This window comes from Sinohyriopsis cumingii, chromosome 16 (genome assembly GCF_028554795.1).
Source record: "Sinohyriopsis cumingii isolate HCF-2022 chromosome 16, ASM2855479v2, whole genome shotgun sequence".
Lineage (NCBI taxonomy): Eukaryota > Metazoa > Mollusca > Bivalvia > Unionida > Unionidae > Sinohyriopsis > Sinohyriopsis cumingii.
Window position 1 is genome coordinate 63,726,852 of NC_142976.1, and position 144,179 is coordinate 63,871,030.

The following is a 144,179-nucleotide window of genomic DNA, read 5'->3' on the forward strand; positions in this document are numbered from 1 at the left end:
GTATATCCAATTTTTACCAATTTCAAAAACACGCACACACTTGCAGCTTGACCAGAAATATGTACATCTTGTTTTGTGGATAAGTCACAGACAAGTCCAAGCATATATAGGTGGTTATGAACGTTAGGAATATCCCCTCATTTTTTCAGAAATATCAAAGCTTGTATGTGCATTTTCCCTTTTCCACTCTATATTAGTGCTTAGATTTGTTCCAAAAAAGAAAAAAGAAACGAAACAATTTTGAAGAAAAAACAACTGAATTTTGAATTCAGGTTTCTCTCTGTTTATAATTTTTTTCAAGTTGATGGTGCATGACAGAGTACATTCGCCTACCTTTCCAAAGTGAGAGCCATTTCTTCACATGTCACTGCCTTTGTTAAATTCGGTTTCATTGGTTAGTTATCGTTAATCTTTAATTTTTTGATGCATTTCTTTTTGATAGAAGATTTAAAGCTTTCTAGTGTTGTAACGGTATTTATGTTGTTTAGTCTGTTGATGAAATTATCTATAGCAAAGTGCTTAAGATTTTTTCAGGTTTTTTATTATTTCAAGCCCTACAAAAGGAGACCAAGTTTGTCTTCAAAGAGGATTGAAGCTCTAAATTACACGGGCGTGAAGGAAAACATCGTTATGTTCATTCTAATCATGCTTGCCGTATCTCTTTGTGTTTTAGAGGTCATATTTCTTCTTAAGTAAATACACGCATCAATAGACAGACAGATTGGGTCATCATCCTTGAGTTTCACTGTACTTTCGGTTCTTTACTTCATACAAACCCCAAATTTATTAGTTTGAAAAAAAAGATAACATGCCCTCAATACTGTAACACATATGTTCTGACTCTACCGATGTGAGTGTGAGTGTTTATGTTAAAATGTTTAAGTGAGATATAATAAAATGGTCAGCTTGAAAACGCGAACCAATACTGTGACGCTCAGTATTTTGATGTGGTAAGAAGAAATGGTACAACACACACACAAAGAGGGCTTGTAAGTTCACATTTCAGTCTGTCTGCACTGTAATGGTAACAACGCAAGAACATAGGGATTATTATGCCACACAGTCCTAGAACAAAACAATGCATCACCCGTTGTAAGCCATTTCATTGGCTATACTTATTTTCTTACCGCGTTCACTTCGAATTGACTTGAGTAGCTATTCAACAGTGACGAGAATGGCCATGCTTTACTGGGTCTATCCTATAGGCGATTTATATAAAAAATATTTTTAAAAATTAAACTAACGCACGAACAATCGTACCATGGGCGATCCCATGGAAATTGTGTCCGTCTTATTGCAAAATACATCAACATTTAATTTAACCGTGCAGATCGCTAGAACAAACCTCTGATAATATACATTTTGAAAAGTGTTGTGTGACACGGATTGCCATTGTCGCTTGGTGTCTGCTTTCTTGTTCGAAAAGAGATCGTTTCGTCTTGACTATAAAAATTTAATTTGACTAAGTTTTACGCACTACTTGAACTCATACATTTACGTTGTAGGTGTAAGCCGTCGTTCTCAGTTTTCTGGAAGTTCGTTTTTGCGTTTCTCAGAGGTGATACTATTTTTTATGGACCGAACGAAATTTCTTTTGGCGTGAATCAGGACTCGTGGTTTTGTGGCATAATTGGAGAGCATTGATGAAAGCTCAGTTATGTCGTCTTCGAAATTGCTGACACGGATCTGAGCTAACACTTCAGGTTTTGTGTGAGGCGATACGGTACATCATTGCCTTTGCAAAATTACATTTGACTAGGTTTCATACGCAGCAGGTCCCTGTATATAAGGAGAGTGTCTTAGCGTCAGAGTATTCATTCCGCTCTCAAACGATCACGAAGATGGAAGAGTCAGCACAGATAGACCTGCTGGTCAAATATTTGCTAAAAGTCATACGAAAGCATAATTCACAGGCGAAAGTGGCAACAAAACTTACTCTTTTGGTCGTTGATTTGATGAGAGTCATACGAAAGTGTGTGCTAATGAAGTTTGCTATATCTGCAAAGGTAAATGGGTATTTGTCTCCAAAATACCTGCTTCGTCTAAGAAAGAGAGACAAAAGTCAAGATACCTAATATCGTTGTCAGGGGAAAGGACACTGGAATTCAGAGTGCCCTACGAGAAAAGAGAAGAAACAAAAAACAAGGCGAAACAGAGAAGAGGGATTCAGAAGAAGAAAAAGAAGAAGAAATTGAAGATGATGAAGAACTTGTGCCAGTAAAGACATGGAAATGGAAAAATTGACAATGTGAGCCGATGCGTTGGCCCTGATGTGAAATTTCATACTACCTTCTAAAAGAGAATAGACCAGAAAGAAAACGTAAGTGTCTCTTGGTCTTGACATTGTATAATAAGGATGGCGTGCTTTGCTTTTACTCACACTTTATGAAATTGTTCTCTTTCACCTCTCTCTATCCGTCTGGATCATGTTTTAGTTAGAATTGAAATGGAAGGATGTTTTCCTTCACGCACGCTCTTTAGGCATGCAAGTCCGTAAACAATAGTCAGTCTATTCATCCATCATTTTTGTGTCTTGATGTTTCCTAAAGCACACACTGATGCCATAAAATAACGGGTTAAATGGGTTTTGTAGTGTTGGGAGTGGGGGTGGGGTGGGGTGTAGGTGTTTGGCAGAGTTGGTCATTGCAGGTGAGGGCTTAGGTGCTTTCAAAAAACTTTTTCTTCTTCACTCTGTGTTGATGGAATATAATGGGTTATTTTCTTCACTCTCTGTTGATAGTATATATAAAGGGTTATTTCTTCACTCCGTGTGGATAGTGTATAATGGTTTTCTTCTTCTTCCCTCTGTGGTGTGCGCGCGTGTGTGTGTGTGTGTGTGTGTGTGTGGTGTGTGTGTGTGGTGTATGTGTGTGTGTGTTAGCGTACGTTGTGTAGATCGTATATTTGGTTGTTTTTTTTCTTCCTCCCGAGTGTGGATAGTATATTTGGGGTTTGTTTTTTCCTCTTCCCTCTGTGTGTGTGTGTGTGTGTGTGTGTGTGAGTGTGTCTGCGCGCGTATGTTGTGTGTGTGTATGTGTGTGTGTATTGGTCTCTGTTTGTCCCTATAAAACTCACTTTATCCCTATCAGATACACTCTACCTACCTACCTACAGTAGCGCGTATTCAGGTCAGCCACTTGCAACACTGTTGCCATTTATCCCCTAGTGTTCAGTACAGTGACGTCACTGATGCTGGAAATTTTGAGACTATAAATATCGACTTGGGGATTTCCACATTTTGTAGCTATACATATATACTAGAATTCATAAACAGGAACGTCACTCAAGCTGAGGCTATAAAAAGATAGTGGGATTTTCCAAAGGAAAAACCCACAAGTTGGAGCTATAAATAGATAGTGGGATTTCATAGGAATTTCAGCTGATTATAGATACATAGGTATTTATCCACGATCGTCACAGAAGTTGATATTGTAAGTAGTTACTAATTTTATCCATTTTAGTCTAAACCATTGTAACTTAATTTTCAGGGATATGTTTATTTTCCTTTAAATTCTGGGACAATTTCGTCATTTTAACGTTACTTTTAGTCACATCCATTTTGTCGTTGAGCATTTCCTTGATTATAGCTATTTATAGCATCATTACAATTATGCAGATTTTTGAACACCCCAGCAAGATTTCAGGTCTTGGTAATGCTTTATATATAAATCCCACGCTTGTACTAGTGTATGTATGTTTCTGTCTCTGTTGTGTTTGACCCTCTACCATCATTGTCCCTAGATAGTCCCACCATGTTCAATTCCCCTTGACGCTATACAGATCCACCATGTTCAATTTCCATATGTTAAATTCCCTTGAGGCTATATCCCCTAGGGGTTTCCGTAATGTTAAATTTCCCATTGTCCCTAGACAGTCCCACGATCTATTCCCCATGTTAAATTTCCCATTGTCCCTAGACAGTCCCACGATCTATTCCCCATGTTAAATTCCCATTGTCCCTAGACAGACCCACACTATAGTCCCCTGTGTTCCATTCCCCTTGTCCCTAGACAAGCCCAAACTCTATTCCCCATGTTAAATTCCCCTTGTACGTAAAGTGGCCCACGATTTATTCCCATGTTAATTCCCCTTGTACGTAGATTTGCCCACGATTTTTCGCCATGTTAAATTTCCATTGTACGTAGATTTGCCCGGGGGGGGGGGGGGGGTCTGTAATGCTAATTCCCATTGTACGTAGGGTGCCCCTACATACTACTTAGAGTGTTTGGTTTGTGGTGGTGTTTTACAGCACAAACTTTAATGGTTATATCGACTGAAGGAAGATTCGAATTTGCATCCTTCTTGTCGCTGACTACTTAGCCACATCGCTGTTGCAGCAGGATTTTCTCAAAAATTATAGCAAGTGACATCTTCGTATATTTGAAGCAACCGAATAATCTACATGATTACATATAGGTTATTACTGCTAAGCGATCACTACCTGGGAAGATGTTATCTACATGTCAAATGTGACTGACAGAAAGAACAGGAACAAAAACATGGGCTATTCCTACAATAAATAGGAACATAACTGTTTTGCCTCGACACGGGAGAGATAAACAGTACGCTAAATCAGTCGAGAGTACGTAGAACTCTCTACCTTGTAGCAATAAAAAAAGTTATGACACTAATCGGGATTGCCAATTATCAGGACAAAATAATTTTGTTGTTTCCAGTGTTTATTTCATTATTATTTATAGCTTTTTTTTCTCCAATTAATTATATCTTTTGATTTTTATTTTAAATTCGGATTGGAGTGAAAACTTTATTCGAACAATAGCTATTGGTCTTTGATGTGAAAATACTGTAAACATTTTATGGTGCAGTTTATATTTTTTATCCAACATATACAAACTGGACGAGAGATTTGCAAGACAAAGAATATCAATAGCGATTTTGCAATTACCATGATATTGGTAATATATTGAGAAAGCTAACATTGCCCCCACCCCCACCCAAAAAAAACGTCATTTATTTTCAGATGCAGTCCGTCTCTGGCTGTTTACCGTTATGTTCTGCCATGTCATCATTATAGACAGGCATCACAAGAGTTTTTCTTGAAAAATTAATCCCAAAAATTGACAGGTGCAAAATAAAAAAATAAAAAAGATGTGGCGGTCATTACCAGATAATACATGAAATTAATAATAAGTTTTGAAGTTACTCTTTTACAAACGACGTTTCTTTAGTATGGGGTCTCAATGCTTTATATCACACAACATATATTTTCTAACGCAAACTATGATATACAATGCACACTTTTGATGGTCGGCGCCAAACACTGAAGCTTGGTGGATATTTTCTTGTACTAGACTGTAGTATATGTTGCCCCCTGGGGACAGAAGCGATACTGGGGATAATGGGAATCAATATTACGCCCGCCATCTTTAATGTATGACTCTCTGATATCAATGTGACTACTATGTTAAACAATCTGTAAGTTAAGATGTTAACGGACCCTCTAGGGTCAAGGTGGAAAAACGAATGTTAAAAATTGTCAATATGTTTAACATTATGTGTCAGTCTAGAGGGAAGATGGAGAATCCTATGTTTAAAAAAATGTCCATTTTATTATTATTATGGGGCAGTTTGGAGACAGGTTGGGCGATCCCACGTTAGAAATGTCCATAGGTTTAACATAATCTGACTCACCAAAACCAGATCATGTACTATCCATTACCCAAACGGACACTATCCAATACCTTCACATTTATTATTTAACATGCGAATAGGTCAGCACATACCCATCTACTGACCACACAGGGTAGGATGTACAAAATGATGTATAAAGTATAATTGAAAATCCCTTATAGACAAAACTAACTTCTGTATCCCCTAAAATATTCTTATTATCGCCTTTTAAACATAATCTCTATCCCTACTATTCTTATAATCCCTGTAACTCTACCAGTGACGTGCAAGGAGAGAAAGAAAGCGTGGATGGAGAGAAGAACAAGAGCATACTTCAGGACAGACATTACGTTATTTTGTACAATCCAAAATCAAACATATTCATTTTGGCAAATCCATTATGAAGCCAAGTGGTGTTTATAGTTTTTGTAAAATAGTAGCTGTTTTGTTTCTTTTCGTCCTTGGTTTGAATTCATTCACTAAACTTGCCTATCCATTGTCATTGGATAAACATACTGGCAACAAATTTTATTGAAAACGTTCAGCGTCAGGTGAAGCAAATTTGGTACTTCAGTTGAATTCAAATTTATTTTATTAATTTTGTTTTTTCTCTAGAGTTTACTACACTGGCTGGCTTTACTAAATTTCAGTTCATTTCTTGACAGCTGTTGTTTATCGTAAAATGAATGAAATATAACCTATAACGAGAGACAATACAGTTCAAGATGCCAAATTGTAAAACTAAGTCGGAATATGACGTGAAGCTTATTGTAAAATGACCATGCATCGTGCATGGAATTTTTGTACTTCTTAAGAAACGATTTTTTCCTGTCTGCCTGTAAAATTGCAAAGTGTTTAAGTCCTATGGAAAGAAATGTTACGCAGGATTTTGTAACGTTTCGTAACCCCAAATTTAGTACAGAGAGAGAGAGAGAGAGAGAGAGAGAGAGAGAGAGAGAGAGAGAGAGAGAGAGAGAATTATTTGCCAAAAACATTACACACACCATTTTCTCTAAATATAGTTGTCCATTACTAACTTAAAATTAAAAAATGAAGAGAACCGATGTGGAACTTGTCTTTTACTCTTTATGTTTAACAACAACTTTAAATGTGAACGCATTTATAATGTTGACAACGGTGTTGAGTAAGGCTAGACTTCGAATGATTTAGTAAAATTACAGGGTGTGCATCGTGCATGAAGTGTTTATACTTGTAAAAAGATGTTTTATCCTTTTAGCCCCCCCCCCATCTATCGGTGGGTAGAAGCAACTATCATTACGAATACAACTTCAACGTGAGAAAGGTTTAAGGTAGTTACTGCTGATGTTGCCAAGTCCATTATATTGTAAATCCAGAGGGCACGTTTACAGAGCCCGCCTAGCTCGCTTGTGAATGGGATATTACAAGAATAATCGCCAACTGAAGACAAAAAAAATGAAAATAAATAAATTTAAAAAATCCCTCTAATTATGAAATGAGTGTGGGGCGGGTGGGTGAAGATATTATTCATGCTTCGTTATTTGGTATATTCTCTTGGATACGAATCACTACAAAATTTAAAAATCATCAAAATGTTTCTTCGTCTTTTGTGCTTCTATTGTGACAAGCGTGGATTCTGTATATGTTGGGTCTTCTGCTTAGTTTGCTTGAAAGGGGCCCCGAGTGGCCGAGTGGTCTAAAGCACTCTCCGTTACAGATCACTGCCATCTCACCTCTGTCTGCGTGGGTTCGAGTCTAGGATTCGGCCAATGTGGGTATGTGAGAAAGCTTGCCAGTAGCTTCTCGTGGGTCGGTGGTTCTTTCCGGGGTTTTCCCGGGTTCTTCCTCCACCATTAATACTCGCCGCCATGCATAGCCTATCGTGTGCTGAGAAATGGCGTTAAAACCCCACAACAACAGCTTGCTTGAAATTTCTTTTATGAAATGGATTCTGCTTCTGAAAGTTCCTCATTTTCTCTCATTGCACTTAAATTGGACACTGTTGACCAATGCCTTTTTATTTCGACAATCATAACGTGCAACTCTAAGTTTGTCTCTCTTTTCTTCTGCCCTTAAGGTTTCATTTCTTTGACGTTACGGACAATTTGCTTGCATAACATTTGGGGTTTACGTTGACGATTTGATTATAAAATATAATCGAATGTCAGCCATTCTCCCTCTGATTAACATATTTATGTTGGTGTCTGTACCGAATTACAACAGAATCTCTGCCGAGGTTGAAATCGAGACAAGAAAATCTGTGTCATGGAATTAAAATGTATTATTTAACTAGTGTTGGGGTATTAATGCTACTATATTTGGATCACCGTAACGCTCCAGGAATTTAACAATAGCGGTTAGATCACTATGAGGCTTTTGGAAATTTGACAGAGCGGGTCTGTATAGAGCATCATGGGAATTTAATATAAATATACTGACCAGTGCCACATGATGCTGACCAATATCCAGTGCTCTACTATCGAACACACCACAACTAATATCCAACACACCTTTTTGAGTGACAAACACCCAGTGATCCACAATACCATTAACATGCCGTTTAAGTGACCAATACCCACTGATTGACTATCCAAAACCCCACACCTATTATCCAACACCCGCTTTGAATAACAAACAACCAGTGATCTGTTATTCAACATCCACATTGTACCATTAACAAGCCGTTGGAGTGGCGAACACCCAGTGATATTCAATCCAACACCCACATTATACCACCAAGACGCTCTTTAAGTGATCAATACTCAGTCATTTACTATCCAGCACTGCACACTTACTACCCAACGCACCGGTTGACAGGAACGTTGGTGGGTGTCGAATTGTTTTATGCTCTCGATTGTTGTCACAGCTTGTTAAACGTTTAAGAAACGTGGCACTTTCCTACCGTATAATAATACTAAGCAGATGACTCAACTCCATGGATTTTTTAAATTAATATCTGAAACTGAAGCAAGAAAATAACGGATATCTTCTTTGACGTCACAGTAAAAGAAAGATCAAGATGAATTGAATGAACGGTACCTATTCCCGAGGGCACAACGTTCGAACACGTCGAATCAAACGAAAGAAGACAGTCGTTTGCTATAGCCATGTTAAACTATTTGTGAGGAAAACTGATCCAACCCTCGACATTGTCAAAGACTGAATACTTCGCAGATATAAGTCGATACTTTCAATTCGTCGATACAAAAACCTCATTAAACACGTGGAAACCATAATTAAAAACCTAATCTTGGTGAATTACAACGTTTGCACCACCCTACGAATTAGTTAATAATACGATTGCTGCTTATGTGAGAGCTAAAAATGCCCGTTTGAAATTGTATTATGTCTTCAAACCTTAAGAAATTTGACACTGCTTATTACATCAAGATCAATCGCCCTGAAGGTTATCACCCTAACATAGAACACAAACGTTTAATAGTGTGGGCCGACGAACATCCCAAAGACAGTATTTTGAGTTTTGCCATTGGTTAAGCTAAATATTACGGCTACTAGTTCCCAGACATGTAAAGATAACTTTATACCAAATGTCAAAATGGTTGATCCTCACACAATTGTACATTTGTCAGATCATCAAGAAGTCAGTTGATCCTTGGAAAAAGTTTATCAGATCGTCAACGGAAAACAAGTGCGACTTTCCGATCACAACACGTTACCTTACTGACAAACCGATCTCCAAAATAAGAAAAGGTGGGAGTTCCAAGACATAAATATGACTGTGGGTACAAACGTTTGATGAGAATGATGAATTCGATACATAAACAATCTAATGGACCCACAAACTCCGAGTCAATGTTATGTGTGACGGTCATCTTGCTTGTCATCGTCCAATCAAGTTTCCCTTGGCTTTGCCGTGATGATTTTGACAGTCCATTACAATCCTTCAAATTGAGCTGACCTGTGATAGCAGGTTCAGGTCGCGAATCCTTAGTGAAAACATGGTTTTCATGAATTGACAGAAATAAATAAAGCACGCTGTTCGTTTTGTTGATACATTCATCTGGCGGCTCCAGACTATGAGACGACTTGGATATTAGAAGAACACATTCAAAATCTGCATTTGGAGCCGAGATAACGCATTTACGTAGAGTTTGTACAGATTCAGGCGAAACGCAAAGAACGATTGTACCCAAAAAGACGTAGACTTTTTAGTCATTGGTATCTGAATGCTGTAAGATTATGTTCAAACGGTCAGACATTGATAAACTTATAAGACTTCTCGTGTCACAACTTCTGTCATCAGTGCTACACCAAATTCTACGTAAGTCAATTACAGTATTCAAGACCACTTGTGTGAACATAAAGTCAATACTCAGCAGTTTCTAGATCCATGGACAACTTCCGGAAATATAAAACCGCCTAGATATTAGTTGCCCCAACATATGCATAAACACTTTGGGGTAAACAACAGTCAGAATATCTTCGGCATTTTATCATCGAATGCTAGAAATAACAGTCTCTGGAAGGGACGGATGCTCTGCTGAGCGAAAGGAATTTCCAGGGATTCAAAATAAGACCATTCTTTTCTTTTAACTGTCGACTGATGAAACCATCTCTGACATTGCTCAGCAAAATCAAAATTTTAAAATTAGTAGCGATGGTACATGTACTGGACATCAGCTTGGCATCAATTTCATTAAGGACAAAGTCGAAATCATATTAAGCCTTTGGGTGAAAAACCCTTGTCATAATGATCACCCACTCATTGGGAATACTGGCATGCTATTTAAGACAGTCTGAGTTGTAGCCATACTGAATACACGACTGGCACCATTTTCATTTAGGACCAACTATGTACCATGCAGGACAGGTACTGTGAAACTCACAGGCCGGTATATCCATCCATTTGAGGAGGAGTAGAGAGACTATTGTCAAGACATTCCTATCCATTCAGGAGGAGTTGCAATAACACGATTTCCATGATCGTTACTGTGGCAGGCATACTGGACGACAGATCGGCACCATTTTCATTCAAGACCAACTGGACATCATATAAGTCGTTTAGTACAAATTTCAAGCACATATAAACATCCGTGCTGGAGGAGTAGCGATAAAAGATTTTCAATATCGCCACTGTGGCGGCCATAATGGAAGTCAGATCAGCATCATCATCATTTAGGACAAACTTGACCTCACAAAACGTCTTTAAGTAAAAATCCCATTCTGATAAGAGGAATATCAATAACAAGATTATAAAGATGGCAGCTATGGTGGCCATGTTGGATCTCATATATATATATATATATATATATATATATATATATATATATATATATATATATATATATATATATATATATATATATATATATATATAATTTTCATTCAAGGCAAACTAGACTAGACCTTATAAAAAGTCATTCAGTGAAAACCCTATATTGATATAACCATTCATTCATCTGGAGTAGTGATAGCAAGATTTTCAAGATGGCCACTGTGGCGGCTTTACCAGATGGACATAGAACACAATTAATTTTACTACATGTTCTCCACATTTGTTTATCAATACTGACCTTTCCACTGTGTGACAATCAATACAAAAATCATATGTTAATCTAAAATACCTTCAAAGATGACTTCACGGTGAAGTTCTCGTCAAAGGTTGTCCTGCTCTTTTTTTAAATGCTGGACTGTCAGTATAGCAGCATATAAACAGAACACAGATTTCACTTCCGGATCATCACCAAGGCCTTATTACTCACTGCGCACTGTCGCCGAAATACACACAGACAACAACACCCTGAGCTCATATTATCAAGAATAAACAGTTACCTTTAAATCCCTACCAAAAATGCATAAATAAAACTCTTCTATCACTACCAAATTGAGAGAGGAAAAAATGTTCTAAAAATATACTAGAACTACATTCGTGGGTACTGAACTGGAAGTATTAATTGTGACCCGGATTCCAGATGTCCAAGCAGTACTATTTTCATTTAGGTCGAGAATTGCCAAGAATACCCACCTTATGCGCCATTATGACCGTCAGAAGGTAGAGATGGGTATCACAAGGTTAGCACCGAGGCGTTTCTGAACATATCACGATACGTAGCCCGGTATATCGTAATGATATTAGGGACCTGCTATTTAATGTAGTGGGATTAGAGCCCGGCATTTTTTTATTTACATTTCCATCTGTTAATAGTTGGACAACATATCTCGATTTACATTTTATATCTACAGCAAATTAACAACAATTTATATTCATTACATAATTTGAAACAATATTTTCTTGAGATTGAAGAAAATAAAAAAGCACAGCTTAAAAGAAAATCGCAGCCCCCCCCCCCCCCGAATGGCCAGTACCTTATAACAAAGAATTTGTTAGTTGTATGTTAACTGTTGTTTTACTGGCCAGTACCTTATAGTAAAGAATTTGTTAGTTGTATGTTAACTGTTGTTTTACAAGTTGTAATCTAAAAAACCTATGGGATGACAAACAGTTGACACCCTGTGAAAAACATTGTGCTGACATCAGACAGCTACTCACTCATAAAAAGAAAGAAGTGTTGACATGGAAACCTACAATTTTTACTAGCTACACTAGAAAGGGAAATCTGGAGTGGGATGCCAACACGCGGGTAAGAAATTTATCAGAGAAGGTCATTACAACATCAACAAATGAGAAATATTTAGTGGACTTGATAAATTACGTAAAATTTAAACAGAAAACTGCTCTAGTGAAAATATGAGGACGATTCGCAGTCTTACAAAGGAATACAAACACTTAACACATTAACGTACGTTACTAAGTAAATCCAAAATTTTACCAAAAGTTACATTTTGTCTGAATATCTTTCACAACATCTCATTTGGCCACCACTTTGGCATAAGTGGCACGTGTCAAACATGCAATTAAGGGATTTTAAATATAAATATAATCGTAATATTCAAAATTAATTTGTTACAAATACTTTGTGAAAATAATTATAATATTAATGATTTTAATTGTTTTGTTACGAAAAATGAGTGTCTGTGAGATAATTTTTTTTAACGTAGCTTTAACAATTCATACAGGCACGATGTCTGCAGTAAGGCAGTTAATAGTGATGTCTAGCACTGAGGCATAATGCCGCAGACATGTAGCATCATGTCCCACCCAGTCGCATTATCTTGACACCAGGCCGACCATTTGTAACATGAACCTCTTAATGCTGAGCGCCAAGCGAGGCAGCTGTTAGTACCATTCTTATAAATCTATGGCAGGGGTCTCAAACCACCTGGAGGACCGCATGAGGACATTTTCTATATGCCCCCCCCCCCCAACCCTGTCTCACCATGATGACGCCGTTATCACTAGCAGAAAGGGATATCTACGTCTCACCATACTGACGCAGTTAAGACAAAAAAGGCATTCAAAATTAGCTATTATTTTTTAATATTCATTATTCACATAACTTTTGTTATTCGCAATGTTTACATGTTTGTTTACATCTCGTTATACAATACCCCGTTATCCATATGAAGGTCTGAGTACCCCGTTATGTACGGTTTGAGAATGCCCGCCGAGTATCGGAGCACTTTTAAGTTGCAGTATGTGCCAGTTACTGGACTGATTCATTCGTTACTATCAGGAAACATAAAGTGTAAAACGCCAAGCCCTTAAAACAACTGGAGCATGAAACTTGGACTCGAGCTCAAAACCCCAATCCAAAAATAAAAACGAGATTCGAAGTCTATATTATAAACAATCACGGATGCAATAAGTGGAAATAGAGGTATTATACACCAATCTTACAGTTCTAGAATTCTAGCTTTTTTGTGTACATATGAGGAATGATAACATTTTTAGACCTCAACTTGAGTTTATACTACTTTTCCCAAAAATCGAAGCCTGGCTTCATGGTCATGAAAACTTTCTGAATACATATTTGGTTTAAATCGGCTGATTATCAACGACGTTACAAAAAAATGTATGAACAATACAAATTTCTGTATTTTTTTCTCTCCAAAAATAAATATTCTCTTGAGTAAATCTACATTCAATTGTTACAAGTTTTTAATTTCATGTTTTTTTTTTACAAATATCTTTGTGAAGATTACAAAAGGGATACATGTGATAAAATCTTGGATGAATCTTTACAACATCCATGGAATAAATGACCTTATACAAGAGAATTTCTGGTTAAAAAGTAACTTGATCAGAAGTGTTAAAATATTTGGGCCAGAACACTATCATATTCATTCTTCGAGCATCTACAAACTTCTCAACATTCTATAGGTATACATATTGCTCTACATTTGTCAAATTTTAAGGAACACAAGTCCAACACACTGTACTATACCGAAGACAGCTCTAAAAACACGTCGAATACCAAAATAATTCAAACTATACAGGTTTTTCCATCTTCCCTGAAAACTCACACATAAAGGAATCCTACATTTATAGAAAGAATAAAGTTATCTACCAATCTTGCCTCAGCCCTGTAACTGTATACTGGGAACTTTTCATGCAGGTTTATCTTTGCATTCAGTCATGTAAAAGGCTTACATATATTATCTCATTTGAGCTAAAGAGATGAGGAATAAAAAGAATTTGAGAAGTGTTGATCATCGTGATCTTTTCAACTTTGCGCTAAGCTGACAACGGCTGAAACTGCAAAAATAAAATTTGTGAAAAATGTCCCACTAAACAGTGTTTGAAACTGGATAACTGCAAGGTGTAATAATAATAATAATAATAATAATAATAATATTCTAGAATAATTCCACAAGTTTATAAAAAAAATAAGATGCAATTAAAATGTATACGATTATATATGCATGGTATATCAAATGAAGATGAGACACTGGCCAAATTATTTATTACAATTTCCATGGTAATCAGAACGAAGAATTTATGATTGTTCTCATCAGCCCTACAGTCTTTCGTTATAACTCAATAGCAACTTAATCCAAAGTTAAATCCATGGTTATCTTTTCTTGTCTGTACAAGTTGTCGGGAATTTTTTGTTGTTGTTTTTGATGCGATGAAAGCATTTGTTTTCATCGTCATAAGGTCAGATATGAAAACAAGTCACTTGTTTCTTTTATTTTTTGCATAATTCTTTTCGTCTTTACCAGTACTCAATGTTTAGGCTCTTATATTTGGGTTTTATTATAAATCTACTGCATGATTGGTATTAACATCTACATTACAATGCAATAAAGTAACAAGATGTTTAGATACCAGAAACGTCGAGCCCACAATCAAAGCACTACTGTAGAACTTGTGACCTTGACTCCAAGCACCAACGGGAAGACTGAACAAGCCACAGAATGAACTGGCATAGCTTCAAGATGATTCATCCAATGTGTGAAGAAAATCCATCATGGGTTTTAGCAAATATAACGAAATGACATTTTTAAAACTCAAAGATTATTTTCTACGACTGTGTCCTTGACGAATTTTCTTTGACCGTGACCTGGACCTCCAGGGTAAAGAAGCAAGCGTTCATGTAAATGAATGAATCGTTTAGTTTCAAAATGATTCATCCTACGTAAGAAGAATATATATATATCGAGGTTTAGTAAATATAAGCAAATGAATAATATTAACCAAAACCATAACACAACTCTTCTATGACTGTGACCTTGACCCCAATGTCAAAGGCGCGTGCAAGTGTGTTGTTGAACGAGTTGTCTATGCCAAATATGATGAGAATATATCAATTAGCAAACGAAAAACTCTAGCCAAAACCTTACTACAAATCTTTTATGAACGGGACCAAGAACTCAAGGTAAAAGAGGCAAGCAAAAACTTGTTGAAGAATGAATTGTCTTAGCTTCATAATCATTCATGACAAATGACGAGAATCTATGATGAAGTTTTGGAAATATACGCCAATAAAACTTTACCCCAAATCTTAACAAACTGCTGATATCACCAACGTGTCTGCCGTCGTTGGAAACTTGACTTCTATATCTCGCTTCGCACTGATGTGGACTGACAAGAAAAAAAAAATATTTAAATCTGCTTACAATAGAAAGTAATTTTCTAATTCAGAAATAGGTCTCATAGGCAAAATATGTCTGAAAACAAACAACAAAAAAGTGAAGAATAAAAAGCACAATGGGCAACTCCTCTGGCCATGCATGGAACGTTAGAGTTATCCGATGAACTGAGAGATAAACCAAAACCATCCACTTTTCAAAGCTGGCTCTTAATCCGCATACAATTCCATCAGATTGATTTTAATTTTCAATTCACACCAGTCTAGTACATGTATCTGGATTTAGAAGTAGGCATACTACCCATACATCACTGTGCTTATATTATCTAAATTTCAATTCACACCTGTCTAGTATCTGGATTTAGAAGTAGGCATACTACCCATACATCACTGTGCTTATATTATCTAAATTTCAATTCACACCTGTCTAGTATCTGGATTTAGAAGTAGGCATACTACCCATACATCACTGTGCTTATATTATCTAAATTTCAATTCACACCTGTCTAGTATCTGGATTTAGAAGTAGGCATACTACCCATACATCACTGTGCTTATATTATCTAAATTTCAATTCACACCGGTCTAGTATCTGGATTTAGAAGTAGGCATACTACCCATACATCACTGTGCTTATATTATCTAAAGCTGAAATGTCCTGGTACTCCTAATATGTGGACTTATGAAATAATCAGATTCTGAATACAGATTCTTGCATACACGTATGGCAATGGGGGGGGGGGGGGAGAAGAAAACATACAAAAATAAGAAAGGTCCCTCAAATGGGATGATGTTATATTGGTCAAAAAGAATTTCCAGAATCTAAACAAAGCATATTAATTCTTTTTAACTGCTGAGTGTTGGGTGGCCATACTGGATGTAAGATTGGCACTATTGTCATTATGGGCCATCAAGACTCAGTAAAAAGTCTTTTCACAAAAACCACATGTTGATATAATCAAATTAGGAGGAACAGTGAAAACAAGAATTTCAACACGGCCGTAGTGTTGGCCACTTCTGGAGGTAAGATAGGCACAATTTCCTTTCAGGACCAACTTGAGTTCACAAAATGTTTTTGGGTGGAAAATCCATGTTGCTATGACCATCCATTCTGGAAGATTATCAATAAGATTTTACGATAACACCTGTGTGGCAATACTGAATGTCAGATCAGCATCATTTTTATTTAGGGCCAACTAGATAACATAAGACTACAAATGAAAAAAATCCACACTGATGTGACTTTTTGTGAAGAGCTATATGGTCAATACAGTTGACAGGACAGCCATACTAATGTCAGTCTGGCACCATTTGTATTTTGGATCAACATCATAAGAACTTGTTTAGTAAAAACACCAGGTATATATCACCGTCCATTCAGGAGGAATAGCAATAAAACAATTTTCAAGCTGGCTGATGTGGCATTCATGCAGGATGTCTGCGCAGCACCATGTACATTTAGGACAAACTAGACCTTGGGATGAATGTGTGTTGAAAAGTTTCATGGCAATCCTCCAAGTAATTTTGGAGAAGGGACAACACACTTGTGCTAACAGATGACAGAAAACCAAACATGCCATAAATTCTTCTGATCTATTACAATTCGAGCTTTAAAAAAGATCAATACAATGGTAGATGTTATATTAAAGGAGTCTACAAACATTGCTATATATATAATCACTGCATGTGAAGGTATGAACAGCCCAACTTGCATTTTTATAATATTCAATAGACTTGTCACTGAACATATACTTACAGGAAAAAACAGTAGGTACAAACTTATATACATACTTACAGAAAAGAAAAACCAGTATGTACATAACGTGGACAGAGACCTGCTCCTTTTAGAAAAGTGTACATATATATATACTACAATAAATGAGCCATATTGTCAATTATCACAATGGAAGCAGACTGATTACATAACAATCTAAATTATCATCACACCATGAAATCTATGTAAGATACTGATAACAACAAAAATCCTTTGTATGGGAAGCTATCTTACCTTTTAGAACAAGCTCTGCAAGCATGTTTGAAAAATTTACATATTTATAGGCAACAAGTATGGTGCAGAGACATCAAATGAATATGATAATTGTAGCAATTATGATGGAAGAATACTACATATTACTGGGGTTTCATGTGCTAAAAACTGATGACAGAAAGCTAAAAAAAAAATAGGACATTAGCCTTGAATTAAATACTTTAAAACTTCTTCAATGATTTTTACAGTGAGTAAAATCTATTATTATTGCAAAAATGACAAAACCTAGCAGAAACTTAATATTTAAATATTTAACATTTTAATATTTTAAAAATTAAAAAATTAATAAAAAAACTGAAAAAAGTGATTTTGCAGCAGAATACATATATTTTTCATCTGCAAAACATTTGAATGCAGAATGCAAAGTAATAAAGTTATGACATTAATTTATGCAAGCCACATATATATAGCAGATAAGTAAATTTAATCCAGATTACACATTTGTATTTGTTCATCTGGATATAACTGCACTTTTTGTTAAAATCCATACCTATACTGAATTCAACAAACATTTGTCATTTTATGTATCACTGGATATGAGGCATTTCTGCCATATTTGGGCTTTACAATTTTATTAACTTAGCCATATATGGTAAAAATTTATCCATGCAGAATCAAATAAAATAAATGAACAATTGCTAAAAATAAAGAAACATGCCAATTATTATGAATTGAATATTCTATCAAATTAAACACGAGAAAAAGTAATTACATATATCCATGCCTTTTTTAATTTCTGACACCCATTCTATCCCCATTTCCATCCACCCCCATCCCCAAGCCTGCATTCCGGATTTGAAGTCTTTGCCATCATTAATTCATCACAGTGAAACGCCATACCGAATTTGATCACCCTACCTTAACAGTGCAGATGGAGTTACTGTGACATGAATTCATATTATCAATAAAAATGTGACCGACCGTTGGACCCACACTCTATCGTTTTCTGACACCTTCACTGTCATCTGCTAATTCATTTGAAACATCACACCAAATATGATCATCCCTCCTCAGTCAGTGTTGATGGAGTTCAACTTATAAGAATGAGTCAATATTACCTACTAAAATAAGACTGTTGAGCCCCACCTCCTTCTCCCTTGGGGGCTTTATCCAGATTTTGAAACCTTCACTATAATCTACTCCTCCTTGAACAGAATACCAGAAATGATCAGCATCCCTCAGTGGAGGTAGATGAGGCTTCACAAAAACAGAGTGATGGGATTGGACCAGACCAGTACAAAAGTGATGATATAAGATATTTTCCCCTGTTCAGTATCTACTTGTAGTTTTTTTCAGTGAGAAAATAACAATTAAAAAAATCACAGACCATTACCAGCATACAATAATCACTAATCATCAATGTATCTACTGCATTTTACCATTGTAAAACCCATACCTAACTGCAAACAGTCTATGCCCAGATCTGTTGCATAATGTGTAGGTAGATCAGAGTCAATGTTGTTCATGTTAATTCATATGCTGAACAAACAGTGGGAACCTGATTTGCCCACACTTCATGTAACAGCAGATCTTGTACAAACAGGCAAATATGTCAAAACCTTAAAGCTTTTTTCCTTAAACACAAAGACTAGGGCTTGCATGACAAGTACATAAACAAAAAAGCATTGCTATAAAGTGTGACCTTGACCCATAGGTCAAAAGTTATGAGCAAGCATATCACAGATTGAAACTGTCTTAGCGTGACAATAATTCATCCCAAGTATGAAAAAATCCTTCAAAGGTTAAGGAAAGATAAGCAAAGGGAAACCAAAAAGTCCACTTTAACCTAAACCTTCATGCAAATTTTATGACTGACTTTGATCCGAAAGGTACAATAGGCATGCATGTTTTTACAGAATGAATTTTCTTTACTTCATGACTATTTATCCCAAGAATGAAGAAAATCTACAAAGAGGTTTTGGAAATATAAGCAAATAAAATTTAAAAAAAAACACAACCTAAACTGGAATACTAATTTTCTACGAATGTGACCTTAAACTGAAGGTCAAGGGGGTGAGAAACCATAAATTGCCTTTAGTTAGCTCCATAATGATTCATCCCAATTATGAAGAAAATCCATCAATGGGTTTAGGAAATAAAAGCAAAATGAGAAAGCTTTTACCACAACATAATACATATTCTTTGTGACTGTGACCTTGACTGCCCTCCCCAACTGGCAAACATTTTGCAGAATGAATTTGTAAGCTTCATATTATGACCTAACAGGAATGATGAGAATCTAACAAGGGTTGTAGGAAATAGTTTTGTAGGAAATAGTTGCAAATTAAAGGATTTAATCAAAACCATAAGAAATTGTTGAAACTGTCAGCATTGCCAGAAACTGACTGAAGCCATGCCTTGCTTCCCATTAATGTGGACTTGACAAAAAACAATTTCAAACTTGAGATGATGTTTGTGTTCTTCATAATTTTCTATCTATATGCATCAGGATAAATCACTGCAATATTACAGCATGTCATGCAACTCTTTACAAACATCTATTTGTATACGCTGTTTCGACATTTAGACAGTTACACATTATGTCTAGTAACGAGTGATGGTCAAAAATTATGGCACATATGCAAAGTACCTGATATAAGACATCCTGAGGATTTTAGGCACAAAACTAAAAGAACAACTGAAAAGGTTGCTTCCTTGCTCTAGATAATTCAGGATAATTAGTAATTTCCCACACTCAGACCACAAATATCAGCAAATATTTTGCACTCTTAAGGTATGTATGATCTGAGTATGGGAAATTACTAGCGATCATGACTAAAGTAGTTTCAATATAGCTCAAGATATCGCCAAATTAGCCAGGTGTCCTGGCTAAATTTACTATCATCAGTAGGACCAGGTAAGCAACAACCGTTTCAGTCTTGCCACTGCCTAATGGCTGCTGCAATATCATTGGCTGTTTTAAACTCACTGTCAAGTAGGATAACATAAAGTGCAGACTCGGTTATGGATGGTCTGTTTTTAAAACATAGCATCCTACATGAGTGTTCATTTTATACAAAATTATGAAAACAAGTAATTATGTGCCATGAATTGCTTTGTACCTAGTGTAGTTTGCACAATTTCTTACATCTAGTATCCAGCGTTTAGTAATCAACAGTCATTCTAAGGTACTTTTGGATAAGGCAGTCCCTTTAGGTCATGTGAATAACATTATAGTGAAAAAGTACTGTATCATGCGCACCCAAGTATCAGCAGCACAGACCCTGAATAGCCATAGCCCCATCAGGGCTGGGGCTACACTGTTTTACTAATGATTGTAAGCAAAAGTACAGACAATGATCTACCAATGCATTATGTGAGGACATATCTGTTTCTATGCTGATCTCAGCTGGATGCGATTTATATGTGAGCAAATAGGTTTTTGTTTTCCATCAGAGGGTGTGTACCAGTTACTATATGGAACCAGTTAATGTATGATCATTACTTGGTTCTGTGCAAAGTTTTGAAAGCTGCCAATGTAAATGTTCCTCAGCTTCAATGTCAGCTTTGTCTTGTGCTTTTTATGCACACGGTGTACAGACAAGAATAAGTAATGATTGTGCAGTAACTGGCTTCATGCAGCAAACAATGATAACTGACACTAAACTCAAAGGTTACAAATATTTACACCAGCAAATATAACAAGGAAAACATAAACTCAAATTCTGCATTAAAAGCTAAAAGTTTGTTGAAGTCATCTCATTTGCACTGGCGACTACAACATCATAACATATAAAATTAGAAAATCTACACAATTCATACAAAAACATGTTCAGGAGAAAACTGATAGAAAATCTTATTATTCTGTCTGCAGGGACATTCTAAAATTCAAACAATGAAAAAAGCTTTTAACAACCTTTTAAAATAAACATACAGTTTACAATACTTACAAAATCTCTGAGTTTAAAACAGGAGGCAAATTTAAAACATTCACACATGACTTAACATCACAGTACACTGTATTTTATAAAATGTATAAACACTCAAATATTCTTTATTTTTTTCAATAGCTGAAATTCATTCACAAGTGACAAACTGAACTTTTACATCACCAGACTGAAATCTTATAATACAGACAGTGCTTCATTTGTTCTATCTGAAAATGAAGACTTCTGTACTGAATATACAAACTTTCAAAGACTGGGATAGAGCCGATAGCAAAGAAGACAGATAAAACATTTAAGAGCATACAATTTTATGAGAAACAAAATGTTTAAACAATTTGAAACATAAATGATGTTTTAAACAGGAGCAAAGAAGTAAAAACAGCAGCTATGTATACACTAGCTTATAAGTTGTATCCAACCACAAAAAACATAAGCCCTGATATGTGGTTGCATAAACTGCCAGCATATTAGGGTATATGTTGTTTGTTCTCTACGATTACTCCTAACAAACCTCAAAGACTCAGATCTAAAAGTGCATTTGGCAATGGCAGATATGGGTCTGTGCAGTTTGCAGTTGACTCAATTTGTAAGAAAGTGTATATGGTAGGTATCTGCAAGAAAACTAAGTCATCTTACAATGAAGAACTTAATTTGAAAAAATTCTGAAAAGATTTTCATAGATACTGTAAATGTCTTTATTTTCATAAACACTGTTCATGATTTTTCCATCAGATAAAAATGTCAGCACTATAATTCATGTATATTTTTTTTCTAAAAATGGCATAGAGAACTTTTGCATTTTTTTGTCGGGTCTCTACATTCATGCTTGATCGCAACCATGATGCAAAAGCATTTTAGACCCCACAAAAAGTCTTGAACTCTGAATATCAGAAAAACGGTTCTGATCATGTAAAAATAATTTTAAGGTACAGTACTCAAAGATGATTTTCAAACCAACACTCATTTCTAATCATTTTGACTTGTAAAATCATTATATACAGAAGGAAAGTATTCAATATTTCTCTTCATTCGAGAATAAAAACAGAAACTGTACATTTATAACAAACATTCTCTTTTATGTGCAAAAAGTCATTTTTAAAAGAAACAAACTACTATATTTATTTTACTTAATAAAACATCTTGCTTGTAATTTCAATTAAAAATCATATGGACTGAGCAAATCCTTAAACCTGATGTGCAGAACAAGTCACAGTCAATGCAATTTTCTAACTCTTATTTACTGGTAGAAATGATCTGGATCAAATGAGTTACTTTCATGATGTAATTATGTATGTACACAGTCTAGATCTGATGATTTACTTTCATGATGTGATTATGTACACAGTCTGGATCAAATGAGCTACTTTCATGAAGTAATTAAGTTTGTATAAAGTCTAGATCAAATGAGTTACTTTCATGATGTAATTATTTATGTACACTATGTCTGGATCAAATGAGTTACTTTCATGATGTTATTATGTATGTACATACTGTCCTGATCAAATGAGTTACTTTCATGATGCAATTATTTATGTACACAGTCTAGATCAAATGAGTTACTTTCATGATGTAATTATGTATGTACACACTGTCTGAATCAAATGAGTTACTTTTATGATGTAATTATGTATGTACACACTGTCTGGATCAAATGAGTTACTTTCATGATGTAATTATGTATGTACACACTGTCTGGATCAAATGAGTTACTTTCATGATGTAATTATGTATGTACATACTGTCCTGATCAAATGAGTTACTTTCATGATGTAATTATTTATGTACACAGTCTAGATCAAATGAGTTACTTTCATGATGTAATTATGTATGTACACACTGTCTGGATCAAATGAGTTACTTTTATGATGTAATTATGTATGTACACAGTCTGGATCAAATGAGTTACTTTCATGATGTAATTATGTATGTACACACTGTCTGGATCAAATGAGTTACTTTCATGATGTAATTATTTATGTACACACTGTCCGGATTAAATGAGTTACTTTCATGAAGTAATTATGTATGTACACACTGTCTGGATCAAATGAGTTACTTTCATGATGTAATTATGCATGTACACACTGTCCGGATCAAACGAGTTACTTTCATGATAAAATTACGTATGTATGCACTGTCTGGATCAAATGAGTTACTTTCATGATGTAATTACATATGTACAAAATGTCTGGATCAAATGAGTTACTTTCATGATAAAATTATGTATTTACGCACTGTCTGGATCAAATGAGTTACTTTCATGATAAAATTATGTATGTACACATTGTATGGATCAAATGAGTTACTTTCATGATAAAATTATGTATGTACACACTGTCACTTTCAGCAAGGTTATAAACAGACCTATCTGCTACAATCAGTACTAAATTAAACCCTGTAAATCTATGATGCAGTGTAATACAAAGTACCAACATTCCATAACAAAGTCTATTTTTTGGCCTCAAATGGCAGTGAAGATCACTGGAGGTCATTGAGTTTGCAGAGATGCTGGCCTCATTCACCTAATGGCTTTTATATAAACAAGGATATTGCTAACTCCTGAGCAGATTAAACCCCAACTCATGTCTGTGACAATACGGCTGAACCTAATGAAACTGACATTTCAGCCGAAGAAGTGGAAGGAAATTTAATATTTGCAGGTCAAATAGACCTTTGTTGATCGAGTTAACTACTGTAACATTAAAAGATGACTGTAACAGTAATAGATATGATCATGAGCAGTAATGAAATTTATTAGAGAACTTTTTATCTAATCAATGATAGCAAAAAAAACGAAATTTTTAAAAAATCGAACAAACAAAATATCTCCATTTATTATATTCAACATGTATTCAGTTCATATATTGCAATAAAAAAGAAAGAGATATTGATATTAGGTAGTCACATTTTTTTGGTGAATGATTAAAATGTGATGGACTGTTACATATCAACTCATTATTTCTAAAAATTAACTTTTAAATGTTATAACTTTCTTCTGAAAAAGGATTGAATATTTCTATAAATTCCTAACGTCTGTTCTGTAAAATAACAGCATCTTAATACTAAATGAAAACACAACAATACTGATTATATTTTAAGGCTAACATAAATCCATGGACAAATGATATACTTGGCAGGACAAGTGACTGATCCTACACCACTTGTCTGGGACAAATTTATGAAGAAAGTATTTGCTCAATTCTGAAAAGACCTTCAACTGTTTCAGGCTTCACTGTTAAAAACTGCTTCAAAAAGGTGGTGTGGTGGTGTAAGGCATACTTATTGCATTAACTTTCATTAAACAAAAAGACCAATGACTGAAGCCCCCTGCCTTCCCTTCAGTTAGCAATAATGAACCAGATGGACTTTAATTTGCCCAGCTATTTGTTTTGGCTTTATTTCAGTGTCATACTAACTTTAAAGAGTTGTAATATGGCTGTTACAGATATACTGATATAAACTCCAAACCTATAGGCCATTTCAAGGAGGGTATTTTCTTTCCCAATAAAAAATACAGATCAATGAATTCAATGTCACCCTACACCTTTGCTACTACACATATGCCAAAAGAGAGCTCTGAGAAAATGTGGCAACTTGTCACTATATGATTCTGAAATACATCTCAACCTTTTGTAAGTCACCTCCCCTAATAAATCTTTATATCCAGTGAGGGCTTGACGTTCCCTACTCTTATCTATATATAAAACTCAACAGCCATCTCCATTACTATAACCAAAATGTTCCCATTATGTTGTTGGCTATTACAGATAGGTTCCTTTGTAGGCAATGTTTTACCCTGGTCTTATAACATGTCGGACTCAACATTCTTAAAACAATTACTGCTATAAAGTGACAAGTATTCAATCCCCCAACAAGCGTTGTTTTCCAATATGATACTCTTCAAGACTTCAGACACAAATGATGTGAGATTCCCTCTGCACTTCTTTTACGGTATCTTTGCTTTTATATTTTTCATAAAATTAATCTCATAAACATAGCCTACATGTGCACAATGGTAAAACTAAGGTTATAATTACCCAATCAAACAATTAACAGTTAATTACTTTGTTAATTGGAACCCAAACCACTTAAAAACCTACATTTCAAATAACAGTGGTCACAGACCATGTGATATGAACTCGTATGTGATATGAACTGATAAAGATCAATGGCGCATTATATATATGCACTGTTAAAGAGTTCTTTGTACAGATAACTGATATTATTGCACAGAAACCATTTTTCTTCATTCATACACAATGTTCTTGACCTCTGGAATCTCCAATGAACAGGCTTCTTTTCCCTATCAGATTAGTGCACACAATCCACACAGCATGGTCCAAGACTGCAATGTAAAACTGATGTTACTGTGTGGAAATCATTTGTCTTTATCAGTCACTGTAACCATAACATTTTATCTTACTGACACCACCATCTAAAGGATGTCATCCACAAAGTCTGGTCCAGGTATGTGATGTAGAAATTACACTGTTGTACAGAAACAATTTGTATTCTTTTGTCACAAAGACCTTTGAACCTATGACTCCAAAACTGAATTGGGTTCTTCCAGACCTCATGTACAAGCCATCCACAAGATTTAATAACAACAGATGATTAAAAACTCAAGTGACTGTACAGAAACCATATTTCTCTTTAGTCAGTGACTTGACCTCTGACCTTTTGAGTCCAAAATCAAAGGGATCTTCCTTACTACAAGTTAAAGTACAAGCCATTAACAAAGTTTGCTAACTGTTAATGGTGGAAAACTTGAATCACATGTGCTCTGAAACCTTTTTTCATTCACAGTGACAATCACTTGCAACTTTTCTGAGCCTGAAATGAATAGATATTTTCCTTACCTCCAAGTGCAACCCAACCATACAGATGGCAGACAACTCACATTATGCGGAAACCATTTTGGCAACAGACAGATGGCCGGAAAACTTAACAAAACATTATGCTCTGCCTTATGGACGGCAAGTAAAAAACTGAATAGCATATTTTATACAACTATGCCATGTTTATTTAATAGTTCTCTATGTAGGCTTCATTACGGCTTGCAGGTCTCTAGTCATTCTTAACCTGCAGACCCCAGAAAATATTAGTTTCTTTATTAACCATAAAGCCATCACAAAAAGCCAAATTAATTTTTTCTGAGCTACAACAAAACTGATTTTTGACTGCCCCTAACTCACTACAGGCTTCTTCCATACCTCAAGTGCAAGTCCTCTGTAAACTTTGGTCATGGTACATGGTTTAGAACTTTTCATGTATAAGCAAATTTTCTCTGTTTAATTAGTGACCTTGACCTTTTAACTCCAAGATTTACATACTTATTTCTTACCTAAATTGTATGACATCCACAAACTTTGGTGAAGACACATGGTCAAGAACTGAATTTTTTGTGATGAAAACTATTTTTACTTCTATTTATCACACTAACAATGATCCTCAGACTTTTTTTTAAACCCCCAAACTGATAGGCTTCTTCCTTTACCCAAGTGCAAGCCATCAACTTTTAGTCCAGATCTCTGATGTTAACCACTGTTTTTCTTTCAGTCACAGTGTCATTGAACAGTAATAATTTGCCTCCAAAATCAACCGTTTTTTTTCCCCATATCCCTCAGGGTAAGCTATCCAGAAAGTTTGGTCCAAATCTGTCATGCGGTAATAATATAATTGTATGGAAACCATTTTTCTTAAGTCCATCTAACCTTGCCATCTGACCATTACATCAATAGGCTTCTTCCCTATCCAATGTACAAACCATTGTAAAATAAATAAGTAACATGAAAAATGTCAGTTCTATCTTCTTGCATTGCTGTTTCCATTTTGGTGACAATAATATTTGGTTTCTGCTATATAGAAGCAAACAAGATCTATTTGGGGTTGTTCCTGAAAAGTGATGAAAACTTAACTTCTAAAAAAATAAGGTTTAGTTCTTTCTAAGAAAATTACATTTTCTAAATCAATATTGATTATGCATCAAATCAAGTGGACACATGAACGGATGGGCTTGGGAACACTTCGCCTATGTTTTGTCAAGCTTACCCCGGCTGAATGTAAGATTTGTAGGAACTTTCTTCGAGCAGAGAAATAAATCTGAGATTGTTCACAACTTGATATAATATTTTCTTGCAGCACAAAAAAATCTTGTCAGTCTATAAGGTACACATTTTATAACCTCTTAAACAGATGTCCATTGCTTTAAGTTTTTAAAGTATGTCTTCATGCATATTTTGTGTACTGTCAGCATAAACTGCACATCTCTTGTGATATTTCAATGGTTTTGTGCACAATTTCTCATTCAATTCACGTTCCATGTAGCCAGATATTGGAGGAAAAAAAAAGCATATATTAAAAAAGAATGCTGGGGGAACTGTTTGACATTAGCTACTTTTACTATTTTTGTTATTACCCTGCTAAAAATAAAACTAATAAGATCATGGCAATGATGATAATCCCCACGGAGTTACCTATAATGCATATTGCTGTGGCTGTTACTGCAACTCCTGCTGCTATTGTCTTTGACAATTTTAACGTCATCAAGCTGTCGTCTTTGACAAATTCATCTTCATCATGCTGTCATCTTTGACAAATTCATTATTATCACTGCTTAGATTTCAAGATCTGCATTAGGTACAAAGTTTTCTCTCTCAGTTACATCTCCACTTCACTTCAGGTTGTAACTTAACAGTATTCAGAAACATGAGATGATTATTTTTAGTTATTGCACATGTGTGAAACATGTTTCACTTTAAATTTTGTGTAGTTACATAGAAATTCTTTGCAATATAAATGAAATGGTTTTAGTATATGCGAATAATGAATGTGAATATCATGTTTTGTTGTTGTTGTTGTTGTTGTTGTTGTAGGGTTTAACGCCATTTTTCCGCACACGATAGGCTATATATGGTGGCCAGTATTAATGGTGGAGGAAGAACCCGGGAGAACCCTGGAAAGAACCACCGACCCACGAGAAGCTACTGGCAAGCTTTCTCACATACCCACATTGGCTGAATCCGAGACTCGAACCTACGCAGACAGAGGTGAGATGGCAGTGATCCGTAATGAAGAGCGCTTTAGACCACTCGGCCACTTGGGGCCCCTTTATATTTTCTTGTAGTTTAAACTATCTATGAAATTAAAAACTTTATTCCTATACATTCTGTAATGTTTGATGAGAAACAGGTCATGCCTGTGTTTATTGTTTTAATTTTAACTCGGAATACTTTTTCCACCTTAATTTTATCATTATCTTCTACTCTTTGACAATATAAGGCAATCATAAGTGACTGTATCTTGTGAAGTACTTAAACAAGATATAAAAGGGCTTGTGCAACTTGTGTACAGTTTTGATTATTTTTTTACAACTACAGGCTCTTTCATCAAACCAGTATTTTCTTGTACATGTGGGGTTACATGCAGATTTATGAGTAAGTTACCTACATTTTGGTTAAAAAAAACTGCCTGAATATACACTCAAATAGAAAAGTGATTGTGATCAGACAGATTTTGACGTATAGTGCCCTAAGTTTATTCACATATTTTAATTGACACTCTTTAACAGTAATAACAGATCAGTATACCAACATATCTGAAATCCATCTGCAGAGGTTCAAAATGCATCACCTTTAACTTTACTGTTTCTTTTATGATCATGCTGTTGAAGGTTTAACACCATTTTTCGACACATGACAGGCTATACATGGTGGCCTGTATAACTGAAGGAGGAAGAACACAGGAAAGCTGTGGTAAGAATCAACCCATGGGAAGCTAATGGCAAACTTTCTCACATACCCACATTGGCCAAACATGAGACTCGAACCAATGTGGACAGAGGTGAGATGGCAGTGATCAATAAAGATGAGCATTTCAGACCACCCACCCCTATGATCATGAATGGGCAGGAGCTAGTCACAACAAATAGAGTCATCATAGTATTATGGTAAACCATTACCTACAACCCAATTATCTTGTGTAAACTACATTAGAAAAGCAGATTATGGGTTTACCCTTCCATATTTAAAATATCAGAAATAGTTGTACAATAGAAAGTATTTACCGTACTTACTCACTTGTGAGTCCAACTGCAAAATGCAGAGACCCAGATCTGACAGTGCATAATGAGCTGGCAGATCCAGGTCTGTGCAGTTTGTTAGGAGTTATCAGTAGAATAAACAAAATAGACCCTGATCTGAAGGTGCATTATGCTATGGCAAATCAGGATCTTTGTTGTTAGCACTTTGACTTGACTTATAAGCAAGTACATACAGTAGTTTTGAATGTGCAGGTGGGGGGAAAACCTGAAATTTGTTATGCAACTGCACTCCATGAACATTAATAATAGCATATGTATGGCTTTTAAGTTGTGTCCAACTGCAAACAACAAACTCCAATCTGCCATTGTACAATATGCCAGCACCATTCCCATCTGCCATTGTACAAAATTGTCAGCACCATCCCCAATCTGCCATTGTACAATATGCCAACCCCAATCTGCCATTGTACAATATGCCAGCACCAGCAGATCTAGAACAATGTCATTTGTTCTACTCATCACTCCTAACAAACTACATAGACCAAGATCTGATGCCACATTATGTGATGGCAGATCAGGGTCTGTTCTGTTGGGCTTTACCTATAAGCAAGTATATATGGTAAGTATATAATTGGTGTTATTCATCCCTTTTATCTTTCCTGGTTCAAGACTGTCTCCAATTTTTTGATCACTCTATATCTTTTTTCCACAATACCAAGAATCATAAATATATTTTGTACTTAAATTTTTTGTACAGAGAGTTTGTTCCTATCAAAAGTGTGCACATTTTTAACAATGAGCTGAAATAGTAATAATTTCTGAACCAATACTTATTCATATTATAGAAAATAATTACAAGTTTAAATTTTTTTTAACAAACATTACAGAAATTCTGCATAATTCCAAAAACATGTAGGTTAGAGATTGCACAAGCTTTTCCTCTAATCTACACTGGAATACAAATGACATAATATACCCTTCCAACCTAATTCAATAAATATGATCTATATTAAAGAACAGCACTTTGACTCAATCTTAATTGGCACTAATTTATTATTCCTTGTCTTGCAGAATCCATTACTATTGAGGTCAATCTTGATTTTGACACGGCCATTTCTGCAATGCTTTCCCTTTTGAAGATGACAATCTTCGGAGCAGACGGAAATCTCATCAGAGTGGATATGCAGTGTAGATTTGTCTGAAAGTATACTAAAGTCTTTTGTGGAGACTCGCTGAAACTGAGAATTTTTTAAGTTTAAGTCATTTAAATTAGAAACACATTTTGAAGTTTCATCTGGCTCACATTCTAAAATACTTCTCTCCTTGTCTACTAGATATTTAAAGCTACTTCTGCTGGACAGGCTACTTACACTTCTATTAGCTGTGGCAGAACTCAAACTTATATCACTAAATCGACTCACAACTGGTTGCAAATGCTCAACTTGTTTTAGCATATGACTGTTATGATGTTGAGAGCCATGGTTGCTGCCACTTTTGCCTTTGCTTCCATTACCACTGCCTTTATCACTTGAGTCCTTGTGTGGTGGATCTTTAGGGTCTTCAGTGCCTCCTTGCTCTCCATTTATGTCTCTCCTGCCATGACTTCCTCCTCCTCCTCCTCCATGCCCATTTGGCCCTCCATCTGTGTCGCTGGAGTGATCACTGCTGTCACGACGGTGGGCAAATTTTTGTTTCAGTTTATCTTTACGAGACCTTCCCTCTGTGTCATCAGTATCACTAGCATCTGAGCTACTACAGCTTGTTCCACGAGAGCCAGCTCGTCGTTTCTTCTTTGCTTCATATTTACGTATCATTTCTGGTGAAGTAATGCTTTTGCGCCCCATTAACATCCTTGGTGAATGAATTTTTGATGGAACATAGTCGTCTTCCTCTTCTGATTCATTTTCCTCACTGATCTGGTTCAGTAACTGAGGTGAGCTTGCCACAGAAAGTAATGGTCTTTTTAAAATAGCAGTTTCAGAATCTTCAAGAGTAAGACTTGTCCCTGACTTTCGACACAACTGTTCAAGACTTTCGGTTGATTTAGCCATGCGAATATCTTGTATGACATCTGTGTCCATATCCTCCTCCTCGTCTGCCTCATCTTCTGCTTCCTCGTCCAGTGACTCCTCATGGATCAAACTACACTTACGCCTAGAAAGTGGGTCAGGGCTTTGTGTTCGCGATGTGGTTGGAGAGGGATGGGTTCCAGGTGGTGACAGCAATGACTGGACGAAACTCGGCATAGTGTACTTCATCTCCTCTGCATGCTCAGCATCCTTGCTTAGGATACTGGAAAAAAAATGAAACACATCAGGACAAATCACTATATATTCAAATGCTTATAAATCGAATCCAACTGCAAACTGCTAAGACCCAGATCTGCTATTGCATAATGTACTGGCAGATATGGGTCTATGTTGATGGTTATGAGTAATCAGTATAACAAACAACACAGAGCCTGATCTGCCAGTGCATTATGCAATGGCAGATTAGGTTTTATGTTGTTTGCAGTTGGATTCAACCTATAAGTGATAATACATTAGAAACTTTGCATTCAGAATTAGAATCTAGCAGATTTTTTTCTTCCACTAACTTAAAGGCATTGTACATGCTTGCATAAGATATTAAACTAATAATCCATTATAAAACTGATCAAATTTCTGATGCATGAAACGGGTAAAATTTAGTGTAACCAATTGTAATCTGAATAAATTAAATACAAGAGATTTCGTCTTTTAATCGCCTTCTTTGCTAATTAAACTTAAGACTGCAGAAAACAAAATGAATTTTCCATACTTTGCATAAGTAGTTTTAAGATATTGCAAAACACATTATTTCACCATTACTAAAAAAAATGAATCAACTTCAAATACCATAGTTATTGGAACAGAAATCCCCCATCTTACATTAGTCCCCTTTTTTTCCACAAAAGATTTTGTTCTACCTAATCAATGTATTTTAAACAAGATTTTTAAGCACTACCTACCCACATCACATTATATATTTTCATGTAAAAAGTGATTTAGGCATTTTTCTTCAAAATTTTAAGCTCATTAAAGTTACCGGCATCCTACAAGTTTTATCAGCAACGAGTACTTGTAAAGGTTCTCAATAAGCATAAATCATATGCATTGTTTTACCCTTTTAATGTTTTGTGATGGGAAAGCACATTATGAATTTGTATATATGCAATGTACAACAAATAAACGGAACTAATAAAAAACACCTGTACTACAGCTACACGTTGCTGGTGGCTAAATAAATATATGCAAGCAAGAATGAAATTAGTGATTTACATGCAGCAAATACATTCCATGGATACGGTGCATTTATTCCATGGATAACATCATTTTCTGATCAATAGTGAAAAAAGAAACATAACTGCTGAAATCACTCAAATAAATATAAAATACAGACGTTCACTCAGCATAGCATTGTAAATGATACATGTGTCTCAAAATCTGCAAATTCTCATGTCGTCACCTTGAAATGTAGAAAGCAACACCACTCTGAATTTAGAGGCTGAAAAAGAGTGGTCTGTATGGATGCAATCTGCTTTGTTGCTGCTGGAACTATGGAGAATTTATTTTTCATACAGAGTTGAGTTGTGGGAGCAATCTTATGTCACATGTAAACAGACATTGTATCTTCAAATTTACTGTACATTATTTTAATTTCTACCTTATATTTGTGATACGATTTGTCTAATGAGTAATAAAATTTATATCTTGATCAAAAGCACTTTTCTATGAGTAGGACATCGTCTGATAGGACTTAAGAACATGTACAGTGATATAACTTAAAGGAAATCACAAAGGAGGCTACTATGACCTAACATTGCAGAATAGGAAAATGTATCACTCCTTTAGAAATAATTGACTCTTTAACACGTCCTGGTGGCAATGAAGAATCTGCATGTGAACAGACCATCACATTTCAACATGCACCTGAAGTGTGGTGTTTCATTCCTTTTTAGCCTCCATATAAATACAAATGGTACTGACAACATTCACGCATAAAACAAATTAGGGTAAGCTTATCTATATTTCTTGACCCTCCCATGAAAATTCACTGAGCTATAGATGTCGATATCATGCTGAGATGAACGAATATTAGTCCTGTAAAAATGGCTGATGTGAACTGTTTCTGTTGGTGAAGAAATTTGTTCCAATTAAACTAGTTTAAAAATTGACTCAATGGAAAAATATTGACAATAGAGCCTTTTATGCAGTGAAGTGAATGAAATGATACACTTTCATGCTGACATAGTGAAAAGATTCCGAAATTTGAACATAAAAAGTGAATAATGCTTGTTTGAAAGAACTAATAGGACATCTATATTTTATTTACAATCATTTATCATAGCACTAATACAATCAAACAGTACAGTGTGACCCCGATATAGCATGTTCCATCATCACACAAATTCAAATATAACATGATCATGGCATGGCTACCACAATTTCACATACATGTATTTTTTTCATACATAAAAAAAATCTTTTTAAAAGTATGAAAAATTACAAGTAAAAAGTTTATTATCATTATGGGGAAGAGATTGCATATGAATTCTAATATAAGACAATCATGGCGTGGCTCCTGCAATTTCATATACATGTATTCTTCTTGTATACAATTTTTTTTTCTTAAAAGTACCAAAATATAATGTGTAAAAAGTTTATTCAAGTGTCACACTGGGTTCTCGCAAATTGTGAGTTTTTTCCATATTGGTGACAAAATATACCACCTGCTGATTTTTGTGGGGGGTGGGTGACCTTGTCAACAAGGTCACCCCCCCAAAAAAAATAATCAGCAGGTGGTATATTTTGTCACCAATACGTAAAAAACTCACAATTTAAGACAACCCAGTGTTTAAACTTGTATATTGGGTTTGGAGTGGAGAAATTTAGAGGCACCATGAACGGAAGCCACAGACTTGATATAAAATGCACTGGAATCTATCAACTGTTACATGAACAAATTCTTTGTTCATACTGACATGCTATCTTAACATTGCATTGTTACATCATAAATCTGCTTATTCTGACATTTAGCCCATGTCCTGTATGCTGTGATACACTTCAATAATCATGCTACGTGGACTAGCTACAATCGACCAGCATCTGAAGGCAGGAACAGTAACAACTGACAAAAACCACAGCTAATTCCCTTTTATTTTAATGTTTTGCTGAAACGTCAATAAAAACTGATTACCTTTAAAGCACTAATCGTTTTGTAGAAATACTAAGCAAATGGAAACAAAATCAGTCTTGATCAATGTTCTACAAATAGTTGATGCTGCTGCCGCCATAAGAAGCAGGCATTTATTTGGTCCTCCACAGCTGTCCTTTAGCAGTATCTTCAACAACACAAGCACCTTCATCAAAGAAAAACAACAACAATCTTCAACAAAAACAAAAAAATTTTTATCAAAGGAAGTCAGCACTAAACTTAAATAAAAGCAATAAAATCTGATGGATTGTTATATTTTTCAATGTGACTGGAACACATTTACTGTGCTGTGAGAGTTGCCTATTTTATGCTTAAGACTGCTACCAATAGCAACATAATGCAAATTTAACTTACAATCCTTTCAAATCATAGATATCTTGTTGTCAAGTAACTGAAGATGAGGTATCTTGCAAAGATGTTTGTTAAACTTTTTAATTTGTTCTAGTTTTCATTTCCCTTTGAAAAGCCTCATGCCCTGGGTAGCCTCAGGAAAGTGATAGTTGTCTCCAGCTAACCAAAATCTAGGACAATTTAAGTACATGCAGCATGTAAACAACTAAAGTTACAGGCTACTGGCAACTATCATAGTGAATTGTTTAGTGTCAATCGGATATTGATCAAATGAGGACTACCATTTTTTATTATATATGTGTTGTGTTTTGTAATGGGAGGTGTTTTATAATGGGAGGTGACTGATACATTAACTTTATAACGTGAACTATACTCAGATTCATAGATTTGTCATACACATGTACAATACTTCATGCTAATTTGTTTTCATTTAATCAAAAGCATGTATTTTTGCATCCGCTTTTATTAAAACTCCATTCCCATGCACCCACCCTGGGCCATTTTTTGAGGTATATGCATCATTTTCTTCCACTAACTGACTTGGTTGGTTATAACACAGTTCAGTCTATAATAGGGTCAGGTTCTGTGGACCCCAACCACCCTGTCATAGAGGGGTCACACTGTATCAGAAATTAGCTAGTTCTTAGTAAAAAAAAAAATTTTTTATGCAATGGTATCATGAATTCGCTAGTCCTCTGTAAATGTGTTTCTATGTAATGTTTTCATCAATTAGCTTGTCCTAAATGTGTTTCTATTTAATAGTATCATAAAAAGTAGCCATTCTTTAGTAAATGTGTTTCTATGTAATAGTATCACAAATTAGATGATCCTTAGTACATGTGTTTCTATGTAGTGGTACCATGAATTTGCTACATGCAATCCACAGTAAATGTGTATCCATGCAAATGGTATTAGGAATTAGCTAATCCTGGGTAAATGTATTTTCATGCAATGGTTTACAAATTAAATAACAGGTTAAAAAAATGGGTAAGGTAAGGTGCATGCATCATGTTCCAAAAAATTAAAATTCTTGACCATAGGCCAAAAAGAAACAAATATGATATGTCAATGGTATCAAACTTCTGCAAATTACTCATAAGCAACATGAATAATCTGTGAATGTGTACTGTTATACAATATCAGGATGTCAAAATAGTAATGTCAAGTCTTTGTAATTAAAACAGGAAAATTAAATGCTTTGTTTGAATCATGTGATTTACAGTGAAGACTGGCAGTCCAATGAAGAGAAGAAATCTATGTGAATGTGTACTTGACCGATTTATTTTAAAAAATGATGAGTATTAGCAGGGCCCCAGGTGGCTGAGTGGTCTAAGGTTATCACCTTTACAGGTCAATCACATCTCCACTCTATCTGCATGAGTCTCAGGCTTGGCCAATGTGGGTATGTGAAAAAGACTACCAGTAGCTCACTGTGGGTCACTTGTTCTTCCTAGATTTTTCCAGGTTCTTCATTCTCCTGATAAACTGGCTGCAATGTACAGCTTATTACCTGCTGAAAATGGGGTTAAACCCAGGACACTGAGTAGTAGCATGATAATCACTATTGATAAGTGATACATGTAAAGAACAGGTATCCACCAGTTTATGCCATGTTGACTTGCATGAATTTTGTTGTTCACTTTTTAAGTGAAGACTAAACAATAATTAAATTATTTGTCTATAATAACAAATTTGCTAATAAGCTTCTCATGACATATGGACAAATGAATATGTACACTGTGGACAAACAGAACAAATAAGATACCCCTGCATGAAGCTGTGGAGGAATAATACAATAACTTTTTGTGCGTTTAGCACCAAAGAATTTAGAACTGAGAATATTCTGAATAAAATGAATAAAAAGCTGGTCATATCCTGCACGACGAGCACAACAATGAGTTTTTCATATAGATTCTGAACTAGGTAGAATAAAATCATACAATGTAATTAAACCTAGGGTGTTAATTGTTGGACATGCATGTGGGCACCAAAGTGATAGCTGTTTCCATGTTGGCACGTTTGAAAAGACTGAACGAAGGAAAATAATAACAACAAATACTATCATGCTCACAGTCAGTGTAACATGATGCAACAACAGGATGCAGAAGAATTATTGCTAGGCAATGGTAATAATGACTGAGGCTGCAAGAACAAAGACTGTGTCGGAGAGAAAAGCTCAAGATGAAAATATCAAACAGAAGATCATTTTATTTACATGCTACACCGTTACTTAGTTACCAGATGCAGATTAGTTGTTCACAGCGGTTGCATGACAGAGTACTTGCTCCAAATATTCCCCTTTGTTTTACCCTTGGTTTAAGAAAAAATAAATAAAAGCAATTAATTATCGTTACTTCATCATTTAATTGCTAACTGGTCCACCCCATTGCCAACTGTCAAAACCTAAGTCCCCCACCCCCATTCAATACAGTGTAATTTTACAGCATGGCAGATCAATAAAGTATAGAAGAAGTGTAAAATACAACATCAAAAGTACAAACAAACCTTTCGGAAAAAAAGAATCCCAATATCTAACTTCATGTATGTGTGTGTGTGTGTGTGTATATATATATATATACGTACATACATACACACACATTTATTGTTTTTGCAAAAAAGGTTACAACTTTGTTGGTAGTTAAATTAGTGGCTATTCCTCTGAACTGTAGCAGAGTAGACAGAAATCAGAGGGGTGCGTCCCAACTCCTGTCCCTAAATGCCCTCACTTTTATCCTTATTGCCCTCCCTTCTGCTAGTTTCCAGATGCCCTCCCTTCTGCTAGTTTCCAGATATTCAACATGTGACATTAAAACTGCTATTTTCCACTGATTCCATGAAGCTGTTATGTTCATGGCCAGTTATACAGAATATGACAAGTGACTGTCTAATGCCTCACTGATCTTATTTTTAATCTGTGGCAGCTTGAAAACATACGTGTCCTAAATGACTGTTCTGGGAACAAAATAAAAATCAATGTTGTTGGCTTAGAAAGGAAGAAGCATATCGTCAGCATGAGAAAAGTTATTGATTTTCAGTCTATTCTGATCACCACCAACAATTTTTCTTTTATGTGACAGATTGAACTCCGTGACAGGTACTCTGGGTCCTTTCCACCACTAATTAATTAAACCTCCTGATGCTGTTAAATGCAGATATTGTTTATCATTTCCTGAATACCAATCCAGACAATTATTTAATGACCTGTCTTGAGCCAATAATTTTCTCTCAATGAATGTTGTACTTGACAGAATTCTGCAGCAAAGAGGAGTTAGTGCATGATCAGACTGGGTTGGATGATTTCAGTCGTCTGTTGTGACGTCAGTAATCTCGAAATCGGAATTGCTTGCAATGTACAAAACTTTTGATCCATTCTGTACATATTTTGTAGATGAAAATCTATTTGTTATTCTGCATGTACAAGAAAGCATAAAACAATTGTACAAATCACATACATGTTTGCACAGTGCACGTATTTGTCAGATCATTTGGGACAGGCTCTAAAAGCTTGATTCAGGCCAAACTTCTTCACAGGTAGCTGTGGTGGCTCAATGCTTGTGTGCCAGAATCATGATCGAAAGAGTACCGGTTCCAATCATATAATAGTCTCAGCCCAGGCAAGTTAACATGGCATTTCCCTGGACAAGTAACTTTACCCCAATAGACCTTTTTGAGATCTGCTCCAACCCCTGCCCCATCTCATTTAAATAAGAAAATTTTTCATGACACATCCAAGATTTGAACATTCACTGACATGTTACATAACCTAACAGAAAGTCAAGTTCAGAATTTGAATAAAATTACAGCAGTAGTTACTTTTGCTCATAATATTTCCTCTAGTCTAGGCCCTAATGTACGAACACTTCCCATATGCTGACCTACAGTATGTAACAGAATACAACTTCTAACATCAGGTTCTGTTCATAAAAGTTCCATTGGCCATTGGCTATAGGTAATTACAAAGTAGATGCAAACCAAATCTGATTGACTGTCAGAAAGGTTTACTGTCTCAGCACTGTAATCTTCAGGTGTTTTCAGTGCCATAAACATGTAACACCAAACCTGCATACAACTGCCATGAACACAGAAAAGTACATAATTATAATCCCGATATTTTCTGTCCCTAAACTTTTCTAAATACTATAATCACATTGATGAAGAGTCTTTTGTACTATTTATGCAATTCAATCCATCACAATGGCAACACTGGATACTTTACTATACTCATATTATGTTGTATTAACATAAATCAATTTATTGTGAAGTTATTCATTTTTATTAGAATCAATTTCTGCTGTTTTGCAACCCTCCCCTTATCCCCCAACAGATATGGGAGCCGCAGATGCTAAAATGGTAAGGAGTCTGACTTATATTACGAGATTTTGTGCTCTATACCCCCCCAGGACAGCACAGGTTGGCTGAATTTGTTATTTCTTTATGAAATGCACTTCGTTCCTATTTACTTGGCATGATACAGTCAATAATGTCTTAAAAGAACTGCTTAACCAAGCAATTAGACAACGGCAAACACGTCAATGCCACCACTGAAGCTAGAGGAAATGTAACAAGACTATCAACATGGCTACTATAGTGCCATGTCAGAGGTCTGATGAGCACAGTTTTTATTCAGAACCAGTAAGATATTGTTATGAAAAACCCATGTTATAGCTTATATGACCATCAGTACAAAAATAGTAGCCACTGGTAAAAAAGATAAGTTTACCAATGCCACACCCCTGCTCCACATGCACATGTAAAAACTATTTTTTGATATGGCCAGCCTTTCAGAAGTGGTGAGTTGCTGTAACCAGATTTTAAAATTTTGGGAGACAACTGCATCATTTACATTTTGGACAAATAACATCTAGTGAGAGGAGTTTTTAGTGAAAACATATAAACATATATTCAAGTGTATAGTAATAAAAAGATTTTCAACTTGGTTGCGATATTGGCAGTCTGATCTGCACTACATAGGTTTGGGATCAGTGAAAAACCCCAATCTATGTAACCATCTGTTCAGGGGAAGAAGCAAAAACAAAAGTCTCAAGATGGCTACCACACTGGAGATCTGACTGGCTCCATTTTTGTTTGGAACCAGGTGCATAAAAACCTTTTTTAAAAAACTTCATTTTCAATATGACCATCTATTAAGGAAGATTAGTTAATTGCAGAATTTTCAAGATGGCCACCACATGGCCATATCAGCTGTGACTGCCTGATTGCCACGATTTCTATTTAGGACAGACTATTTATTCCAAGGAATCTTTGCGTGAACACCTAATGTCAATAACGATCATCTTTTCGGAAGCAACAGTGACAAGATATTCACTAAAGCCACTATGGCGGCCACATATGCAATTTCTATTGCACTGCTTTTAAACTTAAGGTAGGTAGATTTTTTTTAAAACATTTTTTTCTTCATTTATTTTTTAATTAGGGGGAGTGCTAGGGTCGGCAATAAAAAACAGGGATGGTCAGCTGACTTGAAACACATTTTTTGGGGATATCTGTAGGGCACCATTTTCATTTGGGACCCAACAGACCTCCGGATGAATGTATTGTTTCATGATAATCCACCCAGTAGTTGAGAAGGAGTTGGGATAACATGCTTGTGTTAGCAGATGAATTTAACAACTTCTTGGCTAAGGGTTGTAGATAGGCCTTTCGATCAGTCCCAACTGGCTTCTGTGGCATGTAACTAGGCAAGAAGTTAAGAAGGAGTTTAGATAACGAGCTTGTGTTAATAGACAAGTCACTGCATAAGCTGTTTTAGTTTTAACACCTTGTTGGCTTGGGAGTTGTAGATAAGCCCAAGGATCAGCCCTGACTGGCTTCTGTGGTGTCTCACTGGGCAAAGCACTTTACTCCAATTGCCTTGCCACTAAATAACTGAATTGTGTTGCTGTACCATAAAACACCTGACCATACCCAAATAATCTGGCTTAATGACCAGTAAAAATCCTGGAGCTTTTGTGAAAAGCCATTGATAGAGGTGTACTGACCTAATATGACCACCAAATAAGCCTATAATCTACATGTAGGTTGTTTATCAGATAACTTTTTAGTGAAGGTAGCTGTATAGCTTGTTAATCAGAAAGCAATGAATATTAAGGAATCCTGCAGTATTGTTCCCTATTATCATCAACATACTGGACGTACGTACTCACTTGTAAGTATTGTCAAACTGCAAACAACAATGATCCTGATCTGCCATAGCATAACGTGCCTGCAGATCATGGTTTATGTTGTTTGTTGTACTCATTATTCCTAACGAGTTGCAGACCCAGATCTGTCTGTGCATTATGTGACTGCAGACCTGGGTCTGAGCAGTTTGCAGTTGGACTTGACTTATAAGTGAATGCATATGGTACTGTAAGCCAAGATACAATAACATGTATGATACATGAATAGACATGAGCCCATTTTTGATAAAACTAATGCCTTTAAAACCACAAGCTAAGCTTGTAGTAATGTTAAACTACATGCAGATTTTGTCTTTATTTCTATACAAATTGTGTGCTGAATTGAAAGAAAAACAAGTTTATTGGAAGGTGGATGTACAAGATTTATCCTAATTTCTTGAAATATGGCTGGCATCTATATTTCTGACACCACTTTAAAAGAAATTACATTATGCTTTGAGATTTAAAACCAAATGATAGGGAACTTTTTAATTACACTGCTGGCAACATTTGAAATGTTTGCATAAATTATCTCTGTACACAAAAATTGCACACAAAAACACATATAGACATAATAGTCACAATTAGTGAATATTAACTTGATGTTCATGCAGTTCAATCATGCCCATGAAATGTAGTTATGTTAGTCAATTACTGACTTGCAGAAGATGGAAACAAACCAGCTTAGACCTCAATTATTGACTCATAAAAGATCATTTGAAACCAGCCAAGATCTCAATAATGTATCTTCTGTTCTAGACAAATTAGCATCTAAACATTTCTTGCATCCTGCATATATGAAATCAACTTTGTGCTGCAGCTTACAAACCTAAAGCATCCAACAAACACAACAAAGATGATTTCTCATCCATTAGTATCCAGAAGTGTTTGACAAGAACACCCTTTTTCGTACAAGGGTTCCACTCTTCCGTTTCAAGAGAGGCCACCCACTGATCAAATGCCACCCTGGCCAACACTAATGTTGTGTATTTTTGCCATTTTATCCCATTCCTGATGACATTCCATTTACAAGACCATCTTTTAAATGCAGAAGGGGTGTTCTCAAAAGAAGGGGAACACTGTATACTAAAGCTACCATGCAGCAATGCCCACATTTCTTTACAAATATACACAACCTTCTCATTATAAATCAGCGGCCAGCTGAAAATCAAAAAGTGGCCACAAAAGTTTTCTAGCCGAGCCTTTAATATTTACAAAACCATAACATTTTCTTTTATTCAGTTGCTTTAACTTTTACTTTTCATTTTGAGAGACTACTTTCAAAAGATAATAAGAAGGCTGCATATATCGTCAAGCAGTTAGGGAACAAATGACTTTTATAAATTTGATGTTAGACTGACTCCAAATGCATCGGACTATAATACTGATATATATGCATCTGTCTCAGACAGCAAATCTTTTACCTAGACATGCAGACATTTCTTTGGGTCAAGACATCCAGACTTGAAACAAGCCAACTTAAGTGTAACCAGGTAAGTCTAGAATATAAGTGTGAGTAACTGAGGCAGAGGTGGATGAGCAAGAGGCCCCAAACCCATACTAATCCAAAAACCATCTTCGAGTAAAATGCTGTTCTGAAGAAAAGAAAGTTCTCTTTTTTTTGGTTTGTTTTCAAGTATGTTCCTTTTTATGAAAGACAAGGAGCAGAGGAAATAGGTGTTTTGCTATATACATTATCAAATCTTTGACTTCAGAACAGCTGTTGGAGGAAGGAAAAAACAATTTCTCCAAAGCATGCTTCATTCAATAGCTATATCACTGCTCATTCCAAATACTGACAAGCCATTCCATCCATTGTATTTACTTGGCTTTTTTCTTTTTTCCGAAGCCTCTAAGTGGAAATAAACCGCCTTTCTTCTCTGCTAGAGGGCCTTTCCCCACCAATGCTGCTGCTTTGTGCTCAAAAAATGAGCTCAAGATCGCAATTTTGGAGAAAGCCTTGGATTTTGGTCTTTTTACAGAGACAGGTTCCTGTATTATTGGCAATTTCTTGGGAGCTTCTCTCGAAGGTAATTTAATTGGCTCCAACTGTGGACTTTCACTCTTTACAGCTGGCAAACTGGAAGGTGGTTTGGATTTTTTACCTAAGGTTCTTCTGTCCAGAGTCATGCTTGTTGTCAGACTTTTAAAGTAATTCTGATTCTGGCTTCTGCCAGCTACAACAGAAACTGGATTTAGAATTTCTGTGGTGGGACTCTCAGGGAGTTCAGGAATGAGTTCATAGGATGAAGAAGACCATAATGGTGCCGTTTTTGTCTTCTTGAACTCCTTCTGTTTTCTTGGGATTTGAAAGAACAAAAACGTACAAATTACTGGTATGTAATAAATTTACAACAAATATAGTACAGTAAAACCTGTTTTGAAAGACCACTGCTATGAGAGACCACCTGTTTTAAAAGACCACATTCTCAATGCATGGATATATTCAAGATGTAGCATTATGACATGTCATGAGAGACCACCTGTCTTGAGAGACCATTATTGTTTGGCAGAAGAGGTGGTCTTTCAAGACAGGTTCTACGGCATATGCAGGCAGAATATTATTTTCAAAGGGACAAATGACAAATATTCATCTGAAGAGGGTAATAATGATGATTATGTGATATGTCTAAGTAAAACCTGTGTTACAAAGTAGATCAACTTTTAGACATGGCAGATGTAATTGGTGAGAGACTTATTACAAACCAAAATAGCTTCGATACCAAAAAACTTCAAAATATTTTGATAAATTTGGTAAAGCATTTGGTTCATGAGATTATGCTCATGACTTTCATTCATTCTTGGTCTCCATCAAAATATACCAAAATAACAATCCTTTCTAAATGTGACCAGTGAGCCTCTGATCCTTGCAAGACAGAAGCAACACATCAAATATAACAAAAACAGATTTCTGTAACATGATATGCTATAATATTATTTTCCTTTAAAAAATACTATGTCACAGATCTAAATAACATCAAATTTTGCATTGTATGTACCATCAGGTACTTCTGGCTTATGTCAAACATCCTATATGCTCCACCAGGTACATCTGGCACAGCTACCAAAATTTATTACCATGCTTACATCCTGCTATTTGTATCTACTAAGAGATACGTCCATGTATCCACACATTTTTCACTTGCCAAGACAAGTCATCCCCTCATCCCCCTCTGATGTAAAGCAGTCCAGTCCAGCATTCACAATAATTATACATACTAGCACCCTTGGTCTAATGGATTACACTTTGTTGCCACATAAAAAAAATTGATCAATGAAGAAAAGTCCAAGCATCAAAAGACACCTCCATGCAACTTGCTTTACATCTGTACCAAATCTGGCTGAAATATCTAACATAGTTCAAGGGTTACATGTATGCACTACTAATGAAAATGTAAATGGACAGACAAAATTACAGTTAGCTATATCCCTTTGTATTACATTTACATATCAGTCTTGGCAGGTCAGGATCTGTCTTGTTTGCAGTTTGACTTGACTTATAAGTGAGCAAACATGGTAACAAAACTTGGGCAGATTTAGTACAACAAAGTAATTGATCAACACCAATTTGTGATGCCACATGTAAAAAAAGGTGTTATTTAAAAAATACCATGTTTAACTTCATGTAACCAAAGTACCTGCAGCATCTGGATGTAAACAAAATGGCATTGGCCTCCATGTCAATCCCACGACCTAACAGGATGGCAAGCATGTTTCAGCAAGAATTGTCTTCACTTCATAATGAGTCATTCAATATAAAGGAAGAGAACCAATAAGGGGTTTAGAAAATAAATGGAAATTACTTCTTTTTTTCCCAACCACCCTCAACCCACAATGCAATTCTATGACTGTGACTTTGACCCCATCATTAAAGGGGTAAAAGCACGTGTCACATCTTATCTTCATGAGTATTAATAAAATCCACCAAGTGGCTAAGAAAATTAAAACAAGTGAAAACATATTAGCCAAAACATTAATGTAAATTTTCTTTGATTGGGAAATTTACGCCAAGGTGAAGCATGTTGTAGAATGAACCGTCTTACATATATCTTCATAATCATTCATGCCAAGCATGATGAAAATGTATCAACGAGTTATAGATCAATGCATATATATAACTTTGACAAAAACTTTAAAATACTAATAATGACACTAGCAGAAAAGTGACTCATGTCACAATGTCCACTAATGTGGGGTCAATAGGCAGTTTGTGTAGCAATGAAAAACAGAACATTTCATTTGTATTTCTAACACATGCAATGTATGGTCAATGAAAAATCTTTCAGTCTTTACTCACCATAGCTTGCAAAATCTATTTCCTGCTCGTTTCATCAATTATATACATAACTGTTAAGATCTAATTTAAAAATACATTTCATTTCACTGTCACTAAGTGATAGTCAATTAACTCTGCATGTATAATACATGAAATACAATAAATATTGTAGTTTACTAATAATATAAAATGAGGGGGAGAGAGAGAGAGAGAGAGAGAGAGAGAAAGAGAGAGAATTTAAGAAGTTTGCATTAAAAGTATCCAGTTGTAATGTAAACTGGAGTAACTGTGTACCAGTAATAAAAGTATTCAGTTGTAATGGAAACTGGAGTAACTGTGTACCGGTAATAAAAGTATCCAGTTGTGATGGAAACTGGAGTAACTGTGTACCGGTAATAAAAGTATCCAGTTGTGATGGAAACTAGAGTAACTGTGTACCGGTAATAAAAGTATCCAGTTGTAATGGAAACTGGAGTAACTGTGTATAGAAAGTATTTAATAGTAATGGAAACCTGAGTGTACGTGTCTATTTATAAAGTACAGAAGATCTAAACAAGTTTATTAGACATCATAAAATTACAACATTTTGCAGAGCAAGATACATTTAGGAAACAATATATTTACTTAAATATTACATGCGCTACCGTGTGAACTGTGTAGATTCATATCTGTTGCCTAACACTTCTGCATCTTGTGCAAACCAAGGATATATTTTTCTACTCCCAGCTGCAAGTGTCCATCTGTATTTAACAAATCCCCATATATTATAGTGGGACTGAGGGTACATATCAATGTTCCCATGACAACTAAGGTGTGGCATTGTACTGTAATGGAATGTCCCAGGCAAGCCTGATCTACAATGTTCAGTCTGTTGATGATTTTAAGTGTATAGCACAGATCTTCATCTGCTACAGAGCTAGGCCTACAAAATTCTTCTCACAGTTTCAGGGCTACAGCAAATATCTTGATCTGTAACAAAGCTGGTACTTCTAATTTCAAGTCTATAGCACGGACCATGATCTGTCATAGAGCTAGATCTGCAGTGGTCTCTCTTATAATTTCAAGTATATAGCATGGACCTTGATCTGTCAATGTTCTACTCATGATTTCAAGAATAGAGCACAGATATTGATGCACCATAGAACTGGGTCTACAGTGTTATGTCCACTTGGGAAAACGACTTTACAGCACAGATCTTGATGCACCCCAGAACTGGGTCTATAGTGTTATGTCCACTTGTAATAACAAGTTTATAGCACAGATCTTGATGCACCACAGAACTTGGTCTGCAGTGTTATGTCCACTTGAGAAAATGAGTTTATAGCACAGATCTTGATGCACCATAGAAATGGGTCTACAGTGTTATGTCCACTTGTGATAATGAGTTTATAGCACAGATCTTGATGCACCATAGAAATGGGTCTACAGTGTTATGTCCACTTGTGATAACGAGTTTATAGCACAGATCTTGATGCACCACAGAACTGGGTCTACAGTGTTATGTCCACTTATGAAAATGAGTTTCTAGCACAGATCTTGATCCATCACAGAACTAGGTCTCCAGACTAGTACAGTGTTATATCAAGTGTATAGTATAGATCCTCATCTGTCAGAGCTGGGCATACAAATTTCTGTCAACTCAGTGCTTGGCAGAGAGGGTACTTATGTTTAAAAGTGTACAACACAGATCTTGATCTGCCACTGAGCTGGGTTTTCAATGTTCTGTCTACTTATGTTTCAAGAGTACAGAACAAGTTCTTTATCTGCCATAGCTGGTACTTCTTATTTCAAGTGTAAAACAAATATCTGATCTGTCATTATATTAAGTGTAGGCAGATCTGGGCCTATGTTGTTTGCAATTTTATGTCCATGTTATACAAAGGGCTCGAATAAATCAACCTCTCTGCTTTTACTTACAACTGGTGGGAAGGTAAAGTCAAGTAATCTTCCTATTAAGGTCTTTGTTGATCAGGGTGAGTGGCAATATAAACAAACTTGAAGTCGTTATACACACGAGTAATGAAGGTGTGGTACTGACAAATATGCCCTGTAAAACTAATTTCCAAGAAGATACCACATGGGTATAAATGATCATAATCAATGTCTGAACAAAGAATATTTGAGTATTTCCACAAGAACTAGAGGAACGGTGACCAAAATTAAGCAAGTTGCTCACAGGAATATACTCCCAACTCTTCCACATTCTACACCTGTGGGCCCAGGGGTGCAGATAATGCCTGATGGGTGTGTGATTTGGATTTTTTAATATATTTTTAAAAAATTTTCAGTCATATCGCTATGATGTCCACAGTGACAGTTTATAGTGATTTCTAACACTGTGGCATCATGTTGCAGACATGTAGCATGATTTCCCACCCTGTTGCATTATCCTGGCACCAGGCTGACCAGTCCTAACACTAACCTCTTAATGATGAGCGCCTAGCAAAGCAGCTGTTAGTAAAAAATTTATAAGTCTTTGGTATGACTCGACCGGGGTTTGAGCCCACGACCTCCCGCATCCAAGGCAGATACTCTAACCACTAGGCAACCGGAGCAGTAACAGGTCTGATGGATCCTCCTGCATGTTATAACTGGCCACAAATGCAGGCAATACTTTTGCCCTGGGGTGTGTCTAGTGACAATGTCCTTGCTGAGGGTTTGGTCATTTTTTAAGAGTGCAGTTTATAGAAACAGAGTCCTTCACAGGGACAAATACTCTTGATGGGTGAAAATAATTTCCGGGCATCGAAGATAAGACCATTTCTTCTTTTTAAATGTGGAGTGTTTAAACCATCTCTGATATTCTTGAGCGATAAAAAGATTTTAAAATTAACTGTTGTGGTACACATACTGGACGTCAGCTTGACATCATTTTCATTAGGACAAAGCAGACATTATTAAAAGTCATTTGGTTAAAAAAACCTAATCATCCATTCTGGGGGAGTAGTGAGTACAACATTTTAAAGACAACCATCATCGCTGCCAAGTTAGATGTACAACTGGCACCATTTTCATTTAGGACTTGGTCAAAATCCCTGTCGTAATGATCATCCATTCAGGGGGAGTTGGGACAAAAAATTTTTAAGACACTTGTGGCAGCCCTATTTGATGTATGACTGGCACCATTTTCATTTAGGACCAAGTAGGTATCATCAGAAGTCTACTAATGAAAACCCCATGTTGACATAGCCATTCATTTGTACAGGAGTAAAGATACATGTAACAACATTTTTCAAAATATGTCTTTCCATTCTGAAAGAATAGGAAATAACAAGGTTTTCATGATGACAAATATGGTGGCCATGCTGGATGTCAGATTGGTACCATTTTCATTTAAGGCCAACTGTACATCATTAAGAAGTCTTCTAGTGAAAACCCCTCATCAATATGACTTTCTGTTTAAGCAGAGTCGTGATATGATTTTAGGATGGATGCCATGGTGGCCTTACTAGCTGTCAGCACCATTTTAATTTTGGACTAGCTAGTCGCACTGAATCATTTAGTGAAAACCCCATGTTGATATGACCATCCATTCAAAAGGATTGGCAATAACAAGATCTTCAAGATGGTTGCAGTGGTGGGCATATTTAATGTTGTTGTTGTTATAGGGTTTAACGCCATTTTTCAGCACAAGACAGGCTATACATGGCGGCAAGTATTAATGGTGGAGGAAGAACCCGGGAAAATCCTGGAAAGAACCACCGACCCACAAGAAGTCATATTTAATGTTATATTGGCATCATTTTCCTTACGACCAACATGATATCATTAGAGAATTTTTTGTGTGAAACCCGTGTATTGACACAAGCATCAATGTAGAAGAAGCAGCGACAAGATTTTTAAGATGACAGCCATGACGATCATATTGGACATCAGATTGGCACCATTTTTATTCAGGATCAACCAGACATTACAAAAGTCTTTTAGCAAAAGACTATGTAAATATGCCCATTCATTCAGGAGAATGTGTATTTGTTTTGTAATTTTATTGTAGCTTTAACAATTTTTTGCTCATATCGCTATGATGTCGGCAGTGTGGCAGTTTATAGTGCTGTTTAGCACTGGAGCATCACGTCTTGGTAGGGGTCCATTCTGCAACTGCCTACATCCAAGGTGGATGCTCTAACCACAAGGTCACCAGAGCACTCAGCCATTCATCAGAAGGTGTTAACACAATTTTCAGGTTGGCTGCAATGATAGCCACATTGGATGTTAGATTGGCACCATTTTAAATTATGTTTGTGTGTGATTTGGATTTTTAACGTAGCTTTAACAATTTTTCAGACATATCACTACAATGTCTGCAGTGTGGCAGTTTATAGTGATGCCTAGCACTGGGACATCATGTCACAGAAATATAGCATGATGTCCCACCCAGTCACATTATCCAGACACCAGGCCGACCAGTCCTAACACTAACCTCTTAATGCTGAGCACCTAGCGAGGCAGCTGTTAGTACCATTTTTTATAAGTCTTTGGTATGATCAACTAAATATCACAAGATGTCTTTTAGTGAAAACACCATGCTGACATGACCATCCACATAGGAGAAGCAGTAATAACAAGATTTTCAGGATGGCTGCCATGGTGGCCATACTGGATACCAGGTTGGCTCCATTTTCATTTAGGAATAACTATGCATTAACAGATGCTCTTTCAGTGAAAACCCTATGTTAATATGACCATCCATATAGGAGGAGTAGCAATAACATGATTTGCAAGATGGCAACTGTGGCAACCACATTAGCTGTCAAAACAGCATTATTTTGATTTAGAACCATCCAGACCATGGGATGAATTTGTGTGTAAAGATTAAAGACAATCATAGAAGCAGTTTAGGAGTAGCAATAACTTATGCTAAAAGACAATGGATGACGGACAACAAACCACCCCAAAGGCTCTTCTGGTCTATTACGAGCAGAGCTAAAACTTGTACTATACTTTTAGGCTTTAACACATGTTTGCTTTTACCTATGTTCTGCATGCCCTTTTTGGGACAACTAAACTAACTCAGCATTAAACAGCAGGGATTGTGCTGATGTGCCCAAGCAATCTACTGAAAACTGAGAATGTAGTTGCATTTATTAGATCCTTTTTTATTACTGCATTCCCCTTTATATCAAAAGGGGCTACAAAATCATCCAGGACCTGGTATGTGTATCATAAGATGAGGACCATAATATACACTAAGATTCACAGAGATCAATTAGTAAATGCAAGGTAAGTTATGTCCACAGATGTTTATCATACATTCCATTCAGCCGCAGGACAAATATGGCAATAACTATAACTCAAACTGTGAAAGCACAGTAAATTATTGAAATTTTCAGATAATGACTGAAGTGAAGGTGATCCATAAAAAATTTAAAGACTATTTGCATTCAAAGTATAGCACAGTACAAGTCAAATGGATCATGTAGGCATTCAATACAGACTATTTCAGTAATTGGTGTAATTTTACGGAATTTGATTCTACGTATCTTTAAGTGGCAAGTATTCACTTCACTTGGATTCATATACATCCATATTCCTTTTGAAGGTTATTATTTTGATGCCCCGAGAGGTGCATAAAGCAAAATCATTGTTAAATTACGTAAACATTTTTGGACAAAATGAACCTAAAAGTGTGACCCAGTACAATCTGGATTGAATGTCATGCATTGTGATGTCACAATGAAAGCTATGCATATCGATAAACAACTCTGAACTACCCTCGACTGTGACGATTCCACTCAACATTGTCTTTTTTGACCCAAGTTTAGTACATGGCCACTATTGTAAAAGTCCATAGACGATAGATAATTTTTGTCTGGAAGTTTCCTAGTGACAGTTAAGGTTCAGACCATTCAATAATCGGGACTGAATATATTTTGGTTAAAGAAAATCAGTGTTAAATTTTAAAAGAACAATTTATATTTAATTTAAAATGAGTAAATTTGCATGCATGATCTATGTGACTTGTACTATACACACTACAGCCTTCTTCATGTAACAAAGAGCATTACCTTTAATGACAAGAATACTGGGAACGACATGTGCCTCCCCACCATGTTCAAAGACCTCTATGTAGATAATCTAAATGTTTGTGCAGAATCCATTTCTTTCTTCCAGTCACACTTACCATGAACTTTGACCTTTTCAGACCAACGTTGGAAGGCTTCATCCATACCCCAAGAACAAGCTATCTACAAAGTTTGGTCCAGGAATCTGATTTAGAACTAATGCTGCTCTATGGAAACCATTTTTATTCTTTTCGCCTATGACCATTAACTTTGATCTTTTGACCCTGAAACTGATATGGATATTTTCTTACTCCAAGTACAAGCCATCCACATAGTTTGAAAACAGCCCACAGTGAAGACATTGTACAGAAACCATTTTTCTTTCATTCAGTGACCTTGACCTTTGCACCCAACAACAAATTGATAGACTTCTTCATAATCCTATGTGCAAGCCATCCACAAAGTTTAGTAACTGCTGCTGGAGGAGAACAGAGTTATTGTGTGGAAACCATTTTCTTCTTCCAGTTACAGTGACCCTGACGTCAGAGCTTTTGACCACCATATCAAGGGAGTTCTTCCTTACTCCAAGTGCAAGCTATCCACAAAGCTTGGTAACTGTAGACTGTGGACTAAACTTGACATATTATGCACAAAGTACACTGGTAACAGGCAGATGGACCACCTAATGGTGGGCCTAAACAATTCTTGCATACATGAGCATCTGCCTTCTTCCAGTTTTATTTCCAAAACGATATTTTCTTGTTATTTGCCAGTGCATAATGCATCCAAAGTCCTAGCTTAGAAATGCCAACTATGTAGAATGCTTACATGTAACAAACCTACAATCACATTGCATTTTCCTGTCAGCCTCTACCTGCTTATACTGGGTCAAGAACAAGGTCCTGAGATAATAAATGGTGAATCTATTCCCCCGTTCCAGAACTCTGAATTCCTAAAACATTTTTGGCCAAAACCATAACTATAAATGGCAAATCTCACACAGTAACTGCATTTTTCATTTTTTACTTCATCTATGTTGCAATTGACTGGTTTCTTGTAATGTACATATTGTTTAATATAGAGAAAATACATTGTGTACATGTACCTGTCTATCATATTAGTGCTGATGTGCTTTTGTCTCTGCATACATTTCTGTTAAAATTTTTATCCCATAAATTTCCATTTCAGGAATTTCATCAATATAATTTGAAATGCTGAATTTTCAATACCACCACCAGAAAATTCTTGTGACTGAGCCGTGGATATAGCCCACGTTCAGTGCCACAGGTGAGTCCTATATTCAGTGCATAATGCAGGGAGTCTCTCTTGTACAATTGTACTCCCTGTGATCATACTGCATACATGACAACTGTCCAGTTGCAGTCATGCCTTTAACTACTGAAGTGTCGCTTATATTAGCCCAAGCTCAATTTCCACATAAATCTTGCCCATCTTTCTGAATCGTTAGTGTTTTTGTCAGTTACATTGCCTCCTGGATATCGTACTTTGTAAATTTAGAAACTTTGTTATTTAATAATTATTGGGAAAAGAAAACTTAATGCCTGCAACAGAGCATTCTAGTTAATCTTTATTGACTTTGCAGAGAAATATAACTATGCTAATGGATTTAATTTGGTATTTTTGTAGAAACTGGCATGTGACTGGCATAAGATTAACTCATTCGGCCCCGATCCCATCTGTAGGCGTGATCCGGTTTCTGCATTCATTGGCCAATCCTGCCTGTAGTCGTGAATTGTTTACTGCATTCAATGGCCGATCCCGTCTCCAGGCGTGATGAATGTGTGTTAGATACAATGTCTCTGATTGGTTAGAAATGGTTTATTCCAAGAACTAAACAACTATTAAACCAATCAGAAACGAGTTTACTTTCATTTGTGGAAATTTGAATTGTTCTGAAGCAAAAGGCTAAAGTTTGAGAGCGGTTTAACTACATGTGTTCTGTTCGTGAAAAATCGTAAATGATGGCGGATGGAAGAGTGATTTTTGATGAGAGCAAAAATGTGGAGTTTCTCGGGTTTGATCTCGAAAATATTGAGCAAGCTGAGGAAAGATATGTTGAGCAGTTGAATATTTTGTGAGATTTAGATTTGGACATAGAAGTTTCTGAGATTGAATCGTCCGAAAATGATGATGCTGACAGCGATGATGACAGAGTTCTTGCGGATAAACGTTGCGCATAAGTTTGTAAATACTGGATAAATAAGTTGTGAAAAACTTCGACAAACAGGGAAAAAATTACATCAATGTGTCGACAAATTCATTTGAAATAAATGGTGAAAAATTCGTGGATTTTGTTTGGATATAAGAAGAGAAATTAAGGTAAGAGCGAATGCATGTGCATGATGTTTTCAAACAGGTAAAAACTATGGGGCACAAGCAGCTAGACACAGCTTTGTGCTTCTGAGGCATATCAGCAGAGATACTGAAAACAGTGCTGGAGCCGAATGAGTTAAGACAGTTATTGATAAAAGCAACAGGTACTTAAAGAAATATTATTTTGCACTTCTTATAAAAGGATTTAAAATGTCAACCATTATGGATTTATATGGAATTTATTACAGAAAGATGGACAAAATGTAAGTTGTCAACATGTGTGTAAATTATTCCATTCAATAACAGATTTCCATACACCAGTTTGGCCTGTTTTATCCATCTGTGTACTTATCTATGTATCTATCTACCTTTTGCCCACTGATGACAAGTGACCCATTACAGATGGAATTAATTAGCAAAGTAAGCACAACAAGAGGGTCAACCTTTTGCTGACTAAAAAAGGGAGGGGTTTAACTTGCAATCAAACTGCTTTATAAGCAAGTACTTACATTACATTCATCTGCAAGATGACAAAAGAAATAACTAATAAAAACTGTAGCAGGAGAGTAATTTTTCAATTTGTGCATTATAAAATGATGCCCAAATCATGTACCAATTTCGTGGCAATCCAATCAACATGTTAAACTGGTTATGTTCAAAAGATTTTGTCATATGCATCTGAATTCAAGTAAATCAGATCAAAAACTCTAAGAAACATCACAAAAATGTTGTGATTTGTTGATATGCACATCTTCAGATGGTGGCCATAACATTTCTTATGTTTCATGGCAATCCGTTTTCATTGGTGGTGCTAGTTACATTCCCAAGATTCTTTCTTCCATGCACTACACTAAGCTGCATGTCAAACAGGAAGGTAACTCTAACACCACAGCAATCCATCAAAAAATCGGACAACTCGAGTTTACAAGATTCTGTCATACACTACATTAAAAAAATGTGATGATGACCTTAACATTTACCAACTTTCATGGCAATCCACTGAAAACTGTCTAGTTCCAATCAAAACATTTTGTGATGAACAGAAGGCTGGATATGAGGCTTTTTATATACACACCCTCTATAGAGACAATGGTGTAGTAATATGTAAAACACACTGTGACGAACATGTAAATAATTTTCCCAAACATCAATGTGATATAATAATCTGGTACTTTGGGATTAAACCGTATCCTTGCACAAGGGTATATCAGCAATTCACATGCTCAAATAATCCTGAATTTCTGTACATGGTGTTAAGATTTTCGATAAAGTGAAACTAAACTGATCATACTTTGGTGCAGTTATAACTTTATTTAAATGAATAAAATACACGAGCACATCGCAAAGCACAATATATTTTTTAAACTCAAAGACTTGCTGATCATAAATGGTAGAGACTGCGCAAGTCACTATATGGAAAGAGTTACTGTCCTATCATTACTTATTCTTGACTCTGTGCAGTACATTTGAATTGGCAAATAACACAATTAACATGCAATGTAAGGTAAATTTTGTCTCTGCAACAAACAAAAATACTGCTTAGACTCAATACTTAATGATAGTGCAGTAAATGGTTCCATGCAGCAATTGGTGCAGACCCTCTACCTTTGGTAAGATTATGAGCCAAAAATGTTGTTCACCTAGTCTCCAAGCCTATACAATAACGATTAAATAGAATATAGTATCTCACATGCACAACAGGGTATGATGTAGCTGATGTGCAAATACCTAAACACAAAATGTAGTGCACTTTGATAACAATACCACCATCACTGCTGAAAAGTGATAACTATGTCTCATGATTTGGTAACACAAGTGAGACAATGTAAGTCTATCATACCGAGGTGAAAGCGCTAGGGGTTCTAGATATGGCTTTCCTTGAGAGACTGGTGGTGCTGAATTTTTCCGTGGTTGAGTTACAGTGGCTGCGTTCATGAGTTCTTGCCTGTGTCTGCGTAGCCTCCTTTCTGCCAGCAGATAATAGGTGGCTGTCATATGATTGTAACTATCCTTTTCAAGGGATCTGACAAAAGAAAGACAACAAATACAGCGTATGAATAAAAGAACACAAATTTTCATCACACATGTTGATCAAAGTTTTTCTTTACAAAGTATTTGGGATTCTCAGCTGTAAAATCATAAGAAAACTATGTTCCTGGTTCCAAAACTGATAAATTATTGAAAGCATGAAGTAACCTTGACCACAAATTATCTCTACCATACATGAAAGTACACTGTAGCCTACTGATAAAATCTGATGAGCAAGAGTCCCTTATAGAGGCAGATGCTCTACTATCTGAAAAGAATATCCAGCAATTCAAGACCTTTTTATTTTATATGTCAAGTGTTTAAGCCATCTGAGATATTTCTGGGTAATGGTTTTTAAATCAGCCACTGTAGCAGCCACATTGGATGTAAGATTGTAGTCTTTTTCATTTAGGACAAACTAGACACCACAAGACAACTGTCAGTGAAAACAACATGCCAATATAACCATCAAATCAGGTAAATTAGTGAAAAGATTTTGAACATATTCGTTGTGGCAGCCAAGCTGGATTTTTGTGGAATACCATTTTCAAGTAGGACCAACCAGACATCAGGAAAAGTCTTTTGGTGAAAACCCTATGTTGATAAGACATTCAATTCTGGATAAGTAGCAACAAGATTTTCCAGATGGCTGTAATGGCAGCCATATTTAAGGCCAGACTGGCACAATTTTCATTCATGACTAACTAGATATCATATTAAGAATTCTGGTGAAAAACCCCATGTGGATGTGACTTTCCATGTTAAGTTGTAACAAGAACAAAATTTTCAACCTGACTGTCATAGTAGCCATACTGGATGTCAGACTTGCACCATTTTAATTTGGTATGTAAACATTAACTTGTCTTCTTGTGATCAAGCCCAATATCAATAAGACTTTCAGTATATGAGGAGTAGCTACCAGGAGTAATGCTGTCATGGCCATATTGTATGTCATATCAGCACCATTTTCATTTAAGATCATCATGACATTATAAAAAGTCTTCTGGTAAAACCCCATGGTCATATTACCATCTATTCAGGAAAAGTTGCAATCACAAGATTTTCAAGATGGCTGCTATGGTGGCCATAGTGCATACCTGAGCAGCACCATTTTCATTGAAGATCAACTAGGCCTTAGAATGGATGTATGTGTCAAGTTTCACGGTAATCCTCCATGTAGATGGAGTAGCAGCAACAAACTTGTGCAAATGGACATCGGATAAAATGACATCATATGAGTTCTTCCGATCCATAAGTATAACCATTACAGCTAAAAACTGCTAAAAGTGGACGAGTGGTCTAAAGTGCACTCCATCACGGATCACTGCCATCTCACCTCTGTCTGCGTGGGTTCGAGTCTCAGGCTCGGCCAGTGTGGATATGTGAGAAAGCTCACCGGTAGCTTCTCGTGGGTCGGTGGTTCTTTCCGGGGTTTTCCCGGGTTCTTCCTCCACCATTAATACTGGCCGCCATGTATAGCCTATCCTGTGCTGAAAAATGGCGTTAAACCCTATAACAACAACAACAAAAAACTGCTAAAACATATATACTACCACATCAGAGAAGGGATAAATGAAGGACAAGGTCTAAACTTGAAAACTGTCAAACACACCTTGGAAGATGGGACTAACCAACCCCTCTGGTGTCTGCCTGACTCCTGGTCTTATGTTAACTTCTACGCTATGCTGTTCAACACACCCAAGTGGGAAAGCAGCAGAAGACGGATTGATTCTGAGCTCCCAAAGCATCTCCAAACTGGAGAGGATCCTGGTATCTGAATACCAGAAAGATTCTGGACACAGTTCTGGGGGAATGTGGTACACTTCATTTACAGCCTTGACAAACATCAATACTTTATCTTCCATCACCTAACCAGTAGGCTATATCTGGTGCTGAGTCACAGAAGCTCAATGCCCAATACCTAGACCTGATGCCAAAGATCTTAACCCCCTTGACTTTGGTGCAGATCTTCATCCAAGCAGGTTCATGAAGACCCCACTTGCTTTACACAAGACTTGCGGTGGATGCTAGTGAGTTCTTGAGCTGGAAAATGCATAGATCCCTCCCAGAACCAATGAGAGCCTACCTGAGAAGTGGAAAATACGGCCCTCTTCTTATCTTCTTAACATCACATTAAAATTGGGGGACTTTCAGATAGATCCCACTCCTGACACAAAAAGGATATCTGTCCATACAAGTGCACATAACACAGGCCAAGAAGGTGGTGTGAGTGTTCCAAGAAGCCTTCGCATGGCTGCATTTACCAACTCCTTTTGTGATGCTGAATGGCTGAATGAAAAATATAACAAGAAACCACCAAAATAAGTCGACAATACCTACCCTAGCACCAGTACCACTAAAGGGATATAATTTATAGAAACTCCACTAAGCTAGTATGTTCCCAAATAAACAAAAGGGAATAAAAAAAAATGTAAAAAAGGACAAGGACTAGATACAAAATGTCAAATGTAACAGAGAAATAGAAGTGTCTGATAAAATAATGTCAAAAGACACTAGAAGAATAAAAAACTTTAAGCACCCAGAGACACATACATTGGAAAGAACTCACCTTGGACTGGGGACTAGTACCAGGAAAAGTGAAATAGAAACTGGCAATGCAATATCAAAATCTATCTTCACTCTTTAGCTGGGGGTGACCATGACCATGATCTCTGACCTATAAACCAAGACTAATTAATCTGACTGGACTGATGCAACCTTTTCCACTTACTGCAGTATTTCATCTTTGGTGCAGATATTTCCTTCGACCATCTTCTCTACCACATAGCTGTGATCATCATCAGACAGGTGCTGTCGGGAGATGAGGGGTATGTTGTGGGGAGGAGGTAAATCTTCTGACATGAGCCAATGGTGGCGTTCTATCTCCCACAATGTGGCTCTTTTAACAGGCTCTCGTATCAACATTTTGGATATCAATCTGAAATTTGCCAAAGTAATCAGATTAATTTCCTGAACAGTGAAAACATGCTGAAGCTATTTGTTTAAGTGTATTCATTTTATTTGTATAAGTTCTATCAACTTCCTCCCCTTCCCTCTATAAGAAATGCCCAGTTGGAACAGTGCTTGAAGTGCTAAGCAATAATATTACCACCCAGGAGGCTGCTGGTGTTGACTATTTGCCCTATTTTATAGGTGTATATGGTAATAATGTCCTAGATGTATTACTGCTATCACTGAGGTCAGATCTAGGTATCCATTCTTGATACAATACTGATTGTACTGCTGTTAAGTACATGTACAGTGGCTTCCATATTAGCCCATGTAAATAAACACCCAGATCTGCAATGGCAGATATAGATCTATATTATACCTTTAACTCATGACTTCATTTCATTAGCTTTGACCAGTGGTTAATCAGGGTTGCAAGGATGTTCTAGATGTTCACTAGGGTTTGTGTTGTGTTTGAGGGTGGCAAAACTTATCAAAATGTAGAAATGGGTTTGTGAGGCTCAGAAAAACTAACTTTTAGGGTCATAGCCTAAAAAGGTTAGGAACCACTGGACTAGACCCTACTAATCTGCAAGTAGCTGCAACAGTATATCTGGGGCGGTTCAGTTATGTTTGTTCTTACAGAGATACATAAAGCATAGAAAACTAATTGATTAGTTATATCTATGCACATCATACAAATCCAATAAACATAGACCCTGTTTTGTTGCCATATAATGAGTTCAAAGTCTATGTTCTAACAAAGTGCAGCATACCTGATCTGCTGGTGTATTATGTGAGAACATATCTGGGTCTATACTCATTGTAATTCAAACTGATACATGCACATATATACAGTAAATTAAATGGCCCCAGCTGTAAATTCAGAAATATTCTTTAAGGATTTAATTCTCTTTTTTTTTCTTGGCATATGAATATCAAATAAAATAAAATCCAACATGAAAACAAATATTCTTAAACAAAACTAAAACCAACAGTGACCAAACAAAATTGTATTCCCATGAAATGATCCAACTGTTCCAAAAGAAATATAGTAATGTATTGCACTGTGCATTAACAATTTGAATGTACTAGATAATGTGCTAAAAACTACATATATATGTTCTATGCAATTTAAACTGCACATTTAGGAGAAGAAGTAGCACTTACGTGTGTATGTATTAGGGTTTAATGGCAATAAGTAGCATTTACATGTGTATGTATTAGGGTCTAATGGCAACAAGTAGCAGTGTTTATGTGTGTATGTATTAGGGTCTAATGGCAACAAGTAGTAGTGTTTATGTGTGTATGTATTAGGGTCTAATGGCAATAAGTAGCATTTACATGTGTATGTATTAGGGTCTAATGGCAACAAGTAGTAGTGTTTACGTGTGTATGTATTAGGGTCTAATGCCAATAAGTAGCATTTACATGTGTATGTATTAGGGTCTAATGGCAACAAGTAGCATTTACATGTGTATGTATTAGGGTCTAATGGCAACAAGTAGTAGTGTTTACGTGTGTATGTATTAGGGTCTAATGGCAATAAGTAGCATTTACATGTGTATGTATTAGGGTCTAATGGCAACAAGTAGTAGTGTTTATGTGTGTATGTATTAGGGTCTAATGGCAACAAGTAGTAGTGTTTATGTGTGTATGTATTAGGGTCTAATGGCAATAAGTAGCATTTACATGTGTATGTATTAGGGTCTAATGGCAATAATAAGTAGCATTTACGTGTGTATGTATTAGGGTCTAATGGCAACAAGTAGTAGTGTTTATGTGTGTATGTATTAGGGTCTAGTGGCAATAAGTAGTAGTGTTTATGTGTGTATGTATTAGGGTCTAATGGCAACAAGTAGTAGTGTTTATGTGTGTATGTATTAGGGTCTAATGGCAACAAGTAGTAGTGTTTATGTGTGTATGTATTAGGGTCTAATGGCAACAAGTAGTAGTGTTTACGTGTGTATGTATTAGGGTCTAATGGCAATAAGTAGCATTTACATGTGTATGTATTAGGGTCTAATGGCAACAAGTAGTAGTGTTTACGTGTGTATGTAATAGGGTCTAGTGGCAATAAGTAGCATTTACATGTGTATGTATTAGGGTCTAATGGCAACAAGTAGTAGTGTTTATGTGTGTATGTATTAGGGTCTAATGGCAACAAGTAGTAGTGTTTACGTGTGTATGTATTAGGGTCTAATGGCAACAAGTAGTAGTGTTTACGTGTGTATGTATTAGGGTCTAATGGCAATAAGTAGCATTTACATGTGTATGTATTAGGGTCTAATGGCAACAAGTAGTAGTGTTTACGTGTGTATGTAATAGGGTCTAGTGGCAATAAGTAGCATTTACATGTGTATGTATTAGGGTCTAATGGCAACAAGTAGTAGTGTTTATGTGTGTATGTATTAGGGTCTAATGGCAACAAGTAGTAGTGTTTACGTGTGTATGTATTAGGGTCTAATGGCAACAAGTAGCGTTTACGTGTGTATGTATTAGGGTCTAATGGCAATAAGAAGTAGCACTTAGGTGTGTATGTATTAGGGTCTAATGGCAATAAGAAGTAGCACAGGGCTCGAAATTAGCAGTAGTCCGCTAGCCCGAGGCTAGTAGATTTCCTGTTAGACTAGTAACTTTCATAATGTTAATAGTCCGATGGGCTAGTAAGTTTCGGTTATCAACAGTCAGCGTTTGGTTTTTGCCATTCCATAATAAAGACTTGACTTCAGCAGATGTTCTATAGAATCAAAGCAGTGCCCATTGTAAATAGTCATAAAATATTAGCATGAGAAGATAAAGCCAATTCCTGCCTCGAAAATGTGCATTAGAAGCCATCCGATTTTGTGTATTTTGCTTAACAGTGCCAATTATGGTCCTGTCATTGACAACGTGACTTGTGTAATTGATCCTAATTAATCTGATAATGAATTAAATGAAAAAATGAGGTGGCATTACACTTTATGCAATCGACCACTGACAAACTACAAAGGGGTAAACTACAGAAAAGAACACGGCAGAAATTATTCAAAGAAATTAGTTTGCATATTTGTTTAAGTTTGATTTTTTTGGCTCGCATGCCAAACACTCCAACAGTCACAACTGGAAAACTGCATATTTTACATTTGCATCTAAATAATTATAAGAATTAGATTGATTTATTACGATTACCTAATTGACATCCTTTCCAGACAACTACTTTTTCTATGATGATAAGAATAGTTTATATATTTTGTTCCCTTATAAGAATGAACAAACACGTGAAGATATCCAAGCAGAATGCCATATATTTGTTGGGAATTAAAATCTCTGAGCATGGGCATCTAAGATTTGAAAATTTTCTGCCTTATTATTAATTTCAGCAATACACTGAGGTCCGATCAATTAGGAACAATTACCAAACTTACGCTTTTAATGATGAGGCCGTAATTGGAGATGTTATATACAATGAAACGAGTCAAATGGATTTGTTTAATGGGAACACACATTTTCCAAGCTGAAACTAACATTGCTAATATTTTATAACAGTGTTTACAATAGCCACTGCTTTGATCCTGCAGAACATCCGCTGAAGTCAAGTCTTTATTAGGGAGAGGCCATTTCATTTATGGGGAAGTTGGGGCAAAGGCACGTGTTTTGAAACGTGTTTCTTGCTCTGGCTTTCTGATATAAAGGACACTTTTCTCACTTTCACTAATTCACATCAGCTATACTGTAACATCTCGTATTTCAACACGAGGCACAATTCCCTCCTTATAAAACAGGCAAAATGTGGCATTTTATAGAAAGTGTTTAGCCACCGGAAAAAAGCAAAAGTTGAATGAAAATGACACATAGGACAGGAATAATTCTTATGGTAGGGAAAAGCATAATCGAACATTTCAGAAGACATGAAGAAAAGAGAGGGAATGGATGAATTATGATGAGGAAAAGAACGTTATGCGGTCTAACTGGTGTACGGAAGTCGCAAAAAAACCCACAGAGAAAACATCCAGTTTTGTTGTCAGTTGTTTGAACTTTAAAATTGAATCGGTTAATGTACATGAAAGGTGTGGGCAACACAAAGAGAGTTCAGAGAGAAAAACAGCTATGCAGATACCACCAGAATAATCGACCGCTGGCAAGATCTTGGAAAGTTTAAATTGGAATGTGTTTGACCGGCGCGTTAATTTGTTTAAAATGCACATGCTTTCATAAACAGAAGACCCATCACTGATTTTGTATGAATGTGTCAGCTGGATGAGATGAAAGGAGTTGATGTTTGAGAGACTTACAGGAATAATAAACAGGTTGTTACATTTACTCACTACATGGTTGAAAGTGAAATGCAGAAATTTGTAAAAGGTGTGAATGAAACAATGTTTCTTGCAGTAGTGTGTGAGGATTGTACTGAAACTACAATTCAGGAGGAGGAAATTGTATATATTAGAATTCGCAAAGGAGGAGAGATTAAATAATCGTTCCTGGCAATTGATATTGTAGACAAGGCAGAAGGGATCCTGAAGGTGATCACCACTGCACTGCAATGTTTTAAGGAGACCAGAACAAACCCCATATGGACCTCGAGTGCAGGTAGAGGACGAGAAAGGACACCTGGATCCCTTTCTGGAATTGGATCCAGGTTATCTTGAAAAACAAGAAATGTAAATTGACTGATTGATGATTTGAAGCAGGATTTATACTTCTGTACTTCTGCATTTCATATGATAATGCTATTCATGAAATATAAATTATTGTTAATCTCTACAAGTGTGTGACATTCAGGGCTGGCACTACCAGATAGGCAAACTAAGCAGCTGCCTAGGGCACCGATTTCAGGGGGCACATTTCTCCAAATCAACAACAGTTTTGAAAAATAAATAAATAAATTTCAGTTTTATTGAGGGTCGTTTTTTTATCCTGGTTTATTTCATACAGGGACAAATAATTGGGTAGATTCAGTCTGACCGAAACAAGCAAAATGAATGAGCAAAAATCGCGCGTATATGAAACTTTCAGAACATAATTACGTTCGTGTGTTTTATAGCCACGAGTTCTTCCGTGGAATCATGTGTATACAAAAGCTTCAGTTTGCTGGGGGGGGGGGGGGGGGGTTGCAGAATCTAACCTTGCCTAGGGTGCCAGATAGTCTGGCGCCGGCCCTGGTGACATTGTTTAGTGGACAGGACTAGTAAAGATTTGGCAGGACTAGTACATTTCTCAGTATACTAGTCCTTCTGGCTACAAAGAAAATTGTGCTAAATTCAAGCCCTGTAGCACTTAGGTGTGCATGTATTAGGGTCTAAAGGCAATTCAGCACAATACAGGCTATAGACACTAATTAAAATTTAAAAGTAATTTTTACAAAAATCTTTTGCATGTTCCATGCAGACAGGATAGACTAGTCCAAATGGAGACCACGAGAATAAGAGTCTCCCATCCTGCAGACAGATACAATGATTAATTTTCTCACACAACCTCCTACTGATGAAACTTTAATATAAAAAAGTCCCTCTTCCTCTCTGGGGTCAAAAGTGGCATTTAAAGTATTTATGCATTTGACTAAGGAGTGACAAGCATATGTGGTACATGCAGTAATTTACATAGCAGTAACAAGCAAATCTTTTCAAAGGAGTATCAAATATACAGGAGCTTGACAAAGACATCTACAATTTCTTTCCCCCTTGGACTGAACCTACCGGCATTATGTTTTATTCTAGAGGTTATGATAAAGGAAAATAAACTGCTGTCCTATTTAATTTCAAGCTCCATGTGTCCATAGCAGAAACTTTACTGACACGTCATATAATCATGTCATGTGATAGCAAGGAGTTATATAACACCTGGTAAAATTTGGAATAATTTATTCCTTAGGTACCCACTAGTGCATCTTATGAACAATTCAAAATAAAAAAAGTCTACGAGTGTGTGTGATTTGGATTTTTAATGCAGCTTTAACAATTTTTCAGTCATATCGCTACAATGCCTTATAGTTTATAGTGATGTCTAGCACTGGGGCATCAAGCTGCAGATATGCAGCATCATGTCCCACCCAGTCACATTATCCTGACACCAGGCAGACCAGCCCTAACATTAACCTCTTAATGCTGAGCACCTAGTAAGCCAGCTGTTAGTACCATTTTTATAAGTCTTTGGTATGACTCAGCCAGGGTTAGACAGCCCAAGACCTCCTGCATCCAAGGCAGACACTCGAACCAATAGGCCACAGGAGTGGTTATGAAATGCTGCAGTCAAACTATGGTGGAGCTAATTAATTTGATGAACCTTATGCCATAGATCTTTTTTAACATTCAAGCAAATTACATTTGCAACTGTATAATACTGTTGACTAACAATCTGTGAAGAAATGCACCAAAAACAATGCAAATTAAAGAAGGTCTCCAAAAATCAGTTGAATCAAAGAAATACAATGTAATATTTTGTGACTGGATACAAATGCATGCTGTTTCAGTTATGATAAACTGGTTTTACAACTTATTACAGTATTTTGATGAATAACAACAAGCTCATTATAAACAAGAGTCCTAAAAGAATTTGGAGAAATAGAAAATAAGAATGTTTCTTCTTTTTAACTGCTAAGTGTTGAAACTTCAGTACCCCTGATATTCTTTAGCAATAGGATTTTCAAATAGGGCATGGTGACAGCCATACTGGATGTAAGATTGGCACTATTTTCATTTAAGACCAACCAGACATTGTTAGATATCTTTAGTTGAAAACCCTATGTCAATGTGACTTTTGGCTTAGAAGGGGTAAGGATATAAAGATTTTCAAGGTTCAGTAACAGCTGAATGGCATTATTGCATGTCAAAATATGTGTTGCACCATTTTATTTATGACTAGATATCACAATAAGTCTGTTGGTCAAAACCCAATGTCAACATGACCATACATTTAGAAGCAGTAGCAATAGCAAGATTTTCAAGATGGCCATATTGGCTGTCAGGCTGTCTCCATTTTGATTTTGGACCAACCAGACAGACCCTGTGACTCATATGTCAGATGGAGTAGTGATAAGATGTTCAAGATGGTCATCAGGGTGGCCATATTGGCTGTCAGGCTGTCTCCATTTTGATTTTGGACCAACCAGACAGAAATCTTCCAGTGAAGACCCTGTGACTCATAAGTCAGATGGAGTAGTGATAAGATGTTCAAGATGGTCATCACGGTGGCCATACTGCATGTTCTACAAGTAATATTTTCATTTAGGACCAACTTGTTCTCACAAAGCATTTTGGTGAAAAAAAAACCATTTCCATATGACCTTCATGTATGAGTAATTTTATGATATCTAAGACTGCTAGCATGGAGGCAGGAATGCCTGACAGATTGCCGTAATTACAGTTTAGGACCAACCACTCATCACAATAAGTCTTCTGGTAAAACCCAATGTCGATATGATCTTCTGTTTACTAGATTTTCAAGATGGCTGCCAATTGTTGGATGTCAGATTTGCATCATTTTCTTTTAGGACCAAATAGATATCCTAAGAAGTCTTTTGGTGAAAGCCAAATGTCAGTATTACCAATCACACAGTAGTAGCAAAACCAAGATTTTTAAGATGGCCACCTTACTGGAGGTTTAAGACTGGCATCATTTTCACTTAGAACCAGCTAGACACCATTTGACGTCTTCTGGTGAAAACTCTATGTACTTAGCAGGAGCAGAAGTAACTATAAGAAGAATTTCAAGATGACTGCCATGGCAGCCAAATTAGATATCAGATTTGCACCATTTTCATTTAGGACCAACAAGGCATCATAAGAAGTCTTAGGTGAAAAACCCATACCAATATGAGTATTCATCTTGAAGGAGAAATTATAACAGATTTCCAAGATGGTTACAATATTGGAGGCCAGATCAGCACCATTCAAATTTAGAACCAACTGGAGTTTATAAGAAATCTTCAGGTAACCCCCCCCCATGTCAATATGGTTTTTAGCTTAGGAGTAGGGTTTACAAGATTTTCAAGGCAGCAGCTAGATCGCTGTATTGGATGTCAGAATAGCACCATTTTCAGTTAGGACCATGACAGATGGGTGTCACATTTACAAAGCCTCAGCTATAAAGTCATGTATAAGCTATAATCTACCTGTCTTGAATAGTACCACGGCACTGTTTATTGTCTAAAGATTGCAGTGGGCTAGTGTTAAACTCTTATGCAAGGTTACATGAACCAGCGGAGGCTGGAATCTTGAATCGGCAATAGATTGTGCCATTTAAACAAAGGCTTGTAGCTATCACACCTATGTGTTAAAGTTTGTTTGACCATCCACCTAGGAGAAGTCACAATAAAAATATGAACCAACTGGAGTTTATAAGAAATCTTCAGGTAAAACCCCCCATGTCAATATGGTTTTTAGCTTAAGATGACGGCCATATTGGTATCTGAATGACAATATGTTCACTTAGGACCCACTAGACATCACAGAAGTCTTCTGGTTAAATCCCAGTGTTGATATGACTTTCAATTCAGGGTCATTTGCAATAATGAGATCCTCAAGAAGGCTACCATGGTTGCTATACTTACTAGATGCTGGATAAGCTCCATTATCACCGAGAAACAACTAGATATTATTAAGGATGCAATGTGATGCAATGTTCACATGTGTCAACAGCTTTATTAAGTTTACTGGCTATAAACATTTACAAAATTGGTAAAGATGTAAATTAACATTCACAAGACAGTCAGTTATGGTGTGTGTGTGTGTGTGTATGTGTGTGTGTGTGTGTGATTTGGCTTTTTTAATGTACCGGTAGCTTTGACAATTTTTCAGTCATATTGCTACGATTTCTGCAATGTGGCAGTTAATAGAGATGTCTAGCACTGGGGCATAATGCTGCAGACATGTAGCACGATGTCCCACCCAGTCACATTATTCTGATACCAGGCCGACCAATCCTAACAATAAAACACTAAACTCAGAATAGTGAGACAGCTGTTAGTACCATTTTTATGTCTTTGGTGTGACTTGGCAGGGGTTCGAATCCATGACCTCCCCCATCCAAGGTGGATGCTTTCACCTCTAGGCCACCGAAGCAGGCCATTAGTTATGGTGGAACTTATCCATTTCAATTAAATGATATACTTCTACATCTCTACTAAAGTGAATGGTGAAGCAGGATTTTTCTACCAATTCTTTTCTTAAAGTGTGTGGGATTTTTCCATCATAAGTGGCACTGTTAGGGAAAAGCCAAACTTGATGAGAAGTGGTTGTACCACACATTACACATTATACATCCGATTCATTTACTGATCTTGCTGACATTTTAAAAACTTGAAAAACATGTTCTTCAACAGAACCTTTCGTAAGTAACATTATCTTTGAAAGCAACAAATTAATAACAAAAGTTGCAATTCAAATTGTTTGATTAAATGTTATCATTTTTTGATAACATTATGTTCGGTATGTTCGGTAAACATAAGCTTTATAGTGAAAAACCAATGTTATGGGGATATCCTAAGCAACCCTAGCTGGGGAATTTATCCACCTAAATCTGTTGGCACAATCAGCTACTTTGTACTGCCTATAGAATCCATTTTCAGGAGCCACCCTAATACCTCCGCTCCCTTGGTTACTTTCATATATATGTACTTGCTACCTCTAATTTTATGGAATGCCCTGTATGCTGTCATGATCATCCATTCAAAAGGAACAGAAATAAGAAGATTTTTAAAATGTGCTCAACTGTTAATTCAAATCCAAGTCTCCATCACTCTTGCTCTTGCCTATGGTATAGTTAGTATCTATGGACCCAGTCACTCAAAAGTCATAGAGGGAGAAGTCTATGCCAATATTTTAGAAGTTTTCATTTCTGTACATTTACTGAAGCCAGTCCCTTGTTACAACACGCCAAGGCCCAACTGCAGCTGAATCATGGCATCATATTAACAACCACATGAACGTGTGCAACTGTTGATAATATATACCACCATTCCCGCTCAAGGATTAAGCATGTGGTTTCAGTGCAAATATGATACTAATCAGTTGGGGATGAAATGATACAAATGTGTTGTGTATCGATGTAATTCATGCTAATTAGATTATGATATGATACATTATCGATACACATGTCGATTTGATAGTCTTTCCATCTTCTGAAGGTCTGACGGTGGTAGGTGGTGATCTTTTATGTGCCGACATATTGGTTTGATTTCCAGTATGCAGGCTGCAGACAGACATACACATATCATCTATTGATATTCCATTCTCATAAAAACACGTTCAAACAGACTATCTGTCAGTTAAAAGTGATTTTAATGTAACCTTTTAGATTATTTCAGTCTGCCTCTTTTGATCCATGCAATGAGACTCATCCTGACCACCACCATGCCCATTGGTTTGCACTGCATGAATGCTTTAAAAACATCCATTTTCAATTTCATCTTCAAAACAGAATAAATAGTGCAACTTCCTTGTGCAAGGAAAGTCTCTCAAAGAGAAAGTCTGTGTATAGGGATGAATACCAACAAATTCTAGGTATATGGATGAATACCAACAAAATCAATCATATTTACTTCCTGCACATGCAAACCAACTGCTATGGCCAAAGGCACTTGGTTTTCTTAGTGAAGAAGGAAAACTTTTGTCAACACAACTCCCTTCTATAAAAAATATTAAAATTGTATGAAAAGATTACAAACATCATGAGGTTTGAAATCTGTCCCTTGCCAATTCTGTGTGAATTTTATTTATCTTGTCAGCACATTCAGTCACTGATTAAATATCTCAACATGCAAAAAGACATTCCAAATTTGTACGATTTAAACAGAGACATTCCAAATTTGTACTATTTAAATAGAGACATTCCAAATTTGTACAATTTAAATAGATACATTCCAAATTTGTACAATTTAAATAGAGATATTCCAAATTTGCTCGACATGTACGATTTAAGTACTTTACAGATCATTTAATAACCACAAAGTTAATCTGTTGCTCTACCAATACTTCCTGGAAGTAACAGTAACCACAATCAAAACTTTATGTGGCTTATTCCTTCAAGAAATAAGCCACATAAAGTTTTGATTGGTAGTTACTGTTTACGATGGACTGGAGCAAACAATAACCACCAATCGAATTCCATTTTTCACTCTGTGACACACCTGAAGTATAGTCATCAACAGAGTAACTTCGCAGAAAAGTGGTTATTAAAAGATTACGAGTAAAATACTTCATTATCCATGGGAAACACATCTGGAATATCTCCTTTATGCTGAACGTGAAGTTGGGATAAGATAATCAGCACTCTGAATCAGCAAGGTGGGGTGGACATTACGATCACATCATCTGGTGTTAATATGTACTACATATAGAAGGCAAGTGGATGTTGTCAAAATATTTCTTTTCTTTTTTTACAAAACGAGTGCCTGAACCTGCAACATCTGTCTCTGATGAATTCTCAATTTAATGAACAAAAAGTATACATGCCAACCCCATGAGAAGTAAGCATAATCATTACTATAATAAGTGGCACCCCCCCCCCCCGAGTAATTTGAGTGTAAAAATGTAATCTATATATTACATGCCAGACTTGCAGCATGCATGAAAAAGATCATTTTATTTTTGCTACAAACCTGGTTCTGCAGTTGCTCAAAATTTTTGTCACAATGGGCAAAATCCATATGGATTAGAACCAGAAAACAAACACAAAATATATTGAAAAATTATTTATATTCAGCACTCACTACTAGTCAATGTATGTAATTTCCCTAAATGATCGTGAATTGAAATTCTCCAATGATCATGATCATATGCTCAGATTGCTGTATCACATTTCAATCACACTTGTCTTTTAAAGTTTGTAAAGCAGCGTTGATTTGACCATTTGTCTGATCTGACATGTTTTTAAGTTTGAAAAGATCCATCTGCTCAAACATTTTAAGTCACATAACGTCCACAACTCGCATTGTAAAGCATTTTATTTAACATCTGGTACCATTTTCTTCAAAAAGAATAGACAGATCTGCTAACTACCTAATCAATATAATGAATCTATGAGGCAAAGTTTATATTAGAAAAAACTCATTTTTATTCTTGGAAATGGGTTGTATACAGTTGTATAAATAGTAACAAAGGAAATACTCTTATGCCATTCTTACTCAGCAGTCACCTTTTTAAGAATATTCTCAAATTTATCAGTTGAATTAAAAAGGTGATAAAAATGACAAAAACAACATTTTGTTGCTTTATTTTTGTTTTTTAATGTACCAGATACGTGTGATCCATATAAATGCCAGCGTAAAACATAATTTGGTAACAAAGAAAGCATAACGATTACACCAGAAGCATAATGGTTGGCATGTATGAAAAAGGAAAATCACCAATAATTTTTCATAACCACTAAATATTAAATTAACTTGCATTGAGAAGGTATAGTTTTTGTATAAATTTTTCATCTCTTGTATATATATCTGCATTGGTATGGCAAAGTTACTGATGTATCCATATCAATGAATCATTTCACCCTACTATTCAGTGTATTGTCTGCTTTTTTAATATTTAATTTTGCATATCTCATTTCATTACATTCCATATCTAACAACCATGTAAATGTATGCCTCTCACCAATTCAGCATGCAAGTTGGTTCATATTTCTTTAAAAAAGAAGAAAGAATAGCACTGTAAACAAAACATTATACACAAGCCCAGTGTAGGACCTACAGTACAGCTCACATCATTTTTTTTCTTTCTGCAGGAGTTGCAGAAAGGGCAATTAATCCCATGAACATTCGCTCTCCATTGGAGGGGTAAATACCTACAAATCACCAGAGATTCAGCAGGCATAGGTCCAATGGGGGCTGATGGACATTATAGACATTTTGAATAATCAGTGCATGAAGACCACCTATGGAAAGACTATGAGATCAAAAAGTGATTCACAATCTGATGTCAATTAAAGAATCAATCATCTTTATGCAGGTTATATATTTTGACAAAAAAGATAAAAATCAATTCAAAAGAGCTGTCTATACTCAATACATGTCTTAAGAAAAAGCTGATCTACCTCTATGCACTAATTTCTATCTACAGTTATTGGGGGGCCCTGAGTGGCCGAGTGTTCTAAAGCGCTCTCTGTTACAGATCACTGCCATCTCACCTCTGTCTGCGTGGGTTCAAGTCTAGGATTTGGCCAATGTGGGTATGTGAGTAAGCTTGCCAGTAGCTTCTTGTGGGTCAGTGGTTCTTTCCTTGGTTTTCCAGGGTTCTTCCTCCACCATTAATACTCGCCACCATGCATAGCCTATCGTGTGCTGAAAAATGATGTTAAACCCCACAACAACAACAACTACAGTTATTGGTGATATAAAAAATTCATGAACACTGGGCCTAATATAGTTTAAACAATGTGGCCCTAAGAAATTATCATCAGTGGCACACAATTATAAATGTTGAATTCCTAGAATGGTCAGTGACATCTACTTAATGCATAATAAAGCGATCATGATGCAGAATGGGTATGCTACATTGTTTAAACTGAATTCTGAATTAGAAAGATTTTAACATTGCCAGTAAAGGCAAATCTACTTTGTGCACTGAAGATGATCAACCTTTTTCAAACACACATTCACTGAATACTAAAGACTCTTTAGAAATTATTTTTTATTTGCAAAACATGTAACTGATATAAAGACAAATCTTCAACTGGTATCCAATTCTGGAATATAAAACTACCACTTTTTCTCCGAGTTCTCTCACAGCACTGGCTGTTCAATAGTTAATCACTCTGAATTCTCTCAACCCTTCCATGGTGGAGATAAACAACAGAATTCCAAAGAGCAGCAATAGTATGTTGTAAGGCATACATTAGTCCACCGTGACACTTCAATGCAGAGCGAATATAGAGGCAATTAAACCACCTAACTACGATGGAAAGGTGAACAAAAAAAAGTGCAAGCTGTACTGTATTATAACTACTACTGTTATTATTATTATTATTATTGCTATTATTATTATTATTATTAAAAAAGAAACAAATCCACAATATGCAGCTTTGGTAGCACGATCCAATTTATAAATTCTCCCAAATAATCTTTCACTTCTTGTTCTGTCTGGAAGAGGAAGTGACTTCTTGTTGTGAAAGCATAAGATGGTCTATGATCCAGTATCCAAAATAACAATGTATCAATTCATGTAGAGAGTTTAGGTTACCAGCAAAATTTGGGCTGCATGCTGATGCTTCAGGTTGGACAAGACTGATTACAATTTTATTTATTTTCCAAGAAAACAATTATAAAAAGACCCATTAAGATTAGCCCACTTACTCTCTGCATTCTTGAGTGATGAAGGGTGGAATGCTGTATTTACAATCCATAATCATGGTCAAAGTCTCACTGTCATTAGCCTCCTGGAATGGTGGTCGTCCACAAACTAGCATGTATAGTATCACACCCAGACTCCATATATCTGGAAAACAATAATGTGTAAAACAAAATAAAAATTTAAAAAGGTTATTGTAGTTTCTTTTACATTTAAATAAATTAAATCCTAATTGTAGTTATGAATATGGAACAAACAAGTTTTGTAAATGTAATTATTAAAGATATAAAATGAAACTGAGGAATTACAGTATTATTATGAACTGAATCCAAAATAATCGTCAAATGTTCTATTCAAGTCCAAAAGAATTAAATGTTATGAATATATTTCCGATACTTGAATGTACTAGTCTAGTAACAGTCCTGATTTATGAAAATGGCACTGACCAGTACTTCTTTGAATAATTCAAAATAGTCCCAGAATAATATTTATTCCAATAAGCATTTTGTAGTTCCAGTGAATAGTTTAAACAAATATTTCTTTTCAAACAGTATCTAAACACAACATTAAATACATCTACAGACATGTTACAAGAACATAACAAATACAAATGAAAAAATTATCCAGCCCAAATGACTTGTATACAAGCATAAAGGGTGAAAATGCATTTTGCACCTACTTGCTACATGACATTTTGTAAATATCTCACATTGCAACTGAACCCACCTGACTGAACCCATCTAATGGGAAACAACCCCAAACTTGTCAACAGACCAGGCATGAATCTTGTATTTTCTCACAGATGCCAGGACAATGAAAAAAAAAAAAAAAAAAAAAAAAAAAAACAGTTTTGTGTGTGAGGTCCTAAAAGGAAGCCTTGCTCAATGGTTCATCGTGGTTTTGGTTAAACACTACATGTATTACAAAAGATAGACTCCACCTCAGTGTAAAATAGTGGGAGGCAGGTAGGTCTCTTTAGCTTGTACCAACAAGGCTTAATCTGAACTGACTGCCATTCCCTGAAAATTTAAATGTATTGGAAATAGCTCAACAGTCCTCAATACCTGACACTGAACATATTTGTTTCTCAAAAAGGAAATCAGCAACAAAAGTCACAGGGACAACTAGGATAAATGTGTTTCCCACTGCACCAATCACAGAGGATTTTCCACTAGATATCATAGACCTTGTATGTAGAAGCTTTCCTGGCCTGAATGACGAAACTGACAAATGCCAGCTGGATTGCTTGTTGTCAAGAAGGGAGTCACTGTGTTGTGACTCAAGATCCCTCATATGATCTATCAACTGAATGTTTGAGGCTGCAGAATGGACTCATGCAGGTGGCCCATAGGCGATTCACATTTGTATGCTACATGGCCAACTGCGATGGGCCAAGTACAGTTGTGAAGGATCAACGATGATAATCATTCAGACTTTGGGAAGCCACAGGGGGAATGTGTCCTCCAAGAAGGGTCTCAGCTTCCAACAGAGCACCCCTAAGAAGGTCTTCTCAATGGTTAAGAACTAAGGATTCCAATGTAACACCACCCTCACAATGTCAAAGCCAATCAAAAAGGAACTCTGATTTAGATTTGCCAGACATGTCTCACATATAATAGCTCATCCTTCTCTGAATCAACATTTTGCCTTAAAAAATGAATTATACTTCCATATTATTCGATGTACCAAAATAATATATGAAGCAAAATTCTACTTTAAATTAATTTACTTTTATTTCGATGCTCATCTCTTTGACATACCTAAACTTCAAACAAATTGGATTGTTCCACTTTGTGCACATTACCTTTGCCAATTACCCTGAAGGGCTCTCCCATTAAGGATTCTAAAACAACAATACCCTAGCTATTGTCCTTCAGTTAAGTAATCTGTGAAAAGGTGCTTGCTTATCTCTGACTAGTTTACCTTTTAATCACCTCTGTGACAATAACCTGTATAGACTACCCCCAGGTAATATTCATGAGTGTATTATTCAAAACATGAAGGCATCTGTAGATGGAAATAAAAGACTGTTTTCCTGAAGACATGTCATATTCTGGCAAGTGTCTGAATGGATCAGAAATATACAATCTTTATGGCCTCTCACGCTCACCCCTTAGAATGGCCTTCCTTTCTACAACTTGATACAAGGTCATCTGCTGTAGTTTAATTGTTAATATAATAGACCTAACTGGAAACAATGGATTCAATTTCACCAAAGTGGAAGCTTTCAAAATTAGCGCAACTTTCTCATGCTGATCTGACAATTGACTGTACTGGGTGACATTTCCTGTCTGTTCTTCACATGTGTTTCAACTCCATTTGAAACTAAATTCATTAAAATAATGTCCTTATATTTAGTAATATACAAGATTGTGTACCTTTTCAATTATGCAACTGAAATATGTATGTATGTATGTATGTATGTATGTATGTATGTATGTATGTATGTATGTATGTATGTGTGTATGTATGTATGCATGTATGAGTGTATGTATGTATGTATGTTGGAGGAAGAACCTGGGATGCACCCCCCCACTAAATGCCCATGGAAAGTTACAGGCAAGCTTTCTCACATACACATGCTGGTTGAGCTGAGACTCGAACCCATGTTGACACAGGTGGGATGTCAGTGATAAATATAGGCAGGTACCTCTGATCATTCAGCCACATACTGATTCTGTAATCAGAAGGACTATTTTTAGACTGATAAATTTATGAGTCCTGCAGAATCTAGTCCTTCCCACAAAACAATGTTAGACATATATCTAGATTAATGACACGTGTTCTTTCTTACATATCACCATCATTCGTAATTCAAATCTTACTTTAGAAACCCACCAAAGTTACCTAAACATATTCACTACAAGTTCTGAAGAAAAAAACTATGATTCACCAGAAAGTCATTAATCCCCCATTATACAACTGACGTAAGGCAGCGCTAACAATACTACAGTAAAAACTATATCATGATGTCACTATTGGCATGATGTGGGTTTTCATAACAGATGCACAACAAATACAAACCTCTGAGTGGAATGTTTCCACAATGGATAATTCTTTTTAGACAGAATACCGTAATTACTCATAACAGGGATTTGATTAAAATAGTCTTTTTCTAGCATTTATGTGATGAGAGAGAGAATGTAATTATGACAGCATAAGTGTCTGTAAAAGTGCAAAAACTAAAGAAAGCTGTTATTTTTTTATTTAAAAATACTATTCCTTCCAAAATCAAATCATATCCCATGAATACAGTTGTTTCACATAAAAAATGTGGTCCTTGTCACAAGAAACATCTGAAAACAAGATACTTTTATAATTTTACCACAAGTCCATTACAACAATGTTTAAATACTCTGCATGATTTATAATGTTCCCAGTTCAAGAGCCTTGAAGATGGTGTGGGGTAATGATGTTTTTCTTACACCTGTCTTTAACTAATGTGGCTTGTGTTATCGACTACATTTCTTGTGCAGTAGCCAAAGGATCTCTGTGTAAGATCTAAAACTTCAAGGCACATCATTGAGTGAATCTGACTTTCAGAATATTGTTTTGTCAGTATCCATCAGCAAAGCATCAGATGTCTGGCCAAATGCTTGGTTAACAAAGCCCTGATATCTGATTAAAAAAACAAGCAAACAATGTTCTACTGATTAATGCATACATGTGAATAGTATAAATTACAGTAGATAAGAAGCTAATAAACGCTGCCTTTCTTAAATGGCTTACCTACAAGCATTTAGTTATTAACAATTCACCTTAAAGGCTGGCTCTTTAGTATGGTGTGAAACTTCAGATTAGCCTATTGTTAGCCCTAATATGTGTCAGCTCAGTGCCCATCATTCATTAGCCTATTGTTAGCCCTAATATGTGTCAGCTCAGTGCGAATTGTTCATTGCTTTAACCTCAAATGTCCCTGCAACATTTTCAGGGTTGGTGTTGCACAGATCAGCCCAACACACAGCATGTTATATATATTGAACCAGTTCCAGTGTGTGTCAGGAATATAGCTGATATAATATATTTCCAAGTTCAAACAGAATTGTGGTGTTATAATGTTTATCTAAGCATGGACTTGAAATTTGGAATCAAAGTTTGTTTCAATAATCAGATTTGATGAGCTTCAGAAAAATTCGGGACTAAAAGCTTTTTTGGTCTAGAGGTTATTTCTGTGTGCAGAGGATTCAGTTTTGTGGAGTTTAATTGTATTCCAACAGAAAATTTACTTGCCTGAGGCTAGCAGACTACTGCAAACTTCAAGCCTTGCTATGTATATTAATAAATCTTGAGCTGCTAAGAGTTTTTTCAAACACCTTCCACATCCTTATCCTACCATTTTACTGTCAACATTTTAGGAAACATCTACAGGGTACTCATCAATACTAATGATTGGTTATCCAGGTACCTGATTAAAGGGGAATTGTATTGAATGTGAACCTGAACTGCTTTGTTGTAGGTTCATGCATGCCAACCCCCAAGAGAAGTATAAGCATAAATGGCAATAAAGTGTAATCTGAACATAAAATGAACAATATATATATTACATGCCATAATTACAGAAAACTTATTAAAAATGTACCCAGGTAACCAATCATTAGGCTTGATGTCTACCTGGTAGATGTTTCCTAAAATTTTGACAGGTCTACTTACCTGCATCTGCAGTTAATAGTCTTGTTATAATTGGATAAATCCATGTGGAATAGTATGAGAGTACAGACACAAAACAAACTGATAAATTATTTATACATAACACTCACATTAACTAGTCTACATGTCTACCTTTCTGCTGAATGGTTTTGACGTCTACAAATGACGAATGCTGTATTACATCACTGTCGAATCCCTCTTTTCAAAATTTGTAAAATGCTATTAATTTGTCCTTTTCCTGATGCAACATGTTCTAAAGTTTAACAAAATCCACCTCAAACATTTTTCAATCATATAACATCCAAGACTCACTTCGATAAAGCCTGTTTCACTTAATATTTGGCACCTTTTTTTTTCAATATAGACTGGTCCACTATGAAAGTGTATATAAAAATATACTGAAGCTGTGACACATTGTTTCACGTTTAAGGAACCTGTCTGCTTTTTTTTATAGAAAGTTTCATGTACAGTTACTATAATGAGATGAAAAATGGAAATTAGAGGTCTAATGATGGATAACTGTGCAGCAGCCTATAGTCACACAACACAACCATGAACTATATTCATTAGTCTATGTCTCGCTTGCTCCTAATGTCTTTGAGCTGAATTTGGAAACACTTTTATTTTTAATAAATGGGTACTTGGTTGACCATTTTATTATTTTCAACAGGGGATACTTGAGTATCTGTTGAGAGCTTTAGCTTCTGTCCATATCCTCAAATCCTAACATACTATAAATATACTTTTATAAAACTATCTACATCCATATTCTACCAATCCTAAAAGGTTTTATTACACTATCCAACTCCTTACTCTACCACCCTAAATGAGGCTTTTACCACACTATCCAAATCCTTATCCTAAAAGAGACTTTTATTACACTATCCAACACCCTATATGAGGCTTTTACCACACTATCCAAATCCTTATCCTACCCATCCCAAAAAAGGCTTTATTTATGTTATCTGCATCTTCAGAATAACATGCTAAAAGAGGCTCTATTTTTGCTGTATACATCCTCAGAGTACCCATCCCAAAAGAAGCTTTATTTATGCTATCCACATCATCAGAGTACCCATCCCAAAAGAGGCTTTGTTTATGTAATTCACACACTCAGTGAACCGTCCTAAAAGAGGCTTTATTTATGCTATCCATATCCTCAGAGTACCCATCCCAAAAGAAGCATTATTTTTGCTATCCACATCTTGGAGTACCATCCTAAAAAATAGTTGATGCTATATACATCTTAAAGAGTACCATCCCAAAAGAGGCTTTGTTTATGCAATCCACATCCCTAGAGTACCTATCCTAAAAGAGCCTTTATTTATGGTGGCACTCTACAGTTTTGTATTTTGCATAGGATTTGAATTGCACCTTTAAAATACTGCGAGCTCCACTTGGTCATTTCACTTCCTGGACTTCAGAGGTAAATTGTATTAAACAGAGCTAATAACATTTTTTACATTTCATATATTTGGTAATTCATCCAGTGCACTTTCAGAAGTTGGTATTGTCTAGTTGGGCAAAATTAATTTTCCCCAATTTAATAAATGCTAAACATAGTGTACTTTAGACTAACTCAGGCTGACTTTTTTTAGCATAAGGGAGCAGTCATTTTAGTTAGCAGTGTGCACAGATCATGTACTATTTCCATAAGCACAATATCCAAAGAAATGTCAGCCACATTACATCCAAGAAGCATAGAGGTATGCTAACATTCTCTCCACTGTGGATGTTTCAAATGCAAACAACTTCACCTTACATATGTCACTCTCTCAAAAGTACATAATACCTTTATGCTATCCATATCCTCAGAGTGTCCATCTCAAAAGAGGCTTTATTTACGCTATCCACATCATCAGTGTACCCATCCCAAAATAGGATTTGTTTATTCTATCCACATCCTCAGAGTACCCATATTAAAAAGAGGTTTTTGTTTTATACTATCCACATTCATATCCTGCCATCTTAACAGAGGTTTGTTATTTTCTAAATCACTATTAACTTCCATGCTATTTCTCAGCATAAGGTAGGCTATATATGCCAGCCAGTATAGCTGGTGGAAGAAGAACCTGGGAAAGCTCCAGTAAGAACCACTGACTGGTGGGAAGCTACTGACAGCTTTCTCACATACCCACACCGGCCAAGTATGAAATTTGAACCCAAGCAGACAGAAACTGAGATGGCAGTGAGTGGTAAAGCAAGTGCCTTAGACCACTTGGTCACTTAATCCTGTCCCCACCCCCAAGAATATTAAACTATCAAGGCTAGAAAAATCCATTTGACAGAGCTTCATTAATAAAAAGTACCAGCATAAAAGCATTAAAAACATGGTAAAAGACAAAGTTCAATAGTGTTATATTAAAACACGGTTAAATGTAAATGATATGCAAGTCAGCAGATCTAAGGAGTTTGGAGTAACCAGTAGAACAGATATAGACTCTGATCTGCCCAGCACATAATGTGACTCCAGGTCTCTGTCAAATGTACCTTGCTTGCAGCTGGACCCAACTAATATGCAAGTACAAGCAGTATATTACAAAATGAATACAGCTTGTTCTGACATTTCTGGAGTGTGTGCTAAATAAAATGCTGTAATTAAAGGTATTCTTCAGACATACATGTACACACAGTCTATCCACAAACTGGGTTTGATAAAATTCAAACATATCTGTTTGGGTTATCATGCTCACAACAATCACAGGTAAAAAAAAAGAACTACCTCAAAAATCATAATGCTATCAATCTGTTTACTGAAAAACAATGGCCAAAATTCTGGAGTACAGACAGGTAAAATTTACTGTGTAAAATTAGTTCAATGACTTATAACCAAATTTTAATAACAATTACATAGTTTATGTCTATGAATATGTTAATAGAAACCAGAAGCCACTGAATACATTGTCATTCAGAAAATAAATTTATAACAATATGATCCTGACACAATCACGTCAGCCCCTTTTCTACTAACAATTTGTCCTAGCCTGTTGTGTATGTATCTTTACTTTCTGAAAATGTTTTTTCTGGGAGGTTGGGAGTAAAAATAATTAAAAATTGAATATTTACCTGTTGCTAATGTGAAACTTACTCTTTCCAGCATGGAAATTACTCTTTACTGTATGATGAAAATTAATCTTCCCTCTGGGTTACTTCCAGAAAGCTCTGAATTCAACCTTGCATGACTGGCCCATAATTTTCAAGATGGCTGTAATGGAGGCCATATTGGAGGCCATTTCAGCATCATTTTCCTTAAGGATGTTTTCTGGTGAAAACCCCATGTCAATATGACTTTCCATTCATGAGAAGTAGCTGTTTCAAGACAACTACCATAGTGGCAATACTGGATGTCTGACTGGCACCAATTTCATTTAGTTTAATGGCAATCCTCCAAGGACATGAGGAGTATCAATACATGTAATTATGCTAATGGATGACTGAGAAATGACAGACAACAGATCATCAAATAAATTCTTCTGGTCAATACCAAAATATCCACATAAAAGCTGTGTTGGCTCAGCAATTAATTAAAATACTGGCCATGTATGATGGTGGTACATGTAGGCAAGACATTCTCCAGGTGGCCAAGTGGTCAAAAGTACTTGCCTTTACCAATCACTAACATCTCACCTGTCTGTGTGGGTTTGAGTTTTGACCAAGCCAATGTGAGTACACGAGTTAAATTGCCAGCAGCTTGCCAATGACAGGTGAGTGCTGAGAAATGGCATAAACCTCAGAGCATCATTGTTCTAATTGCCTTATCATGACATAACATATCAAGTGTTCATATGTCACAAAAATAACATCATGTCTACTTCAATACCAAAAAAACATATCTACTTCAGTAGTAATCAAGTGTTCATATGACACAAAAATAACATCATGTCTACTTCAATACCAAAATAACATCATGTCTATTTCAGTAGTAACTTATGTTTGTTGAAAAAGTGGTGGAAAATGCATGTTCTGTTAGATTTACGTGTAATTTAATTATCTATTCAGGTATGGTTCTATTTAGGGCCTAACCGGAAATTGCCTCGGACATTCGCTTCGGCCGAATATCCCGTTTTTCAGTACTATTCGGAAGTATTCGCCTCGGCAAATAATACGCGCACAAATGGTTACAAGTAAAATAATTCAATAAATATCGAACTTTTAAAAAAAAGTTTTTTAATACATAATAATTTAGTTAAAAATAAATTATAATTACACAAACAGTTAACATTCAATTGGACTTAATGAATCATGATTGATGATAATTTATTTAACTCAATTTCCTTTAGCAATTTCACTAGCATTCCCCAGGTGGCATAACTTTTCTGCTTCTGGTAAATATTTGAGTGTAGAGACGCCATTTGTAGTTGTTGTTCTAGGGTTTAACACCATTTTTTAGCACATGATAGGCTATACATGGCGGCCAGTATAACTGGTGGAGGAAGAACCTTGGAAAACCCAGGGAAGAACCACCGACCCATGAGAAGCTACTGGCAGGCTTTCCCACATATCCACACTAGCCGAGCCTTGGACTCGAACCCACGCAGACAGAGGTGAGATGGCAGTGAACGGTAAGCGCTTTAGACCACTCGGCCACTCGGGGCCCCAGACGCCATTTGTAAAAAAAATCTTAACAAAATTTAATTATTACGTATTCAAAATAAAATTAATAAACAATAAATATATATATTAAAATACTCATCGAAAAATGTCTACTCTGAAATTAAGTAGCAAGATTTGTAACTTTTTCACTATAAATGCTGTGGACGAATCGATGGCAAATTGTGATGTCTGCAACGAAAGGCTAACACAAGGTGGCAAAAATGCTCGTTCATATGGAACTTCAGCTCTAATAAATCACCTTCAATCCTTCCATCACTCTGAGTATGACGAATACACCAGATCCAGACAGCCACAAAAGAAAGAGAGATGATGAAGAAGATTTAAAGAGGAAACACTCAAAGCAAGGTAACCTCAACTACTTTATAGAGAAAATGACACCATTTGGACAAAATGATCCATGCAAGCATGCAATAACTAAATCAATAGGAGAAATGATAGCAGTTGATATGCAACTGTTTTGTTTGGTTGAAGATACATGTATTGGCTTCACTCGACTCATGAAGGTGCTGGAACCACGATATAAGCTCCCTGACATGTACTTGTCAGTGAAAGCCATCATTCAAGAAAGGGCTGACAAAGCACTATATGTAAGCTTCACAAGCGATGCATGGACTAGTGATAATAATTTACATGTATTTTTAAGTCTAACTGCTCACTGGATAGACAGCAACTGGGGAAGACAATATACATTTTTGCAGCTTCATTTGTTAGAAGGGTCGCATACAGGAGAAATGCTTGCTGCTGAACTTTTGTCCATTATGGAAGAGTGGAAAGTAGTGGGTGACAGGAGGGGAATTTTGGTAAGAGACAGTGGCTCAAATATGGTAAAAGCAGCACGTGTGGCTAAGATATCTGACTTAGGATGCTGAACCAGTTCAGCCACGCATTACTCCTCCGTTAGATTCCATAGAATAATGGAAGTTAAATCAATACAAATATCCTATTTTGGCAGATTGTGCTAAGTCATTTCTTGCAACACCTGCTTCCAGTGTCGAAAGGGAACGTTCATTCAGCAGTGCAATGACATTTGTGAGGATAAACGTTCAAGCTTGGCGCCACACAAACTGGAACAGCTGTTGTTCTTGAAGAATAACTTGAGCATGGTTAATTTCGATTACTAACAGTAACAAAATTGAGACGACTAAAGTACCAATTTTGTGGGAAATTTATTGCATTTACTAAAATAATTTTTTAGTAGCTGTAAGACTTTAATTATTATGTAACTTAGTATACTTACCGTTTCGGTAATAGTCGGTATTTCATTCGACAGTCTTTGCAAAAGTAGTACAGTGCATTGGTAGTATAAGTAATGCTACTGTGTTAGTTATTGCACATTTACTGATTTTGCTCCTAAATATTCTAGACTATAGAGTCTGAAACTATGTAGTACTTAGTATTGGTACTTCATTTTTAATTCTTTATTTCCGAATTTTGATTGCATGGATATAATTTTTCATTACTTCGTATAGTCATTCAGATAAATAAACATAATGTACTATTGTTGTGCAATGTGTTACTTACGTTTATAATGAATCATGTTGTCGATCGAACTTTACTGTAGGTCGGTCTTGATGGATTTCTAAAATTCTAAATGGATTTGCCTCGTATATAAGGCGACCCCCAGACTTTCCCCATGGTTTCAGACTAACATTTTTCGTTTTATAGGCGATATATACGGTACACGAAAAGTTTAAGCTTCACATATGATAATGAAACAAACGGTACCCTCCGGAGTCGCACCTACTACTCAGTTCATGCCTGGATCTGGCAAATAGTACATCCAAATACTCGGACTTGGTACTCTGTGAAAATTATCTACTCGGTTAGGCCCTAGTTCTATTGTATCAACAAGGCTTGCCAAGTGGCAACAATTACCACTGTTGGCTTTCGAAGCTTACTTTTAAATATCCCTATCAAAAGTAACGGAATCTTGAATACTGCATTTTCCCCTCATTTCATTCATGTCCGTAATATACATACTGTGTTACTGGATTGTAACCATAGTAGCTGTACCTTTCTTCCTTACCAGCAGTCAACCTGATCATACAAATATGTGCATTTAAATATACCTAAATTATAGCAATGAAAGTTTTATTATGAACTCAAGTAACTCATAAAAACATTAACACATCTGAATATCTCGTTAACCCTAAAATGAACTTTCCATTTCAGATCTTGCTCTCATTAACTTTAGTGTACACTCATTTTAGTGAACACTCATTTATCTTTTATCTATCATAATCAATATCTGTCTTCTGAATTACCTTTCTTTCCAAGCTAACAAATCATTAATGAAATGACAAATTGTCTTATTGCATAAATTTAGTCTCCTTTGTCATTATTTTAAGCCTTGGAAGCAGGAGGTCGTGGGTTTGAACCCTGGCCAAGTCATACCAAAGACTTACAAAAATGGTAGTAACAGCTGCCTTGCTATGTGCTCAGCATTAAGAGGTTAGTGTTAGGACTGGTCGGCCTGGTGTCAGGATAATGTGACTGGGTGGGACATCATGCTACATGTTTTCTGCATGATGCCCAAGTGCTAGACGTCATTATAAACTGCCACACTGCAAACATTCTAGCATTATGACTGAAAACTTGTTAAAGCTATGTTAAAAATCCTAATCACACACACACAGACAAAAAAGTTCAATGACGCTTTCAATAATTTTATCTCAAATGACCCAACTCAAGATTTTTTAAAATGACATTTTATTTCAAGCTTTATATTGAAAATGAAATATAGTTTCAATGGTGTTCTAAGTTCAAGTTGTTTGACTCATGACTGCTTCGTAAATATGTTGCACAAGATTCTATACCTTAGAACAGAACAGAATTTTACTCTGACATGAAACAGACTAAATGGGCCATGTAATTAAATATAACATCTGCCTATACCAAGTGGAAGCATTATAATGCACACTAAATTTACATGATATTCCCTTGTATTTGATGTAGCGTATGATCCATCAATGGTCACTTGATTGTATTAGGGTCAAATGAAGTCACAAAGGTTAGACCTTTGCAGAAAAGGCGATTAAGCTGTGTTAATTTTCTGCAATTTCCTAGTTGACATGTTTCCATTCATTTATTATATAGCCAAATAATAAAAAAAATCATGATTCTTGTTACATTGGCAAAAGAAAGTAAAGGTGGGTAAAATAATAAGTAACATTTTCTTTGTCCTGACCTATTTTAATGAATTATTAACTTGAGTACAATGATCATTTGCATCATGAATTTAACTTTGATTTTACTTAACAACCATGATTGTTGATTTTGTTGGGTTTTTCCCCCCGCACTGCTTTGGGTTTTTCCTTCAAAAAAATGTTTAGGGTCACCAGGGAAAAAAAGAAGGCAGGTTGGGTAACCAGATGCACAGATTTCATTAACTGGCCAAATGCTAAATATATCACAACAAATAAGCAACAGCAATCCAGAGATGCTGCCAGGAATTTTGTGGGACTCCAATTTCAAGGGCTGGTATTGCAATTTTTCCCATGGAAGAAATCCTAGAAGTGCAATTTCCAAAATCCTAAGAATAACCCTGATACCAGCAATCACACATGCTAGAGAGGACCATGTAATGCTGGTCTTAATTAACTGGACTCCGATAGTTTTTACTGCTGAAAATTTATAATACAAGATTTTGAGTACCTTCTTACAATGACCTTGAATATCCAGAAATTATTTTTTTCTCAAAATACTTTAATTTGTATGCCAAGTATGTCACCGAGTCTAGAAATTCCACCCAATTACAGGAATGTCAAATAACGAGTATTTCAATTTCTCCAGTACAACACAAGTCTATGTATTCTTATGATGAGGGGAACTCATTTACATCCACATTCTGTAACAAAAGTTCAACAGCCTCATAAAAAACATAAGTAGAATGCCCTTGGTCGTGGAGATTTTTTTTATTATCTTGCCAATTTCATCTGACAGATCATGCCAAATTAGATACAATGGTATAACAGCAAATAAAGGACTTGACAGTTACACATCGCTCCCTGCAACTAACTGCTTTGGGTAAGTGTAATTAATGTAATTTTTCATTAGACAATAAACAGTTACACATCCTTCCTTGCAACAGTTCTATTCATGTTTAAGCATAACTAACATAGATCTTTATTGCAAAGCTAACAGTATGTGTTATTACATATATTTACTTTACTCATTGTTTTAATATTTAAAAATGCTAGACATACATGCAAGTGTTTTTTTCAATCAAGAGAATTGTCTTCAAGACTAACCCAAATACATTTACGACTGATAGTCAAAATCAATTAAAGGTCACTGTAACCCAGCATTTCACATCAATAAGCATGCAACAGCTGCAATGCAAAAAGCATCTACATGTAAATCAATTACTGGAATTATGTTAACATTTTCCTCTGTTAGTCATATCCTTCCTCTAATCCCAGCAATCCCCCTCTTTTCAGGGAATGATTATTAATATTATCAAATCAACAAAATTTAACAAGAATGTCTTACAGTCATGCACTGTGTAAATTCTCAAGTACATTATACAGCCCACCACCCCCACATGCTTCTCTCAAGAGAAGCTACCCCATATCTTACTTGACTTGACCCAGCATACAAAACTGCACATTTGCATTATTGGATATATTGTCTACCTCCCTCCTGAGACCGCTCTGGTGGCCAAAATAGTATCTCACTTTGATGCGGGAACCCTGGCTGAGTCATACCAAAGACTAATAACAAATTTGAGAGGCCACCCATTTTATACAGCCATCTTTTAGATGAAGAACAGGTGGACTTACAGGAGGGAGACCAATGTAATGCGCATGTAAATTATGTTGTTGTGAAAAAGACCTTACTATCCATTTTCATCACAGTTAGGATTGACTTCATCTATATGTATTACATGTAGTATGCAATGAGTGTACAACTTCATCTACACTCATTCAAAGAGTCAAAAGTATACCTAAGCAAAACAGTCTCCTATACCAACAGATCTGTGATCTTTCTAGTTCAGAAAACAAATGTGCCCTTAAGATGGACCAATGGTGCACTTTCTATATAAAGCAATGCAAAATTAAGAAAAATGGGTAAACAAGAAGCTTTGATCGACCGAATATCTCTAATACATGTACATGTACATGTATTACTCCTGGAGCAAAACAAAAGCTTTATTTTAATAGGTCATATAGGAACCCATTCAAAACTATACCAAGCTGAGGCATATGTATTGAATTTTTCTTGCAAACTGACACTGTCCCATTCCAGGGAGATCCCTGTATCTTTTGGTGAAGAGTTTGGGCAAGGTTATCTTTGCTAACAAAGTGATGTTGATCCACATCAACCTTTGACACATGTTGCATACTGAAACAGTATCAAACTGATTAGACCAAACTCACTTGTACACTGAGGGTAACGAAATTAATTTCTTTACCTCCAGTGTACAAGTGAGTTGGTCAAATTTATACGTCCCAGTAAACACCATGACACATGCCAGATTCTTTAATTTAAATGATTCAAACACAAGTTCCTCTATTGAATATATGCATGTAATATCAAAGAAGTCACTATATCAAATACCTGAAGCAGGCAACTTCTTCCAGACCAAGGAGGGGCCCAGAGTGGCCGAGTGGTCTAAAGCGCTCTCTGTTACGGATCACTGCCATCTCACTTCTGTCTGCATGGGTTCGAGTCCAGGATTCAGCCAATGTGGGTATATGAGAAAACTTGTCAGTAGCTTCTCGTGGGTCGGTGGTTCTTCCCGGGTTCTTCCTCCACCATTAATACTGGCTGCCATGCATAGCCTATCATGTACTGAAAAATGGCGTTAAACCCCGCAACAACAATAACCAGACTAAGGACCAGAGAAGTGATTTTTAACTGCCACACCCTGTGTTGTAAATAAGCTGGATGTAGTTTGTTCATCATGCCTGATCTAAACTGTGTGACGATCTCCTGAACTGATCAACTGATTTAGCTTCTAAGGGCAGTAACTCTTATAGTTGTATATGGGTAGTACATGTGCCTAGTTTCATTACTGAATGAAAAGAATCGATAACTCTTGGCCAGTGAAAATAGGTCAGAGTGGGGTGAGGAAAATATAAGGCAAATAACTAAATTGGGAATGATGTTACTCCACTGCCAACTTTAGATATTTATCACCCGGTACTTGCAAAATTCTAATGAAATCCTAGACAAATATATCATTAGCAAACTCCTTCACTCTGATGGGTGGTACACATGATTAGCAAGCTCACCTGAATCAACAATAAGGAAGCAAATAGTTATAAAAACAGCATTTCATGCAGTCAGTGTCAGATCATCTAACTTCATTTTTTTTTTTTTTACCATTGCAAATGGAAGGCAATCCATTCAATTCCTTTCCAAAATCTGTTATATAGCTCTTTCTCATGTTGAATATACTCTGTGTAGTTGGGTGTGTAATGACTCAATATGGCCATATTACACGCCTCTCAAGTTCTGAATGATTATATTTATCCACATGCTTGAGAATGGAGATACTGTGATACCATCCATCTCTCTATCTGTATCTCCTCCTAAACCTCTGGCTGGAAATTCATGATACTTTGTAGTTATGTTGCCTTTGGGGTAACTACATACAAGATTGTGATTGGAACATCACTCAGCCATATCCATCTAGTCGGAAAATAACATTGGAAGTAGTTGTAGGAATGCAAAAATGTTTAATGGGCTTGGTTATTAGCCTGTAGTCGAGTGCAACACATGTACTACAACAGAAAATGTAAACAATGTTCCAATATAGTCTTTGTATCTTTCTGCTGCCGTTCTGTGCAGATATGAGCAAAAGTAGCTCCAAATATAGTTCTCAATGGCAGCAAACTGCTTCCAATGTTTCTTTCAAGACTTGACAGAAAATCAGAGACTGTTCCAATTGATAAGACTGGTGTCAATTTAAACTCCTTCTTCTAAGAGGAAGTCAAAGATCTGATGAAACAAAAGTCAGTTACAAGGCCATTGTAATATATTCTCTGACCAAACTTTTCATATGCAGTCAGAATAGAAAGACAACTCATATTAATCTACGTGATGCATTTTGAATTATGAAATTTCAGTCCCTATCTGGTTATGTAGGAGGTGGGGGGTGGGTGGGGGCTGAATATGCAGAAAACTGCATGAAAATGTGTGATGGCAGGCAGATTTCATGATAACAACTGAGCATGTATATTTCAACAGTGTAGTAGTGTTTAATGGCACCCAAGTACATTATTAACTATATGGTAACAACTCAAAGTAAAATTGTAAGTGCAAAAATGAAGAACTGCACAAGAACTTCAGGAAGATAAACCCTTCCAAATAAATGTATATATGTACAACATTGCAGAATATAAAAGGTCAAGGTATTAAAATTCAGTAAAAGGTAAAATTATTAAAGATGTCGAAGACTTTCTCAGCTGCTACATCAGCTAAAAATGTTTTTCTGTCAGTAAGACATAAAGAAATTATGTCATGTGAGTACAAGTAATGTTTTACAGCACCTCAGTGGCCAGAAATAAAGTCCGCCAATGAAGAACTGCACAAGAACTTTATCAACATAAACCCTTCCAAATAAATGTCTACATGAAACAAACAATAAGATACAAGAGTATCTCTTTATTATATATTCTTAAGGGCAGAAACCCTAGATTAGCATGGAGTTGTTCATCCCTTCTGTATCAATGTGATTAACCAATGCATTACAGTATTAAAGGTAGTTCCAAATATGACATCACCATGGTGACAATATAACAATAGAATCATTCTCCTACTGATACATTTCAGTAACTCACAAAAAGATATAATAAATAAAGGGAATGCATGCAAAATCCTTAAAGCATATGGTCAAAAAATTTTATACAAACTATATTCCATCTAATAGTCCAAGATTTTCTTTGATGTCACATAATCACACAGTTTCTTTATCAAGTTCACATCAATATAATTCTGTCTCACAGGGTGGAAGTCTACACACGTGACTAGAATAGGTGGCGCTCTTCAGTTTTGTATTTTGCATTGGGTTAGAATTTTTTTTAAAGAAAAATAATTTTCCCAGCTTTCCTCACTGGTTTTACTGGCTATTTAAAAAAAAGACCTTGTATATCTTGGGTATTATTCAAAGAAGCTTTAATTGCCTTTATTTTGGTTTACAATTGATGGGTGTAATATGGGTTATAGATTATACAGCTTAGCCATATTTCAGATGTGCACCTTTCAAATACTGCTAGCTATTCCTGGTCATTTTCACTTTCTGGACTTTAGAGGTAAATTGTATTAAGCAGAGCTAATAACTTTTTTTAAAATACATTTTCTGTATGTAGTAATTCAGCCATTGCACTTTCAGAAGCTGGTATTGACTAGTTAGGCAAAATCAATTTTCCCTATTTTAATAGCTGCTAAAGATAGTGTACTTTAGATTAATGCAGGCAGATTTTTTTTTAGCATAAGGAAGCAGTCATTTTAGTTAGCAGTGTGCTTAGATCATGTACAATTTCCAAAGAAATGTCAGCCACATTACATCCAAGTAGCATAGAGGTTTGCCAACATTCTCTCCAATGTGCATGTTTCAAATGCAAACAACTTCACCTTACATACGTCACTCTCTCAAAAGTACATAACTGCTGAGCGCCCCCATATGTTCCACTGTCAGTGGCCACAAGCATCTCTGTCAGAAAACCAATGACTATTAAAATTTCATATATAGCTCTCAGATTAACGTATATACTCGCAAATAAGCAGAATAATTTAGAATTAGAAAAAAGTCTTGGAAGAAGGAGGGGGTCAGCTTATCCACAAGCCAATGTCCAAACATGACAACTTTTATGTCTTTTTATTGACTACTGTAATGGCTGTAAATCTTGGGACATGAAAAAATAATTATTTCCGTGTCCTAAGACAAATGCACATAAAAAAGCATTTTCAGTGTCCGAGAACTTATTTAACTGTTATAAAGTACTACAACTGACTTTGTATTTATTTTGCATGTGCATATAATCTGTTTCTCCAACATGAAATTAAATAAAGGTAAATGCAGACTTCATAATTCGCAGGCAGGTTGAGTTTACCCGGGAGACCAGGCTGAACTATAATGTACAGTACTTACACAGTGCAAAGCGTACAGTGTCACTTAAATCATTATTTATTCCCAAACATATTAGATGCAGATTTTGCTTTATTCATTGTTTCAACTAAAATGCATTCTTCCAGATAACAGTTCAGCTAGTCCTCAACATCTGTTTCCTTTATGTTGAATCACATGCTCACAAGTTATTCATTTTCAATGATAAAAGCAATCCTACAAAATGAGGTAATATCTATGAAAAGGTACACACGTTTATATTGTACAAGGCACATAACCATCATAATGTACATTCACGAAGAGTGTTAATAATAAAGGCTAAAATTCTCATTATAATCAGCTAAGATCATCACCAATCTACTTTAGTTTTGTGTTTTGGCTGAACAACATCATAACTTTCCACACAATGGAAAGCTTGATGTTTCGGCATCTCCTTTGTTGATAGTTGGCCCAATTTGTCTTTCATTTTCCGATAGTAACACAGGCCAGTTAATCATTAAAACCCTGAAAATGGCTTGTGTTAAGAGGGAATTTTGAACGGCAACTATAATTATAATAATATTCATGCGTTATTTATAGAGGGTGACTCATCAGTCAAGGACTATTCTCTCCTGCGGCCCTCTAACAAGAGTATAACAATGCACATTATATGAAAATAGCAATAATTACTAAAATACTAAACTCCATTACCTATTAGAAACACATACATGCTCATGATATCTCTTCTAAAATACTCTAATATTTCCAGCAGATTTTACATGTAGTGGAAGCTTGTTCCACATAACTGTACCAGAGTATTGGAAGCTTTTTTTAAATTGTTCTGTTCTTGGTTTTGGTGGCAGAAGATTTCCATGTGATAATGATCTCAAATGGTATTCTGTTGAAAAAAGCCGGAATAAGTCCTGAAGATACTCTGGTGCAGTTCCATGTAGACATTTATATAAAAGACCTGCCTTATGAAAATCTATCCTGCCATATATTGTGAACCATTTGAGTTCTGAAAATAATGCTTTTGAGGGATGACCAATAGATGCATCTAAAATTATGTGTGCTGCTCATTTCCGAAGTTTATAAATTTGGTCACAAGCTCAGATTTGGGTTCCATGACTTGTGTAGCTTTTGTGATGTCCCCAAAATCATACATTTTGTTTTACCTTCATTAATTATCACCATATTTTGTTGTGCCCAGTTTTGGACTCTAGTAAGGTCTGAGTTTAATCTCATTTGGATAACTTCAGTATCAGATTCAGAACTATATGTATACAAGGTTGCATCATCTGCAAACAAATCTGTATTTGTGGATTCATTATTTAATGGTAGATCACTGATATAGATAAGGAAGAGGAGAGGGCCCAAAACTGAGCCTTGAGGGACCCCTGAATGAATTGTGCAAGTTTGAGAGCTAATATTGCCAATTTTACTTGTTGAGACCTTTGGTTTAGGAATGATCTAAACCAGTTTAAAGAGGGATTGTCAAACCTGTAACAGTTCAACTTTTGCAGCAGAATTTCATGATCAACAAGATCAAAGGCTTTCTTGAAGTCAAGGAAAACAATCCCAGTCATAAGTCCATTATCCATTTCCTTCAGCCAAAGATCAATTAATTTGGTAATATCTGTAGCATGAGTGGTATTTTCTAAATCCTGACTATACAAGTACACTAATGTGTAGCTGCCCTTCATTTCATAATATTAGCACAATTACAGTAGTTTTGTAAAATGGAATGTAAGGCATACCTGTAAACTTTTCAAAATCCAAACTGGGAGATTGAATATTTAAAAAAGGGAGATTGGGAGGTTTTTGTAGCATTTTTTAAGCCTTGGTTTCATTAAATATTGACCAATCTTCTGGGTTCAATATGCGTGAAATTTGCAAGGGACACACTGTTTTTCCCTTTGCCACCCCTTATTTTCCCCCAGGACATGCCCTATTTTCATACTCTGGTCAGCTGTGGCCAAACTGCACAACAGCTAAAGGCTAGTCTTAATTAAACAAGCAAGAAAGCCATCGCGACTAGTTATACATTACTCTTGATAATCAATGCAACTATTTTATGAACATGACTGACCCTCCATCATAGTTCAAAGAAACCATGTTCTACACTACTGTGTGTTATGTGAGCACAAGCAATCGATTGGCAAATAAAATATTCCCAATTTTGTTGAACTAAAGGTACCTCAATAGGCAGCCTCATGGTACCGTATGTGGCAACTATGTTCCTCTTGTATATCCGACCCTATTTCTTATTGTCAACTCGTAAGGCATTTAGTATTGTTTACCATAAAACATATGTATTCTGAATCAGTGCGATTTTGGCGAATTTTGTGTCTTGAGACAAGTGCGGGTATATGTGAAAACCGGTAAAAAGAGCTACATGTACCATGTTTGCGACTCTACAATGCATCCCTTCTTGAGTTACAGAACAGTGGTAGATGCAAAAGTAAGTTTTTACTTACCATTAACTCTATTCAACTTTAGGAATCCTGTTCCATGCAAGAATTAGACATAGTCTTCCTCACTGCACATACATCGTATACATGGTTGTTGTTGTTTTGGGGCTTAACGCCATTTTTCAGCACACGATAGGCTATACATGGCAGCCAGTATTAATGGTGGAGGAAGAACCCGGGAAAACCCCGGAAAGAACCACCGACCCACGAGAAGCTACTGGCAAGCTTTCTCACATACCCACATTGGCTGAATCCTAGACTCGAACCGCCGCAGACAGAGGTGAGATGGCAGTGATCCGTAACGGAGAGCGCTTTAGACCACTCGGCCACTCGGGACTCTATATTTTCAAAATAGGTAAACTTATGCGGCACACACGTCACAGCCAAAATATGATTGGCTCAAAAGGTTATACTTATTATCACATGAGCTCGGACTTGTCTCAGCAGTAAAAATTCTCAAAAATCGCACATTTCGGAGCCAGTAACTTCAGTTTGGTACAAAACAGAAAAGTCAATGATGGCTTGATCAATAGAAAAGTATCTCGGGAGTAAAACAAGCCATGTAATCTGGTCATGTGCCTTTAAACACAGAAATAGCAGATGGAAATCGACGGTCATGGGTGGAACAAAGTATTTGGAAGTTATGTACCTTCTCTCTTATATATTATAATAGAGAGGGTCCGATGTCAGAATGGGTCATGGGGGTAATCTAAGATATTTTTGTCACTCAGTATGATTTTTTCCTTCAGATTATTTTTTTCCCTTCTCAACATCAAGCACCTGTGACATACATTAGCTAAAGACATGTTTGACATGTGATTGATCTGTAAAGGTCACTGCCATTGACCACTCTGCCACCTGGGACAATGAATGTCTGTCTACATCTGTATATTACAGGGCTTTCCTTATCAGTCAGGACCCAGTGATTTACCTGGCTACTTAAAAAAGAAAACTGTATCCCCCATTGGGGGAGGTCATTCAAACCTGCCAACTTGAGCAATCACCATCCAACTTTAAATCTAATGGAAGGCCCTGATATTGGGGGAAATGACTGACTGATGAATTGATGCATCCAAAATTATGTCATTTCAATATGCATATAACTTTACAATAAAAAAGAGAACCCATTCAAACAATATTTACCATTTAAAAGTTACTTTTAATCTGCAATGGCGATGAATAATAACCTGTTTGCATCTTTGCTCCTGTTTGGCAATATGTGTCATCATACAACAAGTTGTGTATCACAATATATACAGATAAATGGCAAATGTGCATTGTTCACCCCAACAAATGTATGAGAAGTTAGCATTATAGATTGTCATAAAGATGTGTTATCACAGTACCACACTGTAAAAAAAAAAAAAGCACCAGACATCTGAACAAAATAAAGGAAACATGCCTACAAAATCCATGACCATTCAAACTTTGCCATTTATGGGCATATATTATTGAGATAAAGGTTACATATTAAACAATGTGGGGACTGTGAATGTTCGTTATGACCAGGTGCCTTTATAGCAAGATTCCTTCTAGTGCAGTTTGTACAATAACTGATATAGCTATTTTAAGGTTTAGATTGCGTAATTTTTACAAAGTACCAATTACCAGTATATAGCATAACAGCAAATCGTATGGGGATAACAACTTAAGTGCGAGTGGAATACCTGTACACCGTTCGCTATATCGAGTTGTACGATATGTAACTGTCATCAAATTTACGTGTGAATCTGGAATTAACTGGTTGTTGAATATACATACCTACTGCAGGTGCATCATACGAATCTCCTAGAAGAATCTCGGGCGCTGAATATGCTAAAGACCCACATGAGGTTTCAAGTTTCTTTCCTGGATTGAACATGTTGCTGAATCCAAAATCTGTCAATTTAACAACTCCCAACTTTTCGAAGAATACGACATTTTCTGGCTTTAAATCCCTGTGAACAACATGAAGCTTATGACAGTAGGAAATGGCCTCAACAATTTGTCTAAAATACTTTCTAGCAGTTTTTTCATCCAGTCCTTTATCGTGTTTCATAATGTAATCGTACATATCGCCACCATCCCCCAACTCCAAAATGAGGTAAAGCTTCGTTTGAGTATCTATGACTTCGTACAAGCGCACTACATACGGATGCTGCACTAATTTCATGCATCTTACTTCTTGAAGTAAATGAGCCTTCGATATTTCGTCAAGTTTAGTTTTATCGATGACTTTTACGGCTACTCTTTCACCAGTGAAAACATGTCGGGCTAATTTGACGACGGCAAAATGGCCCCGACCTATGGTATCTTCCAGGTCATACAAACCAGCGATTTTGGCATCGAAATCAGGTCTTAACTTTCTGTGAGCCATGAACTAGGTCTTTTAGGCTCCTATCTATTCAAAGTCTTCCTTGACTGTCCTGGAGCCACTATTGGCGTTTGTAAATAAGTCCATTCCTAATGGTTACCAGGTTCACCTACATTTTGACTACTATTCCAATTTTCCAATGTACACACTCCATGTGCGCATAAATATGCGCATGACGTCATTTACCCACGTGACTCCATTTACTTGAATGAAACTTGAGTGACGGCAATCAAACATACCAGACAAAACATAATTACATACGGCAACTGACGTAAAACAATACAAATAATGTTAATCGTAGTTTGCCATCATGAACCGCAGAAACAGTATTAAAATTGGGTCCCTTTGAGAAAATGAAACTGATTGCTACGAAATTCTAAGCACAAATTTCCTCTCGGAAGTTTTATATTTCACTCCAATTATTTCTTTCACGATATCACACATGATCAGTCTTACTGTAATCTTTTCTAGCCACGATATTCGTCGAGTTTCTTTATTCCAAGTAAGGCGCTGTAGAACGATCTGGATCGACGACTCTGGACCTAGCGAAGATGTCGTACAACGGTATCTTTAAACCTTGCATAATTTAATAAGTATGCAATCGTTTTTATTCATTTGCGTCTGGTAATTAAATATGAATTATTTATATGGAATAAGTTTTTATTTTAATTGGTATGTATTTCAGTTAGTCATATAGTGCATAGTTTATATACAATATTTTCTTTTATTCGTTTGCAACAAATATTCAGTTGATATAGGTCGTCAAAACCTTTCATTGGTATGCCACATTTTTTTCTTTGTTGGTATGGATAGAACAACTTGTTGACCTAATTATTATATCCCATAATTCCGTTTAACAAAAATAAATAAATATAAATATGGCATGCAAATTGAAGGCTATGATGACTTAAATTAATTAAATAAAATTTTATTCCAAATGTGTACACTTTTTTTTACCTGGATGAACGACTTTTGTTGCACATGTTAAAAATTATTGCATGGATGAGACTGCATGGATGGGCGATTCTGTGCGAGATCTTCTCACGACTCAGGGTGGTCAATGCTAATATATTTTCAGGAAGTCTTGACAGAATATTCGAAGTGTTCTTTGCCGACGACCCTGAGATCACTGTTCTTCCATCAGCTCACCACAGAAGATCTTATTTGATAGACGCTCTTCTGACATTCCGGTAACGTGGCATGCGAACCTCGCGATCGTCTGTGAATTTATCAGCAGAGTGTGAATGCTTTGGAATGCCCGGCTGTGTGACAACGTCAGTGTCTGGGGAACCTGTCCTGTCATCTTATCCTTCCTTCATTAGTTTCCTCAGTCAGCCTAAGTGAAAATGGTTCAGCTCCTTTGCATGGCATCTGAACGCCGTTCAGGTTTCGCATGTATACAGCAGGGTCGGAAACACAGTGGCTTTGTTTACCTTCAGTTTTGTTTGCAGACTGATGCCTTTGTGCTCCCACACATTTTCATGCAGCCTGGCAAAGGTCCCACTTGCGTTAGCAATTCTGGCGTTGGTTTCATCATTGACATTTACTGCACGTGACATTATACTGCCGAGATAGATAAACTTGTACACTGCAACGAGAATTTAGCCATTTATTGTGATGGTAGGCTCTATCTAAGGTTTTCTTCGTGCAGACTGGGGCATCAACTCTGTTTTCTTGATGCGGATTGTGAAACCGAAATTGTCGCAAGCTGTAGAGAAACGTTCCATATTTTGTTGCAGGTCATACTCAGATTTCCAATTCAGGGAACAGTCATGAGCAAGTAGGAGACCTCGTAGGCCTTCAGTTAGTTCTGTAACTTAGTATTTGTCCGCAGTCTTCTCAGATTGAAGGGTTTTCCATCAGTCGGATATCTGACGTCATTCCCAGCGTCATAGTCACGGAAAGCACCAATAAGCATGGTAGAGAACATGATGCTGAATAGGGATGGGGCCAACACAAAGTCCTTCCCGATTCTGCTGGTAACTGGGAATGGTTCAGGTGATTCACTGTCGTCCACGGCACAAGCGAAAGTCCGACCATGGAATTGTCGAACTATTACGATGAGTTTCTCTGGACGACTAAAGTTTGCTGTGATCATCCAGAGGACTAATTGATTGCGTCAAAGACTTTTGTCAGGTTGAAGTTCTGTTCCTGGAATTTCTCACAGAAGTGACGAGCTGCATACACCATGTTTCCGGTCCTTCGTCCTGTTAGAAAGCCCCACTAACTCACAGGCAAAAGTACGTGATCAGTTTGATTCTCAATACAATTTAGCAGAATTCTGACAATGAATTTGCTGGCTATTAAGATCAATGAGAAAAAACCCAGATGGTTGTCGTAGGACTGTCTGTTTTCTTTCCGCTTGTGCAACGGAGAATGGATGCATCCTTATACTTTTGAGGCATGGTTTCTTGAGTCCGCATAGACTGAACGAGTTCAGTCTCTGTGCCCCGTGAGAGCCTTCTATAGCATCTGCTCCAGGTGCTTTGCCATTTGACAGCAGGTCAGGTTTGTCAGTTTCAGTCAGCTCTGGAGGATCAACAAGTGTTTTGTTGGTTTCCATTTGGGGCAGCTGATCAGTTTGCTCCTCACTGCTATGTGTTTGTAGATTGAGGATGCTGTTAAAGTGTTCTGCCGATCTTTGCAGAATATTTTCTTTGTCAGTGATCAGCGTGATGTTGTCATCACTCAATATTTAAGATGTTCCCGATGACAGTGACCTGTAGAAATGATTATCATAGAAGTTTTACATGCCATTCCTGTCTGCGTAGGATTTAATCTCATCTTATTTATTGCTCAGCCACGAGTCTTGCAAGTCTCTAAGTTTGCATTGAACAGTCGTCTTGATTTTATGTAAACCTGCTTTCTTATACGATGAAGACTGTTTTATAAACAAGTCTTATTTAGCTGAAGTTTCTCATTCAGTAATCGCTGTACGGCGGTAGGGTTCACATTCATTGTTTCTAATTGGCTACATATTTCTTCTACAAATGCCTGTTTCACATTACCTTGTTTCTATTTCGAGACATTGTGGCACTATTTACCTTGTGGTCGTCTGCTAGGCTGAATGTGGATATTGAACTTGGAGAATATGAGCCTGTAGTTGGTCCATCGGTCTGTACTTCTTATGGTCTTCGCTATACGGATATCCTGCCTGTTTCCTTTCCTGACAATGATGTAGACAATGAGACGTCAGTGCTTGAAGCATGAGTGCATGCAAGATATCTTGGCAGGTGGAAAACAGTGTTGGTGATTAAACGACAGTGTTTAGCGCATTTCCTCAGTAGACGGAATCCGTTGTTGTTGCATTTGCTAAAGTCATTTTTGCCAGTTACACCTGGTCATGTTTGGTGATCTGTGCTAACTCTAGCATTGAAGTCACAATAATGACAAGCGTGTCTGTCATCGGAGCTTCTGCGATAAGAGACTCCTGGTCATCATACAATTTATCATTGATCACATCCGGGTTGTTCATGGTGGGTGCATAGGCGTTGATGTTAGATGCATGTATATTTCCAGGCAGTGGAAGTCTCATATGCATTAATTTGTTATTGTGGCCCTTTGTCAGATTTGGGAGTATGTTCACTAAATGTGATTTGATGACAAACCAATAGCAGCTTCATTTCGTTCTTCTTTACTTCGTTTACTCAAGAAGAATGTGTAGCCGACTCCTGTATCGGTGATTTGTCCTTCATCAGGACTACTATCTGGATGTTAAATATGGCTAGCTCTCTACCTAATAGAACCGTTCTTCACTCTGGTCGATCTGTTTCAGTACTCTGTTTTAGCTTGCGCACATTCCAGGCACATAACCTGAGTTTGGTCACCTTTGTTTTCTTGTTAAATTTTCGATCGCAAAGATGGGATTTCTGTCAGCCTCGGTATGCTGACCAGGTATAAGACGAAGCCAGCAATGATTAGTAATCCTTTTCTGGTCCTTTCATCGTGCTAAGAGGTGAGCAGTGTGAACATAGAAAGGGCTGCTCAGTCACCCAGGGAGCTGCCGAGTTTCACTGCTGCTTCTGTCCAGTGAAAAAGGACCATATGTTCTGAGCAACCTGTGTGCAGGTCTGCAGTTACATGTCCAAGTATATCCACACCAACTGCTCACTCGCCCATTGCTACAGAAGATGAACGTATTTTGTGGTGGTGATGGTGGGGAAATGATGCCATGACTTGCTTGTGAGTTGGATCTAAATGAGTGAAAGTTGCGCAGAGTCACCATCAGTCTTTCGTGTATATCTGTCTGAATTTATAAGCACGACATATGGAGACGACTCCCGATAAGTGGATGACCATCAGGACCCACTGCACTTGAGCTGATGTCCTGCACTGTTCACACAGCTCTTGCCATTCGCCTTCACGAATATATAGCGTTGTATCGATTACCGTTGTAAAGTTAATGAATTAAAGTATAATTATCATTAAAAATTGTATTAGTTGAGCATAATTACAATTACTTTGTCAGACTAAAGTAATTAATTACAGCCACTTTTTGATCTCGGTAATTATAGTACAATTACGCTACTTCCGTAGAGCCCGTCACAACACACAGTTTTCATTGGTTTTTCCCGTTTTGCACAGAACAATGTTCTTCGCACTAAGAGCTGAACGTAACACATTGACTACAACATTTTAGAACTATTTTGGCCAAATTTTAAACAGTTCTTTTTATTTTACAATATAACAGTTTCTAAAGTATGTAACTTGATCAGAACGGTTTCTCAAGTGTGTCATTAACCATTATGTTGCGACGTTTACGGAAGATAATGGATCAGGAACTAAAAAGGACGCTCTAATGGTGCGTTTTATGGAAGCATCGTGTTGTATCGGACGATAAATGATTTAATCTTTGGCTAACGAACTTTGCAATATTTTTCTCACATAATATGTTATCAATTACAATTACTGCATTCTGTTTTGGCAGGAACTGATTAAATTAATATTTTATATTTGAAGTAATCAGTTAATTGATTATTTTAGTAATTCATTACTATACAGAACTGCTAATAAGACTATCATGAATATCAATGTTATACCCCATCCCGTGTTTAATAGCCCTCTTCAAGAAGCGAATTGGGACGTCAATTACTGTAAGGCATCATTCACATTCCACATCAAACCAAACGATTTTTTGACACAAACACAGTAGCCTTGACGCAAGTGGCCGATCTTCGCATCGACACTCAAACCAAAAAGCAAATAATTTTTAAATCTGGAGGTTGTTGTTCTTGTTGTTGTTGTAGGGCTTAACGCCATTTTTCAGCACACGATAGACTATACATGGCGGACAATATAAATGGTGGAGGAAGAACCCGAGAAAACCCCAGAAAGAACCACCGACCCACGAGAAGCTACTGGCAAGCTTTCTCACATACCCACATTGGCCAAACACGAGACTAGAACGAAACCTGGAGGAAGCGGTTCTTTAGGAGGTGTCATCATTCGCTTCAAGCAGTCAAGAGAAACAGATGTTCGTACACCGCGGACGATTTTTACCCCTGTTAGCATCTTTTGCCAAAGCAACAGTAGGACCCACATTGGGAATCCTGGGAGGTATTTTATCCATGCTTTCAAGATAAAAAGGACCATGAAGATAAAAGTGACCATGCAGTTAAAAGACCTCAGACGTGACCATTGAAATCTGATGGAAGAACGAAAACTGACTTTAGTGCCATACAAACAATGGAAGGAATACCATCAGTGGCAATAACAACGGGCCACACATTCACCTCCCAATCCTCATTTGACCAAGATGTCCCAGTTACAACACGAACTGCAGTCGTTGATGGACAGCTACGATTTGTCAGAAACGGAAAAATCGCAACCGTATGGTCAAGTGTCGTAACGACTGCAACTCTTTCACCAGTAAACTTTAGACGAAACAGCTCTACCAACTCTGAAAGATTTTAAGATCCTGATGAAAAGTATATACCCACCACCCCAGTGACCAAGACAGAAAAAAGAGAAGAAGAAGGGTTTCATACTCCACCAGAAAAAGTACGCAAGTTAACAACACCACCTACATCCAGAATTGGATGTATTAAAGAGGTGATGGTCACACTTTCTTCCACAGAAGAGAAAAGGAAGTAGAATACAGAAGTGAAACAAGAATCGATTACCCTTGTTTAGACATCCTCCTCGTCGACACCTATTGCTCGCCGGACACGCAAAGCATTACAATCCAAGAAAATACTGCACGAAAAAACGAGTAGCATCAGTCAAGAGTGGGTGACTTATTAGCAAAAATGGAAAAGGTGTTAGCCAGCATTTACTACGATCCATCCCATCCTGCTGGATACGGAGGAGTTCAGAAACTGTATCGTGCTGCCAAAACCCGTCTGAAAAGTCTCCGTTTACCTCAAAAGCAACGATGGTTACAAGAACACGCCACACACACCTTACACAGACCCAGTCGACGAAAATTTTCCAGAAGTTGTATCCGAGTGGAGGGCATCGATCATCATTGGCAAGCCGATTTAGCCGATGTCTCTCATTTGGCCACCTACAATCGTGGGTAAAATATTTAGTTTGTGTCATCGACGTCATTTCTAAATTTGCCTGGTTCGTGCAATTGACTTCCAAATCGATCAGCGAGTTAGTGCGAGCCATCAGACTGGTGTTGAAACAAAGTAGTCGTCATCCCGTTTGATGACAAACAGACAAAGGCACCCACTTTCTAAACCAAGATTTCCAGAAATATTTAAAGAAACGTGACATTAATTTTCCACCACAGATAATCCTGAAACCAAAGCCAGCATCGTGGAAAGTTTTCAATGCACCTTTAGAACGCATGTGGAAATATTTTACGCATCAACATACTCAAATGTACATCGACGTCTTACCGCACCTGGAAAAAGCGTACAACCAATCATAGCATCGGATGTGCCCTCTCCCCCCGAAGTGACTCCAGACAAGGAAGTGACTGTTTTTGAGCGTTTGTTTGGCACGTCCCCAACAGTGGCTGTTTCCAAGAACGTTTTAGTATTGGCAGCAGTAGTTACAGCGCGTGACTAAAACAAGAGACGAAGTGTACAACAACGAAAGCTTTCTCGAACGAAGAACGCCAACAGTGGAAAACGACGCGTAAAAGAACCCAGTATACGTCGGAAAGGATATCATGCAATATTTGGTTCTTGGATCGACGCTTCGCAAGTCATCGTCTATAAAAAGAGGTAACTATCATGACCTTCAACACAGCCTCAGCTGTCACTCCTTCACCCAATTTTTTTCTGCAAGATCTACAAAAGCAACCCTTGTGGGTGTGGGGTGGAAAACGTGTGCCTAAAACGCAAATTCTCCTTTTCTGCCAAATCTTTGTGGTGTATTGTGTTATTGGTGCTGTCATTTCCAATTTGAGTTTGCAGCAAGGAGCAAACAAGTGTGGACCATTTAACTGAGGAGTTGCCTCGGTTACTTTCACCACAATCCTTCCCTGAAATACCTCTCTAACGGTAACAACGGGAGCCTTGCGTCCAACGTCAGTCACCCTTTTAGCAGTCACCACTCCAACAACAATAATCCGCTTTAAGGCACTACTCTCACTTCGAGTGACCCCTCGGACTGCAGAACTCTTAAATTATGAATAACAAATTTTACTTAACGTTACCTAGCGACGGTTCCATGGAGGTGTTTCACAAAAACACATTCTGTTTCACGGCCACATCACTTATGGCTATCCAATTGGGTCACGAAGCTTATTGGGAAGTGACTTTGGAGGAAATGATTTGCCCTACACAACTACAAATCATCACTGAAAATCAAAACATTTTTGAAGTCGAAATCCTGAACGAACGAATACAACAATACTTGATCGAAAACCCACCTGCAGATCTCCTAAGAAAGACCAAAAGGGCCCTAACACTTCACGTCACGTGCATATGATGAAAATTCCTAAAGGCTATTAATTTAGTGGTCAACATTTAGTAGACAATATTGCTACCAGATTCAATTAAGCCTTTTGCAAAGCCTTGGACAGAGCCAGACAAAGTGTTACCATCGAGTACCATAAAGTGGCTCGTCGCCTACTGCTGAAATTTCCAGATAACTTAACGTTGGGCATTACATTTTGCCTGAACTGTTCGACATTTTTGGTAGGGACCCCAAGAAGGTCACGGATAAGAACAAGAAGATCACCATGCCACTCATCCTCAACATCTTGGATTTTGCGAGGTTGTTTCGTTCTTCGGTAGAATTGAACCAAGGACTAAATTAGAATTTTATGTTCTCCGATGTAGTGGGGTACAACGTGGTGCGGCACACCTCCGTATCGTTACTGCGAGTAATTTTTTCAAAGCGAATTCTGCCACGACCAATGACCATGAAGGTGGAAAGATCTATCATGTTCACCGCGAATTCGTACATCCTCATTATTTACCCGTCAGTAAATGGTATTTCGAGAGTGTCAACATTGCTATAAACGGAGATCTAGGGTAAAATATTTCATTCACCAAGGAAACGTCACAGTGACACTCCATTTTCGAAAACGATTCTCTAACGACTCGTAAGTCATGTATCCTGTGTACCGAGGCGTCACTCGACAGCGATGACATGGTTTAGGAGATATATTGAAATCTGCCTTTCGTTTATTGGCTTCTGTTTTGAAGCCGATGGTTACATGAAGATTGCACGCCTTGAAAGATTCCACATTGACGCACGGCAAAGAATTTTTCCAAAATGTCATCATCGACAAAACAAAACCCCAAAGAAGCTTTCTTGAGAGCGGCAAATATGTCTTGCTGAAATCGGGCAAAGATATTTTGGGCCGAGGAGAAACTGCTGTAAATATTCTGGACGCTGCGGAGCCAGGCATTCCTGCTTCTCTAACACCACAGCAAGGACAAGGCAGAAAGAGACGACGGAGACACCATTCCAGAGGATTTCACACCCACAGAGCTAGAAAGACTAAGAAAAGAAGAACCACCCGTGACTTAGACGTTTTTGGTTATTAAAAAGAACATAGAAAAGAAAAGAGAGAGAGATGATGATGATGATGATGATGATGATGATGATGATGATGCACCGAAAGTATTGCGCATGTGCCAAGTCGTAACTGGATCTGTTTGCCATGCCACCCACCATGATTACGATGCAAGAATCCCAATGGGTATAATTTCATCCCGTCTCCTCTTTGATGGATTCAGCTCCCATCTAGATTGAAATCAAATGACAGCCCGAATGTGACATCTATCTGAATAGCAGTTACTTGTACTTGTTCAGTGAAGTGGATTTGTACTTGAATAATTAACCGATCAGCAGTAGCATGGATACTTACTATTACAGTGCGTACCTTGAAAATCTCTTGACGTACGGAAAAGAAACCATGGAAACTCATGTGGATGCCTGCGTGGTATGGAAATCTGACACTAAGAACAGATTCAACGAGCTAGATGGCGATAATGCTAGATTTTGTGAACTAAAAAGAAAATTAAAGAAAGCCGTAGTTTTACAATTGATGGATAGCTTACATTTGGACATGTGATTGCAAGAGAAGCATTTGCTGAACGGCGTGGATGTCCGCCTGAGACTGAATCTCAGTATTTTGATTCGTAGGGATTGCCACCATTGGAAGACGATATCATTTTGAGAAGAAATGCTCAGACGACACGATTCAATAATGTGAAATTACAAGACAAAGATTCCATAGTGTGTGGACAATATTGTGTGTATTTTCTTCATCAACGCAGTCTTGGATATTCCTTAGAACTTTTAGTAACTTACTTTGATCGTAACTCTTTTAGAAACGATGCCAAAGTAGATCGATGGTTTTGTGACTATTATGGCTATATTTTGTCCTTAGCTAGGAAACGTAGTGTACATTGATGGCCAAATGACTTCCATTAGTGGAAATCTAACTTCGCTTCACAAAGTTGTCAACTTTGTCAAAAATAATTTTTTTGTTTGTTTTATTGTTAATTGTTGGTTATTTATTGTTTCAATAAAAATGTTTTCAATTTTTATAAATACATGCTCTTTGACTTCTCTCTATACCTCACCATAAAATCAGCTATTATTGCGTTCCAACCCAACACAAACCATATAAAGCGAGGAAGTCTCCAGTCTGATCATTCATTGTTGACTCGTCAACCTATGAAGATGCCTTCTAATGTGGCTAAACTAATCGAAGCCTACGTGCATTTGCATCGTGTCAGAAAAAGCCTGATACCCAAGCCTGAAGAGAAAGAGAATGTCAGAATGCTGAAAGTGGCCGAAGACCTGATAGAAGAGGTAATCAGAGAGGAAATCAAGAAGGAGAAAGAAGAATGGACGGAGAAGTACAGACGTCAGGAACAAAGAGAGAGAGAGAGAGAGAGAGAGAGAGAGAGAGAGAGAGAGAGAGAGAGAGCAGCAGCATCAGCAACAACAGGAACAAGACATAGGTTTTGTCGACTGCCATGTGGCCACCAAAACGTTTTCATTCTCTTTCCGCAAGTACCTCAAACAAATTAACAAACACGACAACATATAAATACAACCACAAGTAATTATAGTAACAATAGAAGGGCTAAAGCAGTAAGGTAAGACTGCTAGCTGAAGCGCACGCCCATGGTTGTTGTTGTTGTTGTGTGTGAGATGTTTTGTTTCGTTTGTGGGTTTTTTGGTGATTTTTTGTGTGTTTTTTTTTTCCGCATGTAGGCATGCAGCTAGCACAATACTAACCATTATGGTCTGAGAAAAAAAAGCACATTTATTCCCATAACTATGTATACATATTATAAATGTGGCAAATCCCCGCCATCAGGAGTAGCGATACAAGACCAGTCGCAAACAAGATCAAAGGCAATTGAAGTAGAGTCGAAGCAGAACAGCAAACTCTGGCAAAACAGCAAACACTACAAAAGCACGAAGAAGAAAGAAAGAGGTAACACAGAATGAAGGAGTAAAGAAGAAAACGGACATCGACTTTCAAATTGCCATTTTATTAGAGGTTCTTCCTTTGGCAATTGAAGACCTCTTTCGATATAAGCTCTATCCCCACAACCCTAACTTGATCCTTTGTATAAGAGGAGTAAGAAAAGGAAATTAAAAGAAGAATAAGAATGTTATGGGGAAGATAAGGTGTTGGTGGAGGAAACGAAGACATTAGACAAAAGAAGAAACACAAAGGCCATGGCCACTCCATTGCCTCTAAAATATTTGCTCTCTTGTCTAAAATATCTTAAAGTCGATTTCACAATTTACGATAGATTGATATTCATCAATTTGTGTATTGTTGGCATCCGTTAGACTCGAGAGACGATGGAAGCGCGCCTTTGAGAGATGTCCTGGTTGGTGGTTGTGCAGCGTCTGCTGTAGCTATTTAGTCAAACACGGGAGTGGCAGTCCTTGTTGCACTTGAAGGTTGCGTCTGGTGTTGGTTGGAGCTGCTTCTTCTTCCTCTGCGATCGTTTTTCAGCAGCTAGCAAGCGTAGCTTATCCACGCCGGCTTTCAGACAAGTGATCAGAGCATGTCGTCAGCTTGATCTGTCTAGAAAGAGCTATTCACAGGTGTTGATATCGATGTCAAGGGCTTTCATGTCGCGCTTGCAGATATCCTTGAAGCGGAGATGTGGCCGTCCGATCGACCTTTTACCAGAGGCGAGTTTCGAATAAAGAATATCTTTGGGGATCCGTCCGTCATCCATCCGATGTACATGGCCCAGCCATCTGATGCGACGTTGGCGTAGGAGTGTGACCATGCTGTGAATCATGACGCGTTTCAAGCACCTCGTTGTTTGTTACTCGTTTTCTCCAAGTGATCCCGAGTCGGATGCATCACATGTGACAGGCGCTTATTCTTTTCTCTTATGAGGCGTATAGAGTCCAGGTTTCACTGGCTTACAGGAGAGTGCTTAGCACGCAGGCACGGTACACTGTGATCTTAGTGTTCATTGTCAGCATGCTGTTGTTCCACACTCTCTGCGACAACCTGGAGAGAGTTGTTGATGCCTTCCCGATCCGCTGGTTGAGCTCAGCATCGAGCGAGAGGTTGTTGGTGATGATAGAACCGAGGTACATGAACTGACTGACCACCTTATGCTCGTAGTTGTTGATGATGATGCTTGAGGAGTCCGCGTCCTGAACCATTACTTTTGTTTTCTTTAGGCTTATGGTCAACCCAAACTCATCGCATGGTTTAGCAAAGCGATTCATCAGGCGCTGTAGCTCAGCTTCTGTGTAGGTGGCTAGAGCAGCATCGTCTGCGAAGAGCATGTCCCTGATGGCGACTTCACGCACTTTGCTCTTTGCCTTCAATCGTGCCAGGTTGAACAGTCTGCCGTCTGATCGCGTGTGCAGGTAGATCCCTTCTGTGTACGTCCCAAAGGCCTGCTTGAGCAGGACTGCGAAGAAGATGCCGAAGAGCGTGGGGGCAAGGACGCAGCCCTGTTTCACTCCACTGCGGATGTCAAAGGGGTCGGATGTTGAGCCATCGTACTTTACTGTGCCTTTCATGTCATCGTGGAAGGACTGGATCATGCTTAGCAGCTTTGGAGGGCATCCACTTTTCGCCAGGATTGTGAAGAGTCCGTCTCTGCTGACGAGATCGAATGCCTTGGTGAGGTCTATAAAGGCCAGGAAGAGGGGTCTGTGTTGTTCTCTGCATTTTCCCTGCAGTTGCCTGACGGATAAGATCATGTCGATTGTGGACCTCTCTGCGCAGAGCCCGCACTGCGACTCTTGATACACTCTGTCAGCAAGCGTCTGCAGTCTGTTCAGGATGACGCGTGGAAAACTTTACCAACGATGATGAGAAGAGATATGCCCCTATAGTTGTTGCAGTCGCTTCTGTCGCCCTTGTTCTTGTACAGGGTTGCGATGTTGGCGTCTCACATGTCCTGAAGCACTGCACCCTCATCTCAGCACTGGCAGAGGAGGTCGTGTAGGTGTGTAAGCAGCACGCTTCAGCTGCACTTGATGACTTCTGCTGAGATGCCATCCTTCCCTGGGGCTTGACCTAAGGATAGTTTCTCTAAGACCTTCTTTAGTTCGGCTACAGTAGAATTCTCGTCTAGTTCGGCCATGAGAGGGATGTTTTCAATGGCGCTGAGGGCATCATTGGTCACGTGGTTATCTCTGGAGTACAGTTCAGAGTAGTATTCCACCCAATGCTCCATCTGCTTGCCCTTGTTGTGGATGGTATCGCCTGTGGTAGACTTCAGTAGTGCTGTCACTTTCTTCATAGGACCCATTGCTTTCTTTATGCCATCGTACATGCCTCTGATGTTTCCAATATCTGCTGATGACTGGATGCTCTGACAGAGCTGAAGCCAGTATTCATTGGCACACTGCCGTGCTAACCTCTGCACTTTGCTTCTGGTAGACCTGAATGCCTGTAGTGTCTTCTGGCAGGGGGATCGCTTGTATTGCAGGTGAGCACTGCGATGCTCTTCTATGGCTGCCATGAATGTGGCGGCGTTAGCCTCAAATCAGTCATTGTTCTTTGACTGCTTCTCACCAAAGATTCGTGTGGCAGTGCTGTACACAGTCTCTCTCTGATGTGATCACATCTTTCTTTGGCAGTGCCGTTGGGAGGTTCTGAATCAAACGTCTTGAAAAAAGCATAGGTAAATTCCACAGCCTTGTCTGGATATAACGTTTTGCTCACAGCTATGCGTGGTTTACCCTCTTGGCTAGAGCGGTGGATCTTCTTCGGCTGAAGCTTCATTTTGCGGCACACCAGCGAGTGGTCGGTGTCGCAGTCAACACTGTGGTAGGTACGGGTAAGAAGCACACCCTTCATGGCATACCGTCTTGTAATGATCAAGTCAAGCTGGTGCCAGTGTTTAGACCGGGGATGCCTCCAAGACACTTTGTGCTGTAGCTTTGTCTGAAAGAATGAATTGCTGATGCTGAGGTCGTGGTACGAGCACATCTCTAAGGCGCTGCCCATTCTCATTCATCTTACCAACGCCAAATTTTCCAAGACAGGAGTGCCAAGAGTCATGGTCGGCACCCACCCTAGCATTGAAATCGCCCAGCAAAATCAAATTTCTTCTTTGGGAATTTTGTCGATGAGCGAGTTTAACTCCTCGTAAAGCTCATACTTGGTGTCTGTTGAGGCCCTTAGTGTGTTGGCGTAAACGCTGATCAGGTTGACATGCCCGTTTGTGGTGTGGATGCGGAGGGACAGCAGTCTTCCACTTCCTTGTTGGCAGGGTTCTATCATCCACAGCAGAGTGTTCATGACAGCGAATCCGACACCAAGCTCTCTGGCTTCGTCGGCGCTCTTTCCTTGCCAGAAGAATGTATAGTTCTTTTCTCTGAGGGACCCATAATCTGGTAGTCGTGTCTCCTGTAGAGAGGCGATGTCGACCTGGCGGTTGCAAGTAGGTCGTTGATGACTGAAGTCTTTCGAACATCGCTGATTGCCTAGAGATCATCTGAATGCCCAGTCAGCATGGTCCGGACATTCCGGGTACCTAGCTTGAGGATTGGAGGTTTCCTTATTGGTTTTCTTTTGTTAATTTTTGGTGCAGTAGTTGCAGTCCGCTTGTCAGGTACTCACGTACCTTAAGCCTTACGCACCCATCAATGCAGGCGAACTGTGGCAGGACGGCACCTTATTCGCTGGGAGCTGTCTAGTTTGAGGCGGGCGGTAGCTGTCCAGTGAAACCTGTTGGTCTCTCCCACCGTCAGAAGCAACCCCTGGCGTCTGGCTCTACGCCAATCGAGCGGTGACTTATAACCGGTAAACTGTTGATTCCCCTGTTGTGTCGACGCTGTGGAGCGAAGCTGGAGTGTCCTCTCCAGGGCGCAAGCCTGGGCTGGGTGATATAGAGAATTTACTGAGATGACACTGAAAGCAATGCCAAGTCGCCTTAGGGACTCCGACTCCGGATTTTCTGTTGAGGTTTACTCCCTTAACCTTTCCCATGAGAGGGTATAGTCGCAGGGCAGCGAAGGTTTGAAATCGGAGTTTACCTTCTCCTAGATGGGCGACCACCCAAGGTTAACGAGCCCCATCTGCCCGAAGCATCTGGTTTTGTGGCGCCAGAAACTCGCCTGTCAACCCTTTTCCAGTCAGGTTAAACAGGTTCTGCCACCCCTCTTGAAGGCCTGGAGCTGGATTTGGTGAGTGCCTGTCTCCCACATCGGACCCCGGCGATCACAACCCTTGGAATATATATATATATATATATATATATATATATATATATATATATATATATATATATATATATATATATATATATTAATAATATCTTCCGAAGCTATGTATAACGCTTGTCAAGGTACGCAGTTTTTAAATAAAGTTATTAGACAAAATACCAATACTTTCTTCTCTCAATCTTAGCTATCGTAACCTTTAGCCTTTTGACCAAAAATAAATAGGCATCTTACCTATTCAGCGTATAAATCATGCACTTACTTTGGTCAAGGTACATGGCATAGAACTGAAAATGTTTGCAGAAACCACTTTTATTCTTTTAGTCACTGTGGCTTTAACCTTGGATCTACAAAATGGACTGGCTTTGTCCTTACTCTAAGTGCAAGCTATCTACAAAAGTTGGTCCAGGTACGTGAATATGAAATAATGTTATAGTACAGAACCATTTTTCTTTTGAAGCTATGGTATTCTTGACTCTTGATCTTTTGACCCCAGAAATAATGATTATTCGTTAAGCAGTGATCTTGACCTTTGATCGTTAAACCATGCAATCAGTCAGTTCCTTATATACTTCATGTGGAAAGTATCCATAACGTTTGGTTCAGGTATGTGATGTAGATATGTTTCTTTCTTTAACCACAGTGACCTTGACCTTTGACCGCAAAATCGACAGTCGTCGTTCTCACCAGTTATTATGTACTTTTGAGAGAGTAACGTATGTAAGGTGAAGTTGTTTGCATTTAAAAAATGCATAATGGAGAGAATGTTAGCATATCTCTATGCTACATTAATGTAATGTGGATGAGATTTCTTTGGATATTGCACTTTTGGAAATTGTACATGATCTAAGCACACTGCTAACTAAAATGACTGCTCCCCTGTGCTAAAAAATCAGCCTGAATTAGTCTAAAGTCACTATCCATAGCAGCTATTAAAATAGGGAAAATTAATTTTGCCAGACTAGACATTACCGGCTTCTGAAAGTGCAATGAATGAATTACCAAATATATAAAATGTAAAAAGAGTTTTCGGCTATTTCTTTTACAATTTACCTGTGAACTTCAGGAAGTGAAAATGACAAAGTGGAGCTAGCACTTTGAAAGGTGCACATCTGGAGTAAGGCCAGTCTGTATACTCTATAACCCATATTATACCCATCAATCATACACCAAAAATAAAGGGAATTAAAGTTCTTTGAATTATACCTTAGATATACAAGGTCTTTTTTAAATAGCCACTATAACCAGTGATAAAAGCCGGGGAAATTCTTTTTCTTTAAAATTCTAACCCTATGCAAAATACAAAACTGTAGAGCGCCACCTTAATAGCAAGCTGTCCACAAAGTTTAGCTAAGGTACGTGCTGTAGAATACAAAGTATCGTGCTGCACTAGCAAGACTGTGCATTCCCTAATAACATGGAAGACAAAATAGGCAATGGCTTTGACAAAACTTCCAGAGCAATGTTATGTGCCTCTACGCGTATCTTCAGGTGACCACCGTAGCAGTTGCAGTGTCTTGTTCGGGGTATACATGATTTTATCACCCTCCTAGATTTAGTATTTGCTGAGAAATGAGTCGAATGTTGGAGTTGCCGTTGCAATATTCCGTGGTACCATCTTGAGCTGATTATTAGATAAAGCCTCCACTCTTACTGCAGGAAGTACGGCCGTACTAAAATGTTTGACATTATCGACTCCTTTCCATTAATACATTTCTTTTCTGAATACCTTTGTTTGGGGTGTACATGATTCTATCGCTCTCCTAGATTTAGTATTTGCTGAGAAATGAGTCGAATGTTGGAGTTGCCGTTGCAATATTCCGTGGTACCATCTTGAGCTGATTATTAGAAAAAGCCTTCATTCTTACTGCAGGAAGTACGGCAGTACTAAAATCTTTGACATTGTTGACTCCTTTCCATTAATACATTTCTTTTCTGAATACCTTTACCCATTAAAAGCCCTGCCAAACCGTGCATTTTATAATCCGTTAATATCACAAAATCTTACTAAAAATGTTGTGCTCGGGCAATCTGGAAACAAAACATACTGAACTATTTGCTGTCCAGTCACATTATTATTAAAAATTACGAAATGGTAACTAAAGCAGCCAAAGCTGCCTTACATTCATCCTTTATCGAATGGAAGATTTAGTATTCTGATTTAAATTCATATATAAATTGTCACGTTTTATATAACTGTTAAAATATGCATAATGAAAATCCACAAACAAAATTCGGGAAATCAAACTCGTCATTGGAGTATGGAATTCTTCATATAGAACAATTCTCTGAGATGAGTCGGTATGGTGCCAACGTCTTGGAAGACACACATACCTAACTCATATTAACCTCCTGAAGAGTGAACATCAACCAAAATTAATACATTACCAGTGTCCGCTGACAACTGAGCACATTGCGGTTGAACACATTCTTGTAAAGTGTATCACCTTCCTCACTGTTGGAGAGAATTTAAAAAAACCCTGTGCATTATTTGAAATAAATTAAGGAATTTTATGATGTTATGCCACCCGAGAAAATGTTAATGGTTTTGAAGGAACGTGTTTTATATAAAATGATTTGATCCCACATATTAAAGATGATTAGTTACTTTTATATGTTATGTTACATATATGTAACATAATTTTCACATTTTTAAGTTTTATCTCTTATATTGTCGTACTATATGTATACATTTATTTGTGATTAATATCTGCGATACTAATTGTGGTAATGTTTACAAGAACTGCTACTTATGTAAAAAATATTGAAAAACTTCTTCACATGTTGAAGATATCCTGAACAGCTGATTATATTTATTTTTATTTATCTTATATATTTCCTGATTTACCAAAATAACAGATAGTGATAAGACATAAAGGAACACAAATAGAAATTTGAAAAATCAGCAGAGAAAGTAACTTTACAAAGGTCAAATGATTTACGCAGAATTGAACATTGGAGACACTATTGACAACGTTTGCGTGAACTTAAGAAAAGTCAAAGCTGTGCGTTTAAATAAAGGAAACGTGTATACAAAACGACACGATACTCAAATCACAATACGTGAAAGAAAAGAAACATTTCGACTTCCTTCAGTATCTGACATTTAAGCAGGACATTTTATTATTTGATAGGTGGTGTATCTATTTGTCGCATATTGTTGAGTTTGTGAAAAAATAAAGTTGCGACTTCACTTAGTCTTGGTCATTCACTGGTTAAAGATATTGAACTGCGCAATTAACTTACGGTCCCAGAGACATGACAAAAGCCAACCATGTTTGTATCATACAGTCAAATGCCCCCAGAACCTCAGCAGAACTTCATGTCTCTGTGCACGTTGGTTAACTTTTCAATTTAATGGATAACATGATATTGACCGAAACAAAACAAACCCCATAACACTGTACATGTGTTTACCAAGCAGCACTAAAATCTATCACATTTGCATCCTGCGTGCTTTTGTAGACGTTGTTGGAGACGACTTTAGGTCTACCATGAAACTTGACTTGAAGATATTGTACAGCTAATTTGTAAAGGTCTTTCACAATCGACTGCTTTATATCACGTGTACTTTTACCTGACAGATTTGTTAACATAAGTACAGGCAGGAATTGATAAGGGTTTCTGATCAGTCAGAAATTTGATTCATAAAAGTTGTGCCAGACTGAGATTAGGTAAGTATTCGTGTGAGACTGCGATGGGTCTTGTATCAAACACTTGCTGAGAGGAAGACTTATTGACAAATGAATCCACGTGAGTCAAGGAATAATCATCAGCTGTACGAGCAGCATTTTCTGAAGTTTCGACCTTTGCTCATCAAGGTAGGTCTTGACATTACATTGGCGGGAATTCTTGAGTTCATCAATTAATATGAGCTGTTTGGGGTTAATGTAATCCTTAAAAACCTTCTTGGCTGAACACCACCTATCAAACAGTCGTTCTTTTCCCCATGCAATTTTGACATAAGTTTTTTCCAGTTTATTTTCTATAATTCCTAAACCTATGTTGATATGTATCAGGTACCAACTCATAACTCTTCATGATATATACCTTACTCAACCCATACTCAGCACTCTGTTGTACTGAGAGTGAAATATAAATATCACGAGTTCTGACATTAAGTACTCTTGGATACTAACAAAGTCCTTTACAGCCTTGGCCATTTCAAATTTTCAGCAATATTCTCATCATGAAGAAAATATTAATCAGCGTCTATTACTTTAAAACGAGTGTATAATTTAATATTTATGATAACGTCAAAACCTAAACTTATGTGTAAAGCGAGTGGGAGAGCGTGTTCTACTTGACAGTTATAATTCTTTTAATCTTTAATCTGCATTTTCCTTTCCTCCTTCTGTAATTGTATTTCTCTATATTCTTGTTCTTTTTTGCATTTGTAATTCCCTTTCTTCTTTTTCTCATGCCGTACTCTCTCTGTCTCTCTCTCTGTCTGTCTGTCTGTCTCTCTCTCTGTCTCTCTCTCTCTGTCTCTCTCTGTCTCTCTCTGTCTGTCTGTCTGTCTCTCTCTCTCTCTCTCTCTCTCTCTCTCTCTCTCTCTCTCTCTCTCTCTATATATATATATATATATATATATATATATATATATATATATATATATATATATATATATATATAACAGCCTTATCACAATTATATAATCCAAAATGTGTCTAAACGAATTTAAAGTAATTCCAAATAAGTGATTTAGTCATACAGCCAAAGCGCACTTTGTAATCCAATGAATAGTTTAAATAAATTAATCATCTCAAATCAAAAACTGAGCACAATTAAAAGACTTATTCCACTTCGGATGTTAAGGTAGGAACGAACATTTCTAATATAATCAACCCTAATATATAAACCTAAGCCACACTTTGAGGACCATGATGAGGATCATCTTAATGAAAATTTCCATCAAACAGTATACAAAATTCATTTCTATAAAATTCAGAGGTCAGAATCAAAACTGTATACATAACTCAAACCTAGGTAAACATTTTTACCTACAAATAGCAATCCTAATATAAAATCTACTATCATAGACAAATATTTGCCATGTAGTACGTATTTATAAAATACGAAATTAGTCAGGTAGGCCAAAACTCTCACAGTGAATTATGGACAAAGGTCAATCACATTACAAATTAAATATATATAACATTTGTACTAGTACTCATTTTCTTTTGTAGTGGGGAACAAATCATTTTGTCTGGCATAAATCGTTTTGGTAGTCAACGTATAACATAAAGTCAGGTTCACTATTATCGTGTTTCAAACAGATTTTCCACTATTCCTCTAAAGCTTTTGTCATTTGCCGATCTAAAGTTATTTTTACCGTCAAGTATTTGTTTATCTCGGAAATTACACTTCCAATCATCAGAAATATGCTGAGGTCTGTACAAGGTCTAATTGAACATTCGATAACTTTAATGTCTGTAAAAAAAAGTTCTAATTGAATACCCGATAGTTTAAAGTCGCAATCACGGGTCGAACCAGGTGCGCTGAAAAATGTAGTTTGCAATAGAAACTTTCCCAAATTTTTCAAACTTGTCTCACGATACTAACGTCGTATCCTTATCACGTTAACGGTCAGGAAGATCTCTCAATGTTTTGAGATTAAAGTGTGATATTACATTACATATATGTTAGAGTTGAATAATAAAATACTTAATTTGTCTATACGAGGTAGCGTTGTTTCATCGAATTTATCTAAACTGTCGAAGTACCTATAGCGATATATGTCCTTTTTCAGGACTTCAGTTTCTATATTTTGTATATTTTTTTCATTGTCATTGTAAATTTTGTGTCATCTAAATTCGTTTCAGTTGCTCAAGGATTTATCCCATAGATATATATATATATATATATATATATATATATATATATATATATATATATATATATATATATATATATATATATATATATATATATATATATATATATATATATATATATATATATATATATATATATATATATATATATATATATATATAGACATGTACTTTGTAAAGACATGTCTAGACATGTAATTTGTATAGACATGTATAGACATGTAATTTGTATAGACATGTATAGACATAATTTGTATAGACATGTATAGACACTTAATTTGTATAGACATGTATAGACACTTAATTTGTATAGACATGTATAGACTTGTAATTTGTATAGTCATGTGGCTATCAACAAACATAATTGTTCTTTTCAAAAAAGTTTTCTCCGTTTACCTGTATCAAACCAGTCGTGAACTCTTTCAAATATAAAATATATTTCTCTTCAATATTAGGTATGATTTTTACTTCGTTTTTCTCTGTCTTGTTTCACGAGCCTCTTGATGAATAGATGTAACTCGCAAATGGACAAATCGTTTTCTAACTTCTGTAAGTGATTAGCCTATATTATTTACTTATTCACTTAGTTACAAACAAAATCCTGTTGGAATGCGTTTGAATGTTTCCTTCATCCTTGAATGTCTGATCGTTACGTAATACTACTGAAATCTTGTGGGACGATATTTCAAAATAAAAGTAAAGAACATACGGAACATTGTATTTATCCAGAAAATATTAAATCGACAACTGAGTTTTTGACAAACATTATATCTGTCGAGTTTTCAAGACTGTAACATTGTCTTTTCTGTGTTTTGTGTTGATAAAAAAATGTAATCGCTTTATAAGAAAAATAATTCTGCCCGTTAATTTTTAATTTGATTTTTTAATTAGAGCGAATTTGATAAACATTTTATTTTAATATAACCGTACCTTCCACCTTTGTAGCCGTCTCCGAGTGATAGGTTAACCGTTTCTGCATCCCAAATAAATCATCGCTTGAAGCGAATATGATCAATACGTCAACATATCTGACTTTCTGTCTCCATTACTCTAACCAGTTAATGTCATTTCTCAGAGCGGCGCTGTCTATTCTTTCATTCCCAAAGTCAACAAAGGAAAAGAGATGGGGAAAAAAAGAAAAGAAAAAAGAAAAGAAAATGCGTTCTTTATAACCGAACATATCTTAAAAGAATAACTGTGCCTATGAATGACATTTTGCAAGTCTATCTACATGATTACCCGATGTATTTAACACAGGTTCTACAGCACAGAACAAGAAACTATTGTCTTTTTAATCATTGGTACGTGCTTCTTGTCCAGGGTCAAATACTCATATAAGTTCCCTCTCAGCGGCTGGTAGAGGTATTTATTTATGTGCAATGCCAACTATTTTGATGGCATCGTTCTTTTAAACTTCTCTTTGTTATATTTGTAGTTTGTTTTTCTTTGGAAAATATTTCTTTACTCAACTTGCTGTCATTCTAGAATGCGTCTGATGGTTCAGGTAAAATGTACTTTGACACAACCAAATTGATGATTTTTTCGACTGATAATTTTCAAACATGATTCGCTCTCATTTAAAAATTCACACTAATCGTGATTGTTTCCACCGTAAAATATATTCTCATTTGAATGTCTCTTAAAGGAATCTCTAAATCACATAGTGATATATCTCTTTAAAGTTTGCATATTCACATGTTTCAATCCTTTTCTAGTAAGAACACATAATAAAGAGGGGTGATAATTTTATTTTGAATTGCTGTGGAATCGGTTGATATATAACTTCAATTTTCATTTTCTTTTATTTAACTTGCAACATTTCAATATTTGTTTCACTACTAGTTGTTTACGTGTGTTTATAAAAGAGCTGAGGTGTTTGTACTTATACGGAAAGATAGCAATAAAACAACCTTGTTAGTTATCAGTGCAATGAAAAATATGAATACAGTGAAAAAAATTGACATGCATTCATAGCAATCGCCTTGCCATTCATATTATTAATACATGTTTGTCAGCGTTCACTAAAGAAGGGTGTCCGTTATAAGCAAATATTCACTTTAAGCATGTGTCCACTATCAGCAGGCGTTAACGTGGGCATGGCTCAAGAGCATACTGCCTCCAGAAAATAAAATAAATCAGTTTTAGCTTATGGGACGATAATCTCAAAATCACAAGTAACTCTAGTTTGTCAAGCGAAAAGTTTACCACAGTTGTGTCCCATGTCATATGGCGAGAGAGAGAGAGAGAGAGAGTGTGTGTGTGTGTGTGTGTGTGTGTGTGTGTGTGTGTGTGTGCGCGTAAGAATGTGTAAGAATTGCATGTCACTGGTATATGGTTTTATATTTGTCATATGGTGTGTGTAAGAATTACATATTACTGGCATGTGATTTTATATTTATGTCATATGGTGTGTGTAAGAACTACTTGTCACTGGCATGTAGTGTCATAGTTATGACATATGATATGTGTAATAATCACGTGTCAGTGGTATGTGATTTTATATTTAAATCATATGGCATGTGTAACAACTGCGTTACTCGTAAATGGTTTTATATTTATGTCATATGGTGTGGGTAAGAATTACATGTCACTGGTATGTGCTTTTATATTTATTTCATTTTCGTATAGAATGTGTTGTATGTAACCTAACTTTAGTCTGTCAAACAAAAAAGCTGGCCTGATTTTTTTCCATGTCGTATTCAGTCTTTGTATGAGTAAGAGTGTGTGTGTGTGTGTGGTTTGGATTTGGAATGTAGCCTGAACAATCTTTCAGTCATATCGCTACGATATCTGCAGTGTGGCAGTTTATAGTGATGCTTAGCAGACATGAAGCATCATGTCCCACCCAGACACATTATCCTGAAACCAGGACGATCAGTCTTAACACTAACGAGACAGCTGATAGTACCATTTTTGGTATGACTCAGTGGGGGCTCGAACCTGCGTCCTCTCGCATCCGAGGCTGACACTCCAACCACTTAGGCCACCAGAACGGTCTGTATGAGTATGAATTACACGCCACTGGAAGAAGATCGCATGAAAACAAAAATGTTGATTAACTCTCTAATAAGAGTAAACAAGGTACTGACCATATATAATATATGAGTTTAACGTAATTTTATATGCAAACAAGGTACTGGCCATGTATAATATATGAATTCAACGTAATTTTGTATACAAACAAGGTACTGACCATGTATAATATATGAATTCAACGTAAATTTGTATGCAAACAAGGTACTGACCATGTATAATATATGAATTCAACGTAATTTTGTATACAAACAAGGTACTGACCATGTATAATATATGATTTCAACGTAAGCTAGTCTACAAACAAGGTACTGACCATATATAATAATAATGATAATGAGGACTTTGTATAGCGCCTAATCTTTAGAATCTCTAAGCGCTTTACAACATTAGACAACACCTATAAGATTAAAAAAAACATATAATAATATTATTACAAAAACAAACACCATGACATTAGAAAAACATTAAAAGAGAAAAAAAAACATGCTGAGAATATTTCTGGTAGGAAACATTATTAGGTCTTTAAGTTTGTTCTTGCAGTTGAAATAAGTGAGTTTTGAGAGCCCTCTTGAATGTGATCACTGTGTCTTTGTGTCTAAGTTCAGTGGGCAATTCATTCCACGTTGCTTAGCCCTGGTATGCAAAAGAACGCTGTCCATATGACTTTGTTTTCATACTTGGAATAATGAGTATACGATTGTCAGAAGAGGAGCGTAAGTATCTTGCTGGTGTGTACACATGGGTGAGGTCGGATAGGTATGTTGGACTAGAGTCCGACAGTGAAACGTAGCACAGAGAACAAATTTTGTGTTTGATTCTGGATCGAATGGATAGCCAGTGTAGGGTACAGAGCAGCAGGGACGCGTGCTCTGATCGTGGTACTCTAAGTATGATCCGAGCAGCTGTGTTTTGAACTTTTTGAAGTTTCTGGAGCAGATATTGAGATGAACCAGACAGAATTGAGTTACAATAGTCCAGTCTTGAAAATACTAATGAACACACAAGTTTGTAGTGGCATCTACTGAAAGATATTTGTGAATTGAGCTGATGCGTCTCAGCTCAAGATATGCAGCCTTGCATATGTTCATGACATGTTGGTGCAATGTGAGAGTACTGTCCAGAGTAACACCTAGGTTTCGTACTGCCTGTGTGAATTTAATGTTGGTGTTGCTGATATTTATTGTTTTGAGGTAAAGGATGTGAATGAGAAAGTCTTTGTGTTGTGATCAGCATGGTCTCAGTTTTATCATCATTCATCTGCAGCTTGTTACATGTCATCCATGATTTCACATCAATAATGCACCTCTCTACACCTTGGATGGTAGCATCAACTTCAGTTGGGTGGCTAGATTTGCATATTTGGGTGTCATCAGCATACAGTTGGTGAGACACTGGATGATGATCTATGACAATTGAGAGCGACTGAGTGTACAGAATGAAGAGAACAGGTCCAAGAACAGACCCCTGTGGAACACGACAACATAGATCAACTGGGGTGGAGTGTATTCCATTTGCAGATATAATTTGTGTCCTGTTGACCAAGTAGGACTTGAACCACAGTAAGGCTGTATCATAAATGCCAAATACATGCTGGAGACGGTGAAGTAATATATCATGGTCTATTGTGTCAAATGCTGCAGACAAATCAAGGAGGGTGAGGACTGTAATCTTTCCGCTATCCAACGCAGACAGAATGTCATTAACTAGTTTTAGAAGAGTAGTTTCAGTACTGTGGCAAGGGCGATATGCAGACTGTATATTGCTAAAAAGACTGTTTGAATTTATATGAGATACAAGCTAGGATAGAACAACCTTTACATGAGTTCAACGTAATTTTGTATACAAACAAGGTACTGACCATGTATAATATATGAATTCAACGTAATTTTGTATACAAACAAAGTACTGACCATGTATAATGTATGAATTCAACGTAATTTTGTATCCAAACAAGGTACTGACCATGTATAATATATGAATTCAACGTAATTTTGTATCCAAACAAGGTACTGACCATGCATAATCAAACCCGGATATTTCACCAAAATATTAAAAAAGGTAACAAGAAAATTTCAACTTTACTGATGACTATGGACAAAAAACTTATTCTAAAGTGTTAGCAAAATAACTTAAAAATGTAGATTACAGTGCTTTCAATATCGTGTTATACATATGATTTTATCAATTAATTTTTGCATTAAATATATGCGTATGATAATGTTCTGTTTATAATGATTCACTGAAACAATACTGTATTTGTTTTTGGAACGCACATTTGTTTAGAATAGAAAATAACAACAATAAAAAAGAAAAATGGACCATCAGGTCAAAAAAGACACGTGATAAGCTAATGATGCAGAGGTTTTAAAAGAACTTGTGACCGAAGAACCGGTACAGCTATATCCAATTGATCTTCGTGTGTTGCGAGTAATTTTGTTATTTCATTTTCTGTAAAGAATTAAAATCAGTCTTTACTATTTCGAGATGCAGACGATACTGAATACGTTTCTTAAGAACCGAGTCATTACCGACAATTTTGAATTGACATGTTGGTAATGGGGAGACTTAGTTAAAATTATATGTTATTATACGCACCCTATTATTTTTGCTCGAACTTCTCTTCTGAAACAATCACTGCCTATGCTTCGTTAAATTAAATTGGCAATCAAGACCTAAACATGAGTTAGAAACTAATGTTCTCTTTTTACATAAAACCTTTAATATACTTTTTGGCTTCAAACGTTTTATTTATTTATTTATTTATTACCTCAGACATGTACCGTGCCAATGTTGCGCGCCGTAGACTCGCCGTTTACAAAAGCATGCTGACACACAATTCTAATTATTAGGTTGTATATTATAAAAATCAATTCTTCAGTTCACATCTACATTTGTCTTAGTTGTAAAATGTACAAAAGCAAAATAACAAGGATTGGATGGTAGTACGTGATGAAGAAAATATGCAAGACAAACATTATTTTATTTGTTTCTGTTGAAAATGTATAGCCTAGACAAAGGGATAGAGCAGCTGTTCTGATAATTAGTTCTAGGGGTGGGGGTGCTCAGTACTCAGTATACACCATTTGTCGTATAATTTTGAAACTAAATTGTGTTTTTTTTCTATAAAGAAATCAGAAAGATAACACATTTTTTCCCCCACATTTTAATCAGATCTTGCAAACTGAACCAGCTCGTTGGTTTACCGTCAGTGTATATGTGGATTATTTCTGAATATTTTGATGTGTCACCAAAATTATTTGTTGAGGTGATAATTTAATCCGTAGTCCAGTATCTTACACTAGGTATTTAGAAAAAGTGATTCATATGATTCCATTTCCAAAACAAATGTTAAGTGGTTTCTTCTTTCTTTCTTTCTTTCTTTCTTTTTTGTCTTGATTTAGGTATCAGAACATTATTATTATTATTATTAGTAGTAGTAGTAATAGTAGTAGTAGTAGTATTAATAGTAGTAGTAGTAGTAATAGTAGTAGTAGTAGCAGTATTAGTATTAGTAGTAGTAATGGTAGTAGTCATAGTAGTAGTAGTAGTATTAGTAGTTGTTGTAGCAGTATTAGCAGTAGTAGTAGTAGCAGGAGTAGTATTAGTTTTAAGGGTTTTGTACATATCTTTAAACCACTTTGTACTTTTTATATCACCCTAATATGGATCGGTTATACAAGGGTGTAGTATCTGTACTGGAACGAACTGGGTTGTTTTTTTTTCTGGCTCTGATACGTAATTTCATACAAATATCCAAATACAATAATTGGTAAACCTTTTCATTATTAAGTTTTTTGTCGTAAAGTTTTCAGAAAGAAGAACGGCCGCACGTGACCAAGTAAACTACTTTTAATTTCCTTGACCTTAAAAATTTGCCAGCATACCTTGAGTGTGCAGATGATAGACCGTTTGCTGCCATCTGTCATTTTCATTAGGGTAGCACCCAGTGGGGTGATTTAAGTGCAATGGTTTACTCCCATAGTTCAAACTATCCTCAGTCTGAATACAAGTGTTGCTACTGAAATAAATTTGACCGAAATATCTGACAACGTTTATCAGAACGTTCCTTCAGTACTGTTCTAAGATAATTAGATGGTGACATTTATATCAAATACTTGAATAAATTTGATGAACTGGTCACAAGTCGACCAGAAATTTCATAGACTGCCCGAACCATCTTCTAAAAACTCATAACAAGAAAACAGTTCTGCTGTTTAGAAAGAATAAAAGGTTCACTTAAATTTTCATTCTGCTAACAATGACAATTACAAAAGACATTTCTTTCTCAAAGACTACAAAACTCCCTTGATCAAGACCTTGACACTCCAGCAGGACTAGACGATATCCATTATCGACTTGTGAATCACCTGATGGACTCACGGTACTAATTCAGTTTCCATGGTAAACCTATAAAAACACTATGATATTAAAAATTCAATAATTTTAAATTTTTAAGTGCTCATGATCAAACCTATATTTATCAGTATAGACGCATCCTGGATGACGTCTTCTTTTAGAGAAAAGCTGGCCGGCATAGAACAGAAACAATAATTCCAGTTATCTCCCTTATGTCCTTTCCTGCTCAACAATTTAAAAATTCGACCGTTAATTTCGATAACTTAATTCAAATCCCTATTAAATCGTCAACCTTTGTGTCAACTATCCAAGAGATATCTCTGCGTATTGTATTATTCAATGCCCAATCAGTAGGACCACCGGAAAAGCTCACAGAAATAGTTAATTTTATCAACGATCAGAATATCGACGTCTTTTTCCTGATAGAAACATGGCTAAAAATATCAGGCGATGAGCCCAAGTGCGCGGATCTAGCACCCACCAGTTACTCCATCAATTCGTTCTACCGCCACTCTCGTGGAGGTGGAATTGCTGTCATCATAAAGAACTCCATGATCAAACGTCTTAACCACACCACAACTTTAAATTTCTACCACACATCGTTTGAATGAGCACAAACCAGACTCACACTGGAACAAAGGTCGGTCCATTTTTTCTGCCTATACCGCCCTCCCCCTAGTAGAAGAAACAAGCTGACTGAATCTCTCTTTTTGGAGCAGTTTCCGAATCTACTGGAGTATGGAAATTCGATAGGTGGCAACCTGATTATTCTTGGGGATTTCAACTTTCACTTTGACCGTCCCGGAAACCCAAACACATCAAATCTCCTAGATTCCATGATTGTTTTCAACCTCAAACAGTCAGTCAACCAACCCACCCACAAACATGGTCATATTTTAGACTGGATTCTTCACAGACCTGATGATAATATTCTACGGTCCTCCCTGATATCACACGAATTTGCATCAGATCACCTCTGCATTATATGCCATCTTGACGTACCATTCCCTAACCCTCCACCTTTACTTGCTACTAAGAGAAACCTCCGTGTGATAAATAGAACCAAACTAATGCATGACATCCAAGCAAACCTAACAACTTGCTTACCTCCTACAGCAGAACAACTCGATAACTGCCTGCGTTCATTGCTTGACAAACTTGCCCTAGCCACCAAGTGCAGAGTATCAATTCAGAAGTGTTCTCCATGGTATAGCAGTGTTAGGGACCAGCTTCGCACTGCTAAAAGAGACCGCCGTAAAGCTGAAAGGCTTTGGCTTTCCACCAGACTCACTATTGATAAGCAAATCTATGAAGCCGCCAAGAAGAATGTCACAAACATAGTCCATGCAGCGAAAACAGCCCACTACACTACTAAGATCATGGAATGTTTCGAGATTACTAACAAGCTAATGTCAAGGAACAAATCTACACCACTTCCAACTACTTTGTCTCCAGTCGACCTTCCGGACCTGTTTGCAAATTTCTTCCGTGACAAGTTACAAACCATTTGAGATAAGCTTGGCAACACAATTTCGTCGTCACCGTACAAATGGTATTTCAGGGGCATCCATTACCAGCATTTGAACCTGTCTCTATGGATTTCGTACGTACAATCGTGATGAAGAGTGCAACAAAGTCATGTGAACTTGATCCAATTCCAACATCACTGCTGCTTGATGTGCTTAGATCCAGTATTGCCTTCACTAACTGATGTTATTAAAACCTCTCTCTCATCCGGGGAATTCCCATCATTTTTCAAAACTGCCATTGTAAAGCCTCTGCTGAAGAAACCAACACTCGACCAAAACGATTTAAAGAACTACCGCCCAGTTTCTAATCTCCCATTCATATAAAAATCTTAGAAACGTTTGTTCTATGCCAGCTTGTATCTCATCTGAATTCAAACAGTATTTTTAGCAATGTACAATCTGCATATCGCCCTTGCCACAGTACACAATCTACTCTTCTAAAAGTAGCTAATGACATTCTCTCTGCTTTGGATAGCGGAAAGATTACAGTCCTCACCCTCCCTGATTTGTCTGCAACATTTGAAACAATAGACCATGATATATTACTTCACCGCCTCCAGCATGTATTTGGCATTCATGATATAGCCTTACTGTGGTTCAATTCCAACTTGGTCAACAGGACACAAATTGTGTCTGCAAATGGAATACACTCCAGCCCAGTTAATCTATGTTATGGTGTTCCACAGGGGTCTGTTCTTGGACATATTCTCTTCATTCTATACACTCAGCCTGTCTGAAGTGTCATAGCTCGTCATCCAGTATCTCACCAATTGTACGCTGATGACACCCAAATCTACAAATCTAGCCACCCAACTGATATTGATGCTACCATCCAAGGTGTAGAGAGGTGCATTTCTGATGTGAAATCATGGATGACATGTAACAAGCTGCAGATGAATGATGATAAAACTGAGACCATGCTGATCACAACACAAAGACTTTCTCATTCACATCCTTTACCTCAAAACAATAAATATCAGCAACACCAACATTAAATTCACACAGGCAGTACGAAACCTAGTTGTTACTCTGGACAGTACTCTCACATTGCACCAACATGTCATGAACATATGCAAGGCTGAATATCTTGAGCTGAGACGCATCAGCTCAATTCACAAATATCTTTCAGCTGATGCCACTAAAACACTTATGTGTTCATTAGTACTTTCAATACTGGACTATTGTAACTCAATTCTGTCTTGTTCATCTCAATATCTACTCCAGAATCTTCAAAAAGGTTCAACACACAGCTGCTCGGATCATACTTAGAGTACCACGATCAGAGCACACCTCCCCGCTGCTCTGTACCCTACACTGGCTATCCGTTCGATCCAGAATCAAACACAAAATTTGTTCTCTGTGCTACGTTTCACTGACGGACTCCAGTCCAACATACCTATCCGACCTCACCCATGTGTACACACCAGCAAGATACTTAAGCTCCTGACAATCGTATATTCATTATTCCCACTATGAAAATGAAGTCATATGGAAAAAGTTCGTTAGCATACCAGGGCCGATCAACATGGGATGAATTGCCAACTGAACTTAGACACAAGAGTGCTCTTAAAACTCACTTATTACGACTGCAAGAACAAACTTAAAGACCTAATAATGTTTCCTACCTTAAATATTTACGGCATGTTTTTTGTTTCCTAATTTCATGTTGTTTGTTTTTTGTGATGATATCATTATATATGTTTTTTTATGTTATAGGTGTTGTCTAATGTTGTAAAGCGCTTAGAGCTTCTAAAGATTAGGCGCTATACAAAGTTCTTGTTATTATTATTATTATTATTATATGAGCCGCGGAATTTTCTGGACTTACATGTGTTTGAAACATGTGCTTTTAATTCCGCACCAAAGAGTCAGGTGCTAATTTCAGCAATAAGTGTTCCAAACTCGAGTCTGATAAAGGACTGAAATTCCATCAATAAAACAATGTCTCTCTTTCTTCAGTTAGAACTAGGATAATCTCTCAAATGATTCTTTTTACTAAAATCTAACTTTCATTATCAACCAATCCTGGCCAGCCAAATCAATATCTACTCTGTTTTTTCCCCCACCCAATTCCAGACTGGCTCCCATTTATCCGTACAATTAGTACCATGTGTCCTTATTCAGTTCCCTGTACTTTAGCAAACATTTTCAGATACAATTTTATAAACCCGCATTTGCTGTTAAGCAATAGTTAATGTCAGTACCTAAACATGGAAATCATCTTTCTGACCCTTCCAACTATCGTCCCATACCGTTATCAAGCTGTATTTGCATAACCCATGGAACGAATGAGCATTGACATCCGACATCTTTAGTTGAACAAACTACAATCGGACTTTCAACGTAGATTCGGTCGCCAGAGAAGCACGATGAACCATCTAGTCGCACTTGAAACATTTGTTAGAGAAACTTCCATAAACAAATAACAAAATTGTGACTATCTTTTCTGACTTAATTTTTCTCCAAAAAGACAATTTATGATATCATTTGCAGAAAGGTATAATGACTGATTTATTCATTGTTGGTCTAAAGGGCGGTATACATATATTCGTATCCATTTGCTTAAAATATTAAATTTATGTTAGGTAAGTACCACGCTTTGTTAAAGCAACCATCGTGATAGAAGAGCATGTATTTTACATGGGGGATGGGGAATTATGTAACAAATTGTGACACTATATTTTAATAGTTTTGACCTTTTTTCCTTATATTTATATCGTACTCTGTTATGTCCTTTAAATAAGTCTAGAATCTTCACCTTTCAACGTTAATAACGTGGTTCTACATATTTACGTTTATTTGAAATGGTTTATCTTCCTAAATATTGTTTATCTTTGCAATTCTTCAGCTTAAATATTGATAGTAATATAAAAACTATTGTGTTGACGTGTCGTTAGACCAAATACATGCATACACATATACATACCAGAAATAGTAGCGACAACAAAGAGGACGACAGCAACAAGACCAAAAAGTGTGCCACTTTGATTGGATAGGTTTAGTAAAGGGCAGGGGTGGCCAACTAGATGACACTTGGAACCGCATTACTGGAAGCAATATTGGAAAGAGCCATCCATATATTTTTGCAAACAATAAACGTGCGCGGCAGGCACAATCTTACAACAGGGTAACGTTCATATTTGTTTTCGCGCGAGTTATCTCACCTTCCTAGCAATGTTTTTGTATCATCTGTATGGTACAAATATGAAATAATCTTTTTTGAACGATATTCAGTGTTATTCAGCAAATTGTGATGTAATTAAAAAGTAAGAAAATAATAAAAATCCAGTTATTTTAGGTACGCCATAAGAGCACAGGCGTGTAAGAGCCCCATGCCAAGACCGGTCCTAGGATGTGTGGGGCCCAAGACAGCACGTGGGGCCCAAGACAGCAGGCGATGAGTACGGGGCCGCAAGCATAAAAACTGCATTGCGAGTTAGCGCGGGGCCCAAGGCGGTTGCCTCGTTGGCCTTGTCCTAAGGCCGGGCCTGCCGCATTCGGCTCTCAAGCCGCGCAAAGGGTCACCCCTGGTATAGTGTATGACGGTTCTGTCAGACTTGCCATATCATATTAACTGATTTTCTTTTAAATTTGTATATGATACGACTCAGTGTCTACGCGATGTACAGCGCTTCTTCTTCCTGCTACATCACGTCGCTTTACAAACAACGGCACACAATTGCACCATGTCAAATGCTATAATTAAGTGTTTCGGAAAGTCTTATAGCTCACGCAACTTTTAGCAAATCTTAAGAAAGTGTGGTAGGAACTTGCCTGCAATGTAATACTTTTTACATTTTATTAAATGGAGGTAAAATTTATTAGTATTCGAAAAACGTTCAACTTATGCATGTATTCGTAATTTAATGAGAAAGAAACGAATGAAACGAAATCTAAACAATAATAAAATGTAGACTAAAATACACTAGTATTTGACCTAATTAAATATCATCATTGACCTTAATCAATACCTTTCACAAAACTTTAGTTATTGCGTACACATCAGTTTACAGTTGCCACCCTTTATCATTCTTCAAATTTATAAATGATACAACCTTTGACAGCTATGAAGAGAATATTTGATATAAATAGCGACCCAAATAACATCTTTCCTTTTGTAACGTCTTCTACTTGTCTCTTCTTCCTCGATCATCTGCCGTTTCTTCCAGATCCGCAATGGTGCAGTCAATATCAATCATAAAGAGTTCATCCTTTAATTCCAACATTTTATACTCAAAACTCGTGCAAAACAATTGCTCTTTATTAAATCTTTCCTAGCTTATCAAATAAACTATTTAATTTTTCTCTCATCGGTGCTAAATCATGTATGCAGTCTGCTATTTTTAAAATTAAAAAACCCCGTTTCCAATACAGTTGAATGTTCTCCTTGTGTCCTTCCTCTGCATGTGTCATTGCAGGAGCTGTTCTTGCAACTTGTATTGTCTTGACTTTACCTATCATATTAGGATATTTGCTTTTAACATCCTGCGTTAGATTCCACATTTAATTTGTTGGGAGATGACAATTAGGCCTTTTCCTGTTTGAACAACCTAAAGACTAATCTAAAAAATGGTAAAAAGAGTATCTGAATTTATGGAAAATGAGATTATGGGCTACTATAACTAGTATTGGGCATGGAAATTCCTTGCCTACCTGAGTATGGTTTCTAAAATGACCTAGTTTGCAAGAGTTTATGGCAGACTTGATATAAGGAGTCGTAATGCATAATTGTGTATCACTTATCAGTCTCGGTAACACGTTTCTGAAACGAAATGCCGAAAATGCGATCAGCGTTGCTGTGAGAAGTTAAAGCAGAATGCTATCTTTTGAAAGTTATAATGAGTGAGTTAGGAATGTAACACCCTATACTACTTCTTTGCATGTGCCTATTTCTCAAGCTAATCGAGTGGAACTTTTTAAGCGTCGATGTGATGTGATTTTTATTTTTAACGTAGCTTTAACAATTTTTCAGTCATATTGCTACGATGTCTGCAATGTGGCAGTTATAGCACTGGTGCATCATGTCACAGACATGTAGCATGATGTCCCACCCAGTCACATTATCCTGACACCAGGCCGACCAGTCCTAACACTAACCTCTTAATGCTGAACGCCAAACGAGGCAGCTATTAGTACCATTTTTTAAGTCTCTGGTATGACTCGGACGGGGATCGAACCCACGACCTCCCGCATCCGAGGCGGACGCTCTAACCACTAGGCCACCTGAGCGGTTTTAAGCATCGAAGAAAATAAATAGCTAATACAGCCAAGTTGGTGTTCCTATTGAAAGTTACGAATTTGCGAAAATTTGGGGTACAATTATTTTCATACATAGCAAACCTCCCCTGATCTACTATCTATCTAATATATCCATCCATCCATATATGTATGTATGTATTTATTTATCTCCCCCGTCTCTCTCTCTCTCTCTCTCTCTCTCTCTCTCTCTCTCTCTCTCTATATATATATATATATATATATATATATATATATATATATATATATATATATATATATATGAAGCTAGATATCTAGCTGCTACATATCAACTTATTTTTCCATATTCACATTTGCACCCATCACTGCTATATGCTGAAATAGAAATCATGTTTTCATTCTCTCATCTGCTAAATATGTATACCTGGAATGCATGTGTGAGTGGTATCATAACGACGAGGATTAAACCTGCAGCTAGTCAGGTCCTATAGATAAACCCACAAGGTACTAACATTCTCGGGTCAATGGGCATGAATAATCAAGAAAGATAACTCGTGACCAACATGTCCTCTGGCCTGTGAGGTAAAAATTGCAAGGAAGTGAATTTTGTTTTGGTAATCTAAGGATTTAAGGACAAAAACAACTGTTGTGAACTGTTTCATCTCTGCTTTCATTATACGGTAAGTTTATCTTAAACTGACGATCCAACATTGTAAATTATTAACCAATAAAATTCATTATAATTTAGATATCTTTCATATGACCCGATAACGTGAAGGAGGAAGTAAATTAATGTAAACGGATAAGTAAAGAAAGTAGAAGGGTTGTTTTCAATTTGTAGTGTTTATTTTTTGCTTGACACTCGAAAATGTTACATGGGCGCATTTTGACTAAATATATTTACATAAGTTGCTAGTTTTTAATTTAAATGTGATATCAATGTTCTAATTCTCTCTCTCTCTCTCTCTCTCTCTCTCTCTCTCTCTCTCAACGTATGTCGGAGAAAAAAAAAACAAAGAACAGGTGTTTTTTGTTGCTTAAAAAAATGAAACGATCCATGTTATAAGGAAAGTAAAACAGGTTAGTGGCAATAGAGTGCTTACACAGTTACCATTCTTTTTATTTTAAAACTCGTCAATGAGGTGTAGTTATTATCAGGACAAAACGAAAGTAAATCTAAATTGAGAAATTATCCTATTCTTCTGTACGGTCTGCATTACGTTTAATGAAACGCTTAGTTCCAAATTTTCACTGTTTCTATAGTTGCTTCAAAGCCATGTTTTGAAGTAGATGCTCCGATCTGAAACATGTCGATAGACAGTACTTATTTGCTCCGATCTGAAACATTCGATTCGCAGTACTTATTTGATTTGAAAAGAAAAACGTTGTCGAGAGTGTTCTCAGGTGATCTGGTACGAGATTAGGTATGCCTATCACACTGATAAATTCATGTAATTAAACAAAATTGAGATTCTTTTACTCCAGAAAGTATATTCAAAATACCGGCTCAGTTTATTGCATCATATAGGCGTTTATTTCACCCCAGCGAGATATTGGGATTTTCTCCGTCCGTCCGTCTATCCGCAACTCTACGTTTTCCTAAACCGCTGTGTACAAGTTCACGAAATGTTATAAATAGTTTGTCACGTGATAACCATAGGCAAGATTGTTCAGTTTTTTTAATAAAAGGTTTTCTTTCTTTTTTTTGTGTGCCATTTTTCTGAAAAGGAGGCATTGGTGCAATATACAACAACTGCAATGAGAATGCCATTACTGAATATATGAATTTTTTAAACCAAATTTAACACCACAGTACACGCAGTCACAGCAGCATGGGTACACGTAATGTATTTAACGGGCTTTTCATACAGATCCCTGGGACACGGATTCCGCGGGAGGCTGGTATTTACAATAAGAAGTCATTGAATTAGCTTACTTATGCAGAGTCAAATATGCATTGTGCTTTATCCAAATTCACGATAATTATTTTCGAGAAATCAGAGGAATGTGTTCAAGTAGCAAACACTTTTGTTGGTATTGAAAAATTCCCTTACCGCAGTATATACATTTGTCTTCTTTGCATGAAAAATAAAAGGAAGAATTCGATATTGACAAAATGGATAATACTGGTGCACCGATAACTACAATAAAACAATGTTGATGCACCGATAAATACAGTAAAACGAGGAGTCGATTGCTTTAACCCAGAGGCGTAGCTATGATATTTTGCGCCCGGGGACGAACTATAAAATTGGCGCCCCAGCCCCCTCCCCGTTTAATCACATTTTTGAATATTACCCTTGTTTACTTATTATAATGTAACGTTGTAAGCCTCATTTTGGCGCTCCTGTACCTTGGCGCCCGGGGACATATGTACCCCCCTGCCCCCCCCCCCCCCAGCTACGCCTCTGCTTTAACCACCACTACTGTCACCACCATAATCTTGACACTTGAAAATTCACAGGGCAACGTAATTCCGGATGGGAGAATGCATTTAAGATAAGCATGTAATTTGGATACAGGACCAAAATGGTAATTTCTTGTGCATATGACATTTTAATTTTCTATGATTAGTTCCACGAAAGATTAGCTTTTGATGTACAACTTTTTGCTGTTATGAACTCCCTTTTTGACAAATTATGTTCAGTTTTTAAACCAAATTGATTCATTGGAGGCCGACCGTTACTATCAGCATTTTCCTTCAAAATGAGTATTTTAAAATTATTGAAATTAATTGATTTATCTCCATTGATTGATTGGTATTCCACGTCACATTGATACATTAAATTTTATACAGTAGAGAGATCTTTATTGTGTCATCCGTTTCAAACAGGTATTGTTTTGAAACGAATATAGAAGCAGCAGTTAATCATTTTTTAGGACAATATCCAGCCATTATATATGTCTTGTATATATATACATATGCTGGTGCCACGGCGAGTCTTTGGAAAAGTGCTTTTGCTCCCATTTCCTAGGCATGATATTGCCAATAATGTGCTTCAAGTGCCATTAAAGAAATCGCCTCTTTCCCCACAACAAAACAAGCAAACTTATAGAACTAGTTGAATTGAGCAAATACAAAATAAACATCGATAATGAAACGTATTGCATCTTTGTTCAATATCATTATGACAGAAAGATGTCTACACGAGGGGCAGACGCTTTGCTTGTGGTTGCCATCGACTTTGGGACGACATATTCAGGGTACGCGTTCCAATTCAAGCACGACTTCGCTCGCGACCCGACACAAATTTCTGCGCCCCAGGCATGGAATGGTGGGAAAAAGAATCTGATGTCATTGAAAACTCCAACAATTCTTCTGCTGAACGAAAATAAGGAAGTTGACAGTTTCGGATTCGAAGCCGAGGATAAATATTCGAATCTTTGCATGGATGGAACAAACGCGAAGTATTACTATTTCCGCCGATTTAAGATGAAACTGCAAGATGAAGAGGTATGTCTTTTTTTTGTAGGACTAATCAAGTAGGGTGGATTTTGGCGTTGGCCAGATGCACTTTTCAGATCAAGAATTAATTAATAAAACACACTTTTCTTCACTTATTCACTAAAGAAAATGGTCGGTTAGGAATAAAGATTCGTTAAGTCTACAAACTCCAAGCAACTAAAATGCCGCCACCCCACACCACGTCCACCACGTGTCAAGCATTTTGCTATATTAATCAGCAGGCGAAAACACTCTGCCATCCTTTAGTCGGAGAAATGACACTGGTCTATCATACTGAAGGTCATATAACAACATTAGTCGATCATACTCAAGGTCATAAAAACGACCAACACTTATTAATGATGAAATATCATGGTTACAGTGGTCCAATTAACATACAAGGAAACGGTGCTCAAGAAATAAACTTCCGTGTTACCTTAACATCGGAAAAAGTTATTGACATACCATTTCGCGAAAGTGTATCATGGATATAACATTCTTTTCTAAGGAATCGAATTTCCCAATGCGATAAATATTTATGATGCTGTTATTGTGTTAAAATAAATCTCTGTAAATGAAATTTTGATGAGACAATTAATTACAGTATATATACAGCGTTTTCATACATCAGAAAGGCACAATTATAGAACAATTTGCAAAATACAAGCTAAGTGCCCCTCCCCCCGACATAACTATACTTCCCCAACTAGCCAACTGTCCTCTTAGAAACATATAGTATGCCTGGATATAGGCATAAATGTATACACATATCTGAAAATCAACGAACAAATGCTTCTTTGTGTGTCGATTCTCAATACACAGGTACTAACCATGTACAGCCATAAAAAGGAAATGGACAAAAACACTTATGTTTAAAGACGCGATGTCATACCATCCTAAATACATACATATATTTCAAAATGTATGGATCGCTCCAGTGGCCTAATTGGTTAGAGCTTCCGCTTCGGATGCGGGAGGTCGCGAGTTTGAACCCCGACCGAGTCATACTAAAGACATAAAAAGGTAATAGCAGCTGCCTCGCTTGGATCTTGCTTTAAGAGGTTAGTGATAGGACTGGTCGGATTGGTGTCAGCCTAATGTGACTGGCTGGAACATGATGCTACATATCTGCGACATGATGCCCCCGTGCTAGACATCACTATAAACTACCACGCTAGATATAGTAGCGATATGACTGAAAAATTGTTAAAGCTACGTTAAAAATCCATATCACACATACACGCTATGTATGTATGTATGTATGTATGTATGTATGTATGTATGTATGTATGTATGTATTTCTGTCTGTCTGTCTGTCTGTCTGTCTGTATGTATGTATGTATGTATGTATGTATGTATGTATGTATGTATGTATCAAGAGTGCTCTAAAAACTCACTTATTTCGACTGTAAGAACAAACTTAAAGACCTAATAATGTTTCCTACCTTAAATATTCTCAGCATATGTTTTCTGATTTCATGGTGTTTGTTTTTGTAATCATATCATTATGTGTTTTTTATCTTATAGGTGTTGTCTAATGTTGTAAAGCGCTTAGAGCTTCTAAAGATTAGGCGCTATACAAAGTCATCATTATGTATGTATGTATGTATGTATGTATGTATGTATGTATGTATGTATGTATGTATGTATGTATATATGTACACATTAAATTTGTAAACTCATATTTTAAAATCAATTTTAATTCGTAAAGGAAACGTCGTAGATAATGTACTTATTCCATTTAGAGAAAGACTAGATTTGACAAAAGGTACAAAGGCTTTGATATACATGAACATCGATAAATTACACAGTAGAAAATTAATGCAAGCATTTCTTTTAATGTTCTCGTGATCGTTTTCTTCTTCAAAATGTCACTTCGTTTTGTTACGACTCTATGGTCTTAAACTAAGTAACAGAAATAAGTAATACCAACACATTTTGTCAACTTCAGTAAATAGTTTAATTCTTGAAGTTGTAAAATGAAAATTTAAGAGGAACTTAGATTACTATGAATTAAATCCAAAATAAATCATTCAAGTTCTATCACTACTCCAAAGGAACAGTGTTCCGATTGAAATCCAGGTTCTGAATGTGCTGATGTATCAATATCCTTGAATGTGCTGAGATGCCAACCGTCTTGAATTTATCACCAGGGCATTGTCCAGAATGTCTTTGAATGAATTCATGATAATCCCAACATTTTGCTTTAGTGAAGACAGTCATGTGAGCACTTCGTAATTCCAGAAAATATTTTTAATAAATGATTCATCTCAAATTAAATCTAAACAAATTATTAAATTGTTATGCATATTTGATTTAATTATATCTAATTTAATATATATTTATTTCAATTTAATTGTTTGTCATTTCTATTTTTTTTATTAATTTTTATTTTTCATTACATGATATTGTAATGTAAATTTATTCACTAGAGATGATACTTTTTTCCAGAAAATAGTTTGACCTTGACTGTTAGTTTATAAATACCAAGTGTTGATCTAAATCCTGACCTTGTTTCAGAATCTGTAGTAACCTTCGTAAACAAGTTATATTTTATTTTAAATTGATTGGTTTTCGTCAGGGTCACACTGGGGTTACGTGATCTATAACAGGTACTTGCTTTCTATAAGCTTTCAGAAGATGATCACGTGACCCCTTGTTTACATTTGGAATACGATTTAACGCAGGTTTTATAGAATAAATCTCACTAGAAGCAGGGCTGTTAAACTGTTAGTTGTATGTTGTGCTGTTTGGAGTTATTTCAAATTACTTGGTTTGGAGTTATTTTAAATTACTTGGATTCAAAAGGATTAATTCTGTTATTTTTCTGGAAAATACGTGTGCTCATGTAATATTGTGGAACAAGGACAGTTCTTTATAAAATGTTATTCAGCTATCAGATACCGGAGTGATAATTCTTGCTTCTACAAGGAACTGTAGTCTTCAACACTACAGATTGCAGCATACGTCATCGTCTTCCATCTTGGATTCTTCGTTGGGATTCGAACGTGAAATCAGTAGAACATTTTGTTATTAGGACTACTAAGATTTTATTCTTGGATTATTCTTGGATTATTTTTGGATTTGATTCTATAAAACCGTAAGGTCATATTTTTTCTCTCTCATTTTTACAGAATTTTTCCATTGAAATAAATTATTGTATTTTTTCAAAGCTTGTTTTTTTTTTTAAATAATCTTTCTTGTGTTACTGTTTATTCGAGCCTAAAAAAGGACATCAGAAAATACATGTACAGAAAGAACAGGAAATAGGAATAAGAATAATTGTATCATTTTCTCCTTACATATCTCCCCGACTCTATTACGACGCTCTGTCGCAAGTCATCAATGTGACTTGTTTCATAATACCTGACTTATGTCGATATACAACCCACCTGACCTATGTCGCAATACTCAACTCTCCACCATCCATCAGAAAATTACTCCAAACTTGTAAACAGATCCAGCATCAAGACAGCGTTTAAAACTAGCTGACACTCTATTTATAGCTCTATCTAAAAATATACAGTCATGGACCAAACTTCAAACACACAATACAAAAATGCACAACAATATCTCAAGGAGTTCCCTCAGCTAATCGGAGTTCTATGAAATGAACACTGTGCAAATAAAAGAGACATTTATCTCATATTAAAGAAATCGTCATCTACATCATGGCCTATGTGTATCTCATGTAAGATATTTCTCATTTGATATTTAAGGGGTTGAAGAAAACCTCTATGATAGAAGATGAAACGGGTAAGAAGATGGCCGCCATTGACGTGTTTTCCCTGTCAATAAGAAGCTTGAAAAATCACATGACCCAGATGTTAGAGAAGCAGGGAACAGGGGTCAAGGACACTGAGATCCATTGGGTGCTGACTGTTCCTGCAATCTGGAGTGATGCCGCCAAACAGTTCATGAGGGAGGCAGCGGAAAAGGTACCAAGGTTTTGACAGAATAACGTTTGAAAACTTACTCGCAAAAATGTCACAACGAGTCGTTCCACATGCGATACATTTATCATGATAATGTTTTTTCTTTATTTAGAGCGTCTTAATATATCTAATGCGTATTTTATTCTTTGCTGACAACTATGATAGTGTAGTAAAAACTTGAACTTATTCGCATATGCCTTTTGAGACGATTTCGATTCCCTAAAGTTCTTCATGATTGTCAGATATAAATATTTAGATGTCGCACCACCTTTCATTTTATAAACAGGCTGGGATTCCATCCAATCAACTATGCATAGCTCTGGAACCGGAAGCTGCATCAATGTTCTGCCAGTATCTTCCAGTTGACAAATTCTGCAGTCAAGTTGGAAGTGTACAGTTTTCTGCCTCACCTCCCGGGACCAAGTACATGGTAGTGGATCTTGGAGGTATGGTAACTATAATGACATCGAACCGGATGTTAATTATCTATGTTTTGCAGTGCTCAGTTTCCAAATGATTTCCTTTGTTTCTCCATCGCAAAACACGAACAAATTATATTTTTTAAACGTTTAACGATATATGTGATTGATGATGCGCACTTAAATGGATGTTTTTGTCTGAAGTTCAGTGCCATATATATTTTTGATATCGTCGAATCATAATGATGCGCTATCCGCTTTTTAACACTTGACATCTGTCAATCAAACATGTTCGAGGTATGTTGCATATTTAGCGAAAGCAGAACGCACATACATTTATTACCACTATTAATTACAGAATTAATTAACACAAGAAAGAGTTCGTATGTAATTAATAGTAACTTAAAATACGTGATACTATATATTTTGGAATATGTATGTTTCGTAAAGATCACTTTTCCAATACAAAAACGATAATCAAATTAAAAACGAGCTCAGATTTGGTGAATTCCGATAATGAAGAAGTACCAATTTACGTCTAAATTATAAAACAACCATAATACTTTTTTCATGGCTAGACCGCTCCGGTGGCCTAGTAGTTAGAGCGTCCGCCTCATGTACGGGAGGTCGTGGGTTCGATCCCCGGCCGAGTCATACCAAAGACTTACAAAAATGGTACTAACAGCTGCCTCGCTTGGCGCTCGGCATTAAGAGGTTAGTGTTAGGACTGGTCGGCCTGGTGTCAGGATAATGTGACTGGGTGGGCCATCATGCTACATGTCTGCGGCATGATGTCCCAGTACTAGACATCACTATAAACTGCCACATTGTAGACATCGTAGCGATATGACTGAAAAATTGTTAAAGCTACGTTAAAAATCCAAAAAACATCACATTTTTCATGGCTAACATTCTTCACTAGTCATTGGCGATTAGATATAAATCGATTAAATTGTAATTTTGCAAAGAACTGTAGGGAACTGTATAAAGACGATACCAAATCATGATAGGTACTTCTTATGTGCAGTATTTGGAGGGGAATAATTATAGCGGTATCCTGGTTGAAGATTAAACCCGTCCATTGTATGTGAATATGTCAGCATATCATCAGATGCTTTAATTTTTTTGCGCCGTTTTCATATCTGCTAATACAGTCAAAATTAAATCCTCACCTTATACAAGTACAATACAGTATTTGCATTTGCATTCGTATATATCTAAGGTGGCACTGCGGATATGACAATTCATGAGAAACTTCAGGGAGGGGGCCTAAAGGAGGTATGCAAAGCCAGCGGTGGTCCTTGGGGAGGGACAGCGGTGGACATGACCTTTCTTCAACTTTTGGTCAGTATAGTAAGCGGCCCCGTGATGCACAAATTCATGAAAACACAGGTGTACGATTACCTTGATCTGTTCAGAGAATTTGAGTCGGCCAAGAGGAATCTCAGTCTGGAAACAAAGGACAAGATAAATCTAAAGGTACCGTGATATTATTATTTTTGAAAGTAAATAATACTATGGGAACATTTTAGATGTTTATTTAAGATTTGAAATAGCAAATATTTTTACTTGTACTTAGAGCTCAGTCATAAATGGATTACATTACTTGTATATATGTTATAAAAAGAAATATATTTTAAAAAAACAAACAACAAAAAAATCTCTTCAAGACGAGCAAGTTTGAATTCTATATTAGAAAATTTAGAATATGAGGAAGAATGATGTGAATAGCTTAATAAATGTACTGGTTAGATAATTACCAGGAAAATATAAAATATTTCTATATATGTATTATTCAAGTTCCCGGCGTCCTTGAATGAAATATGTCGAGAGATGACTAGCAATGACTTCAAAACCTGCGTGACCGAATCCGTTCATAGTTCCAATGTGACCATAATGAGAGACAAAATGCGAATTCATCCGGATCTGATGCGGAGTTTGTTCCGAAAAGTAACCGATAACATCATCCGCCATGTTAAGTCCATGCTGTCACAAGGCGCAGGAAGGGAGGTCACTCTAATCTTAATGGTGGGCGGTTTTTCTGAGTCTCCTTTCGTTCAAGATGTGATGCGTGGGGAATTTCATAACAAGAATGGATTAAAGGTGATTATCCCGAAAGATGCCGGTCTCTCGGTTATGAATGGAGCCGTAATATTTGGTCGGAAACCGGAAACGATACAATCTAGGGTATTGCGTTACACGTACGGCGTAGAAATATTTCCGACCTTTGAGGACGGAAAACATCCAGAGAGCAAGAAAGTCATAGTCAATGGAATAGCCAGATGTATGGGTGTTTTCAGCCCTTTTATCACAATGGATACAGCAGTTGAAAGAGGCCATAAAGTAATAGAAGCGTATAATACTACTTCTGAGTTCCAAAGAGAAGTCAATCTTGCAGTGTACACGTCAAAAGAAAAGGAACCCAAATTTATTACAGACCCCGGATGTAAGTTTCTTGGCGAACTGAATATCATCATACCGAATCCAACCAAGGAGGAGCGTATTTTGGGGGCTGCATTTATATTTGGTGACACAGAGATTAGTGTCTTGGCGATGGAAGAAGACAGTGAAATTCCTTTTGTAACGGCTTTCAAGATGACTGAGTGACATTAGAAACAAAGGCTGAACATATTCTACTCGTACATGTGTAAAACAAATGTCCTTTGGACTCGAACATCATTACAATGATGTCCATTAGTAACTGAAGACCATACTATATCTGCACCAGTGCACATATATGTACACACACAGTTAACGTAATCGATCTATTCGCTTTGTTATATAATATCCTTTCCAGCATCGGTGAAATACTTATAGCCCAAATTGTAAACCAAGCAAACTTATACATCGTCAGCTATAAAAGACTGCTAGCCGTATGAACGCAGAGATTATAAAAAGTAAAGAAACTGCCATATTTATGTAACTGATATTACAAAAAGACACTTTCTGAAAGAAAAAAAGATGTCATCGTTGCTTCCAGAACAATGTCCGAGTTGCGCGTTGGAGGTCGATGATAAATATGCAAGTGTTGACGTGATGGATTGAATCTGCGTTTAAAGGGTAGAACAATTTTTTTAAACAAAATATTTGTCCAAAAACAACCAGACTACATGTTCTAGTTTCACAACAAAATCATCTGGTTGTCCAATTATAAATTCGCAGTCACAATTCCAAATTAATATGACTCATCAACAGCAAATCGAATTTTATCCTCAAGTGATTAATCAATCTATTCATTTCATTTGTCAGTAAACGAGATCGAAAATCGACAATTTAATCAGCTCCTATAGTTTAAATATTATGATTTATAAATGTTAATTATAATTTGCCTTGCATATACTTAACATTTCTCATCTAATGTTTTATATTAAATCTTTCTCTGCATGGTGTAAGAATTTAGAATTATTTATATATTCACTTGTTTTAAATATAATGAATATATAATTTTTTTGTGCCATTATTTTTCCTTTTAATAAAATTTTCATTTTATTTTATTTGCGATATGATTTATGATGGAGTTCATTGTTTTTAGGCTGGATATGCCATAATTTAGTTGTTTGAAAAGTTCAACAAACTTCGAGGTCTTTTTAATGGAGACTGCAATGTGAAAATTAAACTAATTAATTAATTATCTTCTTCGTATTAATATGATCGAAATTAGACTGTCTTAATAAGGCAAATATTCTTTTAGAGCCTGTCGTCATTGTATTTACCATTGATCTACACGGAACTGAGGAGCTACTGGTTTTAAACACACGCGAGTCTAAGTTTTTGCCAACAGGCCCCCCTCCCCAAAAAAAAGTAGAACGAGTATTATTCCTGTTAAATTACAAAATTTGTCGTTGTATAACAAGTGATATATAAGTTGAAAAACCTACATTTGTGAATAATGGCGTGTCGCGTACCTGCAATATTAGAACTACTCGATTCAAAGTACACGTGTATAAACAGTACATCTTACATTTGATACAGGTGCCGAAAACTTGTTCATCTTTCTTTTTATGGACGATTCCGTGGCTTGTTGAGATATATATTTACAGAATTCTGCAGTATACTAAGATAATATAGGACGAGTAAGTGTAAATAATAAATGGGGTTTACATCAGATTTACATTATGTTCAGTACTCAAATACATATCATGTACTTACTGATGACCAGTTAATAATCAATACTGTCTTGTCTAAATAGTAATACAACTGGATATGATTGCCCTCGAAGTTACTGGGGCAGAAATAAGGTCTAAAAAGTCTAGGGGCTGGTTATATTATCCAGGCAAAACACATGTATTGTGCGGAACCATGGCATTACTGTAACAGACTGGAAGACAGGAAGCAACCTCTACGTTTGCAGAGTTTCTGTGCAAGCAAAATACAAATTTCACCAGGTAGGTTGTTGTTGTTGTTGTAGGGTTTAACGCCCTTTTCAGCACACGATAGGCTATACATGGCGACCAGTATTAATGGTGGAGGAAGAACCCGGGAAAACCCCCAGAAAGAACCACCGACCCACGAGAAGCTACTGGCAAGCTTTCTCACATACTCACAATTTCTGAATCCGAGACTCACCAGGTAGGAGAGACATAAATGTCGGTATGTGTGTGTTTGTGTGTGTGTGTGTGTGTGTGTGTGTGTGTGTGTGAGAGAGAGAGAGAGAGATGCACTAGAGTGTAATCTTTCGCTAGCGTCAGTTTCAAAATTTGAGTGGTAGATTTTTTTTTAAAGATCAAAGCACTTATAGATCCTTTTCTCTTAAAATGTTTCGATTTAGGTTATTTTGTTAGACTTGTTAGATTTTAGTTACAGGATAGGAAGATGAACTTGATCGCTTTGCTAGTAAGGCCATTGGTCCAAGTACAAGATTATGCAATAAAGAAAATATATAATTGGGGTGGAAGCACATGGATATTTTCTAAGTAAACAGTATGAAGGCAAGTCATATAATCACATTCACATGAAAGTAATATATATATATATATATATATATATATATATATATATATATATATATATATATATATATATATATAT

At 36.6% G+C, this 144,179-nt stretch overlaps 2 protein-coding genes across 5 annotated transcripts; one reads left to right on the forward strand and one right to left on the reverse strand.

The window, feature by feature from the left end:
• Positions 1 to 12,992: 12,992 nt before the first annotated feature.
• LOC149780585 (SNF-related serine/threonine-protein kinase-like) lies at positions 12,993 to 96,427 on the reverse strand. Of its 3 annotated transcripts, XM_089937701.1 has the most exons (7): positions 95,699 to 96,427; positions 73,159 to 73,300; positions 58,675 to 58,881; positions 55,756 to 55,938; positions 43,129 to 43,602; positions 30,909 to 31,830; positions 12,993 to 25,842 (listed from the first exon to the last, which is right to left on the reverse strand). In XM_089937701.1, the coding sequence occupies exons 1-7, from the start codon at positions 96,291 to 96,293 to the stop codon at positions 25,804 to 25,806; spliced, it is 2,562 nt and encodes an 853-aa protein (XP_089793827.1). In that variant the 5' UTR covers positions 96,294 to 96,427; the 3' UTR covers positions 12,993 to 25,803. The 3 variants fall into 3 exon arrangements, with proteins under 3 accessions (XP_089793827.1, XP_089793826.1, XP_089793828.1); XM_089937700.1 differs by having other exon boundaries at positions 12,993 to 31,830; XM_089937702.1 differs by lacking the exon at positions 43,129 to 43,602 and having other exon boundaries at positions 12,993 to 31,830.
• Positions 96,428 to 131,890: 35,463 nt separating this feature from the next.
• Positions 131,891 to 142,780, forward strand: LOC149780586 (heat shock 70 kDa protein 12A-like). Of its 2 annotated transcripts, none has more exons than XM_089937703.1 (6): positions 131,891 to 132,032; positions 134,488 to 134,806; positions 138,517 to 138,735; positions 139,019 to 139,178; positions 140,374 to 140,630; positions 140,952 to 142,780. In XM_089937703.1, exons 2-6 carry the CDS (start codon positions 134,492 to 134,494, stop codon positions 141,756 to 141,758), a joined length of 1,758 nt encoding a protein of 585 aa, XP_089793829.1. In that variant the 5' UTR covers positions 131,891 to 132,032; positions 134,488 to 134,491; the 3' UTR covers positions 141,759 to 142,780. The 2 variants fall into 2 exon arrangements, with proteins under 2 accessions (XP_089793829.1, XP_089793831.1); XM_089937705.1 differs by having other exon boundaries at positions 131,897 to 132,032; positions 134,492 to 134,806.
• Positions 142,781 to 144,179: the final 1,399 nt, after the last annotated feature.

Excerpts from the sequence above, each read along its gene's own strand:
- LOC149780585 (XM_089937700.1), bottom strand. The coding sequence starts at position 96,293 with ATGGCTCACAGAAAGTTAAGACCTGATTTCGATGCCAAAATCGCTGGT. Across the intron at positions 58,882-73,158 it reads ATCACTCAAGAATGCAGAGA|ATTGATATCCAAAATGTTGA; the intron begins GTAAGTGGGCTA and ends GGCAAATTTCAG. Across the intron at positions 43,603-55,755 it reads CCCCTAGCGCTTTCACCTCG|AAAACAGAAGGAGTTCAAGA; the intron begins GTATGATAGACT and ends TCAAATCCCAAG.
- LOC149780586 (XM_089937703.1), top strand. The coding sequence starts at position 134,492 with ATGTCTACACGAGGGGCAGACGCTTTGCTTGTGGTTGCCATCGACTTT. Across the intron at positions 138,736-139,018 it reads TGAGGGAGGCAGCGGAAAAG|GCTGGGATTCCATCCAATCA; the intron begins GTACCAAGGTTT and ends TTTTATAAACAG. Across the intron at positions 139,179-140,373 it reads CATGGTAGTGGATCTTGGAG|GTGGCACTGCGGATATGACA; the intron begins GTATGGTAACTA and ends TATATATCTAAG.